The sequence below is a fragment of the Carettochelys insculpta genome, chromosome 10 (genome assembly GCF_033958435.1).
Source record: "Carettochelys insculpta isolate YL-2023 chromosome 10, ASM3395843v1, whole genome shotgun sequence".
NCBI classification, from domain to species: domain Eukaryota; kingdom Metazoa; phylum Chordata; order Testudines; family Carettochelyidae; genus Carettochelys; species Carettochelys insculpta.
The window spans coordinates 47670298-47811171 of record NC_134146.1 but is presented as its reverse complement, the minus strand read 5'-3'; the positions used below and the strand labels follow the sequence as shown (position 1 = coordinate 47811171).

The 140874-nt window shown below is 56.3% G+C and overlaps 2 long non-coding RNA genes across 4 annotated transcripts; both read left to right on the top strand.

The window, feature by feature from the left end:
- Nucleotides 1–48197: 48197 nt before the first annotated feature.
- Nucleotides 48198–52845, top strand: LOC142018500 (uncharacterized). Its single transcript, XR_012646836.1, has 3 exons — nt 48198–48411; nt 48818–49038; nt 49466–52845. It is a non-coding gene; the product is annotated as an uncharacterized LOC142018500 (long non-coding RNA).
- A 6096-nt stretch (nt 52846–58941) lies between these two features.
- LOC142018501 (uncharacterized) lies at nt 58942–119037 on the top strand. 3 transcript variants are annotated; one of them, XR_012646839.1, is made up of 3 exons: nt 58942–61369; nt 61483–61628; nt 118968–119037. It is a non-coding gene; the product is annotated as an uncharacterized LOC142018501 (long non-coding RNA). The 3 variants fall into 3 exon arrangements; XR_012646838.1 differs by lacking the exon at nt 118968–119037 and adding an exon at nt 72922–75730; XR_012646837.1 differs by lacking the exon at nt 118968–119037 and adding an exon at nt 64305–64456.
- The last annotated feature ends 21837 nt before the right edge of the window (nt 119038–140874 follow it).

Below are 140874 nucleotides of genomic sequence, written 5' to 3'. Positions count from 1 at the left end.
ACTAGCACAGCTCCCCCTCTGTTACAGTTGCTTTACGTGTGCGTCACTTTCGTAACAGCAATAAGAAAACAATTACTTAGATGAAAACCAGCAGAATCTGGCAACCCTGCACATGGGTAATGGTAAGCTAAATGTCTCAAGCCACACATAGAACCCCTATGGGCTGCATGTAACCCCCAGGCTGCAGGTTACCCAGCTGGGAGCTCTGCAGGAGCCAGGGAAAGAAGCAGAGAACAGAAACACTGAATTCTCTGGAATCACATTTCACAGCCCCGCACACTGAACGCTACAGCCACTGTGAGCTTCGCAGCAACCTCTGGGGTGAACTGAAACCCCACTCCTGTCAGCTGTTCTAAAGGAGAATCTCCATAAGCAGTATAGGGCCTGTGACACATGGCTGAGCATGAAGAGACGACAGGGAGCCACACTACTGTGGCTGGGATGAATGCAAGGCTGTAGTGAAATCTACACTACAAAATTAAATGAATCAAAATTATGGGACCATACAGCCATCGCAGTGGCTGAACCAATCTTACACATCCACATGGTGGTCCGTGGGAGCCTGCCTTCCTCTGATTACGCCCCCCCACATCTTTTTCAGAATCACTACTTCCCAAGATAGAGTCCCCCGTCCTGTGTGTACAGCCTACATACTTTATCCCTGATGTATCGGCTGACCCTGCTCATATTGAAGTACAGCTTGTTTGTCTGCAACCCGTTTACCAAACAAATTAACTTCTGAATCAGTGAATTGTTTGATCCACTCCTTCTAGATCTGAGTCGTCTGCACGCTGGATCAGTAATTGTTTTGTTTTCTACTAAGTCACTGATAAAAATGTGAACTAGCGTAGAGCCAAGAAATAATCCTCGCAGGTCCTGCTGGACAAGGAGTCCCCTTTACACTTACTTTTGGAGAGCGACCAGTCAGCCAGTTTTCCATTCATTTTGTAGCTGACCTGCTGATTTTTTGCTGTGGGCTAGTTTTTTAAAAATCAAAACGGGGTGGGGGTACCAAATCAAACACCATCCAGCACTTCAAGTATATTATATCAGTGCTGTCACCTTTATCAACCAAATTTATCATCTCATCTAAGACTACATCGCTACATCTTCTCTAACTATTTTCCATAAACCCATATTGACAGTATTAATTTTACTGCCCTCCTTTAATGCTTGATTAATCGAGTTCTGTATCAGCTGCTTCATTATCTTGGCGGAAGGCCAGGATCAATGCCAGGCTGACAGGTGTGTAATTATCCCAGTCATCCTCTTTAGCCTTTGTAAAAATGAGCACAACATCGGCTGGGTTCCAGTCTTTTGCAATTCCCCAGTCCTCCAAGACTTTTGAAAATCAATGTTTACTGTCCCCTGAGTTCCTGAGACAGCCAACTCTTTTAAAAGTCTGGGTTGCAAGCTGTCTGGACCGGCTGATTTAAAAATATCTAACTGTAGTGCAGAAGTGGACAATCATTTCTCAGTGGTGACCAATGTTCCCTCTAATTTTTTCCATCCAGGGTGGAATAAATTTTATGTGCACTGAGGCAAGTGTGGATACGCACCACCATATAGAAACACACACTGACGGCTGTAGAGCACCCCAGACTCTTGCCCACACAGTAACTAGCTAACTGGACAGCTGCTAGTTTCATCATAAACCTTCCTTTGCAACGTTTTTATTAGGTAAGGAGCTTTTGTGGCTAAGACCCACTTCCTCTGCTCTGGTTAGGCTTCAGCTGGAGTATTGTGTCCAGTTCTGGGCACCGCAGTTCAGGAAGGATGTAGAGAAATTGGAGAGGGTCCAGAGGAGAGCAATGAGAATGATCAAAGGTCTAGAGAACATGACCTATGAAGAAAGGCTGAAAGAATTGGGCTTGTTTACTTTGGAAAAGAGAAGATTGAGGGGGGACATGATAGCAGTTTTCAGGTATTTAAAAGGGTGTCATAAGGCAGAGGGAGGGAACTTGTTCTTCCTTGCCTCTGAGGATAGAACAAGAGGCAATGGACTGAAATTGCAGCAGGGGAGGTTCAGGTTGGACATTAGGAAAAAGTTCCTAACTGTCAGGGTGATCAAACACTGGAACGAATTGCCAAGGGAGGTGGTAGAATCTCCATCACTGGAGATAGTTAAGAAGAGGTTAGATAGATGGCTTTCAGGGGTGGTCTAGAAAGTGCTTGGTCCTGCCATTGGGGAAGGGGGGTGGACTCGATGGCCTCTCGAGGTCCCTTCCAGTCCTACTCTTCTATGATTCTATGATTCCTCAGATGTGGAGTAGACAAATAGAGTCCAGAGTTTGGGAAAGGAGAAGGAAGGAGGAAAAAGAGAAACAGAAAAAAAAGGTTGGGGGGTTACCTGTCACTAATAGGACGAGTGAAGAAGCAAATTGGGATGTCTGCCATTCCTGCAAATATCAAAGGTGGGAAAATTGCCCTTGTAACGCATAAGATAATTGAGAATACACAGAGAATTAATACAAGGAGAATAGTGTCACTGCTACAAATGATCTATTGCACCACTTGCAGAAACTGTCTTCCTCCCAGCCTGCTGCGCTCGGAGATGGGAAAGTTACCTGGACAATTCAGGCAGGAAGAGAGTGTGAGCGGAATGGTCAGAGGGCAAACTGTTGCCAGCTCGGTGTCTAACGTGACACGGCTGCCTCAAGCCTGGTCCTAGGAGCTGAGGATGCTGGTTGGAAGCCAGCTCGTGGTACGCTTGCCATGCAGATCTGCACTGGTCAGTCCACTTGCACAAACGTGCCATGCAGACGAGTGCAAAAAGAGGAGAGAACAAATTCTGAATGAATAGTCAGAACTTTCCTGCAGTATCCACCTAGCTCCCGTGATGTGTAGAGCGTTAGGCAAGACTGCCAGCCCGCCGTTCACTCTGCTTATGCATGGATTGACTCACGGGGGGGCGTTCCAGGGACCAGGCACTCCATGCTTCCGCCTCACGAGGCAAGGGGAAAAAGGGTGTTACAAAGAGGAGGGAGGAAAATTGTTCTCCCGGGCCTCAGAGGGTAGGACAAGGAGCAATGGGCTTAAACTGAAGCAAAGGAGGTTTAGGCTGGACATTAGGAAAAGCTTCCTGACTGCCAGGGTGGTTAAACGCCGCAATGAATTGAGTAGAGAGGTTGTGGCATCTTCATCATGGGGATATTTAAGAGTAGGTTAAGTAAATACTTATCAGGGATGATCTAGACGTGCTCAGTCCTGACGTGAGGGCAGGGGGCTGGACTTGAGGTCCTCTAGAGGTCCCTTCCAGTCCTAGGTGTTCTATGATTTTAAGAATGAGGAAGCCAAGGTGGAAACCATGAGCTTCCATCCCTGCTCAGACCAGTTTCTGGCCCTCAGAGCAGCCTGGTCCTTGCATGCTTGAAGAGCAAGGTACAAGAACCCCCTGGGGAAGAACTATGGAATAACCTGCTCTTCTCAAGCCCCGTCAGATACTGGTTGATTGATGCCCCAAACTTGAAGGCTCACGTGCAACAGATATTTTCGTCCTGGTCTATGTGAGTGTTGTTCAGACAAGTCTCTGACCCTAGTTTAAGCTCTGTTAAGTGCTCAGCCTCACGGACATCTTAGAAGTCATAGGAACATGGGCTTGGCAGGGACCTCACAGGATCCTCTAGTCCAGCCCTACACAATGAGGGAAAACCAAATCTCTATACACCATCCCTGAGAAGCATTAGTCCAACCTGTTCTTAAAACCCTCCAGTGACACAGAGTCCACAGCCGCCTTTGGAAGCCTGTTTCAGAGCTTAACTACCCTCATGAGTCCAGCATTTCCCCCAGTATCTAACCTAAAACTCCCCAGCTGCAAACTAAGCGGGTTTCTTCCCATCCTGCCTTCCTGGAGAACAACCGACCGCCCTCCTCTTGGGAGCAACCTTTATACACCTGAAGATTTATCAGGTCCCCCCTCACTCTTCTGCTCTGTCTTCGTAGGTCATTTTCTAAGCCTGTAGCTCTTGTTAGTCCTCTCTAGACCCTCTCCAGTCTGTCCATGTGTTTTTTTTAACAAGTGGGCACCAATGTGCTTCTGTGGAAACTGCCCCAGGGCTGACCAGAGCAAAACGGTGACCTCTCCTGGCTTACAGACCATGCTCCTGCGCAGACCTTCACACTGGTCTTTCACTGAATTTCATCCACATGATTTCAGAGCACCCCTCCAAGGGCCTCCTGAATTCTAAGCCTGGCCTTCTCGGTGCTCCCGGCTTGCAGCAAGGCAATTCCCAGGCTAACAAAGCCTTGCACAAGAGGTATTTCTCATTAGCAGTGAGAAATGGGGTGTGCCTCCGTCTCCCAGAGCAGCACCTCGCTCTTGTATTAGAAGTGGGTAAGTAGGAGCAGGCTGTAGTCCCGCCCTATATCTCTGCCCACCCTTTCCTTTATCCCCTAATTAGCTACAGGCCTAACTCTGCCAGCCTGGAGTTATTCTCACTGCCTGACTCTGGGGTCCCTTTGCTTTTCCACCAAGTCAGGGAAGAGGGGAGGCAGAACTGAACCCATTGGCCTGGTACTGTGAAGCTAGACAGAGTGTGCCTGGTTAAGCTGCTTAACATGAGCTTGAGTTCTTGATTCCAGCTGCCTCCACAGCAGCCGCTTGCTCTGAGCGATTGCCTTTAATCAAGGACTTACACCTGCTCAGGGAGACCAGCTAAAAGCAGCCACCCCAAGCAGCATCTAGCAGGTAGACCCTTCCCCTCTCCAGCAGCCTGTCAGGAGCCCTTCTGATTGCCTCTGGCTCTGCCCAGCTGGGAATCCTCTAGCAGTCCTTGGGGCGATGGCTCAGCTCCAGGAAGGCACTTGCTAACCCTTTTCTTGCCAGCCATGGAACAGGAGCCATTGCTGCCTTGTCAGTGCAGGAGCCATTGTGGAAATCCTGCTGGTGGGGAGGTTCTGGGCGGGCGGGTCCGATGCTGGTGGCATTTATCCAATTATCTCTTGAGTGGTGGCAGATTTCTGCTACTTCCTCCTAGCCGTAGCTGTGCTTTGACTCACTTTATAAGCCAGGGAGAGGGCTGGAATAGGGGGCTAGGAGTGAGTGGCATCCTCAGGGAGGAGCATCCCGGGACTGGAAAAGGATGGGAGAGGGGAGAGTTCAGGTCAGGACTGAGGAACAACCAGAGGTGCTGGGGGGCAGTGGCACGGCAGGGCGGGCAGGGCTGGAACAGGAGGGGGTGCAGTGGGGCATTGGCCAACGGTGGTGGTTCAGGGCTGGTAGTGCAAGGGGGCTATACGGGTGAGGACCAAGAAACCTCTGCAGAGTTTTGTTACCTTGTATGAGTCACCTTGTGCCTCAGTTTCCTTATCTGTAACACAGACGTAATTCCTGCTCACAGCTGCAATATGATGGACGCACCATTCCAGCCCCACCCCACCTTGAGAGACTGCATCTCACCAGAGGCATCACCTCACAGGCCCAGAAAGGTGCCCCGCAGCCCTCACACCTCTCGGGGGGCGGGGAGCAGGGGCGAGGGAAGAATTTTTATAGTCGAGGTGCTGGGAGCCACTGAACCAAACTGTACATCCGGTATATCATGGAAACTGCTTCCAGTCAGGGGATGCCGCAGCACCTTGGCCCCCCGAGTTCCAGCCCTAACGGGCAGGGAGGAAAGGGGCTTCAGTTAATGACCAAGTCTGCCAGAGAACTTGGGGGTAGCAAGGAACCAGCTGCTGCCCACGCTGTGCCTGGCACGCCAGGCCGACCGTCAGCTGGTCCCAGCAGCAAACAGTGCTGGGCCCAATGTATAAATGGGGGGAACATCACAGGTCTCCCCGGCTCATGCCTTTGTGCAGACATAGACTAATAGTCCGACTGAGAACAGCTTCATTAATAAAAAAAGATGCAGAGCTTTACCATTTCAGTCTTTAAATCTTCAGCCAGCCAGGTTTTTTTTTAGATATCTAAAAATGTCCGGGATTTTAATACAGGTTGAACCTCTCTTATCCCAGATTCCCTGATCCAGCAACAGCGGGACGACAGATGTTGCTGAACCAAGGAACCCCAGTCACAGAGATTGCTAGGAGATGGGCAGGCAGCCCCATTCTCTGGAAACAGAGCCGTGGCCGGCCCAGGCTGGGGAGCCCCAGTGGCACAGGCACTTTATTTAACAATGCACATGACCTATCGAGTTTATTAGAGTGGTTCTGTATATTATGCGTATATTATATCTTAATTCATAAGCTGTGATATAAAGAAGAATACTGTGAGAGTTATAAAATACAAATTGGAATTATAAAATGTAATTTGGCCCAGAAATGCAATTAAATATCTATTGTAGTTCTCAGACTATTAAATCTCATGCTAGTAAAACACTCCAAGAATATTCAGCTGAAAATGGCATCGATTTAATTATTTATTGCTCAGTCATAAGTTGCTGGATACTAGGAGGGTTGTTTTTTTCAGAGATCACCAAATGATTTATTATTAGAACCCGCACAAACATGTAGTTTGTATCCATATCCAAGCTGCAAAAACGGTCTGCATATACCTATTCATTATACAAAATAGATAAAACATTGAAGAGCGTAAAATGAAGATGAACGGCGAGGCAGAGAAATATCCAAGTCACTATTAAATAGACAAATAAGATATTGGGTAACTTTTTAAACAAATGCAATATTACATCATCCAAAAATTGCCAGCTAAACGTGGATGACATTGAAAAATGTGAGGCATATTACGTAAGTATCACCAAAGCAGACCAGACCAGCAGTCCTTCAAGTCCTGTACCCTGACTGGCAACGGCCAATAAGAGCAGCCATCAAAGAAATGCGGAAGAAATCCAGCAGCTGACAATTAAAAGGCAACGTGCTCATAGAGGAGTTTTTTCCCTGTCAGTTTTTGGTAGATTTATGCCTAGAAGCAACTACTGAAAGGAATAATGGAGGATCTCATTATCCATGTAAACTCTGAGTCCTATAAGCTTTTTGGCACAATGGCATCTTGTGGCAGTGAGTTCCATAGGTTAATTATCAGTGGTGTAAAAACTATTCCCTTCTATTGGTTTTATTATGAGAAAGGCTAAGCAGGGCCATTTAAAATAGGCTAAACAGGCGAGACAGAGAGCAAAATCACTCACTGCCCACACTTAAGACACACTCCTCTGGAACGTTTCCACTTTGTCCTGTAATGCCTTTAACGCTTCCAAGCTAAACAAGGTTGGGCTGGACCAGAACTTGTATCTGACACAAAGGAAAACCCCAGATCTGCAGGAAGTGATGCAGCTGGTGGCCTTCAGCTGGAGTCAGTGGAGACACCTTTGCCGGGCATGATGTTGGATGTTGCTGCTGTATTTTCTATCCCTTTGGGTTCATCTACATCTGAGCTGGGTGATATGATTAGCTCCTTATGTGGCTATATCCATGTTAGTTCTGCTTCAGCTACTCTGCTAAAAATAGCACCATAATAGGGACCACAAGTGTAGTGACTTGGGCTAGCTGTGCAAATACACAAATTCCTGGATCCTATGGTGATGTACTCCAGTGGCCGGCCCAAGCCACTGCCTATGCTACCTAGAGTATATTGAGGGGGTTTCAGTATGTGAGCTCAAGCTTTAAGCTGTTTCAGATCCAGTCGAATACCCCCAAAGCAGCATCATGCATCTGACACAGCAGGTCTTTGCCCATGAAAGTTTCTGCTCCAAAACATGTTAGTCTATAAGGTGCCACAGGACTTCTTGTTGGTCTGGAAGATACGGACTAACAGAGCTCCCTCTCTGATACTTACCATCTATTTAACAGTTATCGGTCAGACTCCCCATTAAGTTCCTGCCGGAGTCACACACCAGCATTACCCATCCTGCTGAACATCCATCTCTTCTTGGGCAAGTTGAACCTCTCTAATCCGGCACCCTCAGGACCTGACCGGTGCTGTCCGAGAGAATTTGCTGGACTGCGGGAGGCCAATATTGCCTAGCAGTGTTTGCAACACTTCCACTGCTCGCTGGGCTCTTAGAAGATATCGAGGGGTAAATTACAGCTAAATAACAGCTCAGGACACTGGGAGCCCAGCCTGGTGGCTGGAAACAAACTTTATGGGGCCGCAGGAAACTTGGCCACATCCATGAAAAGTGGTCGTCCGGCCAATTAAAATCCTGCGGGATTACGGATGTTGCTGGATAAGAGAGTTCTAGCTAGAGAGGAACAACCTGTAACTGTGATCTGTGCAGCACTCTGAGGAGGCTAGCAGACTCTGGCTCCTAGGGATAAAATGGACAGTCCCAATGGCCTAGGAGTCTAATGAAGAAGGCCCCAAAAGCTACCTCCTCCCTCTCGTTGTATATGTATTTATAATCCTTATCTCACCCCCTCTGCAGCTCATAAATTACATTGGAACTTCAGCTATAATATATTTATGGTCAAGAGCGCCAGGGCACAGAGCCTCTGCCAACCCTGGCCGGGGAGCCGCTATAGGGCGCTGCATGGCGGGAGGAGGGGCGGGGCTGAAGTCCTGCCTACGTGCCAGGGAAAATCGGCTTGCGGGGTTGCTGAACCTGGTCTAACATGATCCAGTGGCTGGCAGCTGAAGCTAGAAAAATTCAGCCTGGAAATAAGGCGTACATGTTTAACAGTGAGGGCAATTAACCAGCGGAAACTCACCAAATGTCAGGGTGGGCTTTTCTAATCCTTAAATCAGGACATTGATTTAAATCAAGACGTGGTTGGTTTTGCTCAAAGCTCTGCCCCTGGCATCATTCTGAGGGCAGGTCTCTGGCCTGCGTCACACAGGAGGTCAGATCTGTTGATCACTGCAGCCTTTTCCGGCCTTGGAATCTGAGAATTGTCACACCAGATGCCGCCTCGCTGAAAAAAGCTGCCCCACAGCTCCCAAAGGCACCGGGGATCCAATCTCTCCAGCCCTGACCTGCACCATTGTAAATGCTGCCCATCTGAAAAGCTCCCACATTTGCAGGGGGGAAACTGAGTCACATAGCAGTCGGGCAACTTGATCCAAAGGACGCACCGTGAGTCAGAGGCTAGAGCTGGGTGCACACACCTGACTCCTGCTGGCCTTCCGGTTGTTAAACACACACAACTCTGCCAGTGCGCCTCAGCCACTCAGCTGTGCAAATACAGCTGCTTCCTTCTGCTCTAGCTACCCTGCCTTGCCCAGAGCTGATGTTTAAGGCCTAAATCAGGGACTTGGGGGAATTAACCTCAAAACCACAGGGGTTATTCTCACCAGAGATCTGCTAAAGGACAAAAGCCCAGCACCCCGCAGACAGGGGATCCAGAACCCTGAGTCACCACCCACACGGGGCAGTTCTGGGCTGTGTGCAGGGAAGGGAGGGTTCCTTGTCCCCAGGGGCCAGAACAGGATAAAGTCTCCACGCCCTGCAGTGGTGCAAAGCCTGGCTTTTTTGCAGGCTAGGCCAGGCAGAGGCAGGCAGCTGTCAGGCGCCCAGTGAGGTGTGAAGTCCAATCTCTGTTGTGCTGGCAGGGAGCAGGTGCCCCTGAGGGAGCCATGCGCTGCCAGTGGTCTGCCCAGGAGCAAATCGGAGCTGCTGCTAGGCCAGGGACATTGGCACAGGGGTAGGAGGTGGCGCTTCAAGCCTATTCCCTGACTCTCTGCCAGCAGCATTGCAGGCAGGAGCTTGGCACAGACAACCCAGGACCCCACCCAGCAGGTTGGTTTGGGCAGTGCTGGTGCTGCCAGCCTGGGAGTGAGCAGGCGCTGGGAGTGTGCCAATGGCCCTCCATTGCAGGCCACAGGCCCCCTGCTACTCCAGTCCTGCACCTAGCCCTGTGATGTTATCCTGTCCTCATCCAGCCCAGGGACCCTGACGCACAGCTCTGCCAGTGCCCCTGGCCCAGCCTGCAGCCTCCCAGCTCTCCCCCACTGCCCTGCCAAGGGCCCTGAATCCTGACAGGCAACAGCACGCCTGAACCCCCATTACTGCAGTCCTAGATCCCCTCTTCAGGTCTGTTAATACCGGGGTGCCTGGAAGCTGAGCACGTGGGCAGCCACCCAGGATTCAGGTGCCACCCAGCTGGTTAACGAAGTGTCTGCAGCCGGCAGTGTGAGTGTCTACTGGTGGTGCACAGCCGCACATGCCTGCGTGCAACAAAATTTATTCCATCCCACGATGGGAAAAAAATTAGAGGGCCCATTGGTTAAAGCCCCTCAATTTCAGCCACGGTGCCTCTTCTACTCTGGCCCAGGGCACCTCGCCTCCCTCCTCGCCGGCTCTGCCAGCGACCTTTCATCTAGACCTGAACCTTCCCTTGTTTTTCTAATCGTCCCCCTCCTCCCATCCACTGCAAATGCCAACGAACCTGTCAGCCTCATGCAGATCCTTGGCAAACCGTCGGCGCAACGCATCCGTGGCTTGATTAATAAAGAATTAAAGGAGAGTTGAATAATTAAATGCCAGTCAGCAGGGGCGTACAGCAAACGAACGCTGCCGGACGAATGCCATCACTGTTTTCCAGGTGCTCACACGCTGGCAAGGGTGCAGATGTGATACATTTCTGCAAATCAGCACGAGAGAATATCAGTGTAATGCAGACGAGATGGATTAAGGAGCTGGCTCGCTGACCGGGCTCGAACGTGTTTGAATGCCAGGACCTGTCGTCGAGCGGGTGCATTTTAACAGGGATCAGCCCCTGGCCCTATACTGGTCAACTCTTTCATCAACGACCTGTCAGAAAATCCTAAAGTCATCCCGGATAAAGTTTGCAGGGGACACAAAGACTGGGGAAGTGTCAGAGAGGTAGCCATCCACGTTAGTCAGAATATCCGTTAGTCTATAAGATGCCACAGGACTTCTTGTTGTTTTTAAAGCCTGGGGAAGTGGTAAATCATGAAGAAGATGCGTCACTGGTTCCAAGCCAGCTGGATCACTTGGAAAATATGTTGTAAATACAGCTACACGGCAATGCATATGGCTTGGGACGATGATTGTAGGCTGGGGCATCCAACCAATTAGGGGCAAAGAGCCACATGTTGTATATTTATTTTTATCGATCCATCAATCAATCGATAGAGAATACATAACTCACTGCCCTCCCCCAGAGCCAGGCACCCTCAGCCCCCGATCAAACTTGATGCCGATGACTCACCGCAACTACCGCTGCCACCACCAGGAGCTTCTCCCACCAAGCGCTGGGGCGCCTGGGCAGAAAGGCAGACAGCACTCCTGGCATGCAGCTATGATGAGGAGCCACATTTAGTGGCTCAAAGAGCCACCTGCAACTCATGAGCCACAGCTTGGCCACCCCTGTTGTAGGCTAAACTTATAGCACAGGGTACTCTGTCCTGGGAAGCAGGGACTCAGCCAGAGATACGAGGGTCATGGTCCCAGTGTGATGCTGTGGCCGACAGGAACTAACGTGATCCTTGGAGGTATAAAGGGAGAAATCTTGAGTCCAAGTAAGGCTGTTGGGTTAGCTCTGTACTTGGTGTGAGCACTCCTGGACTCCTGTATTCAGGTATGGGGTCCACAGTTCAAGTAGGATGCTGGGAAAATCGAGAGAGCTCAGAGCTGGGGGAAGGATTAAAGGAGCAGACAGTCTGCTTTAGCAATAGACTCCAGGAGTGCGACTGGCTTCAGCTTATCAAAGAGAGGGCTCAGGGGAGATCTGATCACTGCGGATCAGCACCTGTGTGGGGACCAGCTATGTGAGAACAACCAGCTCTGCTCTCCAGCGAGCAAAGGGCCAAGGGGGAAGCGAGCACTAGACAAATCCAGGCTGGATATAAAGCACACTATTTTAACAGGGCAGGGAAATCCCCACTGGGGCGAATTCTTGAGGGTTGGTGTAGATTCCCCATCTCCGGCCACGTGAAAATTTCAGGTGGGATGTTTTCCCCCAGGCGGACGGAAAGGAGTTGCCTGTGGCCGATGTTTCCCTTCTGGCCTTGGAATCAATCCATCTGTTCAGCCTGGTGCACAGCTCTGGTGCCATTCTGGGCCTAAGGGCTCCAGCCCTTGTGGCATCAAAGTTGGGGATCTAATGGGAATCCAGGAAACGGCGTGTCCCAGGCAGCCTGTGCAGGGGTGTGCCGCACATCCAGGCAGGGGAGGGCCAGGCGGCTCCCATGCCGGCAGATACGTAATTGCATGCAAAGTTAGGAAATGCTGCAGGTGAAGGTGAATCCTCCCCCACAACTCCATCCCCTCCTGCACGTGCGTTTCTGGGACGCTGGAATTGCCTGACTGCAGGGCCTATCTCACAGCGGCCAACCCCAGATGTGACAGGGACAGGTGCTGGCTGTCCCCTGGTGGACAAATGGGGAACAGCCTGCCCATATCAGAAGGGTTTTCCAACCTCCCTTCCACACTCCAGGCTGGCCAATGCCCTAAAACGAGAGTAACAGAGAGGTGGCCGTGTTAGTCTGTACTCCAACAAACCAAAGCAGCAGAAATGGAGCACTTGAAAGACTAACAAAAATGATTTATTCGGTGACAAGCTTTTGTGGGACTGACCCACTGCTTCAGATCAATCTCATTTCCAATACAGACTGACAGTTAATAAGTACAGAGGACCGAAGAGAAAAAAAAATGCAATAAAAACTGACATATCCAATAGGATAGAAAGAAAGAAGCAGTCCAGTAGCACTTTGAAGACTAACAACATAATTTATTAGGTGATGAGCTTTCGTGGGACAGACCCTCTTCTTCAGACCACAGCCAGACCAGAACAGACTCAATATTTAAGGCCCAGAGAACCAAAAACAGTCATCAAGGGTGGACAAGTGAGAAAAAAATTATCAAGGTGAGCAAATCAGAGAGCAGAGGGGGCAGAAGGCGGGGAGTAAAGTGCGTAACTGAAGAGCAATTTTCACAGCACTCGTGGAAGAGAGGCCGCCAAACTCTCTTTTATATTCAAATGGGACACATTAAAACGTGGTTTGAACCGGGATGGGAATTTTCTGAGTCACTATAGGGGCTTGTTTGCACACTTGGCTTAATCTAATTCTTGACCTCCCCGCACTTGTGCCCCTCTACTCTCTGATTCGCTCACCTTGATCATTTTTTTTCTGATGTGTGTGACACAGCCAGTCGTTGGCAAAGGTGGTGCTGGATTCCAGCTGGCGCCTGTGTCTCAGCCCTGCCGCCCCGAAATTCACTAATGCTGCACAGAGGCAGAGGACTGGCCAGGAGAAAACGGTGAGGTCGCACTGCGGTTGCAAAACTCCACGGCAAAATGTGGGCTCCTGCTGCTTTGAATTAAAAGCTCAATTAGACTGCAGCCTGACGTTCTGATACGGAAGCCCAGCCCCGCTGCTGTGCTGGGCAGGGAGGTAGGAATACAGAGGCAATAGCGGCTAAATCCCATGCAGTTATTCCAATGGGAGCCTTTAGCAGGCAGCAGAGAGGAGCAAGAGGGTTCAAGTGGCCCCTGAAGGAGCTGTGTTTGCAGCCATTTCCAATCACTCCCACCCTGTCTGGGACAGTCTAACAATCAGGCATCAGAGACACATGGCTGAGCCCATCCTTGTCTCGCGTGGGAGCTCAGTGCATTGCTTTCTGCCCAGGCCTAACCAGCCCTGGCCTGCTCCCTAAACACCTTCCCCTTCCTGACTGGCAAGGAATGGCCCCACATTACAGAGCCATGGCTGCCGAACCCCCAACCCCCCCCCACGCAGTTTCTCCAGTAAGAAAAGTTTCCAGAGGGAAACCCCCAACACATCCAGTAGCCCACTGGGTAGGGTCCCTCCAGCAGTGCCATCTCCTAACTTAAATGCTTTGCTCGGCATACTGCATCCAGGCGGTGAGGGGGTAAGCAGGGCAGATTGAAAGCTGGGCCCAGAGAGACAAAGCCCAGCTCCCAGAGGGTAGTGAAGCTCCTGACTTCCTTTGCAATCAGTGGGAGTTAGGAGTCTAAATATCTTGACGGATTTGAACTGCAGTGCCTTGACCAAGGCCTCCGAGAAAATCTGAGGCAGAGCAAGGATTAGAACCCAGGCTTGAAACACAAGCTTCCGCCTTATCCAACTGGCAATCCAACCACTTTTTACTCAGCCTAATGACCCTCCACACCTCCTTTCAGAAAGAGGATGAATTTTGCTTTACAAACTAGCAAGCCGGCCATAGAGAGCTCAAGATGTCATCAAGTCCAACCCCCTGCTAAGAGCAGGAGCAATCCCAACTAAATCATCCTAGCCAGGTGAAGAACTCTTCCACGGTACAGATGGGGAAACTGAGGCACAGAGCCGGGGAGACATGCTTTGCTTGAGATTGCACAGCTGGCTGCATAGCCTAATGGGTAGGGCTGGAGCCCACAGCTACACCTGTTACTGCAGTGACCAGGAGCAAGTTGCTTCCCAGCTGTACTCTACAGTGCTTTGAGAACTGCAGGTGGGAATGAGGAGTGCGCCAGGCGGCCAGTTTCCAAACAGAGTGCCAGATTAGAAAGGGACCCTGCCTGGCCCCACTGACCGGGCCCCACCAGAGCCCTCCCCAGTGCCTAGGAAGGAGCATTGTGGAAAAAGATTTAGGGGTCATAGTGGATCACAAGCTAAATACGAGTCAACAGTGCGATGCTGTTGCAAAAAAAGCAAACACGATTCTGGGATGCATTAAGAGGAGTGTTCAGAGCAAGACAGGAGAAGTCATTCTTCTGCTCTGCTCTGCACTCATTGGGCCTCAGCTGGAGTATTGTGTCCAGTTCTGGGCACCGCATTTCAAGAAAGAGGTGGAGAAATTGGAGAAGGTCCAAAGCAGAGCAACAAGAATGATTAAAGCGCTAGAGAACATGAGCTCTGAGGGAAGACTGAAAGAACTGGGCTTGTTTGGTTTAGAAAAGAGAACACTGAGAGGGGACATGATAGCGGTTTTAAGTACCTCCAAGAGAGTTACAAGGAGGAGGGAGAAAAAATGTTCTCCTGGGCCTCTGATGACAGGACAAGGTGCAATGGGCTTAAACTGCAGCAAGGGAGGTTTAGGTTGGACATTAGGAAAAAGTTCCTGACTGTCAGGGTGGTCAAACAGTGGAATAAGTTGCCAAGGGAGGTTGTGGAATCTCCATCGCTGGAGATATTTAAGAACAGGTTAGACAGACACCTATCGGGAATGGTCTAGATGGTGCTTGATACTGCTGTGGGGGCAGGGGACTGACCTCAATGACCTCTCGAGCTCCCTCCAGTTCCAGTGTTCTGTGATTCTGTACTCCAACCCCTGCCCAGGGAACGAGAGTGACGGCGGTGGGGGTGGAGAAAGCAGGGGCAGGGCCTGAAGGAAGGGTTGGAGGGGTGACGGTCCCCCAGGAAAAGTCAGGGGTGCTTGGTTCTGTGTGCTTAGAAAATGGGCCCCTCTCTAGCTTCCTGCTGCAGGCCCTGACGCGAGCGGAGACGGGATTACTGCTCGCTCCCTTCAACTGGGGCCTGGGAAATGCTCTAGAGAAAAGGGTAAGCAGTGAGGTGGGAAAGTTTGCGGACGATACTAAACAGATCAAAATAGTCAAGACGAAAGCAGACCTTGAAGCACTTCAAAAAGATCTCACCATACTGAGCGACTGGGCAACAAAGTGGCCAATGCAATTTAATGTGGATAAGTGTAAAGTAATGCGCATTGGAAAAAATCACCCCAAGTGCACATTCAGTAGCTAACTGAGCTACAACTAATCAGGAAAGAGATCTTGAGGTTATTGTGGATAGTTCTCTGAAAATGGCCACGCCGTGTGCAGCAGCAGTCAAAAAAGCAAATAGGATGTTAGGAAATAGTAAAAAGAGATAGAAAATAAGACAAAGAATATTTTACTTCCCCTTTGTAAACCTGTGGTAAGCTCACATCTTGAATACGGCTTACAGATGTGGTCTCCTCACCTCAACAAAGATATTTTGGCATTAGAAAAAGTTCAGAAAAAATCAACTAAAATGATGAGGGGTTTGGAACAGGTCCCATATGAGGAGAGGTTAAAGAGACTGAGACTTTTCAGTTTAGAAAAGAGGAGACAGGGTGGGTGGGGACATGATAGAGGGATAGAAAATCATGAGCGGTGTGGAGAGGATGAATAAAGGTTATTTACTTGTTCCCATAATATAAGAACTAGAGGACACCAAATGAAATTAACAAGTAGCAGGTTTAAAACTAATAAAAGAACTTTCTTTTTCACGCAGCGCACAGTCAACCTGCGGAACTCCTCGCCAGAGGAGACTGTGAAGGCCAGGACTAGAACAGAATTTAAGAAAGAGCTAGATACATTCATGGAGGTTAGGTCCATAGAAGGCTGTTAGCCAGGGGGAAGGAATGGTGTCCCTGGCCTCTGTTTGTCCGAGGCTGGAGATGGATGGCAGGAGACAAGTTGATTGATCGTTGTCTTCGGTCCACCCCCTCTGGGGCACCCGGCACTGGCCACTGTTGGCAGATGGGATGCTGGGCTGGATGGACCTTTGGCTGTTACTGGGTCACACCGTTCTTATGAGCTGTGCGCCATTTCCAGCCCCTTCTGCAGCTGAAGAGCATTTCGAGGTGCTCAGCCCCACCTGGGTGCCCTGCTGGCAGGGGCAGGAAGCAGGACAAGCTTCACTAACCGTGATAGGGAGTGACGAGAGAGACACACATAGCAAAGCCCCTGGGCTGAGCTGGCAGCTGGGCTCTCCCAGCCCTGCCTGCAGAAACAAGGGGGCAGGAAGGGTCTGGAGCCTGCAGCCTGGGAAACCCCTGGTGAAAGGAGATTCCTGCCCCCAGTGTGGGACTCAGAACAGCCCCACAGCTGCAGGGCAGGGGCTGTGTCAATGCAGCTAAGTATCAAGGCCACTGGGGTCAAATGTAGTCCCCCGATGGGTTCTTCAGGAGCTTGGTTATCCCTGGCATCCAGGCCCTGCTGCAGCCTGTGCCAGGGGACGAGCCCCTGCAGGGGCAGGGTTAGGGTCTAACCAGTGGTGTCCAAATGAAATTTAGCAACTACAGCAACCCTCCTGCTCCCAAGCCAGGTGCCCCCACCCAGGCCAAGCACCTCCCCTGCCCCAGCCAGGCACCCTACACCCCATGCAAACCGCCAGTAGCTCACCGGAGCCGTGCCAGCCGCCTAAGCCATGTGGCCCTCATCAGCCGTACCACTGGAGAAGCCACCTCCGCTGCTGTCACCACGCCCTTGTCCTGCGTGCACAGAGGGACGGGGGTGTTCCACATGTGCGGCTCTAACGAGCCTCTTCACCACACCGGGCTGCCCAGGTGGCGGGCAGGTGGGTGGGCAGCGTATTGGACACCGCGGGTCTAACGAGTGGGCCAGGCTCCATCCCTGTGACCCAACAGAGCCCTGGCTGTGAGCGCTGCGCTGCAGTTGCCTAGGGCCCAGCCTGCGATCAGCTGCAACCAGATGAGCTGGGATTAAAGCTCTTGATCTGGGAGCCTGGCGCTGATGCCAGGGAATGGGCCGGCGGAGCTGAGCACGTCAGGCAACGAGCGAACCTGCAGCTCCAGCCACGTAATTACCCCTGCCTGGGCCTTGACTCCTGGAGCCTCTCAGCCTGGACCAGGCTGCACTGCAGGGCGTGGGCGAATAAATGAGCTCCCCCAAACAACCACCTGGGCTGCTTGCTAGCACAGCAATGGGCAGATCAGATCCAACCCAACCCCTGCAGTCTGAGCCCCCTTACAACTGCCCTGTCCGGATGGGGCAGACGCCAGCACGGCAGCTTGTGCAGCAAGGTGATCTTGGACAGTGGTTCTCAGACTGTGGGTCAGGACCCCAAAGTGGGTCAGAAACAATGTCCCCTGGAAACTGGGCACTTGGGGCCACCCAGGAGAGATTCAGGTGCTGCCCGGCTGATTAGCCGAGCGCCCCCAGCCACCCCCAAGGGGCAGGAGGTGTGGTGCGCTTCTGCCCATGCACAGAACAAAATTTATTTCACCCCTGCATGGGAAAAGCAGGGGGAATGCTGCTTAGGGGTCCCAAGGAAATCTGCCCCAGTAGCTGGATTTGGGAACCGGCTGGCAGGGCACCTGTGGGGCAGGCACAATGAGGAGTCACCTGACCCTTGCCTCCAGGCCAGCCCAGTTCACAGAGCATCAGGCACTGGTGCTTACACCTCACCTGAGAGGTAGCACCACCCTCCCCCGGCTGCACAGCCCAGCCCAGCCCAGCCCAGCCCAGCATAGCGCCCCCTTGCACACCCACCTGGCTCCCCCCCATTCACAGTATCCCAGGGCCTCCCACCTGCAGACCAAAGGGGGGGGCCAGTGAGTGGGCCAGGTGCTCGCTTGCTCTGCTAGGCCAAGCCCCCGGCATGCGCAAAGCTGATTATTGGCAGCTGGGAGCGAGCCTGGGGCTGAGGGGCTACAGCCAGGAGCCCCTCCGGCATGAGGGAAGAGCCGAGGGGCTGCTCGCGAAGGCTGGGAGCAGACGTCACTCTCCGCTCTCCGTGCCTCTGGGCTACGGGGTGTCTTCTGCTGCTCTGTCCGTGGCCCCCGGCAAGCTGTGTGCCCCACAATGCCTCCATCTCCCCTCTGCCAGGGGCTCAGTGTCCCCCCATGCCAAGAGCTCTGTGTGCACCTCGCTCCTTCTTTCCAGGGTCCCCCATTCTCAATGTGCCCCTGTACCAGAGCCCCCCATATCAGGGCCGTGCCGCCCCTCAGTTCTCCTTCCCTGTCTCTCTCAGAGGCGCCTGGCTCCTAATCTCCATGGGGAAGAAGGGTGACGCTGAGGGAGTGATACACTCAGAGGTGTTGACTGGCTTTTGGGTCACACAGAAGGGTGGGGCTGTGAGACTCCAGGCCTGGCCCAACCCATCATGGCTGGTGCCAGCCAGCTGATCTGTGGCATCCCAGGCAGGGCACGCTGGGTAACCGTGCTGCATAAAGGACCCAAAGCTGTAGCCTGACCTGCCCTATTATGAGGGGACGTGAAACCTGGCCGATGGAGATGGCTCCACTGCAGCCTGAGAAGCTGGGTGCTGCCCTGAAGTTACAGGGCCATAGGTACCTCTCTCCAGGGATGTACAATACCCCCCTCCCCCCCCCCGAGATACATGATTAACCCCACCTGTTTCCTCCCTCTCAGCTGGGACAGTTTACGCCCAAAGCCAACAGGGCTCTGGCCACTGAGGCCCAAGGATGCTCCATGGAAGTTTGCAATAGTCCAGGAACAGATACAACCTCCCCACCTCATTTCTCATGGCCTGACACGTGGGAGCCAAAGGTTTCTGAGCTCAGAGCCCAGCCAGAGCTGCCCACAGACCTACAAGGGATGAGACCAGTGGTTCCGGGAGGCCAGTGCTGCCAGCTGTCACACCCACTGTCATGGGCCTTATGGATTTAACAGCCTGCTAATCGCTCTGCGCCTGCAGCGCATTGTCCTCTGCTCTCGTGTCATTTATCTCCTGATATTTTCTGTATTAACACCGCTGTGTTCTTTCCCTTCCCGGCCAGGGCGCAATCTGCCCCTGGACACTTGCTTTCTTCCCTCTCCGATGTCCAGATCTTTTGTTTTATTTCTCTCCTACGTGGGCGGGAAAAAAAAAACCAAATAAAAATGAGTTTAAAACCCAGCAGAAAATAATAATAATCGTCACCTTTCATTCTGGGTCTTCCTGAGGCTGTTGGTTCCTTGTGGAGAGTTTGATATTAAAAACAAGATGCTGGATTGCTCCGGCAGCCTCGCTGCAGAGCTGTGATCGTTTTTCAGTATTTCTTTTATAGAGGCCCCAGGCGGGACTGGGGAAATGTAGTGGTAGGGCTGGACATGGAGAGATGAAGAGACAGTCCCTGTCCACTGGTGGGGACAACAGAGCCAAAGGGTTTATCTATACTGGGGGCTTTTGTTGTTGTTGCAGAAAAATCCCTTTTTCCGGGGGGTGGGAATACCCTTGTGTCCGCACTGCAAAACTTGTGATTCTGGAATAACCGAGCATTTAACTCGCAACAGTAACTCCACCAAACCGAACGGCTTTCGCCAACCCGCACCCCCTTTCAGTGCTGAAAGGGGCTCTGTGTGCACATGGCAGAGGTAATGATGACTGAATTGGCCTCCAGGGAGGCAGCCCATCCGTGCTCTTCTTTTGAAACCGGTTCTCTCGTGCGAGCGCTCAGTTTGGAAATGCTCGTGCAGGGTGAACGCTTTTTTCAGAAACAACTTCGTTCGCCATTAGAAAGTCGAAGTAAGTTAGCTCTGAAAAAACCCGGCACTGCAGCCATAGCCACAGAAGTATTCATGGCTGGCTCCTGCTGCTGGGCATGTTGCATTAGTGGCCATGAGAGGAGGATGGGGCCCCCAGCTCCTCTGATTCAAGTTGGTATTCAGTTTCAGGCGCACCCCCTTCAGCAGTGAGTCTATGGAACACGCCGAGGATGGGTGTCTTGGGTTCTGCTGACGGACAGCAAAACTGGGGCCTCTGAGATGATGCTGTGCCCCGGGAGGTGTTACTAACCTGCCTGTCCCTAGGGTAGACAATGCTAGGTCGCTGGGAGAATTCTTCCATCCACCAAGCCACCCTCTCTCAGGGAGGTGGATTAACTATTGTACTGTACTGTAGGGAGTTCGGCGTGTCCGACGATGCCGTCTTGAGCTTGCACAGGCTCATCGGTTGCGGACTCGCATGTGGCTGAGGAGTCCAAGCGTTGAACAGCGTGGGCTTGGGTGGCATGGGATTAACTATAGCACCAGGAGACCCCTACCTGGTGCTGCAGGACGCGTCTATGCTGAAACTCTGCAGCCATGTTACGGTAATGTTTTCAGTGTGGCTGTCGCCTTGGGTTATTTGGGTTTCCTGCTTGTTTCCACACCTGTCGTCCCAGGCCCCTCACGCCAGCATGCAAACCTAGGGTTGCTCACCAAGCTGGCTAGGAGCCCCAGCCACTGAGCAGCTATGTCTACACTAGCACACTACGTCGAAGTAGCCTATTTCGAAGTAAGGACGTCGAAATAGGCTACTTCGATGCATATCGTCTACACGTCCTCCGGGGCTGGTGCCGTCGATGTTCAATGTCGAAGTAGCCACGGGGAACATCGAAAGGAGCCGCCCTGGAAGGAAATGCGGAGCGTCCACACACACGAGCGCTCCCCATCGAAATAAGGGGCCAGCAAAGCCCCAAGCCGCTCCCTTAAAGGACACCTCCCAGACACACTTGCCCTGCACAGCACGAGATCCACAGAGCCAACAACCGGTTGCAGACCCTGTGCACACAGCATGGAGCCCCAGCTGCAGCAGCAGCAGCCAGAAGCCCTGAGCTAAGGGCTGCTGCATGTGGTGACCATAGAGCCCCGCAGGGGCTGGACAGAGTGTCTCTCAACCCCTCAGCTGATGGCCACCATGGAGGACCCCGCTATTTTGATCGTCTACACACGCCCTACTTCGACATTGAACGTCGAATCAGGGCGCTATTCCCATCTTCGGATGGGAATAGCAATTTCAACGTCTCACCGCCTAACATCGATTTCAACGTCGAAATAGCACATGGCACGTGCAGATGCTATTTTGACGTTGTGCCAGCTACTTCGAAGTAGCCGGCTAGTGTAGACGCACCCAGCAGGTGTAACCGTCCGCAGGCAGACAGGAACCTGGGCCCTCTGGAGCTTAGTGCAGGAGCTAAGCTAGTACAGCTAAAAGCCAGCTGCCTCTCAGCTAAGGCTGTAGAGCAGACAAGTAATTTCCCTCTGTGTAAGTGGGTTAGGTGTGTGGGTTACGCAGGGAGGCGCCTAGTCAGAGCAGGTGCGGCCCTGCCCTCTTGGAGTTAGCAGCAGCGTTGGGAGCATTTACAGCCCTTGCAGGCCCTCTGCGGACTCAGGTAGGCCTCAGTCACTCCATTTTCAAGCTTTCCTTTGCATCTGCGAGGAATGGAAGCAACAGTGTTATTCAACGAGCGACCGACTTCCTTGCATGTCCCTGGGAGCTGGAGGGACGGAGTTATGTAGCCTGGAGAGAAGGCAAACAATAGACAGATTGGCAAAGGCCCAGGAAAGCAGAGGAGGGTTGATGGGCAGCTTCTGGGAAAACTACATTAATATAATTATTATTATTTACATGGCAGTGCCACCTGGGAGCCTGCGTCCCGGCCCACGATCCTTCTGTGTCAGGAGCTGTATGAGCATTGGGACGAGATTCTCCCTGCCCCACAGCGCTGCCAAAGGGAGCAGAGTAGCGTGGAATGTGGGGTATTTGTAGGTGCAATGGGGCTGTGGACTCATCGCACCATCCCTGCTCATCCTGGCTAGCAGCCATTGAAGGACCTGTCCTCCATGTATGTGCTGCATACTCCCTATGCAGGACCCCTGGGCAAGGCTGGCTACAAAGACCCGGGGCTGGCAGAGGAGCCCTGTGCGGCAGCCAGAGCCCTGGGCACAGGGTCAGCTGCGAAGGCTCGTGCGGCAGCTGGGACCCTGAGCACAGGGCTGACTACAGCTGGAATCCACGTAAAAGGTAGGGGTGCTGCAGCCAGGGGATCATGGACCCCCTTAGCCGGTTCCCATGCCTATGTCTTCTCCCCCGGCTTCAGCCCCCCATCTCGCAGCCCCAAGAGCAGGGCCCACCCCATGGAGGGGCTGCTCCTCCATTTCCCACTCTGCCTCCGCCTAGGGCACCATAAACCACATAGCTGGCTGCATTGTCCCTTGAATGTTCCTCGGTGAGCCCATCAACCTGCTCCCCCTTTCCTAGACCTCCTACCTAGATACCACGGGGGCCTGACTCCCGCCGCCAACGATGGAAATACGGGAGCGCCACTAATGCTCACCACCTCGCCTGCAAAGAAGGCACAGGCATGGGACCGGCACGCTCCTAGCGGGAACCTCGTAGCTTTTCTAACGATACCACGCGGGGCAGCCTTGGGGCAGGATTGGTGATAAACAGAAACCGGGGGTTGCCAATGCTATCTACAGCCGCACCTTTTAACCCGCTACTGTCACAGGCTCAGCAGGAATGGTCGGGAGACGGGGAACGTGCGGGAGGTTTGGCGGGAAGAGCAGCTAGACCGTGCAGTACAAGAAGGCCTGCTCCCTGGCTCGCGTGGGGAGGCAGGAGCTCAGCGAACGTCTCAGAGAGGGCCTGGGCCGGGCAATGGCCATGGAGCGGAGAACAGAAGTGAGTGAGGAGTCGGGGTGAGGAGTCAGACTGTGTTGGGAGCTGGGGGGTCCCAGGAGACAGGCAGACTGCAGCACCCTGACCACTTCACCCTGCATAGGGAGGAAGAGGAAGGATGAAACTCATCCTCATTGGGCAGAGCTAGGTCCCCATGGTAACGTCTCTGAGGAAAAGGGTGTCCCCCTTGCAACCAGGCCAAAGGGCAGTAACAAAGCTCCCATATATCCACAGCCGGGTCTCCAGGGACACCCCCCGCCCCCCGTACAGAGTCCCCCAGGCACGCACACGCTCCAGTTCTGGGTCTTCCATGCACACAATGCCTCCACTCTGCTCACCCCCCAAGCTGGGGTTTTGCATGTGCCATGGGCCCCCCACAGCCCCGGCAGATGTAACCCATATACTGTGCTGCCTTTCAGAACTAGGCAGCGCCCCAGCTGTTCCCAGCAAGCCCTGCACAAGGGGCTGATGCATAAAGTGACCGTCCATCCTGCTTTTGGCGGGACAACCCTGTATCTTGGATACCAAATAAGGTGTCCTGACTTATTTTAACAAAGGGGCTGATTGCCCCGCATTCGCCTCCTGCTGGCTGGAGAGCACGTACTCATGTGCTCGCTGGCCACACCAGAGGGAGCCAGCAGGGGGCCCTACACAGTTTGGGGTACGTTGGGGCACGGGGTGGCTGCCTCCTCCTTCTTGGCTCCCCGAGGCTGGAGAAGCTGGGACCCCACCCCCCAGGTCTGCCACCCAGTTCCTGGCTCCCTGCACCCCAGGAGGAGCACGGTGTGGCTTCTGCCTCCTGCCCAAGGTGTAGGGCAGTCAGGGAGATCCATTGGCAGCCACAGCTGGGCAGCCTTCCCTCCCACATTTCCCTCTCCCGTATTTGGGATAGAGAGAGAGAGTCACCTCTGATGCAGAATAACAGAGGAGTTGGTGCAGGGAAGCAGAACCCTTTGTAGAAAGCCACCATGGGCAGTCCCAGCTGGGCAGTGCTGTGTTGGGCAGCTTTTGGGGGCATATTGGGGTGAGACAGCCACATCCATCCCCAAGGCCAGAGTCTCTCCAGGCAGAGACAGGGACCGGCACTGAGCTGATGCCCAGGGGAAGGAAGGAAGTGACCTGTTAAAAGCAGCCATGGACCAAAGCTAGCAGCTTCCATCCCCGTGGTTCCCCAGCTGCCCATACTGGGACCTGCCTCCCGTGTGGCTGGGGTCTACACCTCCTCCGCTCTCCGGGGCAGGCCGGGTGGTTGCAAGTGACGCCAGGACCTGTTCACGACCCCAGGTTGAGCATCCCGTTAGCCAATCAACGGAGCCCAGCTCCAAACTGCCCCTGATTTGGGTCTGCAAAGCCACCCCTCCAGCCAAGCCCCCCAGCTCCGCTCAGGGCCCAGCCTGCTGTATCTGGGTACGTGGACTCGGCCCCTCTGCCGGAGCCAGAGGCTGTCATGTTGCTGACTCTCAGCTGACAATGGTCAGGGCAAACCCCGGCTCTGCATCACAGAGGGAACGGCCCCTGCCCCGGCTGGCGTTAAGTGACATGCCCCCCAGCATGGCCCGAGAGAAGCACGGTGCCGGAGCAGTCCAGGCCAGCACCCCACCCAGCCATCACCAAGAGGGGTCTGAACCACGCACTAGGGCCCGATCCTCCCCAGTCCAGCAGGGATGTCCCATTCCCCCCCAGCAGGAGCAAGACAGAGCCCATCCCCCACCCCCACCCGCCATGGCCCCAAATCCACCTGCAGCTCAGGGGTCACCCCAGGGCTGCTTGCACCAAGGGCTCGGCTTTGTGAGCCCCCCGCAGCCCCAACCTCGCAGCACTGCGCTGCCAGGGGAGTCACTGCATCCCTTACTGCCCACCTCCATCTCCCCCTGCAGTGCCCACTGGCGGGGAGCATCAGCATGGCGCTTTGGCTCCCTCCAGTGGGGACAGGTAGGAACTGCACTGGCCCAGGGAAACCAGGGGTGTTTGGATGACACCCCCTGTGCAGCTGCCTCTTTGGTTCCCCTTTTGCAGGGGAAAAGAGGAGCGTGATCAGTTCTTCTCCGCGCCCCTAAAGGTGGGAGGAGAACTTAGCAATGTGCTTGAGCTGCAGCATGGGGCGGGGGTTGGGGGGTTGGAACAACTTTCCAAGTTGTTCCAAAGTTCCGAGTTGTTCATTAGGGGAATGAAGCTCGGGAACAGGTTTCCAAGGCAGGAATCCCCCTCCCTGGAGGTTTTTAAGAGCCTGTACCGGTGATTCCCTACCTCAGGTCCACGGATCCCTGGGGGTTCAAGAGGGTATTGCAGGGGGGTCCCTATAAAATAGATAAAAATGATCATAGAAAATAAGTTTTAAATACGTTGGAAAGTTACAATCCATCATTATTGAAAAATTAAATCTCTTCCCCTAATGTTATTAGTTACTGTCCAAAAATCCATGCTGGGGTTTCCTTTTTCATCTAACTAGGTTAGCTAGCGTTGGCTTTGATGGGGATCCGCGAATGGTTTGGAGGGTGATGGGGATCCACACTAGTGAAAAGGATGGGACCCACTGGGTGTAATATTACAGGGGTTTGGGCGCAGCCCAGAGAACCAACCCAGGGAATTTTGCTTAAAACCGGGCCACTTATAGCCCTGGCTGTGATTTCCCTCTCACTCAGGTAAATCAAACCAGCCACAACGGTACCTCTGCCAGCCTCCCTGGCCAGCCAGAAGCCACACGAGCAAACCCACAGATTCTCCAAATGCTCAGGGTCAGCAACCCTTTTACTTAGATGAGAGGTAGTTAAAACCTACTTCACCAAATCCACATAGATTCTTTCAGGCCCCCACGTGTCCAACCGCACTCCCAGGTCAATGTGGGCTTGGATTTTACCAAAACCAGCACGCTGGGCCAATCCGTTAGATTTTAGGTTTATTAAGAAAGAAAGAACAGAGTGAGGGAGGAAAATTGTCAATGTGGTACATTATATACATCACTTACAGCTGTGGATGCCGGCCAGTGGTGTTGTCTGCTGATTTCTTGAAAGTCTCTGAAAACACACCCAGTGTGGGGTGACACCCCAGTCCCCAGAGGCTTAGTTCATGGAGACGGAAGAACTGAAGACCCAAGATGATCACTGCCGGGGCCCTCTTATAGCTTGTCACGTGGAGGGAAAACCATCTTTCTTTTCCCATATGCCCTCGGTCTGCGGCCTGGACTTCAAAGCCAGATGAATTCAAGTCAGAAGTCAGGTGCACACATCTGCCAAAGGAAGGACGCTCAACCGCCTGAAGACCCCGCCAAGGGAAGTGGGACTTTGCCATCTCTTGACATCAGATCCAGACCTTTCTGGAAGTTGTGCGTTAGCCAAATGCAAGTTATTGGGCTCTGCATCCCACATCCTTAACTGGCCACAGTGGTTCCTTCTGGCCTCTAATGCTATAAATCCTCATTATTAGATTAATTCTGTTAAGGCTGGAGAACCCTGAAAAAACAGTATATATAGCAAGGCACCTAGGCCCAGGCCGGGGTCAGCAACCAAAATAGCAAAAGGAGCCTTGTTTACCAGTTCAGGAAAACAATCAATAACGCAAGAGCCGGAGTGCATGTGAATATGAGATGATCCACAATACATCATGTCAAACCATATGTTTTGCAATCCCTCTTTTAAGAACAGCGCGCACACCATGATTTGTAATGCAATACACGTTAACTGCAGGATGTTCAGACATTTTCCATATTCTATTTCCTTGCACTTTACATGTGTGTTTGTACCACTGTCCTCCTGACTTTCGCTCCCGAACCTTCTCTCCTTCTGGAAGATGCTAGCTGGAGCCATCCAACATTTTGCAACCACGTGTCGTTTGCTATTTAGATATGAGTTGTGCATTTTGGGGCTTTTAGATGTTCATCATTTGTTGAAAATAATTAGGAGGCCTTTTTGTGGGTTTTTTTTTTCCTTTGCAATGATAGCATTGGGAGTCACAAAAAAGTCCTTAAAGACCCACATGTGGCTGTGGACCTGCAGGTTGCAGACCTCTGGCCTAGACCCCCTATGGATTGATTTCACTGGGTGTTAGATCCAGATCTACCTGTGTGGATCTGGGCTGTAGTGACAGGAGAAAAGACAAATACCCTTCAACTGCGCTTTCCAAAAGGCTGCTCGGAGATCGGAGGTTAAATAAAACTCCCATGGGAAGGAGGAAAACCAACCCAGAATGCACAGAGCCTGTTACCACTTGCAGGGAAATGTAAGGGCAGTAAAAGCTCAAGGTGAGGCTGCAGGGAATCGTAAGAGCTTCTACCGACCACAGGGGGAAGAAGGCTATTAGTGGAGGACGAGCCAGGCGAAAATAACAATGGTGTCAGCACAGCTGGGACTTTTTAAAGCCTGCCTTTAAGAAGGGAATTGAGGAGCAGAAGCCAGAGCAGTCAGAAAGGAAGGAGGAGCTGGGACAAATAACCATCAACACGCATAGAGAAGAGACTGCTCAGGACACCAGCACCCAAAAGTCAGCCCTCCCAAAGGTTACTTGCAAGCAACTCCCCCTAATACATTCTGATTCTTTGTCTCTTTCTAGTGGCAACCCCACAGCCAGGTCTGTGAATGCTTCTGGCCGTGGTAATAGGGCAGGATTCGTAGCCCAAGCTGCAGAGGGTTTGAGACCCACGTGGGCAAGGTTCAGGCCGGAGGGATGTCACTCAGAGGCATCATTACACACCCCACACCAGAGGATGGAGGCCACCACCTCCGGAAGTCAGAGACAAGAGGTGAACGGCAGCGGAGGGTGACTGACAGCCCACAGGCAGCGGCAGAGAGGTGTGATGCAAGGCCAGTACGGCGACATCGGCACGACAAATGGCCTGCAGGGCAGCTTCGGAGAGCAGCGGGTGGGACTTTCACTCTGGTTTGTTTATGAACCTGTTTGTGGTGTTTTCCCAGATTAATGCCCAGTAGTTACTTCCCTTCTTTTATTAAAAGTTTCTTTCCTATGCTCAGACCCTGTGCTTGCGAGGGGGAAGCACGGCCCCCCCAGAGGTGGTGCGTGAATTTCCCAGCTTAATGGCTGGGGAGCCAACCACTTCTGGGTTGGATGGACGGAGAGCGACTCGAGTACTGAGCCTGGCCCGGGCTGCTGCTGCCCCCTGGCAGGAGGGGTCCATTTGCAAAAGGAGCAGTTCACAGGCAAAGCCGCTGGTTGGGTCCCAGAGAAGCAACTACAATGTAGCTCACACAATTATGCTCCGCGAAAAGCAGCCTGCACGTAACAACAGAAAGCTGCCACCATGGCCCTCGCTCTCCTGTCTCTTCAGCTGCCCTCAGTCATGTTGCTGGCGGGCTGTGCATCGCTCCCGGTGTCAAGTGGAAACGCTTGCCCTCGCCTTCAAAGCAACTGCAGCGCAACCCCTGTCGACATTTCTCTCCTAAGTCCTGCTCCTGTTTTCCTGATCTTCCTGTTCTGCCACTGACATCGGCCTGGATAGTCCAGCCCCTCCTATGCAGCCTCTCCTGGGCTGCCCCCAGCATGGCCCATAGCCACCAGGAGCCCCTGGGCAAGCTGGGAGAGGGGCCCGGTGCCACACTCTAGAAGGGGCGGGGCCAAGGTTGAAAGGGTGGGTGCAAAGGTGGAAGGGCGGGGCTAGTGGTAGAAGGGGCGGGGCCAGGGCCATTCAGCCCTCAGCGCTGCCTGGACCTTGGTGCTGGGACCTCCCCATGCTCTCTCTCAGCCCCATGCAGTGGCACAGTAGCATTGCCATGGTATTTCAAAGGGGTCTGGAGCTCTGGCCACTGCCGCTGCCAAAATAGCAGCAGCAGGGGCTGGAGCTCTGGGCAGACCCTAAGGCAACAGCCCCTTGCTTTCCTCTCGCTGTGCCTGGCTGTCCAATGTGCCTGGCCTCACCTTCCAGACTTGAGTCACCATAGGGCTAGTGATATAGAGGCCTTTCCCCAGTTACTCCACCTCTCATGTTTTTATCCCTGGTCTCTCAATATTTCTTGTTGTACCTAAAAGCTTCAGTGCTGCAATGATTAAGTGAGATGCTCATTTCAAAACAACCAACCCTCCCCACCTGCCCCATTTTCTGCCTTCACAGTTGGGTCCAGATCTATTCAATATCTTCATCAATGATTTAGATAATGGCATCGAAAGGACACTTATAAAGCTGACGGATGATACCAAGCTGGGAGGGTAGGATTATCATTCAAAGGGCTCTGGATGCAATGGTCTGATGTCAGGAGGATGAAATTCAATGAGGACAAATGCAAAGTGCTCCATTAGAAGGAACAATCCGTTGCACACATACTGAATGGGAAGCGACGGCCTAGGAAGGAGCACTGCAGAAATGGGATCTGGCGGGTCAGAGCGGAGCACAAGTTAAAAATGAGCCACCGGTGTAACACTGTTGCAAAAATACATGAATGGAAAAAATTAGAGGGACTCCTGGTTACAAGGAGGAGGGAGAAAAATTATTGTCCTTAACCTTTGATGATAGGACGAGAAGCAACGGGTTTACACTGCAGCAAAAGCAGTTTGGGCTGCACCTTAGGACAAGCTTCCTGACTGCCAGGGCGGTTAAGCACTGGAATGAATTGTCTAGGGCTGTTGTGGAATCTCTGGAGATTTTTAAGAGCAGGTTGGACAAACACCTGTAAGGAGCGATCCAGATCGGAGGTCTACAGCCTGCAGCCCCAGAGCCACGTGCGTCTCTTTAAGGAATTCTTCGCGGCCCCCTACACACGTAAAGAGTGAAGCAATAGGATACGTCAGGCATTTGTGAATGTCCTGCAGTAAATGCACACCGCATGCCAAAGCATGGTGCGTGCACCGCTCTGAAACTAGGCGTGACCAGAAGTGCGGTTTGACGTTATTTAGTGCGGACCATCTCATAGTCACAGGCGTTGCGGCCCTTGAACAATCGAGGTTTTTTTTTACTGAACTGGAAAAAAAGGCTCTTCTTGCTGCTTTGTTTGCCGATCGATGAGCCAGATGGTGCCTGGTGCTGTCGTGAGAGTAGGGGACTGGATTTGATGACCTCTCAAGGTTCCTGCCAGGGATTTGATTCTAGGATAAAAGAATCCTCAGGCTGTAACCCAAGTGGCCCAGAGCCAGAAGGTCCGGTGCCTGGGGAGAGGGAGGTAAGCCCAGTGCTGCTTGTCCTTTCTGCTGGCACTTGGGGGACACTTATTCGGACAAGCCAGGCAGCCACTGGAGTCTGAGCCCTAAGGCAGTTCTGTGGGGCAACTGCCCCATTCGAGCTGTTGCACTGGCCGTCTGCTCAGCCCGCACCCCCTTGGCTGTTCTGTGCCCCTCATGTGCCTTGTCCTGGTCCTAACTGGGAGGCAGCGTGGCTCAGTGGATAATAGGCTTGCCTGGGCCTTGGGAGGCCTTGGGTTTATTACCACCTTTGCCAGCAGCATGCTGGATGACCTTGGCCAAGTCTCGGTGCCTCGGTTTCCCCTCTAGGTCGTGGAGGTGATACTGCTGACTCCATCGGTAAAGCACTTTGGAACTGCTGAGTACAAGCGCAACAGAGGAGCTAGATGGTGTCTTATTATTATTACAGTCAATCTGGGGCAGAGTTGCCTCCATTTTATTCGCATACGTTTGGCCCAGAGCCCTGCCTGGGGCAGATGGGTGCTACCCCCAGTTTATTCCACACAGCACCTCAACCTCAAATCTCATACCAAGCAGGCCTCTTCCCTGCTGCCTTGCGGTACTGCCCCGGCATGAGGGTGCCAGCCTGACCTGGGAGGGAGGCAGCAGCTCGCAAGCACCAGTGTATTGTGGACACTCCCATTCAGGTATCAGGGCAAACAGATGCCAGGGATGGTGCTTGGTTCTGCGAAGAGGGCAGAGGGCTGGACTAGATGACCTCCTGAGGTCCCTTCCAGCACTAGGAGATGTGTATCTCCATAAATAACAGGGGAGGGATGTATCAGAGAGGTAGCCAAGTTAGTCCGTATCTTCGAAAACAACAAGAAGTCCTGTGGCACCTTATAGACTAACAGGTATTTTGGAGCATAAGCTCTCATGGGCAAAGACCTGCTTCGTCAGATGCATGAGTGGGGGAGGGTGTCAGGGGCGGTTTTGAAGAGGGGGTCTCAGTCCAGGGAAGCGCCAGAGCGGACAAAGTCTGCTCAGTCACAGAGGAAGTGGCCCATCATTGGCAGTTAATGTGGAGTTGTGAACATCAAGGCTGTGTGTACATTTTCGAAAAACTTCAAAATGGCCATGCTAATGGCCAAATCAAAGAATACTAATGAGTCACTGAAATGAATATTCAGTGCCTCATTAGCATGCCACCGGCCGCAGCACTTCAGCTGATAGGACTAAGGGGATTTCGATGTTGGTGGGGTCCTTTCGAAAAGGACCCCCGTGTACAAGAGCCGCAGGCGAGCAAAACGCGGCACTTTCGAAGTGCCACAGCCGGCGGCATGCAAATGAGGCGCTGAATATTCATGTCAGCGCCTCATCAGTATTCTTCGATTTGGCCATTAGCATGGCCATTTTGAAGTTTTTTACAAGTGTAGACACAGCCCAAGAGAGGAGAAATGAAGTCAGTTCAGCCAGGGAGGATGTGACCCATTATCAGGAGCTAATGTGGAGGTGTGAACACCAAGAGTGGAGAAACTGTCTTTGTAATGGGCCAACCGCTCCCAGTCTCTGTTCAGTCCTCGGTTGATGGAGTCAAACTTGCAAATGAATTGCAGCTCTGAAATTTCTCTTTGCATTTTATTTTTGAATTGTTTTGGTTGTAGGACGGCTACTTTTAAATCTGTTACTGCGTGTCCAGGGAGACTGACGTGTTCTCCTACAAGTTACTGTTCCTGATGTCTGATTTATGTCCATTTATTCTTTTACGTAAAGGGGAGGGATGGAGCTGTGCGGATTGAAAACACCGGTTAATCCCCAGGAAGGCCACAAGATGGCAGCCCCTGCTCCTTCTTTGCAGGCCTCCGCCTTCAGTAGGTGCCTGGCTCCCATGTGCTGGAGGGTCACCAGATTATCCCAGCTGGCTCTTGAGTCGTCTCCCAGGGATGCACCTGATGTCACCCCCAAATGGGGCCAGGATGCAGCCTCAACCCCCACGCCAGATGCTGTGATTCCAAGAGGAGCTGGACTTCCTCAGCCTCCCCCAGTGAGCAGCTTCCATTCCAACCTGCTGTGACCCGTCTAGTCTTTGTGAGCCTTCCCTCCTGGTGCTGGCTGCTGGCCCACTAGCTGGGTTAGCCACTGGCCGCCAGGCAAAGGCCTGCTAAGTCTCTGCACCGGGCCCTGGGGTCACCGCCACCGGGGCCAGCTCAATTGAGGCAACCCCCAGCACTATGGCCACTTTTCTGCCTGGCAGGCAGAGGCCCAGAGAACTGCTCTCTGTCAGGCACTTTGGGGCAGGGTCCTGTGCCAGGGAGAGGCGTTGGGGGAAGATTCAGGAGTCAGGATCCCAAGGCGTGGGCAGGGCCTCTGGTGTCATCCTCCTCCTTGTGACCCCACAACCCTTGCCGTGGTGATCAATTATGACCCCACAATACACTTTGGAGATACTCAACCCGTCCCCCTGCCTCCACCCACCTCTGTCCAGCGGAGCAGCCTGCTTTGTCACAGGCAGAGCTCCCAGGGCTGGAGGCCGGGGAAGGGCAGCAGGACAGGGGGGCTTCTGCAGAGTTGCGTGCCAGGGCGGGAGGGACGGGACTGCAAAGGCGCAGGCGGGAATGCTGAAGCCCAGAGGCTTTGGCGGAGCTGGGGGCAGGGAGGCTGGCCCAGGCCCCCGAAGAGTCAGGCTTTCAAGGCAGGGGTGGAGGAGGCCCCTGCTGGACTGTAATCCCAGCATGGTGCTGGCACAGCTGCTCCCACCTGGCTGCCCATCCCAGCCACCCTCTGGCCTGCAGAGCCCTGCTCAGTCACGCCTGGAACCCTGCCGGCGCAGGCTGGCCTCACGTGTAACCACACGTGCCCCAGGGTGGAGGGGGGTTTTGGGAGAGCCAGCCGGGGCACCTGTCCTGGGGGCAGGGGGTGTCTCCCCATCAGGAGCTGGAGGGGAAAAGGGCAGATCCTTTCTGCAGCCAAGCTGCGAGGAAAGGCCGTGGTATCAGCACTGCTCAGCTCCACGCAGGCCGGCGGCTGGGCTGCATGTGCCAGGCTGGCCGGGGGACTCTTTCCCTGGGAGTCGGTGCTGACTCACTCCGCTGCTAGCCCACGTCATGGTCTGGGCAATGCCACCCTTTCACTGCAGCCATTCCAGATCCCCTGACGTTCTCTGAGGCAGCAGCCCACGTGTCCCGCCTGAATTCCCCTCAGCGTGTCCATCCTGCAACCCTAAGTGCCCCCGGGGCTGCGTTCGCGTTGCTGTTCCACTTGGCTTCCTGTCCCAGACTCTCTGCAGCGTCGCTGCGTGGGTGCCATTAAACTGGGACATGCTCCTCCCAGGAGCTGGCTGCAGTGCGCTGTGCAGACTGACTCACTCCCCACGGGGAAGGATTGGGGTCGCTGTAGTGAGGCATTCCCCCATTGCCACCCCTCCACCAGCTGTGCCCAACCTGGCAGATTCCCCTGGGTGCAGAGCACCAGGCGAAGACCTTATGGTCTCCCTTGCTAACTACCATGTGCGTCTTGGGCTGCCTGGCTCCTCTGACACAGGAGCAGCAGCACAGCCCCATCTAATCCATTGGATTTTGGATTAATGGGGTCAGCGGCATGGGCACAGCCAGCCCACAGCTCAGTGATGGAGCTAAGCTGGCCCGAGACCCAGCTGTGCAGTTAAACCATGGCCTGAGCACACTGATCTGTAGAGAAGGAAGGAGGGAGCCGAGAGAGATGCAGACGAGGGAGCAGCAGGGGACGGAGAGCTGAGATGTCAAGCTTTATCCCTGAGCAGTGGCCATAACTCAACAGGCTGGCTGGGTCTGCGGGTCAGGAAACCATTGCACTGAGGCTGACGGATGAAAACCAGCTGCAGCAACACCCCTGTCCTTGCACACAGCAGTCAGGCAACTCCCAGGGGTCTGAGGCATTTCACGTTCACTCTTCTCCTCTGCCCTAAGACAAAGGAGGGATTTGTGGTCGACTCCCAGCCCCAGCAAACAGAACTCCTGGGTTCGATCTATTCCCATTGCTTCTTGTGCAGCCATCTCCCCTCATCCTGCACTGACCAATGGTGGGGGCAATGTGTGTAACCCTCAGAATCCTTTGGAACACCAAGGATAGTTGCTGTTGCTATCAACGGGGGCTCTCGGTGCCGGGTATGGTAGGTGATCATAGCAGGAGGGCATGTGCCCACATACGCTTACCCATGGCTAGCCACCTGCGAGGCCGTGCAGCAAATTCTTGTCGTAGGGTTACAAATTACACAGTGTCCAGTGTAAATGGAGCAGAGAACAACCGGTTTTATTTCCCACACTGAAATAACAAGTTGCCCTCTTGATGCCAAAGTCACCGGCGTGGATAAAAGAGGTGAGAAGCACTTAGGTATATGCACACTACACCTCCAGTGCATTCGCGCTTCAGCCTGGCTCTCCAGTTATGGCTTTCCAGCTGACCCCACAGGCTAACACTCAACTTTGTATTACACTCTCAGGCCAGCTCCAAGGAAAAGCCAGGCTGTGGCAGGAGATGTGTGACTCAGTAGGGGGCGCTCTTGTCTCCCACAAGAAACACCCACCTTCCACTAAAATGCAGCCACTTCTGGGGTGAAGTAGGGGCAGGAAGGCTGCAAAGGGTAAAGTTACACAGCACCTAACCCTTTGCCTGCATGTGTTGCTGGAGACAGGCTGTGCTTGGTGTGCACCAGCAGGGGCACGCTCCCCTCAGTGTCCCAGTGCTGCATGGGGGTGGGGGGGTGCTGGGAGCAGCATGCATGGTTCAGTAGGGGGCGCTCTCCCCTCTAGCCATTGACCCCCATTTCCTCTGGGTAGGGTTGAGTATGCTGCCCTGCTGGAATCACTGCCCTCTGGGTAAGATGGAAAGGCCCTGTACATGGTCTGTTTTTTTCAAAAGAGGGACAGAGACATCTCCTAGAATCAGGAGGCCAATGCTCAAACCACTGAGCTTTTGTGCATGGTTTGCTCAGAGGGGGAGCATAATTTCCTGCATCCAGACCAACCACCAGCGCAGGCTGCTGTTCTCCTTCCTAAAGCCACCCTGCACTTTCCACTGGCTACAGGAAACTTCTTCACATCCTTTCTCGCCCTGGTAGGTCACGTAGCTTTACCCTTTGGAGCCTTCCTGCTCCCACTCCACCCCAGAAGCGGCTGGATTTCCATTGAAGGTGGGTGTTTCTGGTCAAACCTTTCCCTATTTCAGGATGGTGAGAGAGGTTTCACTGCCGCGTCTCCACAGCCGGCCTTGGGATCCCAGGACGGAGAGTGCAAAGCATTCCCAAATGCTGCATGTAGCTGCTGTAATGTGAAGCTAGGTGGATGCCCCACTTCATCCGAGGACAGGTCAGAGCCCCAGGTGACTCATGCTGTTAGACAGGTTATATGCAGTTAAGCCGCATGCACTTAGCGGACGGCATTCACCTTTGCTGGGGCTCTCTAGGCTCCCCGGCAGCGTCCCCAGTTCCAGTGCTTCTGCTCCTAGGTGTCAGCCTGAGAGGGCAACGCTTGCCTCTTGATTTACCGTAGCTGGTGTTCTCCTTTAGCACTGCACACGCTGCTTCACAATAAGCTGAATCTAACCCTGGCAGCTGCTGGGAGTTTACACCAAGGCTGAATTGGGGCTACTCAGGACCGCAGGGAGCAGGCAATATATTCAGTCATCACTAAGTATACGGGCCCCCTTCCCCCTCATACGAAGTTTGAGGTCCTGGGCATTGTGGACAGGATCGCTCCAAGCTGTTGACCCCTCTTGCAGGCGCACTGTATTGACAGTCCGTCATTCCTGTCCTTTCCCCTCCCTTTCCCTGTGCCCGCCTCCAAACCGTGGCTCCATCCTGGCCTTGCATCCCCTCCTCCTTCCTCAGCAGCAAGCCTTGCTGCCAAGGGAGCGTGTCCCTGCGCTGATGTTCCCCTGCAGTTCCGTAGCAGGCCGCAGAATAATCCTTGTGACTGCTCAAACCATGCAGCGTTCAGCCTTCGGCACTTGTGGAGAGCCAACCAGACTGGCTTCCCCGGAGCGAGTGCTTTGCATTTCTCTACAGCAACTTCCCAGGAGATATCTGAGGAGCCTGCTGGCAGGCTCTGAAGAGGGCCCAGCACAGATCTCTTTTTTTCCTGTCTGCGGTGAAGGGCATAACACAGAGGACGCAGGGTGCTCTATGCTCAGTAACCCAGCTGGTGTCTTGCTGAGCGTTGCTGGTGCAGATCTCCAGCTGCAGCAGCTCACAGTCGCTCGAGGGAGATTTCCAATTAAGACCCAGCCTGAGGGCCTTTCTCCAAACATGTAAGTTGAATCCGTGAGTCCTCAAAGTGTTTGCTGCCTCCTCATCTGGGCTTGAACATCCACCAGAAAGATTCCTCCCACTGGCTTATCATACGTTAGTCCTGCCAAGCTCCTGGGTCAGCAGGGGAGCTGGTTCTCACTTGTTTAATGGTCCAGTTTCCAAACCAAAGATGTGGGATAAGTAGTTCCACCCTGGCCCTTTTCTCTGAACGGCATCAGATTCACCCCTCGCTAGCTCAGCTAATGCTCTAAGGCTGAACCTTGTCCTCTTTGGGGACGGAGGGCAGAGATCCTCCTAAGAGCTCAGAATAAGATATGGACCCCAGCCACAAAACTCAGCACAGGTCTGGGGGGTGCAGAGACTGGCTCAGGTCCTGTTACTGCTAAGGAAAACCCAACTCCGGAAAGATCTATTGCAATAATGTATTATGGTAACCCAGCCTGAAAATGTAACTGAGACTGCTCACAAGGGAGAGTCACGTCTGCTCTGCAGCCTTAGCTAAGGAGCAGTTGGATTTTGGCTCATGTGGCGCCACATAGCTTTTGCTCCTAAGGGAACAGGTCTAATCCCTCCTACATAACATCTTCTGTCTCAGTGCACTGCCCAGGCACCTGTAAGGACGTGTCTGACGTGCATATACAGTACACCACCGCCTTCTAGTGGAGAGAATCAGAATGACAACTATGTGTCAAAAGCCCCATCCTGCTAACAGCGAATGGAGATTCCCCTTAGATCACTGGCTTTGGGAGCAGATGACCCCGAAGGCTAACCCTGCAGCTGCTATTCTGCTCCCAGTGGAAGAGAAGCTGGGCCACAGCCTTGCAGTAAGTTTGCAAAGAGTGTGCCCCATGCCTGCCTGCAGCCTGCCCAGCACAGAACATTCCTTTCAGCAAAGTCTTTTCCCCCAGTCTCAGAAGCCCAACGTAGAAAAGTGTTTCCTAGATGCCATCTCACCCCGGGGCCTGGATAGGAGAGTTCCCAGTCCCCGGAGAGCTTTAGCCTTTCAGCTAGCTATGCCCAGGCTATTTCATATGAGTACAATGAGTTCCTGCTCACAGGATAGCTACTCCAGTGCCCACCTGACACGTGGCCTCACTCGGTAACCCTGCGCTGCCAGTTTATCTATCTCTGTCCATCTATTTAAGGAACTGACCATCTGCCCTTCCCAGGCAGCTCTTGCTAAATAGCTTTGGCAGAAGCAGCTAATCCCAACATCTGACTGGACTGAGGGATCTCGGGACGTGCTTGGGAGAGTCTGCAGGTTAAACCAGACAGGGAAGGTCAGTACAGAAGGTGAGGGGAAAGTTTCAGGAAGTGATGAGCAACTGGAAACAGGGGATTGGAGAGGTAACTATTCTGCTACCATGGCAAAAAGGGTCAATCCTTCTGCACTTCATCCTCTGGCAACCCCACTGCCTGGCCACATCTCACCCTTTCCATTGCCCATCTGAGATGCCCCCCATCTCCCTCAGCCCCCCCGCCCCCCCCCCCCCCGGCACGTGGACTATCCTCTGTGGCCTGCCTCGGACATTCCAGTTGTCTCACTCAGGGTTCAAGCTGTGCAGAGATACTGTGACCGAACCACGTTCTGTCAGCACACGCAGCTCTATCGACATCCAAACACATCGCCAAATCATGGCCGCTTCGCCAGCCTTTCATTCTAGTGAAAAAACATATTCTCATGACACTGATATATTCAGGTTCCACATTTTCAGACTGAAATGTTTTGATTTCTTTTAAATTACTTAATTTTGAATTGATGCAGTCTGTATTTTAAATATAATATATAATATAATATGAAAATTGATATCATAGTGTTTTGATGAATCCAAAACCATTTTTTTTCTGGAATTGTCCTTTTTAGGCACTTTCATTCAGGTTTCATGCCATTTCTAAATGAAATCAAACTTTGAAATCCCAGAGTCCCTCATATAACAGGGTCCTAACTCTCAGTACTAGCTGGGTTTAACAATTCCCAACGCACATTTTATGCTAATATCCATGATGCAGTCTATATCTAGTGCCCCTCTGATACTCACCTCTTCTAGTACCTCTAGTGCCTATGAGTCTAGTATTTCTATTACCTCGCTCACATTTTAACATCTCTCTTGCCACTTGATACTCTGGTACCAGTACTTCTGTGCTAATACCCCTCTGATAATCTATTACCTGTTATTCCATATCAACTGTTGGAACAAAGTCTGGACACAGTATGGCTACGTCTACACGTGAAGCCAACATCAAAATAGGCTATTTCGATGAATAATGTCTACACGTCCTCCAGGGCTGGCAATGTCGATGTTCAACTTCGACGTTGCGCGGCACCACATCGAAATAGGCGCTGCGAGGGTACGTCTACATGCCAAAGTAGCACACATCGAAATAAGGGTGCCAGGCACAGCTGCAGACAGGGTCACAGGGCGGACTCAACAGCAAGCCGCTCCCTTAAAGGGCCCCTCCCAGACACAGTTGCACTAAACAACACAAGATACACAGAGCCTACAACTGGTTGCAGACCCTGTGCCTGCAGCATGGATCCCCAGCTACCGCAGCAGCAGCCAGAAGCCCTGGGCTAAGGGCTGCTGCCCACGGTGACCATAGAGCCCCGCAGGGGCTGGAGAGAGAGCGTCTCTCAACCCCCCAGCTGATGGCCACCATGGAGGACCCCGCAATTTCGACGTTGCGGGACGCGGATCGTCTACACGGTCCCTACTTCGACGTTGAATGTCGAAGTAGGGCGCTATTCCGATCCCCTCATGAGGTTAGTGACTTCGACGTCTCGCCGCCTAACGTCGAAGTTAACTTCGAAATAGCGCCCGACGCGTGTAGCCGCGACGGGCGCTATTTCGAAGTTAGTGCCGCTACTTCGAAGTAGCGTGCACGTGTAGACACAGCTTATATGAAGCAAGCAGGAGGCTTTATTTCACACAGCTGGTGGGGTGTCACCTCGTGTGTTAGGCTCAGTGATCACCATCAGACAACAGGTATCTATTCCTCTATCCCCTCCACCCCCACGCTGTAGTACCTCCAGGACACCCTGACCCTCTAACACCTTTAGTACACCCCTGATACGAGGAAAGCCAAGTGCTCCTCTTCCATCTCGCTGACCCTCTATCACCCCTCTGAGCTGCTAGGACCTCTAGTAATTCTCCTTTGACACTTTAGCATCTCAGGCACCCCTGGCTCTCTAACACCCACCAGATATCCTCTGTAATGCTCTACCAGCACTCTGACTCTGCCAGGCTAGTACCTACAGCAGTACTTTTGATGCTCTAGCACAGCAGTGTCCAACAGCAATTCTACGATCGCCACACTTGTAGTTGTTGTCTTTCCACATTCGTCACGTTCGCCCTCCCCCTCGCCCAGAGCCAGGCACCCCAGCCCCGGCTCTAACTGAACATCCTCACCCAGAGCCAGGCACCCCAGCCCCGAACCTTGCCCCCATTTTAATTCAATGCCGCCGAGGCTGCTGCTGCCGCCACGCGCTTCTCCCCCCAAGCGGTGGGGCGTGCGCGTGGAACAGGCAGCCGGCACTCCCCACGTGCAGCTGGAGAGCCGCGGGTTGGCCACCCCCGGCTACTGGCCGGAACGCAGCATCCTCTTCGCCACATGTGGCGACTAGCGGACGTATAGGACGCCGCAGCTCTGGTACCCCCCTGCTAGTCCGGTTCTCCAAGTACTGCGCAAAACTCCTCCGATGCGCTAGGAACCCTGAGACACTCTAGTCACCCGTGACGCCCGTCTCTCTGGTACCCTCTAATGCCGCTACGACGCGCCAGACAAGGCAGGACTGCGCTGGTGCTGCGGTGCCCCGGCCCATTCTGCTCTCTCTCTCTGTGCCCCAGCAGCCCCTGGTAGATCCTTCGCACCCTCCGACACGCCTGCGCTTTAACTGCGGCCCCATCTCCCTCCCCGTCCCCTGCTCTCCGACCCCGGGTGCCAAGCAGTCAGCAGCCAGGGCAGCAGAGCCAGGCTTCCTGGCCCCCGTGGGCCTTGTGCAGCCGGGCGGGATATGGCTGCATTTCAGGAGCTGGAGCTGCCAAGGGGCTGGGCCGGCAGCTCCATCTACATCCCTCCCCACACCGCTAGAGCACCAGGGCTCTCGCTCATCCCAGTCTGTCTCCATGGCAATAGTGACCTCACGCAGGGACAGGCAATCTGGGCCCGTCACCGTAGCAACCATCCCAGTGACATCAAAAGCCAGAGCCCCTTGTTCCCAAGGCAACCCACTGGGGCGGGCTGGGCAAACGGAGCTATTTGTGTCCCTGGGATTTGTTGCCAGAGCCACGGTGGGAGGAGGGGGGAGCAAGGCAGGGTGGGGGGGTGGCGCAGAGCGGGGTGCACCCGGCCTTCTCCGCCCAGCTCGGGTGCAGCTGTGTCCACCAAGGATCAGATCCTTGCAGGGCTCAGGCTAATCCCCCACTTCTCCTGCACACTGGGGGCGGGGAGAGGTGCCCCAGCCCTGCCCCGTGGGGTCCTGGGGTGTCATAGGGACTGGCCTATGCCCAGCCTGTAACCAGAACCCCTGGAGTGAGCCCTTTAACAGACTGGACCCCCAGGGCCAAAACAGCTCCACACAGGCAGGCCTGTGGACTCCCTAGCTCTGAGATGGGCTGTTGGCACCAGCCGCCTCCGTCACTCCCTGCGTTCAGACTTGTACCATAGACCCCGGAGGAGCAATGAACCCAGGGAGTTGTCACAGCCATACGGACGGCCTTTTCCAAGCCAGGCCGCTCGGCTGCCATCTCTGCTAGGCCTTAAGTCAGCAAAGCATGGCCAAAGTTAAGCCATGGCCGTCCTGGCCAAGCCAGTGCTGAGACGGGCCAGCCAAGCTACAAGGGCTTCATCCCCTGATGGATGTCTCTGCCTGTTGCCCACCCAGCCTGGTGACGCAGCAGATGCCCTCCAAAGCCAGCCCTTCTCCTGGTCCCCTGCACCCCTTTCTCTGCTCTCCAGCTCAGTTCCAGCATCCCACCACCTGGAGTGTCCTGTTGATTGTTCAGTCCTTGGGAGTTCTTGTCTTGGCTGACTCTCCGCTATTCTGCAGATGGTTTCGGACCCTTTTTGAAGGACTCTATTCACTCTGCTCAGAGCTGGGTGCCTCATCTCCTGTCTCCTGCCCTGTTCCAGGAGCTGTGTTAAGTCTTTTCCACGCACTGGGTAGCAATGCAACAGACATAGGGAAATTGAGGCACACGAAGGCGTCATAAAAATATTACAGCTAATTCCCACTTCATCCTGTAGATTAACTGTACCCCACATATGTACACTTGACCCCCTGGGAGATCTGGATAGTGTGGCCAATACCCCAGCACAGGGTGGCACCATGCCCTACTCTGGTTTCATTCTAGAAGCTGGGGGCTTGACCGTGGAGCGCTCCAATCAGGACAGGAAGAGAAGAAGGATCCTGAAAGGGAGAGGGCAGTGAAGATCTGACTTTATTCTTTGTGCTTCTGCAGAACAAGGCTCAGGAACTGCTTCTCTCCTCTCCCCCCATCTGTCCCGCAGGTCCCCAGGGAGTGCTCAGATAACAGTCATTTCTTTCCTTCCCCTAGGGTCTGCTATCTGAGGAGTCCAGAGGGCTGTTTTCATTCGTGGATTGTCTCACAGCTGCCCTGGGAGGGGAGTGTACATTGATCTCCCCATTGCACAGATGGGGAAACTGAGGGACAGAGCGGGGTGGGTACTTGTCCAGTGAGTTGATGACAGAGCCACGGAAAAAGGCCGGGGGGTCTTGACTCCCAGTGGCTTGATGTAACCATGAGAGCGTACTTCTTCAGGCCTAAGTCAGCCCTTAAAACAGGAAGCTAAAAATATAAATAGCCATGCTATCTACTGCATACAGTCCAGCAGGCACAGACTGCAGCTCAGGGGGAGGGCAAAACCCGTCTACGATAGAACCAGGATGGCAGCCAGCATCTAAAGCCCAGCTTCCCCAAATTTGCCCAAAGAAAGAGCTGTATGAGTGGTCTGCCAGAAGACAGGCAGAGGCACCTCCATTTGTACAAAACAGGACAGGCAGCAGCTGCCCTTAGTACTCTGTACAGGTGTGGTCTGGAGAGACGACAGATTCCTGACACCAAGCTGCATGCAGACGTGCGCCACCAACTGAAATGCAGGTTGCTGGCTGTGGGAGGCTGTGGGTGCTCTGGTAAACAGCTGGGAGGCACCTAGATTTCTGCCGGTGGCCACCCAAGAGCTCAGCATGCAGGGAACAGTGGCCATGACTCTCAGAAAGATGCCAAGTTCTTGGTGATCTACTAGCTGTGTACTACAGGTGGACCCAATTCAATTGAAATCGGGTTTTGGAGGGACAGTCCCTGGCTGGAGGTTGCCTTGGCTCCACTGAACAGGTTCTGGGTTCTGTTTCCCATCAGTAACTGGATCCAGCCTGGCTCTTCTGCAACAGGTTCTGGAAGAACCCTACGGAGCAGACTGCTGACCCAATTCTAGCGGAAGCGTCTGGAGCTGAAGCTGATGCGTTCTGGTGGAACAGCTTGCGCTCTCGCTCCCCTGCTGTCCAGCTGCCAGAAGCTGGCCTCGCAGTGCCAGAACAGACTGCTGGAACCCCTCCTGCCTTTGTTCCCACAATAATAATGCCATCTGCACACACGCAGGGGGGAAGCTCTATGAGGCACTAGGGCTTTGCTCAGCCGCACACGCAGCACGCAGTGAGATGAAATAACAAAGGAGGCCCTGGCGGTCGTGGGAGAGCTCTCTGTCGTGCATGGGTTTGAGGAGATGGGCCAGCAGGCTGTAGCCGAATTTCCACCTATTCCTTCACATCACCTCCCACAGTGCTCCAAGAGCCAGGACAAGGACTGTGTAAACTACAACCGGGGCACCATGGGGAGCTCTCTGCTGCAGGGCTCCCAGGAAAAGGTTAATCCCAAACCATGTCAACATAGTTTAGCAGCTGCTGAGATCAGGGCCCTGCCCTCAGCCTAAGATCAGCCAGTTAGAGTGAGCTGGGATGATGTAATGATTCTAGCTGGCTGTTTCATTGGGTGGGCACAGTGTCACTCAGCATCCTTCTGAAGCCCTTTGGCAAAAGCTCCTCCTCCTCTTTTAACCTTTCAGACATTACTTCAGCCATGGCCTGAGCCACCAGGTGCCCTGTGCCTCACTTCTGGGGAGGGACAGTCATACCTGCCTGTGCTAACAACAGGGGCTGGGCAGATCCCAGGTCCTGCTCTGCAGCTGACCACAGGCCAGCCCCTTCTCGAGGGAGGATATACTAAGGGAGAAGAGCCTTAGGAAATAATAAAGGTGACTCTGTAGAGATTAACCTTTCACTACTGTGGCACCTTAGAGACTTAACCGATTTATTAGAATATAAGCTTTCATGGGCACATTTCCAGGACTCCTGGTTGTCTTTGCAGATAAGGACAACACAGCTACCCCCCTGGGGCCATTCACTACTATTTCCAACTCAGCGAGTCCAGTTCAAGCAAAGGGCTACATATGATTGTGTTACACGCAAAAAAATGACAGTGCAGGGTCAGCCACAGGTGGAATTGAACCTGGGACCCCTGGAATTTACTGCATCAGCCTCTAACAGAGGAGCTAAAAAGCCAACTGTGTAATAATTAAAGGTGTAGAGGAGTCCTATTATGCACTCTGCAAGCAGTCTTGGTACCACTAGATAGGATGCTACAGCCCATCCAGAAGTTTTGTGGGGTCTATATTTCCCCAGTTAAGGAATTGCATTTCAAGCTTCAAAACCTTCCTGATGAAATCCTAGACAAGCACCCACATGAGCTCAAAGCCAGATGGGTAGATGCTAAGGCTGTACAATGGGTTCATTCTCTCAGTAAAAGCAGTCACAGTCCTACTAGCTGGGATGGTACACAGCACCCAGAAGGTTTCTGAGTTACAATTGCTATTCCATCTTGAACAGCCAGGAGAAGATGCACCTAGAACCTCTAGAGCAGCAGGTTTAAATCCTGGCTTAGGACTGAAGAGTATGTATCATGTTGGAAAAAACATGTTAACTAATGTGATGGTCAGCCCTGTGTGTGGAGAAGGACAGTGAAATTCTAATGCATGTTAATTGGATGTGTCAGTGACTTGCTAATGCATTTTTAAGCACAACTGTCTTTGCCCACATGGGTCACATTAACACAAGGAAAAAAATTGTTGTTAACCTATAATTCTAGCATCAGCAAGGCAAGATGTGGTTTTTATATGTGTTAGAGGATTAAAGTAAGCCCCATGCTCCCGCTAGAACTGTTTAATTATCCAAATTGCCCTGTCTACACTAGGAGTTTAATATGTCAGCTAAACAGCACCTTTCTTCCCATTAAAGATGAGTCTATTAAGAGTCATGTTGTATTGAACACCAAGCTAATTTGAATGTTACTTAACCTGTTTTCTACAGGGAGGCCTTTACCTCAGTATAGTCAAGGCCCTAGGTGACAATGAAAAAGTGAGCATTTTGCGTCTCATCCTACTTAGCATAAGTCCTCAGCACAGCGCTGGAAATAAATTCATTTCCTGTGCATCTAGCTGCAAAACCCAGGGTGTCTTTTCCAGTGGTTTGGACTCCCAACATGTTGCTGAATTTCTGCGTAGGGCTCAACGAATGAACACAAGCTCTGACAGCTTGGAGAGCCTGACTTCTTATCCCAACGCTGCCACTGGCTTGCTGTGTGATGTCGGTGTAGCTCACATTTCGCACTGTGTGCCTCAGTTTCCCCTCTTAACAGTGAGGATAATCAGATGCTCTCTCTTCCCAGGCTTAGCTCATTTGTGTTTTCAAAGGGCTTCAAAGAAGTTAAGTGCTACTTGTTAAGTAAAACTAACCACTAGATAGCACTGTTGTTCCACATACGGACCACTGAACAAGCAGGTATTTGGCAACAGAAAGGCTGGATTTTAAAGGCAGCCTGCTCATCTAGCACAGACCACCAAACAAGATGCAATGCCAGATGGAATCCACTGCAGTCGCTGGAGCCCAGCCAGACCTCCAGTGCCCACAGCAAACCAAAAAATAACAATAGCTGACAATCGCATGGTACCGTACAGTGGCAAAAACAATTAATAACGCCATATGTACAGGTGGCACTCCGCCCACAGTTGAAATGCAGCCACCTCTGGGGTAGAACATGGCAGTTGCTTAACAGAAACACAGTAGCTATTTCAAATAGTGAACGAAGACTATATCGAATCAGAACTCTCGAGGGAATTAGGTGAGGCAGGAGGTAATCACAAATTCGAATTTGACCGAGCCAGCAAACATGCCCTGACTGTTTATTATTGGGGTTCCTTTGCGGCCAAAAGTGGCCAGGATCTTAGACCACATCTTGTATGAAATATGGCACATCCCCTATCTCTGAACCCCCAACTGGGGAACGGGGCAGAGGATTGACACGGGCCGTTTCTACACCCACACACAAAATACGCTCTCACGATCTGAAATCGAAAGAATGCAGCTCTTCTTCCAGGAAACCCTCTTCCGCTCCCAGATCTAGAGGGTCTCCTTTCCAAAGCTTCTTTTGAAAAAAAGCTTGTGTAGATGCTCCATGGGCCCATTTGTCAGAGGCTGGAGACGGATGGCAGGAGACAAGTCGCTTGATCACTGTTTTCGGTCCACCCCCTCTGGGGCACTTGCCACTGGCCAGTGTCAGCAGACGGGATGCTGGGCTAGATGGACCTTTGGTCTGTCCCAGTAATGGCCGTTCTTATGTTCTTAGCAGTCCTTGTAGCGCTGGGGTTTTCGATCCCTGGCCTGTTCTTTCAAAAGAGCAGGGGCTGTGTGGAGGCTCTCTATGGAAAAGCGGATTGATCTTCGATCCCCTTTTTTGCGTGTGGACGCGCCTTTTCAAAAGCATCAGAGAGGGAGCAGCGTTAGTCTGTATCTTCAAAAACAACACAAAGTCCTGTGGCACCTTATCGACTCACGCGTCTGACGAAGCGGGTCATTGCCCACGAAAGCTTGTACTCCAAAATATCTGTTAGTCTGCAAGGTGCCACGGGACTTCTTGTTCTTCTTGAAGATACAGACTAACTCGGCTCCCTGTCTGGTACTTATAGACTAACAGATATTTTGGAGCATAAACTTTCGTAGGAAAAGACCCACTTCGTCAGATGCATCTTTGCCCATGAAAGTTTATGCTCCAAAGTATCTGTTAGTCGATAAGGTGCCACAGGACTTCTTGCTGTTTTTGAAGATACAGACGAACACGGCTCCCTCTCTGGTACTTGTCACCATGCAAGGCATTGCATTTAGCTGCTCTTTCAAACGACGATCTTCCGGAAGAGCTTCGTCTTCTGAAAGACCGCCGTAGTGTAGACACGGCCTCAGAGAATAGAGCACCTCTGACTGCGTTATCAGAAGCAGAGCAAGGGGCCCTCCAGGCTTCTGGCACTCTAGAAAACCAAGCGCTGTGTTTGCTGTTAGAAACTCCCAAACAGAGGCTCTCTCTGGTGCTGTGATTCATGGTCTCCAGCAGCATCTGTGCAGAAGGAGCTTTCTGTTTCCCAAGACTCCTTCAGAGACCATGGCCCATTCAGAGGGACTGTGCTGTTTGCCCTGGGTCTCTAGGGACCCCCAGGAGGTCTGAGAAGCAGAAGAGAACATGTGTTGGCTGAGGACCCTTGAACACCCACTGCATATCGGTCCTTTGGTACACTAGAGGCTCACAGAGCCCAAGGCAAGGGTGGGGCTGGCCTGACTATCATTCCTCCTGCTTCAAAGAGCATCTCTCACGTCCCAGAATGCCGCCTCAGCTTCCTCCCCTGCTCCTCTACGCCAGCACCCACTGCCTGCAAACCCCCATATCCACCCCCTCTGGCAAGCTCTGACCTCCTCAGAGAAGGCAGCGCCCACTACCTCATGCAAACCAGCTGGGCAGGGAGGCCCCCCAGGCTGGCAGTGGGCTGCAGGCTTGCAAAGAGAGCAGAGAAAAGGCCAGGGTGAGGACTGCAGGCTGGCACTTGGACCGGGGCCGAGTGGGCAGCTCATGAGAACGGCCCGGGCTCTCTCTGTGTCCCCTACCTCGCTCTCTCCAGAGAAGGCAGGGGCAGGGGGCTGGGCCGCGTGGTTCCTTGGTACAGCTGTGTCCCTTGAATCCCATGGGAATGTGGAGGTGGTAAATTGTCACCCGCCAGGGTGCTCCGAAATGTCTTTGCCCGCTGGAGCAGCTCTTTGGGCCTGGGCAAAGGAATTGCCAGGCAGCAGCCTCGGCAACAGCAGCGAGCCCGTCTGCCCTATGCGCCCCCACCGCAGCCACCCCTGCGCTGCTGGACAGCCCGGAGTGGAGTTCCAGTGCCATTTCCAGCCCCAAGAGGCGGCTGGATGCCGGGGGAAGGCAGTGCAGGCAGCCACTGTATTTAAGGGAGTGCAGTTGTGGGGGAGGGAGTGACACATTTCCTCAGCCATGCCAGCGTCCTTCCCACTTCCCTTTGGCTTTTCCTCTCTTTCTCTGCAAGCGGGAGCAGGAAACCACCTCCGGGGCCCGGGAAGGGCATCAGCCCCGCAGTGAGGCCGGGGAGGGGCGGCGGGGGGACGACAACCCAGCTACCCAACCAGGATGCGGGAAGTGGCAGCTGCAGAGCCGTGTCCCAAGGGGAGCTCTGGGAGCCTCAAGGCCTGGGAGATTTAAAGCCCAGCTAGACAAGGCCATGAAGAAGAGAGCGGAAGGAACAGTCCTGCTCTGGTCCCCAGGAGGGCAGGGCTAGATGGGGCTGGGCAGGGATTTTCCTGCTGTAATGTACATGACTTAACTGCCTGCCTGCCCCACGTGTGCACCCAGGGCAGCTCCCAGTTGTTCCTGGCAGCAGAGGCCTGTCCCTTTAACAGGGCTGGCTGGGAGCAGCCCAGCCGCATCATTCAGGCTCAGCCCCCACCATGAGAGCCTTTTATGGCCATTAGCTCGTGGCAATAAATTATTGGCCCGGACTGCCTGTTTCCCGGCTGTCTGGGGTGTGCCCAGGCCAGGGTCCCAATTGCAAGGAATGGGCAGGGGAGAGCACAGCCAAGCGGACTCTGCAGAGCCGCCAGCCCGGGTGGCACTGAGACAGGCCTGTGCCCCACTGCAGTTCTCTGGGGCTGTGACCATGAACTTGCGAGGCAGAGGGCACCCAGGCAGGACTATCAGCACAGGTGCCATCTTTGCTAATCCCAGGGGGGTGCATTTGGACAGAAGCTCCGCTGGGGGGTTGACAGGAGGCCTGGCTGGCAAGGAGGGGAGAGAGCCCCCTTCTCCAACGACGCACCCCACAGCACGGCAGGTGCTCCCCCAGAAGAGGGACCGCAGTGCTAGCTAGGGCAGTGAGTCCCACGAGTGGGCAGGCACTGGGCATCGGCCAAGCCCATTCCTGCACTGCACTCGAAATGGGTCTTCTCGCCCGCTCCCCAGCACGGCTGTCCCCAGCCTTCGTGTGCCACCTGTGCCTGCCCAGGCGGGGGTCTGCCCAAGGAGGCAGTGCACCTCCCTGCCCTTGCAGCTGAGGAGCTCAGTACACTTCACACGCCCCAAACCATTTGCATCCCTCTGCCCATTTTACAGACAAGAAAACTGAGGCACTGAGCCAGCAACTGGCTTCCCAGAGGCCACCAAGAACAGGCCCCAGTTCTCCGGACTCCCACACTGTGTTGGACCACTAGACGGGGGTTCGCAACCTCTTTCGTTCGGAGTCGCCCTCCTCCGCCATGCCACAAAAACTCCAGGACCCACCTGTGCACCGAGGACTGGTTTTCTGCACATCAGTGCCAGGCCAGCATTAGCAGGTAACAAGCAGGGCAGCTGCCGGGGGCCCCACAAAGCTACCCTGCTCAGGCTTTGGATGCAGCTCCAGGGGTTCCACACCTGCGTAGTGGGGTTTTGGTTTTCTGCTGGCCCCCATAAAACCTGCCTGAAGCCCTGCAGTGGGCCACAGGCCCCTGGTTGAGAGCAGCTGCACTAGATTACCCAGGGGCCACCTCTGCTCCCACCTCTCTGAGTCCTTCTCCTCTGATCCACGGCAGAAGGGCAGTTCAGTGTGGTGCCTGCATGCGGCTCCCAGCTGTGCCAGCTCACGGAGCCAGCAAACGGTGCTGGGGAAACGCACGACCCAGCCTCCTCTGTAACGGTCAGTGCTGCCAGCATCTGCGGCCCGCACTGTGGGGGGAAGTCCTGTGCTTGGCCACCTCCACATCAGCGGCCTCTCTGCCAAAGGTCACCAGCTGCCTGTGCTCCGGTGAACCCGTCCTCCAGCTTGCAAAGGACACACTGCGACACTTCCCCCAAGAGCCGCTATCAGAGGTGTAACCCCAGCAGCACCGAGCCCAGGGACAAAGGAGGGTGAAGTCTCTGCTCTACAGCCTGATGTGAGAGCCAGCTGACTTTGCTTCTGTGGCATGGCACGTGGCTTTAGCCCCTAAGGTGACAGGCTCAATCCCTCCTGTGGACTGTCTCAGTCCATTGCCCTTGCACAGGGTTCCTAAATAATTCGTGGTTGAGCAAAGGCTGGGGAGCATATTATGAGGAGCGTCAGCACCTCCTGGTATGCTCCATCGTCTGACCTCCCCAGGTGATCCACAGCCACTTGCTTTCCAGTTCTTCCCCATCACCACCCCATGGCCTTAATGTTCATTATCTAAAAGGGTAACAGAGAGGGGGCCGTGTTAGCCTGCGCACTAACAAAACAAACCAGCAGAAATGGAGCACTTCAAAGACTAGCACAATGATTTATTTGGTGATGATCTGGATCTGGAGAAGTGGGTCTGTCGCATGAAAGCTCGTCACCGAATAAATCATTGTGTTAGTCTTAAAGTGCTCCATTTCTGCTGGTTTATTGTCTTAAAGGGTTAAGCAGCTAATGGATCCTTCCCGTCAGGGTCTGCCTTATTTCTTGCTCTTGGCTGGCACTTCCATGGGCCCATTAGAAGCAGCCACTGGACCTCCCAGGCAAGAAGGTCATGCTCAGAACTTGCCCTGCACTTCCAAACACATATGCAGACGCTGCCTCAAGCCTCTCTTCTTCCCAAGGGGCAATAACACTGGTGCCTCACGTACTCCCCATGCAGACTGCACCCGGAGCAGGATTTGTGGCAATTTCCTGTTCTGCTAAGCACTGCTGGGCTCCACCCCAGAGGAGGCTGCATGTCAGAGAGGGGTTGAGTGACCCGTGTGTACATGGATTGTGCTTGTGTTCTTGGAATGAAAAGTGATATGGTAAACATCAGTAATTATTCCTCCAGCTCAACAGCGTGATCTCAGGCTGCCAAAGCAACGGAACAGGTTCTGCAGCAATGCCTGGGATGGGGGGAGGCCAGCACAGAAGAGGCTTGGCAAGCTCCACCTTAGCCAGCCAGCCTGCCGCAGCGCACAGACCAAAGCACTGAGCGCGATCTGTAGCTGGGGCACACACCAGTTCCTCTCCAGTGGCACCCGCCACCCCCTCAGTAACTCCAGGGGGACTGGGCGGCCCAGGACAGTGGGACAGGAGAGTCCTGCTCCAAGCCACTGGGTGCCCCCCTTGGCATGCATTGGCTTCCTTGCCAGCGGTTGGAGCTCCTTCTCCCCTTGGAAAGGGGCCCCTCCCAGACCTTGCCCCAGCAGTAGCTCCACACCCTCCCTGGAAGGAGCTGAGAAGGGCTGCCCAGGAGCCAAGCACCTACATCCAGGAGGGCATTTGCCAGCAGCCTGAACCACTGGATAGGGCCTCAGGCACAGAGCAGGCATCCCACTTCGTACCCCGCAGGGCAGGGCACCTGCTGGGGCAGCAGGGGTGAGGCCTGCGGCAGGACATGGAGTCAAGACGGTGCAGGGTTTTGATGCAGACAACACATGAGGGAAGCGGCACAGAGCTCTTGGCAGGGGCCGATAGCACCAGGGCTCTTGAGCAGATTAAGGATTTCAAAGCACTGGTAATTGCTTTGCCGTATAAAAATAGGCCCTTCTTTATCCCTTGCCCTGACCTCGCAGCCTCTTCTGGCCCAGCTCCTTGCCCCCACCGGCTGACAGATGCCACTCGGCCTGCCCCTTCCGCCAGGAGGGGGAGGTTGGAAGCAGCTGCCAGGATTGAAGTGAATGGGTCAGTCTCGGTGATCTGGGGGGTGGGAGGAAGGGCTCCTCCAGCACAGCAATGACCTCGGGTTTTCGCAGACATGCATGCAAATGGTGCAATTCAGGTGAGCGGTGATGCTGATGGGGTGCTCAGCCTGGTCCCAGCGGATGGTGGCTGTTCTTGCAAGAACCCCAGAGCTGTGCTCGGGAGAGCCCTGGGACTGCACCAGGTACCGTGAGTGGGCAGTGAGGGGGACACGGCCAGAGCTGTGTGCAGAGGGAGCCCATGGCTGGCAGGTACCTTGCAGGGATGCACCCGGGACTGAAAGAGCAGAGGAACAAAGATGTCACATTTCACCACTGCAGTCCCTTAGCCCAGCAGAACCCAGGACACGTGAGGCTTTTTTAGACCAAGGGCACAAATGAAAGACGTTGCAAACTCGACCCCAGCGGCTGGTTCTGCCTGTTCTCACTCTGCCCCAGGCAAGCTCCAAATGCCCAGCCAATCTATGCTCCACAGCAGGGCCAAAGACACCTAAGCAAGAATCCCACTGTCACAGGACTGGCCCTAGTATGCCTGGGAAGGAGCCGGTCTGCAGCTCTCACCTCCCCTACAGAAGCAGAGAACTGTTCCAGGGCTCCCTGTAAGCTGAGTGCTTGAGATTCAAATGCTGCCCAGCTGACTACCAGAGCACCCAGAGTTGCCAACCGCCGGCGGCATGGGTTTCTATTGGCGGTGCGCAGCTGCACATGCCTTGGTGCACAGGAAAAAAAATTATTCTGCCCATGGACGGAAAAATAATAGAAGGAACCCAGAACAGCGCCCGGCACGAAAATCGAAAGGGAGCAGTTTGGGCTGAGGCCCCCAGTCTGGCTTTGGGCCACAGCTAAAGTGGGCTCTTGTGGCTCACATTTCACACCGTAGACAGCAGGCTGCCCGCCCTGCTCCACCATAAACAACCCATCTGTCTGCCAGGACAGAGCTGCAGCTGGTAGAACCAAGAGCTGCCAACCCAGTTCTATTTACAGAGGGATAGCTACAAAAATAAACAGAATATCGGCTTCCCACATGCTGCAAATGCCTTGGGTCACTGTGTACCGTCTGTGCTCTCCGCATGCGGGGCTCTGCTATCTTTGGTCTCTCTGCGCACGGTTCACGAGGAGTTCACCGGGGTTGCCGACCACCCGGTATTGTCGCAAGCTTTTGCCCTGCAGGTTGCCTTTCATGGCGGTACCTCCAGATGCACTATACTGGAGGGGAGCTAAGTGCCCATTGAGCACGGGTGACCTGCTTCTCCACTGACAGTGGGGCTTGGGGGTGAAAAAGAGGTTCTCCCGCTGCGTCCTAGCTTCACGTTTGCTGGGAGGGACAAGTCACTGTCCAGTCTCGCTCTCCGGACCCTGCGTTATGCTCCTGTCCGCCAAGGTCACCAGCACCCCTGCAAATTGACTGGAGCCGAGCTAGAACTGAGGTTACAAGAAGAGCACGCGGCCCTTGTACTTTTCCCATGCCTTGGAGCCTTGCTGACAACGAAAGCATGCTGCCCTCTGAACCCACCAGGCCTCCGTCAATTCCCCCCACCTGCCCCTTCCGCCTAAGCCCCAGCCTCAGCACTGCCCCCCTATATACAACCCCACACCCCACTGGTCCTCCCCCCTATGCCCCATCTTCTCCATCACCATCCACCCCCCGCCCCCGGGCCCTCAACGTCTGCCCTCCACACACCTGTCCTTCCCTAAGCATCCCGCCTCCCCAGCCACCCATGCTCCTCTGGACCCCTTCTCCCCCATGGCTGCCCCCCAGCACTGCATGCTCTGGCTGCAGTCTCCCCTCCCCGCCCAGCCACAGCCTGACCACCTCCCCCCACCACCCAGCCGGTCACAATCCCACCCACTCAGATTTGGAGAGGGAGTAAAGGGGGTCGCAGTGGGACTCCTGGGGGGGTGGAGTGGAGGGTGGGGGGAATCTAAGCACCCCGCCCTTTAAAGGGTGCCGGGGGGGGCACATTCCTGCTGCATCAGCCGCTGGGCAGCTTTGTTTGCCCCGCTGCCCTGCGGGGGCAGGGGAATCTCCTCCCTGCCCCCGCGGGGGAGGCAGCGCCCACCCCAGGGCCCCGCCCGCTCCCCCGACCCCAGCCGCGCTGGGGGGGAGGAGCATGTCCCTCCCCGTGGGCGGAGCCACTGCAGTCCCCGCCCCCGCCCCGGGCACGTGCCCTCCCTCTCCCCCACCCTGGCTCCTTTGTTTCGCAGCCGGGCGCTGGCTGGGCGCCTCCGCACACCCCGAGCCCCCCCCCCCCCCCGCTCTGCCGCGGGGGGCTCCGCCCTTTCTCCAACACCCCCCCCCATCGCCGCCTGTGCCCGGCTCCCGAGCGCAGAGATGGGGTCCCGGCTCCGGCGGATCCGCGCCGGCCCGGGGCGCTGCAGCCGCAGCCTGGCGCGGGGGAATACCCGGTGGATCGGGGGCTACAGGAGAGCAGCGGGCTCCCCTCCCCCGCCCCCTGCAGAGCTCCGGCCCCGCCGCCAGGCCTGGCTCACAGCGGCCGCGTGGGGAGGGACCCCCGGGCTGCCCAGGGGACGGGCGGCGGCGGCTGCTGCTGGGAGCCGCCGCGCTTCGCTCCCAGGCGGGGCAGCTCTGCAGCCTCCTGCCTCCGGGGCTCCGCTTGCCTGGGTGCCGCTCGCCCTGCCCCGGCGGGCCTCCGCCTCCCGGCTCTCTGCTCCCCTGGCTGGTGCGGGGTCTCTGTCCCCGGCGTCCTGTTCCCACCGCTCGGGGTCGCCGAGCGAGCGCTCCCCGGCTCGGCTCCGCGCCCCTCAGCGTTGCTGGCTCCCAGGGCGGGCTCAGCTCTCACCCCCTCGCTGTCTCCTCTTTCTCCCTCTCCCGTTTTATCTGGGATTTCTACCGCAGCCCAAGCCACCCAGACGTCTGCACCCTTGGGTGCTGCCCGCTGACCCCACCCAGACGTCTGCACCCTTGGGTGCTGCCTGTTGGCCCCACTTCCAGATCTGAGTGCTGGTGGCTCTTGGGTGGAGCCACTCTCCCGCCCACTATCTTTGCTCCCTCCCCCCGGCACTAGTGCAGTGTTTGCATAGCAGCGTGCATGCACGAAGCTTAAGAACATAAGAACATAAGAACATAAGAATGGCCATACTGGGTCAGACCAAAGGTCCATCAAGCCCAGCATCCCATCTGCCGACGGTGGCCAATGCCAGGCGCCCCAGAGAAGGAGAACAGAAGACAAGTGATTTATCTCCTGCCATCCATCTCCTGCCCTTGTTATGAAGGCTAGGGCACCATACTTTATCCCTGGCTAATAGCCATTTATGGACCTGACCTGCAAAAATTTATCAAGCTCTTTTTTAAACCCTAATAGAGTCCTGGCCTTCACAGCCGCCTCGGGCAAGGAGTTCCACAGGTTGACTGTGCGCTGTGTGAAGAAAAATTTCCTTTTATTAGTTTTGAACCCACTACCCATCAATTTCATTTGGTGTCCCCTAGTTCTTGTATTATGGGAAAAGGTAAATAATTTTTCTATATTCACTTTCTCCACACCATTCATGATTTTATATACCTCTATCATATCGCCCCTCAATCGCCTCTTTTCCAAACTGAAAAGTCCCAGTCTCTCTAGCCTCTCCCCATATGGGACCCTTTCCAAGCCCCTAATCATCTTAGTCGCCCTTTTCTGAACCTTTTCTAATGCCAATATATCTTTTTTGAGGTGAGGAGACCACATCTGCACGCAGTACTCGAGATGTGGGCGTACCATAGTTTTATATAGGGGAAGTATGATATCTTTTGTCTTATTATCGATCCCTTTTTTAATAATTCCTAACATCCTATTTGCCTTACTAACTGCCGCTGCACACTGCGTGGATGTCTTCAGAGAACTATCCACTATAACTCCAAGATCCCTTTCCTGATCTGTCGTAGCTAAATTTGACCCCATCATGTAGTACGTGTAATTTGGGTTATTTTTTCCAACATGCATTACCTTACACTTACCCACATTAAATTTCATTTGCCATTTTGCTGCCCAATCACTCAGTTTGCTGAGATCTTTTTGTAGTTCTTCACAATCCCTTTTGGTTTTGACTGTCCTGAACAACTTGGTGTCATCTGCAAACTTTGCCACCTCACTGCTTACCTCATTTTCCAGATCATTGATGAACAAGTTGAACAGGATCGGTCCCAGGACTGAGCCCTGGGGAACACCACTAGTTACCCCCCTCCATTGTGAAAATTTACCATTTATTCCCACCCTTTGTTTTCTGTCTTTTAACCAGTTCCCGATCCATGAAAGGACCTTTCCTCCTATCCCATGACCACCTAATTTACATAAAAGCCTTTGGTGTGGGACCGTGTCAAAGGCTTTCTGGAAATCTAGGTATATTATGTCCACTGGGTGCCCCTTGTCCGCATGTTTATTAACCCCTTCAAAGAATTCTAATAGATTAGACAGACACGACTTCCCTCTGCAGAAACCATGCTGACTTTTGCCCAACAATTCGTGCTCTTCTATGTGCCTTGCAATTTTACTCTTTACTAGTGTTTCTACTAATTTGCCTGGTACTGATGTTAAACTTATCGGTCTATAATTGCCAGGATCTCCTCTAGAGCCTTTTTTAAATATTGGTGTTATATTGGCCGTCTTCCAGTCATTTGGTACCAAAGTGGATTTAAAGGATAGGTTACAAACCACTGTTAATAACTCCGCAATTTCACATTTGAGTTCTTTCAGAACCCTTGGGTGAATGCCATCTGGTCCTGGGGACTTGTTACTATTCAGCTTATCAATTAATTCCAAAACCTCCTCTAATGTCACTTCAATCTGAGTGAGTTCCTCAGATTTGTCGCCTAAAAAGGCTGGCTCAGATTTAGGAACCTCTGTAACATCTTCAGCCGTGAAGACTGAAGCAAAGAAATCATTTAATCGCTCCGCAATGGCACTGTCTTCCTTGATCGCTCCTTTTATATCTTTATCATCCAAGGGCCCCACTGCTTTTTTAGCAGGCTTCCTGCTTCTAATGTATTTAAAAAACATTTTACTATTGTTTTTTGAATTTTTGGCTAGCTGTTCCTCAAACTCTTTTTTGGCTTTTCTTACTACATTATGACAGTTAATTTGGGAGTGTTTATGTTCCTTTCTATTTTCCTCACTAGGATTTGACTTCCACTTTTTAAAAGCTGCCCTTTTCTCTCTCACTGCCTTTTTAACATGGCTGTTTAGCCATGGTGGTTCTTTGTTAGGTCTCTTACTGTGTTTTTTTATTTGGGGTATACATTTAAGTTGGGCCTCTAGTATGGTGTCTTTAAACAGTTTCCATGCAGCTTCCAGGGATTTTAGTTTAATTACTCTACCTTTTAGTTTCTGTTTAACTAGCTTCCTCATTTTAGTGTAATTCCCCTTTTTGAAATTAAATGCCAGAGTGTTTGACCGCTGCGGTGTTCTTCCCAACACAGGAATATTAAAAGTTATTATATTGTGGTCACTATTTCCAAGCGGTCCAGTAACAGTTACCTCTTGGACCAGATCCTGCGTTCCAGTCAAGACTAGATCGAGAATCGACTCTCCCCTTGTGGGTTCCTGTACTAGCTGCTCCAAGAAGCAGTCATTTAAGGCATCAAGAAATTTAATCTCTGAATCCCGTCCTGAGGTGACATGCACCCAATCAATATGGGGATAATTGAAATCTCCTATTATTACTGTGTTTTTTATTTTGATAGCCTCTCTAATCTCCCTCATCATTTCAGCATCACTATCACTGTCCTGGTTAGGTGGTCGGTAATATATTCCTAATGCCATATTCATATTAGAGGAATGAATTGTTATCCATAATGATTCTATGGAACATTTTGATTCCTTTAGGATTTTTACTTCATTTGATTCTATATTATCCTTCACATATAGTACCACTCCGCCACCCGCACGACCTGTTCTGTCTTTCCGATATAATTTATATCCCGGTATGATAGTGTCCCACTGATTGTCCTCATTCCACCATGTTTCTGAGATGCCTATTATGTCAACTTCCTCCTTTGATATGAGGTACTCCAGTTCACCCATCTTATTAGACAGACTCCTAGCATTAGTGTAAAAGCATGTTAGAAAGCTACCACTATTTATATGTCCGCCTTTCACAGGAAGCTTGCACCAGAAGAGCGCCCCTTGCAGTGGCTGTCTTGAGACTCCCATCCAGTGAGAGATTAGCAGGGCTCCAGCCCTTGGAGGAAGAGTGTTGTGGCTGCATTACTCTCCTCTCAGCCTGGGGGGCCACCAGTGCAGCCAAACGGCCAAGAGATCCCGTTCTCCTGGGCGTGGGAGAAGGAGGTGCGTGAGCCACCCAAAAGCCCAAGGTGAGCTCTCCAGACCCTGCCCAGCTCAGCTGCGTCTCCCTCAAAGCCAGTGGCCCCCTCTCGCCCCAGCCCACACATGCTTGTCCCCCTCCGGGATGGGAGGCAGGCATTGCTTTGCCCCAGGGATGACCTGTTCCCTGCCATGCCCTTTAACACAGCCCACCACAACTATGTGCACGTACTGCATACCCATCATCCTTCCCCAGGGCTAAATTGAGCAGGCAACAGGCTACCCCAGCCACGGCCTGTTCAGCTGGCCCCGGACTCTGACACACTCTGTTCTGTGCACCACGTCGTACAAAGCCAAAGCCAAAGCCGCGACAGCTCTCGCCGCACCGCGCTGGCCATTGGGAGTGTGGCAGAGATGGCTGGACCCAGCAGGAGCCTGAGGCCAAATCTACACCTCAAGACGGAGTGGGCAGAATAGAGGGTTGGGGGGGTGGAGCTGTGTGAACCAAAAAGCTTCGCATCCTAGCTGGGATGAGAGGCAGAGCAGCCCTGGGGTGAGGTGCACAGGCTGAAACATGTCCATGCCGTTGGCTATGGAAGGAGAGCTCAGAGGACAAGGCACCAGCGTGGCATTGCGCATTTATCCTCTGCGTTCCAGGGTGTGGCGACGCAGCAAAGTTATTTCAGAATAACGGCCGCTCTCATGAAGGAACTTTGCGAGGGTCTACACAACGCAACTGCTATTATGAAATAATTTCAAAATGGCAGACAACTTATTTCGAAATTGGTGAACCTCATTCCAAAAGGAATAGCGCCTATTGGGCTATAGACATTTCGGAACAGGGGCAGTGAAGACTGGGAATGGGCTATTTCGAAATCAGCTCCTCCAAAATAGTTTATTTGGAAACAAAACTGCTGTGTAGACATAGTATTTTGGATAAGAGCCTCTGAAAATGCTACTTCCACGGGCTCTAATCCGAAATAGGCTCTGTTGCGTGTGGACACGCTGTTTTGGAGTAACTTTTGCTTGTGTGGGGGCTTGCCTGTAGTGTGGATGCCTTATTGTGGAATAATTTATTCTGGAATAATAATGCCAGAATAAACTATTCCAGAATAACTCTGTAACGGAGACATGCCCCCTAGAAACCTGCTGGGTGACCTTAAAGGGGACAAGTGCCCTGACTGACCTCCCCTGGTGCTGTGAGACTTAAAAACATGCTTTCTTTGGGGCATGTTTTGATCCAGGTGCTGACCCACTGATGAGCACAGCTGGCAGCATGTGTTTCTGTTGGTGGTGCACATTCACACAAGCATAGGTGCATATAACAAAATTTATTCCAACCCATGAATGGAAAAAAATTAGAGGGCCCACTAGTGAGCAACACAGACAAGTACCTGGGCACCTTAAGAAATAAGTCACTAAAGAAGCCAACAGCCTCCAGCACTCATTGAGGTATTCAGCCGTGGAAGCTGCTGATTAGCACAGCACCTACGGCTGCCCACAGCCAGCAGCATGTTTGCCTGGGTGGTGCACATCTGTACATGCTTTGGTGCACCGAACAAAATTTATGCTGCACATGGATGAAAAAAATTAGCCGTTAGAGCAGTTGTGACAATGACCCTGTGGGTTTCACTCCAGCCAACAGCACCGGCTGGGTCTGCTGCATGGCAGTTCGTAAGACCATGGTGCAAGCCAGAGCCAGAACCGCTATCTGGATCCCTGGGCCTGGGAGTCCCACATGCAATTCCCTGTCCCACAGCTTCTTGGAAGGTGGGGTGGGGAGGGTTGAAAACAGTCTTTGAGACACCCTCTCCAAGCCAAGCTGAGTCAGGCTTTCCTGGATATGAATAAACAGTGTGCCCTTGTAGCCAAGACGGCCAATAGCATATTAGGGCGCATCAGGAGGAGAGTTTCGAGCAGATCGAGAAAGGTTGCTGTTCCCCTCTGTTCAGCACTGGTGAGGCCACATCTGGAGTATTGCATCCAGTTTTGGGACCCCCAGCATAGAAAGGATGTGGATGTGCTGGAGCAGGTTCAGCAGAGGGCAACAAAAATGGTTAAGGGGCTGGAGCACATGCCCTATGAAGAGCGGCTGAGGGATTTGGGTTTATTTAGTTTGCAGAAGAGAAGACTGAGGGGTGATTTAATAGCAGCCTTCAGCTTCCTGAAGGGAGGCTCTAAAAGGGATGGAGAGAAACTGTTCTCAGTGGTGTCAGATGGCAGAACAAGGAGCAATGGTCTGAAGTTACAGAGGGAGAGGTGTAGGTTGAATATTAGGTAAAACTATTTCCCCAAGCGGTTGGTGAGGCACTGGAATGCGTTGCCTAGAGAGGTGGTGAACTCTCCATCGCTGGAGGTTTTTAAGTCCCAGCTTGACAAGGTCCTGGCTGGGATAACTTAGTTGGGGTTGATCCTGCTTGAAGCAGGGGGCTGGACTCGATGACCTCCTGAGGTCCCTTAAAGCCCTCGGATTCTGTGAATCCTTTGGAAAACCATCACGTAGGAGCGATCAGTTTCAGCCCTTCCTTCCTACACCCAGCGGGGAAAAAGCTAGTACCAGCCCATGCACTTGGGAACAGTGGCTGGCCATGGTATTCCCTTCTGTGTGTCCCATGGTGGCACGATCAAAGCCTCATTGGCCCTTGTGGCCAGGTGAGTTAGAGGCCTCCCATTAGCTGCGCTCGCCATTCCCGGATTTCATTCAAACACTGATGGCCTTGACATTCCTCCCCGGATGACTCATTGACAGGAGGCCGGGTGAATGACACCTGCACACATCATCTGCCCTGCAAGCCTTTCAAAAGTGCCTGGGGTCCAACAGCCAGGCCTGTGCTGGGGCCCTCAGCTCACTCTCAGGCCTGGAACAAAGCAGATGTCAAACCTGTCTGACTTCATCAATCGAACTGGCCAGAGAAGCAGCTCTTGGCTCCGCTCAGGGGGGATTTGGGTTGGGCCAGGGAATTTCCCAGCGTCTTGCTTGGGGTGACTCAAGCCATCTCTCGATAAACTAGTAGTAGGCATCCTTCAGTCTGCATAGACTATGGATCGCGCCCTTTATAGTTTCAATTGAGGTCTTCATTTACAGCGTCTACTGTGACTATGAAGACCCACACGAGAGTGACAGTCCTTGCTGCATCTCTTGCAGATGTGGTGGGTGTCTGGCAAGTCCTTATTGTGCTTTCTGTGTGCTCGCTTCTCCTCTGCTAGCTGTCTGATCCTCATCTCGCCCTTCTGAAGGCCCTTGTGTAACCCCTGCCTCCATCTGCTGCGGTTGTCTGCTAGTTCTTCCCAGTTGTCCAGCTCGATGTCTACCTCTCTGAGGTCTCTCTTGCAGACATCTTTGTAGCGCAGCTGGGGGCGTCCGGGAGGTCTTTTGCCAGAGGCTAGCTCACCACACAGGATGTCTTTTGGAATTCTTCCATCATTCATCCTGTGGACGTGGCCAAGCCAGCGGAGCCAACGCTGCCTGAGGAGGGTGTGCATGGTTGGGATTCCAGCTTGCTCGAGGACGGCGGTGTTGGTCACTGCCTTGCAAATCTTCCCATTCCGCCGCAGCTCATCAGCTCTCCCGGCTGGCTGGTGCCAGGCAGCTCCTAGCCATGCGGGCAGGGCTGGCAGAAGGGCCTGGATTTGGGGGCATCCAAATGTCCTCAAGTCAATATTATCCTGAGCAGCCCACAGAGAACTCCCAAGATGACCTCATTCCTGCCTCAAGTCTGGCGTGTATGGTTCCTCCAGCTGCCTCTGGACCACTGGCTTGAACCAGAAGGTGCCCCATGTCAAAGGGTCAAACCAGCATGGGGGGGAAGAGGGGAGGCCAGAGAAAATCCCCTTTCCCTTTCTCCCCACCCACAAAATCCTCCTCTTCCATTTTTGGCCCAGGTCAGGTGACGTGCCGACAACTTTGGAGCCTGAGAACGGGAGCAGAGGGGACCATCAGCCGGAAGGTCTGTCTACCGCCTCGCTGCTGTGGTGGATACCTGGCCACTGGCTGCACTGAACCTTATCCAGACCTTCTCCAGTGCAGGGTGAGCAATGGCTGCTCTTTGCTGGCCGGGGCTGGATGCAAACCAGAGAGCTAGGGTGAGCAGCTCCAAATCCCGTTCCCCACTGAGAGCTCTAGGTGCCCCACTCTTGAGTCCCCTGGCCCTCCCACAGCCGGAATTGGCCGAGAGGCCTTGTGCTCTGCAGGTCCCCAGAGAGCTGCCCTGACAATCCTAGAATGGCCTGTGGCTGGGGCTGCTCAGGCAGCATCTTGCCTTGTCCTAGCAGCCGATGCGTCAGCTCTGCCCATGAAGCTCCAACAGAGGCCAAAGGTATCACCAAGTCAGTACTTCTCCCCGTCTGTCTGCGCTGGCCTCCACCCTTGCGTTTGGGAGTTCTCTGCTGGTCACAGGAGTAGGCCATAGGATGAGAGAGGCCTCTGGAGGCAGTAGAAGGAGGAAGCGAGAGCAGGAGGAGGGCCCAGGCTGTGGGGTGAGCTTCAAAAGCCTCCCCCAATCTCTTTGCGGGCGGCTGCATTTCCAGGGTGGGGCACCAGGGGAGAGGGCAGCCAGAAGGAACAGAACCAGGCAGCGAATGCAGGGCAGTTTGGAAACGCGCCCTCTCCATCCTCCAGAGCCTGGTCCAGGGAGCAGCTGCAGCCAGCGCAGGCCATGCCCTGGGGAGGTCACTCTGCTGCAGCTGCTCCTTGGGCGTCACAGTCAGGGGACCACCTCCCTGTTGGGGCTGGACTGAGCCTCTGCTGATTTGGCTGCACCGTTCTGCAATGATACCACCTTACAGTCCCCCAGCAGGATCTGACCTGTCGCAGGCGCTGGCGTCAGGCCCTGTGCAGACCTCCTGGGCCCCGCCACTGGCACATGCCAAGTTCTCTCCTTAATCTGCTTTTAAAGCTGCAGCGGGAGGTCTCCCGTCCTGTGACTTTGCTGGCACGTGGGGGCTGTCAGAAAGCCATGTGGCCTCAGTAATGTGCAGCCTAAGGGGCTCTGTTCCCCCACCTGGCAATGCACAGCCACATGGTGGTCCCATACATCTCCCCCAGCCCCCCGGAAAGCTACAGCCTCACAGGAACCCAACAACGGGGGACTCACAGAACTGCCTTAGAGACACGAGTGGCTCTTGGCACATTCCCTTTGCTGGGTAATAATAACTCCTTCCCCCCAGCGATTCCAAAGCCTTTTAGTTGAATTTATTTTTCACAACCACCCCAGGAAGTGCGTGAGGTAACTTTGTCCTGACATAATAGATGGGGAAACTGAGGCACAGAGTGGCGCTGGGGCTTGCCCAGAGTCACACAGTGAGTCAGGGAACAGCAGGCAACAGACCCCAGGAGTCCTGGTTCCCAGGCCCTTGTTCAAATCACACACGGAGAGCCTGAGCCCAGGCAGCCTTTGCTAAACCATGAGTCAGAGTCAGATTTCCACCCTGCTCAAGCCTTTCCCCCGGGCCAAGCTTGAGAAAGAGCCGTCCCCGATGCGCCGAGGGGTCCACAGAATTGTGAGTCACTTCAAATCCCAGCAGCAAGACAGGCAACTGGCCCTGGAGGGGGGCTCCTACCAAGTCCCTGCCTGCAGAGCTGCTTTGCGGAGGGCAGAAGGCAGGTGGGGAAGAAAGGATTTCCCCAGGGGGCAGTGTGGCAGATCTCAGATGAGATCACACTAAAAATAAGCCAGCGTGAGCTCAGTGGCTTTGTTACCCACGACAATGGCCAGGTTTATTTTTAGCTGTTGTGAACTTAGCTGCAGGGCTGTTTGGGATCCCCCAGGGACACCCATGGTCCCAGGGGCTGCAGGGCGGTTCCAAGGGTGCTGTGGTAACCGTAACTTTAGAAACTAAACACGAATTACTCACCTTTCCTCTGGGGCTGACTCACTCCAGGTCCCTGTGTTCCTCCTTCCCGCCTCCTCCCACTGTATGGCTAAAGAGCTCAGGAACCTGGAGCCAGGCCCCTAGGCGTCAGGCTTTCAAGTCTATTCAGCCCTGGTTTCTGTTTATTTGTCTCCTGCTGCTTGGGAATTTCTGGGTCACTTTTTCCAGCTTGTCGCCTGCGAGGGCTAGAGACATAAATGAATGCTGAGTTTCTCTTCAGATCACAGGACTCCAGGATCTGAGGCCTGAATGATACCCCCAGTCAGTGTTCCCTGTGAGCTGACTACTTGGGCGGCCACCCAGGAGAGATTCAGGTGTGGCCCAGCTGACTGGCAGAGCGCCCGCAGCCAGGAGCGTCTGTTTCTGTGGGTGGTGTGCATCTGCACAGGCCTTGGTGCACAGAACAAAATTTATTCTGTGCATGGATGGAAAAAAATTAGAGAGAACACTGCCCCCAGTGCCACAGCAAGGTGCCCACCTGCATCTGTCATAGCTCTGTGGCTGGGGCAGCTCCTCAGGGGAAACATTCCCCCCCCCCCATCCTTTTGGGACTCAGCGTCCCAGCTGCTGTTGCACCCCTTCCCCTGGGCCACCAGCATTTCAGCTCAGCAGGCTCCGCTCCCACCTGAACCAGAGGGTGAACTGCACCTGCCGAGAGCTGGAGTTGGCTGTTGTCCTCCAGCGAGGCGGAAGACTATGCCCGGGGCTGGTGTAGGTGATGCGGCCAGGGACTTACGGGGCTGTTTGGTGATCTCCCCTGCCTCAGTCCATCTCGCTCCGCTTTGCTCAGTGTCTCTCCTTCTACCCCTCTTCCCCACCACCCCCTGCTGCAGGTCTCCCTGCAACCTGCGCCCTCAGCTGGGTGTGAGCCCACTGCAGCCTGGCAAAGACAGGGCAGCGCAGCTCCCAGCTTCCTCGGCTTGTGAAAGGTCCCCACCTTCACCTCGTCTGGCTTGAAAGCGACGCTGGCCCAGCCCCACGGAGAGAGCCTGCTCTCCGTCTGGCTGAGCTGCGTGGCTCTGTTCCCAGCACCACGGCCATCTGCAGAGGGAAAGGCCAAGAACATTCAGGATAAAAATACCTCTTCTGGAGCAGGAGCTGGGAGCAGGGCTCTTCATCACAAGGGTGTGTCCCTCTTAAAGGCATAGCACACAGGCGAAGCACGCATGCCTGGCCAGACCCAGTCCTGACTGGCTCCAAATGCCTGCATCCGACATAGGCAGCAAAGGCTGGAGAGAACCTACCAGGTCCTCTCGTCTGTCCTGCTGTGCTCTCTGTAAGTCTGGGGGCTCAGGTGGAGTACAGATGTGTTAGTGCTTCCGTTCTCAGCTGTCTTTGCCCACCCTCCTTTGGTGGCCTTGGGCAAGTGCATGAGGCTCCTTATGCCTCAGTTTCCCTATCTGTAAAATGGGGGCACTGAGCACAGCCCTCCCTTGTGACGTGCACTGAGAGCCTCTGAGGGGAAGCAGCAGAACAACACATCATGTATTGTTGTGGGGCGAGGGGGAGATTTCAATGTCACTGTACCCAACACCAGTGTTCCCTGTAAGCAGCTGCCACCCAGGAGAGATATGGGGGCCACCCTGCTGGTTAGCAGAGCGTCCACAGCCAGCAGCATGTGTTCTGTGGGTGGTGCACATCAACACACTCCTTGGTGCACAGACCAAAATTTATTCCTCCTATGGCTTGGAAAAAAAATGAGCAGGAACCCTGGTAAAGACGCGTGTTCATATAGTCACTCTGCAGCTAGCGTCCACACGCATGACTCCCCCCCCCCAACCAGTGAAATGGTTTGGCCAAGGCAAAGCAAGTAGGAGGGCAGCGTAGGAAACCGGCCAAACCATCAGCACTAAGGGGGGGAGATTTCTTCCTTCCCCGTTGAGCGCTGTGAGGGATGGTGAAGGAGAGAAGTGGTCTCCCTGGGAGATGGAATTTGTCCAGGGGGCTGTGAGCCTTCAGCTGGCAGCTGCTGGGATTGAACTGGAGCATGCGGCATATTGGGCCTCGTCTTCCCACCCCGCTTCTCCCGCTCTCCCTGGGAGCTGCTGGGGAGGAAGGAGGGCGCTGGGAAAATCCAGCTGCCATCCAGCCTGGTTAAAGGGCAAGGAAAAACCCATGCAGCCGCCGCTACTCCCTAAAATAAGGTAATTGCAAACGTCCCCTCTGGGGGTGGGCAAGCCAGGCCTCTCGCATTTGACTATGTTAGGATGTGCTCTGTCTGAGGGCAGATGACGCCGGGGTCAAGAATTAAGGCACGCCAGTCATTTGGCACAGCTCCCAGGCAATTCTGGCAGTTGCAAGGCACTTCAGTGTATACTGACCCTTGTTCTCCAGGTAGTGGGAATGTCAGACACTAACCGGACTCAGCGCCCTCGAGCCCAGAGACGTCACCCCCCCAGCCCCCTCCCCCTCACCAGCCCAGACCCGCTCTTCCGCTTGCTGGTCCCTCTGGGATTTCTCTGGGTGGTGCGCCAAGTCTGGATTGCAGCGGCTGGGCTGCTGGCAGGACACCCTTTGCGGTGCTTTCAGGTGATATCATCGTCTCAGCACCTGAGCTGAAGGGCAGCCAAATGATTAGAGCGGGTGCTGGGTCCAGTTCCCTGGCTCTGCTACTGACTCCCCACAGGCCATGGGTCAGTCACCTAGCCTCTCTCTGCCACAGTTCCCAGCCGTCAAGTGTGGGTAATATTTCGTTTGCCCTGTAAGCTTGTCTGCATTCTGGGAGGGCCCTGGTCTGAGCCGGGACCTTGAGCCCTGATTCTGTTAAGATTTGAAACTGGCTTTTCATTGCTGTCTTTGTTTGTGCTCTAGCCAAATGGCAGAGAGGTGGGGGAGAATGCGGGTAAGTGTGTCAGTGTGTTGGGGAGTGGTTATCTGTGTGTGAGTGTATTGAGGGAGAGGTTGTCTGTGTGTGTGTTGCGGGGGTGGCTGTGTGTGAGTGTGTTGAGGGTGTGGTTACCTTGTATGTGTGTGTGGTGAGGGGTGGCTGTGTGGTGTGTGTGTGTGTGTGTGTGTGGAGGAGTGGCTGTGTGGTGTGTGTGTGGAGGGGTGGCGGTGTGTGTGGTGACAGGGCATGGCTGTCTGTGTGGTGACGGGGCGGCTGTGTGTGTGTGTGTGTGTGTGTTGAGGAGTGGCTGTGTGGTGTGTGTGTGAGGAGGGGGTGGCTGTGTGTGTGTGTAGAGGGGTGGCTGTGTATGTGGTGAGGGGTGGCTGTGTAGTGTGTATGTGTGGAGGGGGTGGTTGTGTGTGTGGTGAGGGGTGGCTGTGTGGTGTGTGGAGGGGCGGCAGTGTGTGTGGTGACGGGGCGTGGCTGTCTGTGAGTGTGTTGACAGGGTGTCTGTGTGTGTGTGTGTGTGTGTGTGTGTGGTGAGGGGTGTTTGTGTGTGTGGTGAGGGGTGGCTGTGTGGTGTGTGTGTGGAGAGGGTGGCCGTGTGTGTGTTTAGAGGGGTGGCTGTGTGTGTGTGTGATGAGGTGTGGCTGTGTGGTGTGTGTGTGAGGAGGGGCGGTTGTGTGTGGTGACGGGACGTGGCTGTCTGGGAGTGTGTTGACAGGGCAGCTCTGTGTGTGTGTGTGGTGATGGGGCGTGGCTGTCTGGGAGTGTGTTGACAGGGCAGCTCTGTGTGTGTGTGTGTGTGTGTGTGTGTGTGTGGTGAGGGGTGGCTGTGTGTGTGTGGTGAGGGGCGGCTGTGTGTGTGTGTGTGTGTGTGTGTGTGTGTGGTGACAGGGCGTGGCTGTCTGGGAGTGTGTTGATAGGGCGGCTGTGTGTGTGTGTGTGTGGTGAGGGGCGGCTCTGTGTGTGTGTGGGGGGGGGGTGACAGGGCATGGCTGTCTGGGAGTGTTTTGACAGGGCAGCTGCGTGTGTGTGTGTGTGTGTGTGTGGTGACAGGGCGTGGCTGTCTGGGAGTGTTGACAGGGTGGCTGTGTGTGTGTGTGTGGTGAAGGGCAGCTCTGTGTGTGTGTGTGGTGACAGGGCGTGGCTGTCTGGGAGTGTGTTGACAGGGCAGCTGTGTGTGTGTGGTGAGGGGCGGCTGTGTGTGTGTGTGTGTGGTGACGGGGCGTGGCTGTCTGGGAGTGTGTTGACAGGGCGGCTCTGTGTGTGTGTGTGTGTGTGTATGTGGTGATGGGGCGTGGCTGTCTGGGAGTGTGTTGACAGGGCGGCTCTGTGTGTGTGTGTGTGTGTGTGTGTGTGTGTGTGGTGAGGGGTGGCTGTGTGTGTGTGGTGGGGGCGGCTGTCTGTGTGTGTGTGTGTGTGGTGAGGGGCGGCTCTGTGTGTGTGTGTGTGTATGTGTGTGGTGACAGGGCGTGGCTGTCTGGGAGTGTGTTGACAGGGCAGCTGCGTGTGTGTGTGTGTGTGTGTGTGTGTGTTTGTGTGTGGTGACAGGGCGTGGCTGTCTGGGAGTGTTGACAGGGTGGCTGTGTGTGTGTGTGTGGTGAGGGGCAGCTGTGTGTGTGTGTGTGTGTGTGTGTGGTGACAGGGCGTGGCTGTCTGGGAGTGTGTTGACAGGGCAGCTGTGTGTGTGTGTGTGTGGTGACGGGGCGTGGCTGTCTGGGAGTGTGTTGACAGGGCGGCTGTGTGTGTGTGTGGTGAGGGGCGGCTGTCTCTGTTTGTGTGTGTGTGTGTGTGGTGACAGGGCATGGCTGTCTGGGAGTGTGTTGACAGGGCAGCTGCGTGCGTGTGTGTGTGTGTGGTGACAGGGCGTGGCTGTCTGGGAGTGTGTTGACAGGGTGGCTCTGTGTGTGTGTGTGGTGAGGGGCGGCTCTGTGTGTGTGTGTGTGTGTGTGTGTGTGGTGACAGGGCGTGGCTGTCTGGGAGTGTGTTGACAGGGCAGCTGCATGTGTGTGTGTGTGGTGACAGGGCATAGCTGTCTGGGAGTGTGTTGACAGGGCGGCTGTGTGTGTGTGTGGTGAGGGGCGGCTGTCTCTCTGTGTGTGTGCGTGTGTGTGTGTGGTGACAGGGCGTGGCTGTCTGGGAGTGTGTTGACAGGGCAGCTGCGTGTGTGTGTGTGTGTGGTGACAGGGCGTGGCTGTCTGGGAGTGTGTTGACAGGGCAGCTCTGTGTGTGTGTGTGTGTGTGTGTGGTGACGGGGCGTGGCTGTTTGGGAGTGTGTTGACAGGGCAGCTGTGTGTGTGTGTGTGTGTGGTGAGGGGTGGCTCTGTGTGTGTGTGTGTGGTGATGGGGCATGGCTGTCTGGGAGTGTGTTGACAGGGCGGATGTGTGTGTGTGTGGTGATGGGGTGTGGCTGTCTGGGAGTGTGTTGACAGGGCGGCTGTGTGTGTGTGTGTGTGGTGAGAGGTGGCTCTGTGTGTGTGGGGGGGGTGACAGGGCGTGGCTGTCTGGGAGTGTGTTGACAGGGCGGCTGTGTGTGTGTGTGTGTGTGTGTGTGTGTGTGGTGAGGGGCGGCTCTGTGTGTGTGTGGGGGGTGATGGGGCATGGCTGGGAGTGTGTTGACAGGGCGGCTGTGTGTGTGTGTGTGTGTGAGTGTGTGTGTGTGTGTGTGGTGACAGGGCGTGGCTGTCTGGGAGTGTGTTGACAGGGCGGCTCTGTGTGTGTGTGTGGGGTGAGGGGTGGCTCTGTGTGTGTGTGTGTGTGTGTGTGTGGTGATGGGGCGTGGCTGTCTGGGAGTGTGTTGACAGGGCAGCTCTCTGTGTGTGTGTGTGTGTGTGTGTGTGTGTGTGGTGACGGGGGCGTGGCTGTTTGGGAGTGTGTTGACAGGGCGGCTGTGTGTGTGTGTGTGTGTGGTGAGGAGTGGCTCTGTGTGTGTGTGTGTGGTGATGGGGCATGGCTGTCTGGGAGTGTGTTGACAGGGTGGATGTGTGTGTGTGTGGTGATGGGGTGTGGCTGTCTGGGAGTGTGTTGACAGGGCGGCTGTGTGTGTGTGTGTGTGTGGTGAGGGGTGGCTCTGTGTGTGTGGGGGGGTGACAGGGCGTGGCTGTCTGGGAGTGTGTTGACAGGGCGGCTGTGTGTGTGTGTGTGTGTGTGTGTGTGTGTGGTGAGGGGCGGCTCTGTGTGTGTGGGGGGGGTGATGGGGCATGGCTGGGAGTGTGTTGACAGGGCGGCTGTGTGTGTGTGTGTGTGTGAGAGTGTGTGTGTGTGTGTGTGGTGACAGGGCGTGGCTGTCTGGGAGTGTGTTGACAGGGCGGCTCTGTGTGTGTGTGTGGGGTGAGGGGTGGCTGTGTGTGTGTGTGTGTGTGTGTGTGGTGACGGGGCGTGGCTGTCTGGGAGTGTGTTGACAGGGCAGCTGTGTGTGTGTGTGTGTGTGTGGTGACGGGGCGTGGCTGTCTGGGAGTGTGTTGACAGGGCGGCTCTGTGTGTGTGTGTGTGTGTGTGTGTGTGTGTGGGTGGGTGGGTGGTGACGGGGCGTGGCTGTCTGGGAGTGTGTTGACAGGGCAGCTGTGTGTGTGTGTGTGTGTGTGTGTGTGTGTGGTGACGGGGCGTGGCTGTCTGGGAGTGTGTTGACAGGGCGGCTGTGTGTGTGTGTGTGTGTGTGTGTGTGTGGTGACGGGGCATGGCTGTCTGGGAGTGTGTTGACAGGGCAGCTCTCTGTGTGTGTGTGTGTGTGTGTGTGTGTGGTGACGGGGCGTGGCTGTCTGGGAGTGTGTTGACAGGGCAGCTGTGTGTGTGTGTGTGTGTGTGTGTGTGGTGACGGGGCGTGGCTGTCTGGGAGTGTGTTGACAGGGCGGCTCTGTGTGTGTGTGTGTGTGTGTGTGTGTGTGTGTGTGTGTGTGGTGACGGGGCGTGGCTGTCTGGGAGTGTGTTGACAGGGCAGCTGTGTGTGTGTGTGTGTGTGTGTGTGTGTGTGTGGTGACGGGGCGTGGCTGTCTGGGAGTGTGTTGACAGGGCGGCTCTGTGTGTGTGTGTGTGTGTGTGTGTGTGTGTGGTGACGGGGCGTGGCTGTCTGGGAGTGTGTTGACAGGGCGGCTCTGTGTGTGTGTGTGTGTGTGTGTGTGTGTGTGTTGACGGGGCTTGGCTGTCTGGGAGTGTGTTGACAGGGCAGCTGTGTGTGTGTGTGTGTGTGTGTGTGTGTGTGTGTGGTGACGGGGCGTGGCTGTCTGGGAGTGTGTTGACAGGGCGGCTCTGTGTGTGTGTGTGGGGTGAGGGGTGGCTGTGTGTGTGTGTGTGTGTGTGTGTTTGTGTGTGGTGACGGGGCGTGGCTGTCTGGGAGTGTGTTGACAGGGCGGCTGTGTGTGTGTGTGTGTGTGTGTGTGTGTGTGTGTGTGTGGTGACGGGGCGTGGCTGTCTGGGAGTGTGTTGACAGGGCGGCTCTGTGTGTGTGTGTGTGTGTGTGTGTGTGGTGACGGGGCGTGGCTGTCTGGGAGTGTGTTGACAGGGCAGCTGTGTGTGTGTGTGTGTGTGTGTGTGTGGTGACGGGGCGTGGCTGTCTGGGAGTGTGTTGACAGGGCGGCTCTGTGTGTGTGTGTGGGGTGAGGGGTGGCTGTGTGTGTGTGTGTGTGTGTGTGTGTGTGGTGATGGGGCGTGGCTGTCTGGGAGTGTGTTGACAGGGCGGCTGTGTGTGTGTGTGTGTGTGTGTGTGTGTGTGGTGACGGGGCGTGGCTGTCTGGGAGTGTGTTGACAGGGCGGCTGTGTGTGTGTGTGTGTGTGTGTGTGTGTGTGGTGACGGGGCGTGGCTGTCTGGGAGTGTGTTGACAGGGCGGCTGTGTGTGAGTGTGTGTGTGTGTGTGTGTGTGTGGTGATGGGGCGTGGCTGTCTGGGAGTGTGTTGACAGGGCGGCTCTGTGTGTGTGTGTGTGTGTGTGTGGTGACGGGGCGTGGCTGTCTGGGAGTGTGTTGACAGGGCGGCTGTGTGTGAGTGTGTGTGTGTGTGTGTGTGTGTGTGGTGATGGGGCGTGGCTGTCTGGGAGTGTGTTGACAGGGCGGCTCTGTGTGTGTGTGTGTGTGTGTGTGGTGACGGGGCGTGGCTGTCTGGGAGTGTGTTGACAGGGCGGCTGTGTGTGAGTATGCAGAGCAGTTGGAGAAGCCGGTGCGCCGAGTCTGGACGTGCCTTTTGGTCTGTGGCCAGGGGCACGTCTTCGGCTGGATGGAAGTGGCGGGTGGCGGGGTGCACAGCTGGCTGACTTTGGGGAGGAGGCTGGCCCGTGCAGGGGTGTTGGGGTGCAGGCAGCTGGGTGTGCCGCGCTGCGCTGGTGCCCGCGTTGCAGTGGGGCGCTCACACGGGATGGGCCTGTCTGGGAGCCCAGATGCAGCCTGCCCCGCGGCGTTATTTCCTGCTGATGAAACAGACGCTTCATCGGCCAGGGCTGTAACTGTGTCAAGCTGGGCTGAGGGTGTGTCTGGCACCACTGAAGCTAGGCCACTCCCAGCCCTCAAACGCCTGGGCACAGACGGGTTTAAATTTAGAACGCCGGTCAGCAGCGAGAGGCGTTATCCTTCCCCAGCCCTCCCCCAGCTGTCAGCCATCCCCCCCAGGCACGCTGTACAGACACAGGGCTTGTGCCCATGCAGGGAAAGACCCACGCCCCTCCGTTCTCTTGCCAAGCTCCTGCTTCTGCTCAGGGGTCTGCCAGCATCCCAGGAGGCCCTCCCATGTACTAAGGACCTCCAAGGCACACTCATCTCTTGCACTTAGGGATGGAATCCATACACAGGCACCCCCGGCCTGGGCCCTGATTCTGTGGCCCATGCAACCCTGGCCTCTCTTCTGAGCCCACAAAAGAGAGACAAGTTGTCCCAGCTGTGAGGTGGCACTTGGAAACAGCCACTGGACTATCTACCTTGTGGAGGCAGCTGTCCCCCAGTCCTTAACTACCTGAGCATCTCCCAGCTGACTTAGTTACCCTCCCTGTGAGGTAGACTGGTGCTGTTATGCCTATATCGTAGATGGGGAAACTGAGGCACCAAGTGAACAAGTGGTGTGCCCAAGGACCTACAGGATGTCTGTGACACAGAAGCAAACTGAACTAAACCAGAGGTCCTCAGTTGCAGAGTGTTGCCCTAAGCACTGGGCCATCCAGCCTCTCCATTACTGCACATAAGCCACTGAATGACCAGTAGATTTTAACTACTTTTGGCTACCACTGCACCAAGCCGAGCGCACTGAACGTTACCTGTCCCATAGCCTGTGTTGCCCCACTCTGGCACACCCGCACAACCCCCATTAGAAAAGCTAAAGGTACAAATGCTACATAAACCAAAGGGTGACACTCCCATGTCTCACACCAAGCACCACAGTTTGGTCCCTTTGCTCTGTCTGGTGCCCTGACCCGCTACCCTTTGTCTGCACACAGTCTGGTTTGGAAGCTGATCCGCAAGCAGGTCCCAGGGTTCACAAGCAATGATGCTGCAGGGCCGTGCAAGGCCGGAGACTTAACATTAATAAAAGGAAACAATGTGTCCCTGTTAGCTATTCTCAGGATGGGACCCCTCTGGCTCATTCATCAGAAGATCTCAGCGCACTTTATGAAGGAGGCCAGTATCATTACCCTCTTTTTACAGATACGGAAACTGAGACACGATGGCTTGCTCAAGGTTAACCAGAAAACCAGCAGCAGAGCTGACACCTGAACCCAGCACTCACCTATGTCCCAGCATGCTAGTCACTAGATTACCCAGCCTCGTAGAACTCTTTGCCACAAGATGTCGTTGAGACCAAGAGCTTAACAAGGTTCCAGAAGTGAACTGTAAACAGAACAAGAACATCTGTAATTACATTAGGTGGGATACAAACCCTCATGCTTCAGGGCATTTGCCAGCACTAACCATCAGGAAGAAACTTCCCCCACCAGCAGTTTATTCCACACTTATCCACTAGGGGGCTTCCACACCAAGCCATAGCAGCTGGTGGTTCTTCACAGCTTTGTTCCATGATGTGATGGATTAAACTAGCCTTACAGTGAGATCTCTGTAAGATCTGTTGGCACCCGGAAGAGGGGGGGTGCCAACAGATTAGCCTGGATAACAGGACTCTTTTGGAAACGAGCAGATGGCCACAGAGTCTGCATCAGGGAGCGGAACGGGTGTCCGTTGCACAAGCCTGATGTCCATTGTGCAGGACAGCACCAATGCTGGGCATATGGATGATTTGTGCTAATTTACTGAAGGGCAGTACTCAATCAATATGTCCGAAAACCCGGCCTCCAAAAGCTTGGCTGATCCTTCAGCCCTTGCAGCTGAGTCGATTTTACTGACTGCTCACTGCTGTTGAAGTTACTGGGACCACTCATCTAAATTAGGGTCCCAAGATTGGGCCCTGTCTGAGCACCAGACAACGTAGGTCACCAGCCAGCTGATGGGTGAGATTCAAGAGAAAGATCTCAAATATTGTCTCTGGAGGGAGACAAGGCTCACAACCTTCCCCCGGTTGTGACCCCACGCCCAAGAAAATGGCATGCACGTTAGCTTTCGGCAACAGGGTCTTCCCTTTCCTTTCTTGGCAGCTTTGCTCAGCTATGAAAAATTCACCATACTGAAATCTAATTGCTCATCAGTAGGATCCGGAGTTAACACAACAAACCCCTCTCAGCAGCTCTGTCAAGCTGCCTGCAGACTCAAGCGGAGAGCCTGGCACTGAGTGACCCTGTGAAGGTTTCTTGGTTACTATAAAGACTATAAACTCTTCTTTTAAATGGACTCTGCGATTCAGAGCAGAAGATAGAGAACAGGTTCTCTGAGCAACAAACCTTCCCCACAGATCACTAATAGGCCACCCATAGGCCCGGTAATCATAGCAACAATTTTCCCTTCTACTGCTCCCTCCTTCCCAAGACCTCAGAGCACTTTGCCACCAACAGTGCAGCCTAGCGAGACCTGTCATGCAGACAGTGAGCTCTCATGGGCCTGCAGCCCAGCAGGCTGAGAGCTGTGGTTTCTGCAGGTGGCATGCCCTTCCCTTCTCCATGCAGCCGGAGTCCGACGCCCCAGTTGCTTGGCAAACAGCGGCCCTTGTTCCCCAGGTGGCGCAGTCTGGACCCCCGTTGCAGGTCCCCGGCCAGCTCCCACAGCGCTGCACACTGCTCCTGTTGCTCTAGGCAGCTTCCCAGCAGCAAGCCTCCTGCGTGGTCTCTCTTGTCCAATAGTTGAGCGTATCTTTGCCACCACCATGGTACTCCCCCTCATGTCCCACACCAAGGTGTGTGGTGCCTTGCAGCTGCACCAGGGAGGCAGGAAGTCAAATGGCCCTGAGGCGGGGGCTCTGGGTAATTCCTTTGCCTGTGGCACCAGGTGGTAGGGCAAGGAGATCACACGCCTTTCTAGCTGAAAAATGGGTATAATACACAAGGCTGGCTTTGGGGATAATAGAGCCCTAAGCTCAGCCCTATGCAGCCTCTTGCTTCATTGAACTGCTCCGCAGACACCAGCCTCACCTTGCAAGGCCAGTCGTGTGTTTATCCCTATTCTGCAGATGGGGAAACTGAGGTGCAAAGGGATTTGCTTAGGGTCACACAGCCAATCAGTGGTAGAGCCGACTTGGGAGTCTCCTGGGCTGACCGCATTCCCTTTGTCGTTGGGGGTTATTCCAGTCGAAATAGTCGCAGGGCTTCCCAAGCCACCCTTCCCTTCTTCCCCCACCACGAGTTTGCGTGTGGGCTCGGCAGTCCCCACAGCCAGGCTGGCAGGGAGTGAGCAAGGGGATCTCAAAAGCGCCTTGTTCAGGACTGAGTGCCAGCTGAGGAACTGGCCCCTGGGCTCCCCTTCTGCACCAGGCGATCCGCAGACACGGGTCTGTGATGCAAAACAATCCCCCAACCCCAACCGACTCGGCCTGCTGCCCTGGGGACTTTGCTCAGCTCAGGCTGAGGCCAAACTGACCCGTCGCTTGTGCCCTGCTCGTGTGCTGAAGGCTCTGAACAAAGTCCGGTCTCTCCCCGGCACCCAGCAGGAAATAAATGGAACCAATGCAGAGCTGCAGCATTCCCAGGGTCACTTTCCTCGCTCCAGGCCCAGCGCCTGGAGTCACAGGGGTACCAAAAGCACCTGCTGGGGTAGCAGAGAGCTGGCAAACACGGCCCCTGGCCAGCTCCAGGGCATGGGGCCAGCCGGCAAAGCAAAAGAACCAACCAGCAGTCGTTTTCACGAACTCTCATGAGTGCCAGTGCAGACTGATGCTTTAGAGCCCTCCGTCCTGGTCGGCGCGCTGGTGCATTGCCTAGCGCTTATGAGGCGCCAGGGCAGCTGCTCAATTAACATGAGGCCCAGAGTCCTCCTTCCTCTGAGCCACCGGTTGTAATAACAAAGAATCAAGTGTTCTCTGGAGAGCCTGCGCTTCCCTGTCTCCTACGACAGCCCGGGAGACGCAGAATTAAGAGGCGAGAGGCAGGATCAGGGAAGGTTAGAGCAGCGGTAAGCAGCAATGGCTGGAGGGACATGCAGCGAGCAGTCCCTCCAGCTGATCTACGCTGGCAAACGATTTCAGATTGAGGTGGGGCATGACCAGCTCCATAGGGGAACAAGTGCGTTGATGCAGACACAGGTCACCCACATCTCTCCTGCGCTGTCTCTAACCCTCCTCCTGAGATCCCATGACGTATGCAACCATTGGCCCGGCTGTGCGTTCAGACACCCCCACGTCCCCCTTCGCACGTAGGCAGTCGCTTGCGTTCCTGTCTGTGCACGGGCTAGCCCAGAAAGGGCAATGTAGGCATGGGCAAAGCAAGGAGTAAGTGTGCCAGGGCACAGCTGTGCCCAAAGGAACATGTGCCACACAATGGTGGTGTGGAAGCGTGGGCAGGATGCGTGGCAGCGGGGAATTTATTTGCACAAGTAAATGAGTGCACGTGTGATTGTGCGCAAGGGGCAGTGTTGCAACGTTAGCCCTGACCCCAGCTGTGCAAACAGGGCTGGGGGGCTTTGAAAACACCCCCCAGTTCTGAGGGAAGCCCCACCAGCCTTTCTCTCCTCCTCCGTAAGCACAGCCAGACCATACCCAGCAGTCAGCCAGCTAATGCACCCAGCCTGCCTTAGCCAGCTCGCTAGCCCAGGGCTGACTTCCAGGGAATAAACCATACCACAGCCAAAGACAGGAGCCAGGCCCTGTGTCCTTCCCCGGGTTCGTCCCTGTTGTATGCCCACATGCTCACTGTGAGGGCCGAGGCATGCTGGGATACCCCAGGGGAGCTGCCCAGGCGCCAGCCCATCGTGGCGGGGGAACATCCAGCAAAGACCAAGAACAGCCAGTCGTGACAGGCACTGCGGCTGCCTCCCCAGGGGAATGCTGCCTACCCACTTCCCAGGGGGCTGAACTTGGCCTGGGTTCAAGAGGACAAAGATCTGCCAAGCTCTTTTCCTGCCTCCAACCTCCAGCTACCAGGGAAGGTGATGAAAAGGACTGCAGTCTGCAGCATCTGCCTACAGCCAGCATCCTGCAGCATGTCCCAGTTGCATCCAACCCAGCAGGGGCTGAGAGACCTCCTCATGGCGAAGAGCAGAGATCCACTCTCTGTGCTCAGCCCAGGGAAAGCAGTATTAAATGGCCCTGACCCCATGGCTGCAAAGCCAGGGGAGGTAACCCCTTAACAAGGGACGGGTCCTGCCTGGGGAAACACAATGATAGTGAAAACAAGAGCTTTGAATAGCATCTTTCATGCTCCGGGATTCCAAGGCACTTTACTAAGCAGACAGAGGCAGCGCCTCTGGAATGCGGCTACGTCTGGGGAGGAATGCAGCAGCCTAGCACGGATGCACTAGAGCAGGAGTCATACAGTACCCAGCAGGAACTGTAGGAGGTAGGGGGGCTAGATAGAGGAGGGCAGAACGTAGAGACCAGGATTTCGTATGTGGGGGCCACAGGGACTCTGCACCTCTTGTCCAAGAGGACAGTTACCCCTGTTCTTCTCACCCAGGCTGCCGTCTAGTTACGCTGTAGGCTCTTGGCTGCAGGGACTACCCCTTATCGACCTCCACACAGCGTGTAGCGTACTGCCGCCCTGCTCTGGGGCTGGGGTCTCTCTGTAACACAACCACGTGCGTGGGCTCTTTAATTAGATCGGCAGCTCTGGGTTACGGCTCACCTGACATGCGCATCTGGAGGCAAGCGGGGGAGGCCTGTCAAAGGGTTTTGGGGCATGCGGGTCACCTGAGTTTCCCTCTTGTCCCTGCCCTGGTAGTGCTGCCTAATGGCTGGGAGAATGACAGCTGGCAAACTGAACTGGGTGCGGGAGGAGAGAGACAGCCGGGACCCTGCTGGGCCAGTATCCACACCTCTCTTCTGCAGAGGGGGCTGAAGGAGCCCTGGCCAGGCCTAAGCTAAAAGGCTACATGACCCCACAGCAGGGGAGTCCCTGACTGATGCAAGCTGTTCTAATCCTCCGTGCAGCCGGTGCTTGGAGGAACTCTCCTGCCTCTCAGGCGGGCAGATGGATTGGTGCTGGTAGAACCTCTCCTGCCCACATTGGCACAGGACACCTACAGTCCAGCAGCCGTGCCTGCCGCAGCCTAGACGCTGCTACAAACGGGAACAAACTCCAGTGTCATCCGTCCCGCTGGCAGGAGTCACACCTCCGGGGAAAGCCCCTCCCGGCCAGCCTCCCCCAGGCTTTCAAGGACACCCGGGGGCCCGGGCAGCCTGACTGCACCCCACTGGGCAGGCAGCTTCCCAGGGGACACGAGCTGGGACGTGCATGTGCCATGCAGCACCGAGACCAGAGAGAAGCTAGCCCCAGGCTGCAGGGACTCACGGGGGGCCTGGCAGCTGATGCAGAGTCCTTGCACAGCTGGGGCGGCAGAGCCAGGCCCCAGGCAGATGCTATCCCAGCAGCTCGGTGCCAGCTGGGGGCTGTTTGCTGGGTGTGCAGGGAGGCAGCGCGGGGGCCGTGACATGAGGAGACGTCGCACCAGTGCAGGCCTTGCCAGGGCTGGGAGCAGGCAGCCAGCAGGGCTGAGGCTATGGGGTGGGGGGAGCCGGGGCGTGTCTCCGGGGACAAGCTTGGCTCTGTAGCAGCTGTGCAGATGGCCTGGAGGGAGCTGGCAGGCTGCGGCCACTGAATGAGGGCTAAAGCCCGGCCCTACTCAGGCCCCTGGCCCGGCAGGGGTGCAGACCCCAAACCCCTCCCCAGGCTCTGAGGCCAGGCCTGGCCCTAGCCCAGCTGGGTGTCTCTTGGAGCTGTGCACTGGGTGGGTCAGGGGTTTGGTTGGATGCCCTGTGGCCCCGCCCCCGCCCCACACTAGCGCCCATCAGGATCAGCATGGGATGAAGAAACGTCCCTTTTGTGCCTCAGAGGCAGGCCTGGCCCAGCCTGGCCCAGCACGGAGCCAGTGCGGGGGCAGCTGGGGGCCCGGGTGGAGGGAGATGGGCAGAGAGGGAAGGAGACATGTAGCAGGGGTGGGGAAGAGGCTGAAGCTCTGGTTGTAGGAGTTTGGGCCCCGCTAATCCCTGGCACGGAGGCAGCCTTTAACCAGGGCTGCCAGACGAAATGCACCACCACGGCCAGGCGCCCCTGCCTAGTGAAGGAACCAGCTGTGGCCAGGGGCCAGCTTTGCAAGCCCAAGGGAACATGCCAGCCCGGCACTGCCCCAGGCAGCCTCCCCACCCCGGCATGGGCCACTCAGTGGCTGGGGCACAGGGAGCAGGGTTCAGCCCAGAGCTGGGGAATCGGCCCTGCCAGCGCCAGACAAACACCCTTATCAGCCTTCTGCAAAGACAGCTGCAGCTCCCGCCTGCCCCTCGCAGGCCCCTGGCCACAGGCTCCCAGCTGCCCTGAGAACACAGCCCGGCTAGTCAATCATTGACGCAACCAGCCCAGCGGCTCTTATCAGCTCCAGCTAGCAAACAGGCAGGGCTCAGCCAGGGGTACCTTCAGGGGCGTCCATGCCCCACATCCCTCCAGCCCCTGGCCTCTCCTTAGCGAAGGTGCCAGTCGGGGCCCCCAGCACCCCAACGTCTGCACACCTCACTGGGTTTATCCTCGCGCACACCCTCCCCTTCAACGGCTTTGGCTCTAACCACTGGGCCACGTGACCGCTCCACGAAGTGCGACTGCAGGGCAGGCTTTGGGGAGCTGGATTCTACCCCTCGGGAGCGGGCCTGTGACCCCACAGCACTCGTGTCACAGCAGCAACCAGTTTTGGTCACGGCTCACGCTGGGCTGGAGCTGAAGCGAGGCCAAGCCACACCGTGCCCCCTCCCGCCGCTTGGGTCCCACTGTTGCTTTTCTTACCAGCTGACATGAGTTTGTTCAGGCCTCAGCCTCATCAAGTAGCTCCCCCAAGAGCGGCAGCCGTGTGGGACCCTGGGGTGGGGAGCTGCAATTCTCACTGCCCCGCAGCTGTAGGGGCAGGGGCCACATGCTGACCACCTGGAGGAGGGGGTTCCTGGCCCTGCAGTGCCCCCTTCTGGCTGAGCTAAGCTGAGCCTCACCCAGCAGCCCCAAACCTGGGGGCAGTGGGGAAACTGAGTCCGATGGGCTGGGCGGAACACGGAAGCCCCCTTCTCCCCATGCAACACCCCCTTGGGCCTAGGCTGCTTTGCACAGAGGAACATTTTGGCCTAGGGACAGGCCTGGACCGAACACCGCTCCCGCCTGGGGGAGGATTTTGGTCCACGCACTACAGCTCAGGGTGGAAGTTAGTCCCAAACCCCCCAGCAACCCCCCAGCTTCCCCCTGCAACCAGCCGGAGCCTGGAGGCTACAGGTTTTAGCCAAACAACCCCCCCACCACCACCTTCTCCTCTCACTGTAACTGGTAACAGAGGTCATGGATACAACCCAGCTGGGTGCCCCAAGCGGTTTGGACACACATACGCCCCTTAGCTCCCACGCAGCCACTGGTTCTCCTGCCTCCGCCCCTCTCCCCGAAAGCTCAGCGCCCTGGTCACTACGACGGATCCAGAGAGCCCCTGAGCCTTTGGCAAACAGCAGCTCCCCTATGTCCAGCTGCAGCATCCATCCGCCTGTCGGTAACGTCACAGCCGCCAGGTCTGGCTGCACGTGGCGGGGTCTGGCAGCCTCTTCAGCAGGACTGATCGCGGCTGTTCTGCAACTCACCGTGGAGCACTTGGGGACCTTTTTGTTGCAAGCACGCGGGGGACTCTCCATCAGCTGCGGTAGTGCTCGGCCTGTTAGGCACCCTGTGCTGCGGCCACAAGAGGGCGAGGGGATGCTGATGGAGGTGGGACAGGTTGCAGCCAGCAGGAGGCAATGCTGGGACAGACACGCTAGTCACTCGACCAATTTCCCCACGAGGAGTTGGTTTGTTTGCAGCGCGTCAGCTCTTACTAAGCAAACGATTTCCTTGCTCCTCTGTGGCCTTCTAGGAAGTAACAGCCAGTTCCCTAGCCGGAGGGTGACCCACCAAGCACGGCCCATGTCCAAGGCCCCAGCTTGCATGTGAGCAGCCAGAGTCAGAGAAGGGGATGTTTCCCCAGGACTCTGAGCCCAGGGCCCAGTGTGTGAAGGGCAGAGCAGCGTTTTCCGCTCTGAAGGCCCCATCTGAAGCCAGGGAAGGAAATGGGCCAGACAAACGTCCACACTGCGGCCAAGGAGAGGGGGGAACTTGTCGGACATTCTGCCCATGGGCTGCAACCCCACCCTGGGGGAGCCCCACTGAGGCCCGTCGGCAGGAGAGGCTGCCCAGATGTCCCTCCTCGGGTGTTCTGCAAGGCCTCCAAGCTGGGCCCCGTCCCCGTCAGCATGTGGCAAGGCCGGCGTTCCTCCCAGCCAGCCGCCAAACACAAGGACGATGCTGCTGCTGCGTGTTGCTTTCTCCTGGGATGGACGATCGGGATCTGCTGGAGGAAGGAGCTCAGGATCTGGACCCCAGCACAGAATCCACCCAGACCTGGAACATTGCAGCCTCCTCTGTCACCCACAGATCAGGTTGGGGCAGCTGAATGTTCCCGGGGGTGGTGGGGTAACGTGGGTTATCCAGTCAGCCTGTTCCCTCCCATTACCGTGTGCTTGGCCCCGCACCCATCCATGTGTCCCCCCACCATAATAAAAGACCCCCTTCCAAAGCAACACAGAGCAACAGCAATCAGTGGGTTCCCTTTGCCCACACGGAGCCTTGGAAGGACTGTGGAGTAGGCCGGTGCAGAGCAGGGTGCTGCCCTGGGCTCTGCCCAGGCAGATTAGCCTGCAGCAGAGGGCCACCCTGGTTGGGAGCCGGTGCGCTGGGAAAGGGCCCCGCCACTCGGCCAGCCACACCAGAAAGGAGCATTGTGCCTTTAAGACAAAGAGCTCGGCACAATAGGTGCTTTGTGTGGGTCTTGCAGAGTTTCGCCCTGCCAGGGGCCTGGACGTGTATGGGCTTGAGCAAGCCCCAGCTTCAAGGACTCCTGGGGCTCCCACTCCTTCCGGCACACTGGGGAGGAATGAGCCAGTGCAGGGTCACGAGAGCTGCCGCCGGGCCAGTCGGTACCTGTGGGGGCAGGAGCTGCCACAGAAGCAGTCAGGGACTCTCTTCTCCCCCTTTTCCCCCAGAACCGGGGGCAGCCGGGGCGCAGCGAGCTCAGCCAAAGCCCAAGCGCGGCTCAGCCGGACGATTGAGCCGCAGTGGGGCGCGGGCACCGCAGGCAGCCAGGGAGAGGGTCCCCCAAAGGACCTGGCACCTAGAGAGGGTGGAACCCTCCATGCTTCAGTCTAGCTGGGGCGGGAAGGTGCTCAGGGCAGAACAGCAGTAGCAGGGGGCTGGTCGGGATTAAGTGGCGTGGGGCAGAGCTGGGGGTGAGGAGCCCGGGGCTGGATTTGCAGTGAGCTGCATGGTGGGAGTCGTGGTGTGTTCAAAACAGCACAGTTCTCCAGCATAGCACGGAGAGGAGGAGGGGCTCAGCCTTTGGCACCTAAAGGGAAACAAGTTAAGCCCCTCTGGCTGCATGGGCCTGGAAGGGGCCTGAGAGGGAAGTGCTGATTTCCGCCTGGGAGGTGTGTCCTTCTAGCCCTGGGGGCAGCTGCCCTGCTGAGCCCTGCAGGGCGTTTATCCTGCCAGGGCTCTGCCATGCAGCAGCCCAGAGCTGGCCAAAGAGGACAGAGATTTGCAGGTGTCCTCGGTGCGCTCTGGCCTGGGCGGTGGCTGGAGGAGCGAAGCCCCGACTGTCATGCAGATGGTGTGGAGAAGAGCAGGAAAGACCCACCCCTGGCAGTGCCCTTTTGCTGGGCGGCAGGTGCAAGACTGCAGACTTGCAGGGCAGCTGGATGCAGCGTTTGAGTGACAGGGATGTCCAGGCAGCAGCCACCCCCTCCCTCTGGGATCCCCAGAGCTGGTGGGGCAAAGTGCTTGTATCCCAGCCAGGCACAAAGGCTCTGTGAGCTGCAGCCGCTGCAGACCTCGCCCAGTGGGAAGCATTCAGGGGAGTTAGCTGCTTGTGGGGGTGGCTGGAAGGTTTTGAGACTGTGGTCCAAGGGAGAGCGGACCCTGCACAGAGGCAGCAAGCCTTCGGAAATAGAGTTGTGTCCCTGGGAGCTGGGCTGGTGCAGGATCTCAGGATGCCATTTGAGTGGGGCCAGCTTAGCTGTACAGCAGGCGTGCGCCCACTGCTTCCCTCCTTGCTAGAGCAGCCTGGTGGAACCCGCCTTTGCTAACATCACCCCACCAACACCCAGGGGCGCCTTCCGTGTGCCAGAAGCTCCTGGCAGGGCTAAAAGCTGCCTGGGTTTTTCATGCCAGGCCCCAGACCTGCTGGCAAGGGGCTCAGCTATGGAAGAGGCCAAGACGGTGACTCCTCCAGCAGGATTCAAACCCAGGACTGCAGAACACCCTTCCGGCTGGGGCAAAAGGACACCCCCTCCCTGCTAGTGGCAGTCACAGGCTAGCACCCTCTGTGAGCCAGCCGCAAGCCAGGGACATGAGAAACACTTGAGATGAGTGTTACACACCCCCTTTCCCCCAACTGTGTTTCACACCCCCACAGGGCACCAGGGTGTGCCAGGAGCTGGGCTTTGTGGGTGAAACCAGCTGCTGGGAAGCCCGGTGAGTCATGCCTGTGCAGCGGTTGCAGTCTCAGGGCAGGTCGGTGAGATCTCTTGGCTCATTTGTTCATTTCCGCATGTACCTGAGGACTGACCATAGTCCCTGGCACTTTCCATCTGCGGCTGGAATAAATTTTGTTATGCACTCCAAGGCCTGCAGCGATGTGCACCACCCACAGAAACACATGCTGCCAGCTGCAGGCACTCTGCTCATCAGCTGGTCACCAGAATCTTTCCTGGGCAGCTGCCCAAGCACTCAGCTCACAGGAGACACTGATCCCCAGGGGTAGCTGGGCACTGGCGCACCAGCAGCGGCAATTCCAGGGTCAGCAAGGTCTCCTTTAGCCTTGGCACGCTGAAGGAGCCATGGCCACTCCCTGCACTCATTACACCATCGTCGATGCTGGCGGGTGCTCTCAAGGCCTGAAGGGCAGCTTTGGGGTCCCCACTTCCCACTGAGATCAGGCATCCCCAAAGTTTCTACCTGGCCACGTCCTGGCCGCTCACTTCAGCTGCCCGATGGAGTGAGCACATTGTCACCCTCCTAGCTTTGGGGGGTGGGGACTGCACATGCTCATGTGTAGTTGTGTACACGTCTGCCAGAGAGAATCAGAATCGCTTGCCTGTGTGTCAGAGACCCTATACTGTTAACAGTGAATGGCGATCCTCCATTAGGTGAAATGGTGGTGCCTGTTCCTTTATTCTTCCGCTCTACTCTGCGCTGGTTAGGCCTCAGCTGGAGTATTGTGTCCAGGTCTGGGCACCGCAGTTCAAAAAAGATGTGGAGAAACTAGAGAGGGTCCAGAAAAGAGCGACAAGAATGATTAAAGGTCCAGAGAATGTGATCTATGAAAAAAGGTTGAAAGAATTGGGCTTGTTTAGTTTGGAAAAGAGAAGAGTGAGGGGAGACATGATAGCGGTTTTCAGGTATCTAAAAGGGAGTCATAAGGAGGAAGGAGAAAGCTTGTTCTTCTTGGCCTCTGAGGATAGAAGAGGCAACAGGCTCAAACTGCAGCAAGGGAGGTTTAGGTTGGACATTAGGAAAAAGTTGCTAACTGTCAGGGCGGTCAGACAGTGGAATAAATTGCCAAGGGAGGTTGTGGAATCTCCATCGCTGGAGATATTTAAGAACAGGTTAGATAAATGTCTATCAGGGATGGTTTAGACAGAACTTGGTCCTGCCATTGGGGCAGGGGGCTGGACTCAATGGCCTCTCGAGGCCCCTTCCAGTCCTAGTGTTCTATGATTCTATGACACGGGAGTCTAAGTTCCAACCACACCACGAAGCCCTTGTGATTGTGCAAGCCATGTGTCCCAGGCAGCCAGAAACGTTTCCACATGAGACCCCAGTGTGGCCAGACGCTCCTTCTGACCATGTTCCCTGGAAGCTGAGCACATGGGCGGCCACCCATGAGAGATTCAGGTGCCGCCCAGCTGATTAGCAGAGCACCCACGGCGGGCAGCCTGTGTTTCTATAGCTGGTGCACATCCACACATGCCTTGGTGCACACAACAAAATTATTCCATGTATGACAGAAAAATTAGTGGGAACCCTGCTCCTGGCAGTCGGCAGCCTCTCGTCGTTAGGTGGGGGCAGCCCTGCATCACAGGTGTTATCCAGCAGTGATACCAGCTGCATCTGCCATTGAGGATTGGGAGGGGTAAGGGACCCTGGTAGAGCTGGGGAGAAGCTCGTGCTGTGTCTTACCTCCCCTTCCCCACTGCTCTGCTGCTCACTGCCTGAGCCATCTAATTCAGCCCAGGCCTTTGGAAAGAGACCCCCAAAACGCAGGCAGGGGCGGGGCACTGGTGACATCTTCCACTGCAGGTTCACTGCTCTGCCCCAAGCGCCAGCCACTTCCCGAGGTGCCGCTCGGAAAAGGATTAGAGGGCAGCCCCAGGGGGCCCAGATCTCTTTCAGGCCTGGAAGCCGTCTGCTGCCAAGAGCTCCCTGGGGCCTGAGCGTCTCGTTCCCTGCACTGTGTAATCCGGCCCAGCGCACATCAGACTGCACGTTGGACCCAGTTCTGCTCCCCGAACTCCCTGGAGCAGAACACTGGACTCACGACGGACCAGAGGCTGATTTGTACCCGTCGGGGCTGTCACCCCCAGCTCCCCGCCCTGCGCTGTGTACCATGCACTGCACCCATTCCGATCACTGCTCACTGCACTATGCTCTGGATACACTGCACCTGTGTGCCAATGCCCTGGGCATCTCTGGGGCGCAAAGCGAGAGCAGTGCCCGTAGGCTCATCCTTGGAGGGGAAATCTGGCAGTACCATGCCGCCTCCATTTCAAACCCTGGAGAGGGCATCCCATGCCTACGCTGTCCACCCGGCTGCCAGAACAGCCCCTCAGGGCAGCTGCAGCCATCCTGTGCCAGCACAAGGCCAGTGCTCGCTGGCCCCAGGCTTGGTGGGCTGCTGCAGTGGTGCTTTAAAGCCACCGTTGGCACGTAGCCGTGTGCCAACAGCAGCAGAACATGGGCAGAGATCCCGGTAGGGCACGACACACCAGAACGCCCATCACAGCCCCGTGGCACGCATAGTCTGTGCCCTGCATGCGGCCAGGAGCCCCCGGTCCCGCCTGCTACCTGCCAAATTAACGGCAACCCCCAGCAAAACCGTGCCCTGCGTGCCTAGTTAAACGCAGGGCCCCTTCGCTGGGCCCAGGAGGGCAAGGCCACTTGGTTTACTACTGCGATAGCCGCACCGCGCCTCATGGCACCAGCGTTCTGCGGCTCAGCAGCCTGGATTTTCACGGGGGGGTTACTGGCCGGGGCTGGTTCATTCACACGGGCTGGCAAAGCTTTGAGAAATGGCGAAGACGAAAATAGCCAGGCTCGGAGTCAGGACGCCTGGGCTCCATCCTCTGCTCTGGGGCCAGAGGGGGTCAGGACGCCTGGGCTCCCCCTTCAGCTCCGGGGCCAGAGGGGGTCAGGACGCCTGGGCTCCCCCTTCAGCTCCGGGGCCAGAAGGGGTCAGGACGCCTGGGCTCCCCCCTCAGCTCCGGGGCCAGAGGGGGTCAGGACGCCTGGGCTCCCCCTTCAGCTCCGGGGCCAGAGGGGATCAGGACGCCTGGGCTCCCCCTTCAGCTCCGGGGCCAGAGGGGGTCAGGACGCCCGGGCTCCCCCCCAGCTCCGGGGCTAGAGGGGGTCAGGACGCCCGGGCTCCCCCCTCAGCTCCGGGGCGAGAGGGGGTCAGGACGCCCGGGCTCCCCCCCCCCAGCTCTGGGGCCAGAAGGGGTCAGGACGCCTGGGCTCCCCCTTCAGCTCCGGGGCCAGAGGGGGTCAGGACGCCCGGGCTCCCCCCCAGCTCCGGGGCTAGAGGGGGTCAGGACGCTCGGGCTCCCCCCCCCCAGCTCTGGGGCGAGAGGGGGTCAGGACGCCCGGGCTCCCCCCCCCCAGCTCTGGGGCCAGAAGGGGTTCTCTCCCCGGCAGCGCCCCTGCTTTGCTGTGCGACCTTCAGCAAGCCACGTCCCTGCTCCGGGACTCCCTGTCCCCGCGGGTACGAAGGGACTAATGCTCCGCGGTGCAGCGAGGGCCGGTGCACGGCGCAGCACGCACAATGCACTCGAGACGGGCCGCCGGACGAACGCCGCTTCCCTCCCTCGCCCTGCGCCCCGGGTGCTGGGGGTCTGAGCTGGGGCGCTGGGCCCGGCGCCGGGCTCGGAACTCGTTTCCCGGGGGCGGGGGCCGGCCCCGTTTTCCCGCTCCCGCCGCCCGGGGAGGAGGCCCCGCTCCGTGCAGATCTCCCGCCGGCCTCCGCGTTTTCTCTCCAGCCCTTTGTGTGCGGGGCTCGGCGCGAGCTCAGCCCTGGATCAAGTGGCTTCCTCCCGCCCCTGCTCCCGCCTCCCCTCCTCTCCCCGCCTCCCCAGCCGCCATTTCGCGGCGCCTGCCGCTCCCGCTCAGGCTGCACATCATGGACGCCCGGCGCCGGGCGCAACACGCAGCGGGGCCTGCGCAGGAGCCGGCCCAGGGCCTCCCACGCCACCTGGGCAGCGGCTCTGAGTCGCCCTCTGGGCTCCGGCTGGGGCGGGGCCTCGCTCACCCCCCCCGCCCCCCCCGGGAGGTGCAAGCGTGTGGGGGTGCAAACGGGCACGCCCCCGCCCACACTCGTGCCCCCGCTTCCTTCGCCCGCCCCTCGCTGCCCGCCCACACCGCGTCACACCCGCGGCCCCTGCAGGCGGCATCCCCGGCGCTCGCACCCAGCACGCGCTGCCCCGCGTGGGGGGGGGGGTGTGTGCTGCTCACACGTGTTCACCAGCGCGTGACACACGCCTGCAGGGGCACGCGGCACACGCGCACGACGTTTCCCCCGGGAGAGGCCGGGCCAGAGCCTTGGGACGAGTCAGGCCCACGCTCTCCCTCGGACATGCTACGCACATACGTGCTAGGCAGCCTTGCACACGCATGTGCTGCACACCCCACCCTCCCTCTGCAAGCTCACAAATCCAGCAGGACTGGTTAGTCAGCTGGTTTCCCTTGCAAGCTGCAGGGACGGGCAGCGAGCCAGCACGGGGTAGGGCTCAGCAGGGGCGCACCAGAAAGGAAACGTTCAGGCTCTGTGTTTTAATATGAAAGCACGGAGGGGAGGGAGAAGGAGGAAACAGAGGCCTTCCAGCAAACCAAGGGCTTTGCTTATGCACTTGAAGATGGCAACAGTGGCTAGCGCTGCAGGGGCCCACGTGCTCTGTACACCTAGCCATGCCAGCTCTTGCAGCATGAGGTGGGGGTTTTTTTCACTAAATCCCCAGCTCCTGGAGTCCTGGGATTGTGACAGAACCATGGTTTTGTGTTTAAAAATCATGCCTGCAGAGAAAAGCTCCAAAATGTGGCCCCAAAACAGCCAGCTACAGAGGTGTTGCCAGAGCGTTAAAAAGAGAGCGACAGGGACACATCCTAGAGGCCCTGGGGTTCCCCGGAAGAGGACATCAGACCCTGGCCCTGGGTCCATTTATCACTGGTAGATCAGCACAGCGACACAAGACATGCAGCGGTAGCACGCTGCCTACGCAGTCCCAGCTTTCAGCAAGCTGGATTCAGTTCCCCTTTTGCCAGGAGTCGGCGTTCCCAAATCCTTGGTCTTTCACGGGGCAGCAGGGCTGCAGCTGGGGCACATGTTACCCAGCATGCACCCTGGGGAGACGGTCTACAACCGCAGGGACACCGGGGCAAGCGTTGGGGGTCGTTAAAAACACAAAGTGAAGGGTCAGTCCAAATATAATGCTTCCACCGAGGTGGGCCACCAAGAACTGGAGTAACTCTGCAGGCCAGGAGTTGGGTTTGGAGGTGTGCTTTGAAAGGTGGCACCCCTAGCAGCACAGCACCCCCTGCCGCCACGCTCGGGCATTGGCCTCAACAAAGGGGAGAGTCAAAAAGTCAAACTACACAGTCACCCACTCCACTGCCTGTAGTACAGCACCTCCTAGCACTGCATGGGCACCCAGAGGGGAGAGCGCCCCCTGTGGAGTCCCCTGTGTTGCTCCCTGCAGCACAGCTCCCTATAGCACTGCACTGGATTCAGCAGTGACCCAGAGGGGAGAGCGCCCCCTACTGAGTCACCCTGCTTCCTGCAGCACAGCTCCCTATAGCACTGCACTGGATTCAGCAGTGACCCAGAGGGGAGAGCGCCCCCTACTGAGTCACCCTGCTTCCTGCAGCACAGCTCCCTATAGCACCGCACTGGATTCAGCAGTGACCCAGAGGGGAGAGCGCCCCCTACTGAGTCACCCCGCTTCCTGCAGCACAGCACCCCCTAATGCCATGCTCCTTTTCTCCAGCCCCTGGCGACCATTAGGAGGAACTCGCTCCCCCTTTTCCTCCTCATGGCTTCCTCTGCAGGGGCGGCATCTCCGAAGCCCCTTGGCCACAGCTGCTGGTAGCACGAAGGCGGGGGAGTCGGCCCCATAGTCCCGTCCTTCAGCCACAGCGCCGGGTCTGCCTAACAGTGCCCCCTCCTGCACCATGGCACAGCATGGCTCCCTCCTCTCCAGCCCCAGTCTCCCAAATCTCACCCCGTTGCCTGCCCTGCAGCTATGACAACGTGCAGTGGCAGAGCTCTGGCGGGAGAGAAGGGCCAGGAGCATGGAAGGCCCAGCAGGCGAGTAGCTGGGGCGGGGTGGGTGGAAAGCTATTCGCTACGAGCCGCTCCCCTTCCAGGTGCTGCTCCGTATGCAAAGGAGCAAACGTGCTTTCAGGCAGAGGAGGCCGCAGTCTCATGTGGGAAGGACAAAAGGCAAGCGTCCCTGTGAGAGAGAGCGCGGCGGGTGTCTTCTGTGAGGAGCCGTGCACAAAATGGCTGCCCTCGCAGAGAGATTTACTGGTGCGGCCAGAAAACAAACCCTGCGGTGCCCCCGAGGCCCCCATGGGCAGCACTGTCTCCTGAAATCCGGTCGAACCTACCGCTCCAGCCAGGCGAGCGGGACAGGCCCTCTCCTGTGGGAAGGTCACACTTGTAGCTTCCACCGCACGTTCTAATTCATTCCTCTCCTTGCAGCAGTGCTAGGGTGACACGTACCCCTGGCCGCATGGGGGTCGGGGAGGTGGGCTGCCATTTGCCCTTCTCGAGTTCCCACTCGCCCCGTGGCCGGCGCTGGATCTGAGTGAAGCAGGGAGAGTAACGCATCGAGGGGCAGGAGGAGCCAGCGGGGTCGGGCATCTCCTGAGGCCACACGCTGCCATGACTCCATTTCCTCTCGCTCTAGGGCCGCTGCCCCAGCCAGACAAATCAGGAGCCCTCCTTTGTGCTTGTGGGGTAGCCCCCAGGGAGGCCTAGAAGGTCGACTGTCAGATCTTCTCCCGCCAGCGCAGCTGTCTGCACCGCTCACCTGCACACCCCTCCAAGAGGCGCAACAGCACACGGGCTTCTCTCTGCCCCAGCTCCCATCCGCAAGGCCCTACCCAATGAAGCAGCCGCTCCAGCCAGCCTCACACACCCACATTGCCCAGGGCTAACTCCAGCCCTGGCTTGTCCACCCCTTAAACCCCTCTGGTCCCTCCATAGATGCCCTCAGCTTCTCCCAGGAGCTGGAGGTTCCGCAGCGTTGTCCGTCCAGGTGGCTCCCCAGTGGCCCTATCCAGAGGCAGCCACCACACCCAGCCCAGCCACAGCCTGCCACCTTCCCCAGCCCTCCCTAGGATTCAGGCCCCACAGGCCTTTCCTCTCACCCCTTGGGCAGGCGCAGACTGCAGCTGAAGAGGTGCTGCATCAGCCTCCCACTCCTAGCAGAGGGGCTGACCTGGTTGGTCTGTCCTCCCCAGCACAGCGCCAGCTCTGTGTTGCATTCCTCTGGTCCCTCCCCATCTGCAACATTCATGGCAATGGCTCCTGAATGAGGCTTAGACCGCAATGCCCCTGCAAGGCAGGCTGGCAGGATACTTGTTTTACAAGTGGGGAAACTGAGGCACAAAAGGTGGCTCTCTTGAGCTCATGCAGCAAGCAGGTGGCAGAGAGAGGAACTGACCCCAGACTGTGGCCCCCATGCTGTGCCATGCCCGCCCACCCATCTTCCCCCATGAGCAACTGGCCCACCCTGTAGGCACAGAGGTTGGCTTGCAGACCCCCTGTGAGCCTCACCCCTTTCAAACATCTAACCCGTCGGTACAGGGGCACCTGACTGCATGGGCCAGGGTTTGTTACAGTCTGCATAGAATCATAGAGCACTACAACTGCAAGGGACCTCGAGAAGTCATCAAGGCCAGGCCCCTGCCCTCACGTCAGGGCCAACCACCAGCTAGATCATCCCTGTTAGATGTTTATCCCACCTGCTCTTAAATATCTCCCGTGGCTGCAAATCTGAGGAAGTGGGTGTTACCCATGGAAGCCCTTTACCTAATAAACAAATGTGTTGGTCTTTAAGGTGCTACAGGGCTGCTTGTTTCCGATGAAGGCGATTCCACAACCACCCCAGGGACTTTGGTCCAGTCCTTAACCACCCTGATGGGACATTTTTCCCAATGTCCAACCTAAACCTCCCTTGCGGCAATTTCAGCCCATTGCTTCTTGTCCTGGCAGAGACTCAGGAAAGTAATTTTCCTCCCTCCTCCTTGTAACGCCCTTTTAGGTACTTGAAAACTGCTGTCCTGCCCCCTCTCAGCCTTCTCCTGGGTTCTGGTCCCAGCTCTGCCACAGACTGTCTGGGTGACCTTGGGTGGGGTTACAGCCTTGCTTTATGCCTCAGTTTCCCCGGTAACACCAAGGTACCACACAAGGAGAGGTTTAATTCACTGACCCTTGTAAAGTTCTTGGGCCTTTCCGAGGACAGGGCCTCTCTGCTGTGGCTCTCAGACTGTCCCCAGCCCACAGAGCAGGCTGGGAGGGAGGCAGTTGGCCAGCTGTCTACGGGAGGCGAGGGGGAGGAAAGAAAAAGAGGTGGACAAGCAGGAGCAGCCACAGACTCAGCAAGGAGGAGCTGCTCTCAGCCTGTTGGTGTGCTGCCATGCCTTGCCCAGCTAAACACTGTGGCCATTCCAAATCTCAACAGCAGCAACTGAGCAACTCTCCTGTTTCAGAAAATCAGGCCCCTGCCAGCTGAGCTAAAGGCAACCAGGGCTCTATAGGGCATATGACACACATGTGGCCTATAGAGGGCCTATGGCACACAGCTGAGCTGGTGTGAGTCCAGCCAGCAGAGGGCAGTGGCACTCACACACTGAGCCAGCACCTGGCACATGGTGGCCATAGCTGCGATAGCTGGGGAAGGCGGCTTTGGCCATTTGTAAGCGTGGAATTCCACCGGTGGCCCGTGACTCCCCAGGGCCATGTGAACAGAAGCTGCAGCCGTGCTCTCCGCATGGGCAGCGGAGGGTGCTGCTGGCGAGCCTGCCCTGCTCGTGAGCTCTGTGTATTTCTGTGGGGCTGGGAGCCAGCCCAGGAAGTGGGGAATGATCGTGCACATGTAGGGGGGCCCGGTCTGCAAAGGGCATTAGGGCAGTACCCAGGATCACCTGCAGCACCTGAGAGCCCCAACTGACCCCCTCATTGCTCCTCCCGGGCCCTGACACCCCCCCCCCACCCTTCTCCTCCCAGGGACCTCTCTGCTCTCACCCAAGTCCCTCACTTGCCGGCTCCCATCCGGTGCATCTCCCCTTTGGGTCTGCCATCCCATCCCTGCAGCCCTTGGCTTCCTGACAGCCCACATAGTCCTATCCCACGCACCCCCAGTGGGCACCAGGACCGAGTCCTACATCTCAGCGACCGGGGGTCAGGCCTTCTCCGCATGCGGCTCTCTAGTCATTTGTCCAAAGACACGGAACAGAGCAAGAGCCCTTGGCTTTAGCGGTGGGTGCAGGGCACAGGGTATCCTGACCCCCCACCCCCACCCCTGGATTCTCTGACCCCAGTCCCTGATCTCCTAGTTCTCATCCAGGAGTCTTCAGGAATTAAAACCAGTCTTCGGTTGCAGGTTATGTCACGTAAGGCCCCTCCCAGAACAGGGCCATGCAAATCTGGCGCCGCCGGTCCCCGCCCAGCCGGCTGAGTTCTGCACTCTGCAGGACAGATTTGTCACTGCCCAGGGCGGGCAGCGCCCCTGTGTCTGTCTTCTCTGGCCTCCTGCAGCACACGGGCCAAAGAACGGCCGCCAAACAATTCTTCGAGTTGTGAAGACGTTCCCCCTCCTCCTCTTGGCCAGGCTCTCTGGCCGGTTCTCTCTTGCTGCTTCCAAGCAGGGAAAGCCCCTGGGGTTGCCTGGGTTCACCCAGGGCAGGATTTAACCCTTTGGTGGCAAATGGTGCCTGCCTCGGCTGTTGGTACTGACAGGCTCAGCGGGCCTCGTGCTGTCTCAGGACCCAGGCCTTCTCTCCTGTGCGTCTGATGCTGGGGATGGGTTCTCGGAAGGAATCTGAAAACCAGGGAGCCTGCTGCTCACCCTGCCGCACTCAGCAGTTTTCCCAGGCGTTCTTGGAGTTGGCACTCATTAGCCCCAGCAGTTAATGACTCGTGTGTGGCTGCCTGTGCGCCAGCGTGCAGTGGAAACGTGCACGCCCTACCCTCCATGTGGGTGCCTAGGGGAAGGGGCTGGAGCAGCTGCCGTAGGAGTGTGTGTGTGTTTGATTTGGTAAGAATTCGCAGTTTATTAGCAAGGCGCACGACTGCTCCTGACTCATAAACAAGCCCATTGCTTTCACTTGACAGTTCAGCCACCAAAGGCTTATTTTGAGCTCGAACGTCTACACCGGCCTCCCTGCCGTTGCCAGTTCCCAAGGTGGCTGGCGCAGCTCTTCTGGGGACAACCACAGTGCAGTGCCGGTGTGGACAGGGTGTCGGGCACCTCCCAACGCTGTAACCGCGGTGTTGCCTTGCCCGGCTCAGAGCAGGCGTAGACGGCACAGTGGGGCAAACCCCTCAGGAGAGCTGAACGGATGGGAGCAGCAGCCCTGGTGCTGAAAGGCCGCAGAGAGTCCCAGGGCGGCGGGGGATAACGTCAGTGGGGACACTGTGGAGGGCAGACGGACGCCCGTGGGAGGCGGCTGACGGAAGGGTGTATCTTGGGGTGGGGAGATTGTCAGTGAAGGTGTGTGGTTCTCTGTGGGGCAGGGAGGGACAGTGGGGGGGGAGTGTGAGTTGCACACCCCCCCTTGGTGGTGGCACTCACTCCCACACACACGTACACTCTGCGCTGGGCCTGCTCTTGCTGCCTCCCTCTGCCCTTTGGTCCGGCTGGGCTGCGGCTGGGCCTCCCAGGGCCCAGCTGCCATTCTCAGGCCCTGTCGCAACAAGGCACTCGCGGCAGGCTGCGGACAGGCTCTGTCTCCCTCCCCCGTCCCCCATCGCCTCCCCGCAAGGCCCCGGCATAGCAGCCGGCCTGCCTTAGCAACACTCCTTTGTAGGCCGCTCCCTGATGCAGCCCTAGGGGCCTTGCCTGCTCTGATTCCAGCCCCATGGGGCTGAGCAGGGGTGAGCCAGGGAACCACCCTCCCCCACAGGCCCCAGCCTTCCCCGTGCACCCCGGTCTCCCACAGAGGGCCCTCCAGGCAAGGCAGCCCCCCCAGAAGCAGAGGGCAGCTGGTGCAGCTCAAGGCTTGCCCATGCCCCGGGGATCGCACGCTAGCTGCCTGGCTCTCAGCGCGGGGCGAGGCCATCAAAGCCAAGGGGGGACCCCTCCCGGCTCCTGCCCCCCATCCGGATGGCCCCTGATTGGCCTGGGGAGAGCTCCTTCCCCCCCCCCCCCCGCCAGCCCCAAACGGGAACAGAAACTTCCGGGGGTTGAGACGTTTTTCCGACACTTCCCCAAATGACAAACGGCCCTGGCAACATCTCCTTATCTGGAGCCCGCGCGGGGTTCCTGTCGCAAGGCTGACATGCGCCAGCTGCCAGCTGAGAGGCGAGCGCTGGGCCCCCGGGGACGCCGGGCCGAGGGAGGGGGCGGGGGGGGCTGGCTTTTCATAGGACGTTATGAACGCTTCAAAGGACGCCCGTTCCCTTTGAGTCGCTTCTTTATTTATTTCCAGGCGCCTTTGTTCGCCTCCGCCGTGCAAGGCCCCACTCTGCGCGCCGACCCCCCCCCCCCACGCACAGCACAGGCAGGCGCACCGGGGGCCAGGTCCCCGCACGTGGGGGGGCTGCGACTCTTGCCCCACAAAACGCTTGTTATTTTCGGGTGCAGGTGCAGGAAATTTTCAGGCCTGCTGGGGGGACTCTCTGGGGAAACCGGGGAGCAGGAGGAAGCAGCAGATCAGCACAGGGGCTGCTCCCTACTTTGCGTGCGCTTAACCAAGCTCTCACACCCCCAGCCCAGGTGCCAGGGGGCGCGGAGCTGAAGCGAGAAGTGAACTGGGTCAGCAGGGGGCGCTGCTGCAGGGAGCTGTGGAGTCAGCAGGGGGCGCTGTGCTGCAGGGGGCGGGTTGGCTCAGCAGGGGGCTCTGTGCTGCAGGGGGCTGGGGGGTCAGCAGGGGGCACTGTGCTGCAGGGACCTGGGGGATCAGCAGGGGGCGCTGTGCTGCAGGGAGCTGGAGCATCAGCAGGGGGAGCTGTGCTGCAAGGGGTGGGTTGGCTCAGCAGGAGGCGCTGCACTGCAGGGTGTGGGTGGTTCAGCAGGGGGCGCTGCACTGCAAGGGACGGGTTGGCTCAGCAGGGAGCACTGTGCTGCAGGGAGTGGGTGGTTCAGCAGGGGGCACTGTGCTGCAGGGGGCGGGTTGGCTCAGCAGGCGGCGCTGTGCTGCAGGGAGTGGGTGGTTCAGCAGGGGGCACTGTGCTGCAGGGAGTGGGTGGCTCAGCAGGGGGCGCTGCGCTGCAAGGGATGGGTTGGCTCAGCAGGGGGTGCTGCGCTGCAGGGAGTGGGTGGTTCAGCAGGGGGCGCTGCGCTGCAAGGAGTGGGTGGTTCAGCAGGGGGCTGCAAGGGATGGGTTGGCTCAGCAGAGGGCGCTGTGCTGCAGGGGGCGGGTTGGCTCAGCAGGGGGCGCTGCACTGCAAGGGACGGGTTGGCTCAGCAGGGAGCACTGTGCTGCAGGGAGTGGGTGGTTCAGCAGGGGGCACTGTGCTGCAGGGGGCGGGTTGGCTCAGCAGGCGGCGCTGTGCTGCAGGGAGTGGGTGGTTCAGCAGGGGGCACTGTGCTGCAGGGAGTGGGTGGCTCAGCAGGGGGCGCTACGCTGCAAGGGATGGGTTGGCTCAGCAGGGGGCACTGTGCTGCAGGGAGTGGGTGGTTCAGCAGGGGGCGCTGTGCTGCAGGGAGTGGGTGGCTCAGCAGGGGGCGCTACGCTGCAAGGGATGGGTTGGCTCAGCAGGGGGTGCTGTGCTGCAGGGAGTGGGTGGTTCAGCAGGGGGCGCTGCGCTGCAAGGAGTGGGTGGTTCAGCAGGGGGCTGCAAGGGACGGGTTGGCTCAGCAGAGGGCGCTGTGCTGCAGGGAGTGGGTTGGCTCAGCAGGGAGCGCTGTGCTGCAGGGAGTGGGTTGGCTCAGCAGGGAGCGCTGTGCTGCAGGGAGCTGGAGGGTCAGCAGGGGGCACTGTGCTGCAGAGTGGGTGGTTCAGCAGGGTGCTGCAAGGGACGGGTTGGCTCAGCAGGGGGCGCTGTGCTGCAGGGAGCTGGGGGTTCAGCTGGGGGCACTGTGTTGCTGCCAATGGCAGGGGAGGTTTAACAGGGGATGTTGTGCTGCAGGGAGCTGTGGGGCTGTCACAGCAGGGGCTTGGCCCCACTCCGGCCCCACTGAGCTCTCTCTGGCCTGCTAGCAGGGACGTCTGTCAGAGCTGCACCCACTTGTCATTCAAGACCCCTGCGGCCTTTGTCAGAGAAGCCCAACTCTCCCAGCCGGGGGCCAGCTGAGGGACCTGCTTTGGGCATTTCACTTGGATGCAATGTGCTTCCTCACTCTCTCTCTCCCAAGCCTCGTATGCAGCTGTTAACCAGCTGCTGTGCTCCACCCCAGCAGTGGCTGCCTTTTAGCAGCAGGAGGAGGTTTTCCCCGCTGTAGCACAGGTGGCATTTCCTTGGCACTGTGTAGCAAAAAGAGATTTATACACCTCAGCCACCCAGGCCCTGACCTCTTGGCTGGTCTGTGCAGTGCAGGAGCTGTTGGGGAGGGTCGTTGTACCAGGTTAGTGGGCTGAGTTGTCGTCCCTAAGGCACCTCAGAGCCCACAGCCCTGCGCTGTTTCCCTCCGTGTGCTGCTACAGCTGCGGGTTGGGCTGTGTTGGAGATGCCTCCACCCAGCAGGGAGATTGGACTGAATGCCAGGCAGCTGTGGCTCTGCATTACCAGGGGGCATCCTTAAAGGAGGGAGCTGGTTTGTCATGACACAGCTGCAGCCCCCTGAGAACACAGCTGGCTGGGGGAGGCTTCTCTCCAGCCCTCCCGCCCCCAGCACCCCCCAGCGGAGCGTGGCACTCTGAGGGTGTGGCTAGATGCCAGACGCGGTGGTTAGTCTCTGCTTCCTGAGGCTAGTAGGAGGCATTCAGAAGCCAGGAGGACACAGAACAGAGTGCACAAGGCTTCCTCTCATTAACCTTTCCCCCATCCTCAATCAGAGCAAACAGGGCTCAGGCCCTCAGTCCAGCTAAGGGGGCAGGTTGGCTGGTGGGTCACGGGGATATGCCTTTGTGATGGGCTGCAAATGCCCTGGTGTGAGACCCCTGGGAGCTGCACACACTACCTAGCTGGGTCTGCCCCCTCTATTATCCCCAGCTGTTCCAGCTGGCCACTGATGCTTCTTCGCACGGTTTCACTCCCCCAGGCCCTCCATCCCCAGCCGTGCCGGCTGCTCTGCCCCTTGTGTGGCCACGATCCTTTTAAAAACCCGGCCCCATGCCAAGCAGAAGCAGTGTTCCCAGGGGCCACCCACCTCCCGGCGGGCTGGCCTGCAACTTTGGGCTGCGAGTGGAGCTTGATAGACCATCTTTCTGTCTGCCACGCCCCCACCTCGCCCTGCATCTGCCCTGGCTGCCATGGGACTTGTGATGATCCCTGCCCAGGAATGAGGTTCCCATGCTCTGACCCCCATCTCACAACCCCTTTGCAGCCGAGGCTATCGGGGGAGCCAGGCCTCAGAGATGGGGGCTCCTGTAGCTGTCAGCCAGGGGACAGAAAGGCAGGAGCAAGGGGTGGGGCTTTGCAAGTCAGGGGAGGGCCCCACTCCCACAGAGAAGGAGTTAAGGAGACCACAGTCCCCAGTGACATCATCTGGCACCTGGGAGTCAATCTGGGCAGGGTCTGGCTACCAATCTAGGCTCTGATCCCTCCCCAGCACTGCACTGTGTGAGCCGCTAGCTGGTAGCATCAGGGAAGTGGACTCACGACTGCAGAGCCAACCCCATTTCGCTAAGGGGACTCCTGAGCGCAGCCTGGCTCACCGGCTGCCTGATGCACTGGATAAATCCAGGTAACGGGTATGGTCACCGGCCAGGCTGCTGAGTCGTAGCTCTCAGAGCACAGAGGTAAACTCTGGGAGGTGCACCAACAGGAGCATGTGTTCCAGCAAGGACTGTACCAGGGAAATCCAGGCAGCACGTATCTGCCATGTCACCATGTGTCACCGCTGTGCCGGCCGAGTGCAATGCTACCGTGTGTGCCATGTCTGTGCCAGCCGAGTGCACTGCTACTGTGTGTGCCGTGTCTGTGCCGGCCGAGTGCACTGCTACCGCGTGTGCCATGTCTGTGCCGGCCGAGTGCACTGCTGCCGTGTGTGCCATGTCTGTGCCGGCCGAGTGCACTACTGCCATGTGTGCCATGTCTGTGCCGGCCGAGTGCAATGCTGCCGTGTGTGCCATGTCTGTGCCGGCCGAGTGCAATGCTACTGTGTGTGCCGTGTCTGTGCCGGCCGAGTGCAATGCTGCCGTGTGTGCCGTGTCTGTGCCGGCCGAGTGCAATGCTACCATGTGTGCCATGTCTGTGCCAGCCGAGTGCACTACTGCCACGTGTACCGTGTCTGTGCCGGCCGAGTGCAATGCTGCCGCGTGTGCCGTGTCTGTGCCGGCCGAGTGCACTACTGCCATGTGTGCCGTGTCTGTGCCGGCCGAGTGCAATGCTGTCGTGTGTGCCATGTCTGTGCCGGCCGAGTGCAATGCTACCACATGTGCCATGTCTGTGCCGGCCGAGTGCAATGCTGCCGTGTGTGCCGTGTCTGTGCCGGCCGAGTGCACTGCTGCCGTGTGTGCCGTGTCTGTGCCGGCCGAGTGCAATGCTGCCGTGTGTGCCGTGTCTGTGCCGGCCGAGTGCAATGCTGCCACGTGTGCCGTGTCTGTGCTGGCCGAGTTCACTGCTACTGTGTGTGCCGTGTCTGTGCCGGCCGAGTGTACTGCTGCTGTGTGTGCCATGTCTGTGCCGGCCGAGTGCACTACTGCCATGTGTGCCGTGTCTGTGCCGGCCGAGTGCAATGCTGTCGTGTGTGCCATGTCTGTGCCGGCCGAGTGCAATGCTACCACATGTGCCATGTCTGTGCCGGCCGAGTGCAATGCTGCCGTGTGTGCCGTGTCTGTGCCGGCCGAGTGCACTGCTGCCGTGTGTGCCATGTCTGTGCCGGCCGAGTGCAATGCTGCCGCGTGTGCCGTGTCTGTGCCGGCCGAGTGCAATGCTGCCGTGTGTGCCGTGTCTGTGCCGGCCGAGTGCACTGCTGCTGTGTGTGCCGTGTCTGTGCCGGCCGAGTGCACTGCTGCTGTGTGTGCCATGTCTGTGCCGGCCGAGTGCACTACTGCCATGTGTGCCGTGTCTGTGCCGGCCGAGTGCAATGCTGTCGTGTGTGCCATGTCTGTGACGGCCGAGTGCAATGCTACCACATGTGCCGTCTGTGCCGGCCGAGTGCAATGCTGCCGTGTGTGCCGTGTCTGTGCCGGCCGAGTGCAATGCTGCCACGTGTGCCGTGTCTGTGCTGGCCGAGTTCACTGCTACTGTGTGTGCCGTGTCTGTGCCGGCCGAGTGCAATGCTGCCGCGTGTGCCGTGTCTGTGCCGGCCGAGTGCAATGCTGCCGCGTGTGCCGTGTCTGTGCCGGCCGAGTGCACGGCCGTATTACCATGTGTGCTGTATCCGTGCAGGCCAAGCACACCTGGTCCATTATTCAAGGTCCTAGTTAAACGCAGGAGAAGACCCCTGCTCCGCCGCAGGGTGTGCCTGGCTCATCACGGTGCTTGAGACCGGGGATCACTGTACTTGTTTGGGGCAGCAGCCCCCACCTTCCCAGCTGGCTGTTTCCCTGTCCCGGCACTGGTGTGGGCTTCTGCGGGTGGTGGCGGTGGCGGGGGGAAGGTGTTGGCTGTACTGCCCCTGTAGAAATAGTCTCAGCCCCCAGCAGACTCTAAGGCGTGCACGCGGCGGGATTCGCTCGGGCTGGGCTCAGCCCTGAGCGTGGGTCGCACAGTATCAGCACAGTGCCATGCAAGCAAGGGGCGCATGCCCGGCCGCCCTCGCCAGTGATTGTCAGGGGTGGCCCAGTAGGAGATGCTGCCATCACCCCAGGCAGGTCCCCGGAGGGCTCTCAAAGAGACAGGACGGTGCGCTAGCCCTCTGCTCACATGGGACACCCCACAACAGAGACACTGCAAGTTTTAATCGGAGGCAGTTAACCTGATGGGGGGGATTGTTGGCTCTTGCAAGCAACGATTGGGATAATCAGACAATTAGCTAAATAAGGGAAGCCGAGCTACTCAGCAGGGGCAGGAACGGGAAGGAGTCCGGGGGAGGTGTGCGAGTGAGCTAGCTGGATGGGGTAGAAACACTTTTTTCCTGACACTTGCCTGGGCTCCGGGCCGCAGTGCTGGGAAGCTGGAGCTCAGTTACGCAGGGGGAAAGAAAAGGGCCGTGAGTGTTTCCTGAGACCCCCCTATAGCCCTGGTGCAAGGAGCAGCCTAGAGATGGGGTTCAGGTTCCTTCTGGCTGGGGCTCAGGCTGGGTGTGGAAGTGGTTATGGATCTGCCCCTCTCTTGCAGTCACCCAGGGCAGGGTTGGATGGGGACGGGCACTGCCAGCTCTTGGCGCACTCACAGGTGCCGTTCTATCAGCTGCCAGCTTTCCTCCCCCGGAGAAGCTCACCTGGGCTTTACTAGACCTCCAGGGAGCTCCCGCCCACCTGCCATGGCCCCAACCCTCCCAGGAGCATCCCCCTGCCACCTCCCTTACCCAGACCCCACTGCCGGCTCCTTCCACTCCGGCCCACGGCTCTGCGCACCCAGGGCCCAGCCTCGGGGGGAGGTAAACAGCCTTGGCCCTATGGGTGGCGAGAGAACGGGGTCACAGGTGTGGCAGAGGCTGGGGCTGCGGCACACCTAATCCCGTCCCTGCAGCATGCCTGCGGCCGATGCCAGGGGAGGGGTTTGTTCACCACAATAGGAACCTGAGCACCTGCCTTCCTCCAGAGGCCTGGCTGTGCTGCTCCACGGCCGGCCCCCGCCTGAGTGCTGTAGCTACCTCAGCCTCCAGGCCGAGAGCTGGTCTGGCCGTGTTCTCCCTCTGCTCCCCCCGGCCGGCGCTCTGCCTGCTGTACCCCCAAAGCGTCACAGGAGGGCAGCCTTCCCTAGCCTTCCAGCCGCTCCAGTCAGCCTTACGCAGCTCCTCCGGGGGGGGACCCGACCTGACCAGACCTAATCCCCCATGTCACCCGCCACACAGCAGGCTGCAGCCCGATGTGGTGACCATGTCTTTGGGCAAGCCAGGGCCAGCCCAACCCCCTTCCCTACAGCTGGTGTCATCCTGGGGAGGGGCAAAGCTCCGGATCAGAAGTGTCAGGTTTGCACGGTGCAGCTAGGGGCTTCATCCAGAGGCTGCCGATGTTCAGGACTGGCTGGCGGAGCCCCTTCTCTGGGTGCAGCTGTGCCAACTCAGTCGTGTGGGGAAGGAGGACGTACCCCCCATCCCAGAGCGCTGGTTTTGAAACGCTGCCGTGGCCGTGGTTCTGAGCAGTGCAGCCTGGAGTCAGGGGAGAGGCCCTGCAGCCACCTTTGTGTCCTCCCCTTCATGCCTGCTGCTGCCTGTGTAACTGCCCACAGGGGGATTCAAACCTGAGACCTCTGGAGTTTGGTGCAGGAGCCTCTACAGTTGCTGCTAAAAGGCAGCTCCTGCTGAGCTAAGGCAGTGGCAGAGGCTTGGCCTTTCTCTTTGTCAGTGGTCTGGGCAGCACTCCATGGGCCAATGACCCACACCCAGCAGGTGAGAGGGTTACACCTGCTCCCCAGGGCGTGCAGCTTCCTACAGCTGTTCCGCTGGCCTGCAGCAGCTGATGCAGGGAGCACGCAGGCCAGGCCCCTGTGTGAGTCCCCGAGGCCTCTGCTGCGCTGCCGGGAGGATTTATGGCTGTGGGGCCGGAGCTGACCCGGGGAGGGGACCCTGGCACATGGCAGCCTGCCTGGGCTGGGTCCATTAGAAAGGCCTCTAATGCACACTTGCTTTCAGCCTGGGCTGCCCCACGCTGGAAGCTGAGCCAAAGGGTTGGCGGCAGGAGGCAGTGGGACGCTGGGTCCAAGACGAGGGGATCGTCACCAAGCTCTGGGGCTGCCCTCTTGCAGCCAGCAGGAAGGACCTCTGAAGAGGGTGGTGACTGGGGCCTGTAGGACTGAGCAAGGGGCTGGGCCCCAGGATCTCCTCAGAGCTAAGCCCAGCTCTGCGCGTCCCTGAGCATCCGCCTCCCTACCGGTACCATGGGGATTCTGGGGCTGACCCGCCACACGGGGGGCTTTGGAAACCCCTGCTGTAGGGGGAGGGGAATCCCAGGCTCTCTGCAGGACCCAGGCCTCCAGTGCAGCCAGGCCCCCCAGGACAGGATCCCTGCACACATAGGCTCCTCTGGCCTGTGCTTTCCAAGCCGTGGAGATCATTTGGCCTGGAGAGAAGCCAGCTGCCTGTGCCCAGCCCCTAGCCAGGGGCTCCGACCAGGCTCTGGAAAGCAGCTGGCTGTGCAGCAGAAGGATCCCATCCGTGGGCACTGGAGGGCGTCAGAGGGCCAGGAATGAGGATGAGCACAGCAGACGCAGGTGCCAAGGCCATGAGGTCTCCTGAGGCCTTGTAGGACTGTAGGCCCATGAGCTCACAGGGCTTCGCTTGGGAAGGACCCGCAGGGTCTGCAGCCTGCCGGGGCTGCTGCCACGACCCAGGTCCCAGACCCACACAGCCCCGCTCCTGGGCATCACAGAATCACAGGGCTGGAAAGGACCTCAGGAGGTCATCTAGTCCAGCCCCCTGCTTCAGGCAGGATCAACCCCCACTAAGTCATCCCAGCCAGGACCTTGTCCAGCCGGGACTTAAAAACCTCAAGGGATGGAGAATCCACCACCTTTCTTTTGTTGAGAACGCAGCTAGTACGGCAGTGGGCCAGCACCGCCGCACCAGAGGAAGGTGCAAGAGCTCAGGGAAGTAAGATGAGGGCCTGAACCATCAGCCACCCACCCAGCGTAAGGCCCAAGGCCCAGCCGGCCATGGTCAAGCCAAGGGAAGCAGTGAGCAAGAGGCAGAGTGGGCAGGAACATGCCTGACCGTCCTGGAGCACCTTAAAGACTAGCACTTTCGGTAATTAGGTAATGAGCTTTTGAAGCTAATTAATAAATGGGCTAGTCATCAAGGAGCTCCAGGACTGCTTGGTTTTGTGATGCTACAGACTAAGACAGCTGCTCCTCCAGGGCGGAGAGTGGAACACGTTAATTGGCACTGGGCCCAGGTGTAAAACGCTAATTGGCCCGAGGCACGGGCTGGATGCGCGTTCCGGAGGGATGGTAAGAACGGCTCGTTAAGAGGCACCTTGGTACCCGCTCGCCGCCACCCCATAATGGGGACACTGTGAACGATGGAGAGGCTTTGCTCAAACCACCAGGTGCCAGGCGGGGGGTGGTAGCTAGGTAACGTCAGCGCGTGGCACCCTGGTACGTCAGGCGTGAGGTGTAACTTGTCTGTATCTGTCTGCAGAGCTGTGTCTTGGAGGGTCCAGCCAAGGGGGCAGTGCCCCATGTTACTGACTGAGCCACGACCATCGTCGGAAGGTGCATGTAGTGGCTCAGTAGCATCTGCTGACAACTCTGACTGTGTTTCATTTGACAATAAACCGGGCCTGGTGCCTTCAACCCTTGTCTGAGCTGGTGGTTTCTGGGGGCTCTCTCAGGGTCTGCTGGGCTGGTTACCTGAGCACAGCCAGTGCAGCACATGGGGGCAGGACTGCGGGCAGGCACCCAAGCGGTTATCATTGAACGGAGCAGCGTATTTGACAGGACACGACCCATGCCCAGCAGCGGCAGATGTGGGAGAAACAGCCCCCTCCATGCAGATCATCCATCTCTAGCAGAGTCTGGCTGCCACTCTGATGCACAAGGGCCGCCTAGTATGTCAGGTCTTTTGCCAGAACGCCCATCTAGGGTCTGAGGGGTGGCCTATCCTGTTCTGAATCTTTGTTTTGACTTTTTGGCCTCAGCGCCTTCCTGAGGCAGGGAGTTCCACAGGTGACTCACACGGAAATGCTACACCTGATTGGATTTGAATTCCCTCCAGACATCCCCTTGTCCTTGTGTTAAGACAGGGAGAACAGACACACCCCATCTTCCTGCTCTATCCCACTCATTAGCTTACACCCATCTAGCGTGGCAGCTATTTTTTTCCACCCATGTGTGGAATAAATTTTGTGATGTGCACCCAGGCACAGGCCGATGTGCACCACCAGTAGAAACCCATGCTGGCTGCTGCACAGCCAATCAGCTGGATGGCACCTGGAGCTCTCCTGGCCGGCTGCCCAAGCACCCAGGGGACCAGACCCAACTCTGGGGTATTAGCTTATACCCAGGTCACAACCCTTGTCGTTTCAATCTCCCTTCCAGGGATGTTTTCCCAGGGCTGTGGTCACTGTCTCTGCTCCCTTCTTGCTCTGCAATCCCTGGGGGAAGAGGGGGTACCAAGTGGCGACCGTGGTCTCCAGCAAAGCCTGCCCCATTCATTTCTATGGATGCATCCGTTATTCTTGGCAGTTGTTATTCATTGCCCCAGGCCCCAAACCTCCTGTTTATTGCATGTTGGCTGTGCTGCTGATCCAATGCACCCAGCACCAGCCACAGACATCCAGTCCCTCTGTCACTGGTGCTCAATGCCTCAAAATTGGAACTGAGCTCGGTAAATGCAGCAGCCCTGAGTCTGAGGCGCACAGGCGGCAAAGCCAGGGCTGGCCGTGGGAAGGCAGGCCTGAGCCTTCCCTTTGGGGTTGAAATGGGGAGCCCCATGCTTAAGGGCCCGCACAGATCATCAGTCCAGCCCGGAAGGGGATGTGGCTGCCACCTGGAGGGGTGGGGCAGGGCTGGGCTGCTCCACTTAGGACGGAGGGGAGAACGGCCTCTTGAGATTGGGGTGCGAGTCCTGCAGTAGGGAGATGGCTCTGCTAGGGGTTCTATGGACAGAGGGCATCCTCTGCTGCCCCCCCACACCCCACCCCACTTCCCTGTCACACCCTCCGCTCCTGCACCCAGGAGGGGCCTCTGTGTATTAAAGTCAGACTCTGCATCTGAAGCTAAAGTCCCAGCGGTTGCACCTGCCTCTGCAGCCAGTGGCATCAGCAGAGCCCTTGGGGGGCTGGGCGGGGCATGAGCGAGGGGGATAAATCAGAGAGAAGGGAGCCCAGAGTCTTCGACTGCAAAGGGCATTTCCATCCCACCGCTCCAGCCACCATGCTCAGGATGACACCTGCTTTTCACACATGTGTGCATGTCCTTGTGCATTGGCACAGGTGGGTGTGTGCTTGTCCTAAGAGAGAGGTGTGCACTGTGTCTGGGAGGGAAGGGGTATAGGCATGCAGGAGCTCCTTAGCAGGTTTAAGTGAGAGGGCCTTAAAACCATCCAAAGGCACCAGAGTCTTGTCTACACTAGGGCTCCCATCAGCACCCATTGAAAATTTCCCCTTATCTCTTCCTAGTACAGGCACGGCCCCAGTTTCCTCCCTTGGGATAGCCCTTGAGCCTGCCCCTCTGCTCTCTGTAAGCAGCTCCTCCTCCCCACCCAGAGGCAGCCTGCTTTGCACCAGGCCAGCTCCAGCTGTTGCCAGCCAGGACTTGTTCTGCACTTTAACCTCGGCCTCTCTGAACAGAGGGAGCCCTGCAGGCGTCAGGCAGGGGACTGGGTCGGATTGGGAGGGCGGGGATCCTGTGGGGGAAGACAGGACCAGTGGGCAGGATAATTCGTGGTGAGCCCTCTGCCGGAGATGGGATGCTGAGCTGTTCTGCTGCATTTCAGCCCCCATTTGTCTCCATCCCCAGGGGACTGGACCAACTCCGGGAGCCATCTCCCCTGGGCCGAGCGATTCTCGCTGCCTCTTGTGGGAGAATATCTGTATGGGATGTTAGCACCTGGTTCCTGGGACAGCAGGTGAGTTGAAACTGACCCCTAGCAGAGGGACCGCCCCTGTTAACTCCTGACTTCTCCCTAAGCCCTGGGGGATTCACGGCTGCCCAGGGGAAGGAGGCTTCGGTCCAGGGAGCTCGGCAGCATGGGTAGGCTCAGACGGCAGATGGGGCGGGTGGAGGCTGACGGCTGGCTCCCTGAGACACTTCATAGATGCTCCAGGAGAGTGACTGAGGGCTGGATGGGCCGGCGTGCCTGAGGTCCCCTCTGCCCTGAGAGGGATGGGCCTGAGGAAGGGCTGGAGGGAGCTCTGCCTGTCTCGCCCATCTCCCCCTCGCAGCAGCAGTAAGTTTCCCCATAGGAAGACAAAAATCTTCCCGTCACCTGGGCTAGCCAAGCTGTGCCAGGACAAGCGTTAGACTTTCCAAGGAGCGGGAAGCGGTCTGTCACGCCACTGCATGCAGCAGGCGGCTGCTGGCCCCTGGGGAGAAACGGGGCTAGAACAAAGCTAACGCATTGGAGCAGCATTAGGATGCTGCCTGCCTCGCTGCCGCGGCTGGGCAGCTTATACTGAACGTGTTCGGCCCAGCCCAGGGAAACCAGCCTGGGATCGGCGAAAGGTCTTCCAGCTGGCTTGTTCTAAGCCCCTCTTGGCCTGCTGGGGCCACAGCACCTCTGTCCTCCTCTGTAATCCAGGGAGCGCGGAAGATGCAGATTGCAAACTCAAGGGCTACGCAGAGGGTCCTTGGTGTAGTGGGGGAGGTGGGCAAGGTTCCCACTATTTTTTCCACCCGGGGTGGAATAAATTTTATGACATGCACCAAGGGATGGGCAGATGTGCACCATCAGTACAAACCCATGCTGGCGGCTGCACTGCCAATCAGCTGGACAGCACCTGGATCTGTCCTGGGTGGCCGCCCAAGCACTGAGCCTGCAGGGAACACTGGCAGTGGATTATCTTTGACTGATCTGTCCTGTGTAAATAGCTTAAGCGAAACAACAATCCTCACACCAGCGACATTACCCAAGCCTGCAGTCAGGGGAACTCTCCGCTTAAGGGAGTGCTGTCTGCATTCAGATCAAGCGTCATCGCAACACTTCTGCCACGCCGCTCCCTGTGATCTCATTGAGTGAAGGCGCTGATCACACATATTTAACAGACCGGGCACGTCTAGCCAATGGCAACAGTCCAAACACTTGGCCGGGTCTGCTGGGGGCCTTTCGGCAGGTAAATGTGCTTTGTCTGAATACTGGGTCAAAGGCAACCGGGAGCAAAATGTCTCTTTGGCTGGGCACGTAACGGACGGGTTTGTTTTTGTGTAACAACCATCTCCCCTGATTTTTGAACCATTCCTCTACAGCTGGACTCGATTCCTTTCTCCAGATGCAAACTAGCTCTTCCTGTGCATCCATTTCCCCTAGGAAACCTCCAGGGGGTGATCAAAGGCTATTTTTAACACACACACACACACACACACACACACGGAACCGCACACCTGCTGCCAAGTGGGGCTGTCCACCAGCCCCCAGCAGTTTCATTTCTGGGGGCGGGGGGTGGGGGCACAGGGCCAGAATGAAGGGGCAGAGCAAAAGAACGAAATTAATTTTGCCCAGAGCAGCAGAATTTGCCCAGGGTGGCCAGAAAATACAGCATCAGGTCGGTGTGTTCTTCATATTGGCTGCTTGGTCTCATCCAGAGGCGTACCCCTGGCAAACACTGCTAGGAACAATCCTGTGCTCTTCTGCATTCTAGCCAGGTCCCCACAGCAGCTATCAGATCACCTGCCAGCAATGCATTCAGTGACATGACCAGCATCTGTTGCACGCGGTTCCATCTCTCTTCCCAGGTGCTTCCTGGCCAAGGACGTTAAGGCACTTTACAGGCATCAAATAATCACCCGCCTTCCCCGTAAGCACCCTGTGAAGTGGATCAGCATTGCAATGAGTGAGCCTGTCTGTGTACGTCTCTGTTGGAGAGAATCGTTGTGTCCCCTGCATACATCTGTGCTGACTTGGGAGAGATTCTCCTTGAGCGGAGAATCTTGCACCAGGGCTTCCACCAGCAGTACAGGGACAGCCCAGGAGTCCTTTATGGCTGCTAATTTGGGACACTGTCATTCTCCCCATTTTAGAGATAGAGAAACTGAGGCAAAGAGCAGCGACTTCCCCAAGGTCAGAGGCATGAGTGGGAACAGAACCAGTGTTCCCTGTAAGCTGAGGGCTTGGGTGGCCACCCAGGAGGGATTCAGGTGCCGCCCAGCAGATTAGCAGAACACCCACAGCCTTTATTGGTGGTGCACATGCCTCAGTAGAGATAAAATTTATTCTGCATGGGGATGGAAAAAATTAGAGGGAATCCTGACCAGAACCCAGACATCCTGGTTCCTGCAAACTCTCCCTGCTGGGCCGGTATCCTCTTCCCACCAGGATTACCACACTTGTGTTCTCTCCCCTCCGACATCCCTGCTCTGCTCTGTACAAACCAGTGCTGCTGGGCTCACTTCCCTGCCCTTGTCCTCCACTCCACAGCCTCACTGACTCCTCCTGCCTTGCTGGCTTGTCTCCGGTCACATCCCCATGCCCTGCACAAGGACCACCCTCCCAGAGCTTCTCTGCAAGCCTGCTCCCCCTCGCCACAGTCAGATCCCTCTGCTGTCTGTCCTTCTTTCTGAAACTGGCTGATTCCATCAAGCGCTTACCCACTTTAGCTCCTGCTCTGGGCCATGGCCTGTCCCATGGTGAGGAGCAGGTTGAATTCCGAGAGTCGTACGGATGCTGGGGCCTTAATTAATACGGCTGCAAGATGGTCGTCAAATGCATACGATGTCTTGCGTCTCAGCTTGTTCTTCACAGAGGATGACAGCTTACTACTGCTGCTCGCTAGCAAAGCTGCACCTTTAGGAAGGCTCTGATGGGCTTTCCCTGCTGTGGTAGAGGTCCTTACGATTTCAAGCCTTACTGGCTTTCAGCCGTCGCTGGACTCCCCTTCTTTTCATTCGGTTAATACAGGCATCTGGCAGCACAGGCTCCTGCTCTGTAACTATAGCTCCTGTGTGCTCCAGGAGCAAGATTTTGCAGCCTGGCATTGAATATTTACTCATGGAACTTAAACAAGGAAAACTACAGAATCGCAGAACTGGAAGGGACCTCGAGAGCTCCTTTTGTCCAGCCCCTGCCCTGAGGCAGGATTAAGGATTATTAGATCCACAGTTTCCCATATACTTTCCACGAGCCACACGCTCACACCGTAGTCCCAGCCACAAAGTAGTGGCGGCCCCACCCGCAGACCGGCTCGCGTGGTGGCGGCGGCTCCAGTCACGGGCCAGCTTGCGTGGCTGCTGCTCCGGCGAGTCACCAGCAGTTTACACCGGTGTGGGGCCAGGCCGGCTCAGGCTGAGGGAGAGAATCTGTGGCAAGCGTTAAATTCGTACTGGGCACCAGCAAGCTAGACCGTCTCTGGCAAGTGTTTTCTAGTCTGTTCTTAAAAATCTCCAAGGCCGGAGATTCCACAAGTTCTCTAGGCAATTTGTTCCAGTGCTTCCCCACCCTGACAGTTAGGAAGTTTTTCCTAATGTCTCACCTAAATTTCCCTTGCTGCCATTCAAGCCCCTTGCTTCTTTCACTGGCCTTTGTGGTTAAGGAGAACAATTGATCACCCCTCTCTTTAGAGCAACTTTTTCCATACTCGCCATCATGTCCCCCCTTCTTCTCCAGACCCACATTTCTGAGAACATTAATCGTTCACCTGGCTCGCCTCTGGACTGCCTCCTATTTGCAGGTATCAGCAAGGTAGCCAAGTTAGTCTGTATCTTTGAGAACAATATAACACTGGCAGACCCAGGTTGCCAGCCCCAGAGACAGAACCTGCAAACAGTGGGTCTAAAGCCCTGCACTCTACCACATGAGCTAAATGCCACCTGGCTCTTAGCTGAGGCTGTAGAGCAGAGACTTCACTGACCCCAGATGAGGTCAGTGCCTCTGGGTAGCACAACAACAAGAAGTCCTGTGTGTGGCAGGGTGGGACCAGGAGAAGAGAAGCAGGAATAAAAACAGAGCAGAGAGGGAGCTGACAATCAAAGTAGGAACAGCTGAGGAGTGGGCTGCCCTAAATCAGTTAGGGCCAGCTGACCCCACTCAGGGCTCCCTTTGTAAGCCCTTCTCCCGGCAGGGCAAGGGGAGGGTGGTTAAGGAGAGTTTGGGGGTGGGGTGACTTAGAAGAACACCAGAGCCTACAAAAGAGGAGAGGACCCTCAGCAACCCAGGGGGTTGGACTGCCCTAGACCAGGGGGGCCTGAAGCTCCACCAAAGACTTTGAGGAACTGGTCAGCCAGAGACAGCAAACAAAGGAGGGGCCTTGCTGCTGTGGCTCCTGCTAGCAGAAGGAGGTACTGGGGGAAGTGGCCCAGGGAGAGGAGCTGCAGGGGCCAGGGTGAAGGGAGTCAGCCCTCCCTTCCATCCAGGGTCCCTGGGCTGGAACCTGGAATGAGTGGGTGTGGGCTGGGTCCCCCCCCAGACTGCCCCAGCAAGGGGAACAGGGTTCATATGGTGGGGCCAGTAGGCTAAACAGAAGACCTGGGGCCTGGGAATGAGACTGACCCTGCTGCAGGGCTGCTTCTCCTATTTGCAGGAGGACTCTGTCTTGTTTGTCCCAGGATGGTCCCTTACTGAGACTGTCTCATGGGTGTCTGACTCTTTCAAGAAAATGAGCAAATTGTGCTGGATCTTGCAGGGCTCCTGGTCCTTGATGACTTGGTGTCCCAGGGCTGCAGCCTCCACTACCAAGGAGCTCTTCTATAGGGCAGCTGCTCTGTTCCCTGGTGCCCTGCGCCTTGGGGCAGTAGCTCCTGCTGCAGGGGAGCATCTCCGTGGGCCAGCTGCCCCACCACCCAGAGTGGTGACCTCCACCGAGGGGCGGCTGCCTCATTCCCTGGTGTCCCAGACCTAGGGAAGGCAGCTTCTGCTGCCAGAGATCCCCCTCCATGAGACAAATGCCTCATTCCCCAGCATCCCTGCCTTGGGGAGGCAGCTGCTGTTACGTGGCGGCTCCTCCGATGGGGCGGCTCTGTCCCTGCTGCTGGGAGGCAGCAATGCCCCTATTCTTGGCACCCCCATGCCAGAAGGTTGTGGAGCCCCCATCCTCCACTCCCCCCACATCCCTAGTGCCTCACCAAGAGCCAGCAGCCCCCATCAGTGGGAAGCTCAGAGACAGGACAACAACCCCCCACCCCAGGAGGCTGGTATCCCTGTTTGCCAGAGGGCCATGTGGTCACCTCTTTGGCCACATCTCTCCCAACGCCTGGTGCCCCGAACTTGAAACCCAAGTGCCCGCGCAAAGCGGATGTGCCCGAGGCTGCCCTTCTTGCTGCCACTAGAATTTAGCAGCTTGGCAGCTCGCGTGGCGGGAATCATCCTAGCGAGATGCAGCACTTCATTGCTGTTCCCTGCTCGGGCTCATTCACATGCCCCCTTTGGAGGAGACTGGGGTAGACCAGCCCTCAGAGTCAAGAGATTTGGGATCGTGGGGAATGGGTGAAGGCCCAGTGGTGGAAGGCAGATCTCAGCCCCACCCCTTTTTCCCCAGGCCATGCCCCTTCTGCTACAGGCCCTGCCCCTTCCACACAAGGCCACGCCCAGCCTCTATCGTCCTTTTCCCCAGGCTGGATGGTGCTCATGGCCTTTGCTTTCTGGGCTCACAAGTCTGTTCTAGGCTCTGTCATCGTTGCTGGATAAACCTCATGTTCCCCCTGCTGAACAAGAGTTGCATCTGTCTGGGGTGCAGCTCCTGGTGACCCCCACACTCCATGACACAGGACTAGGCATCCAGGCCCTGGGAATGGCTGTGTACCTTTCGACACAGCAGTCCACGTGACTTCCCTGTGTCTCTCGGTCCCCGCCTTGCAGGTGGGGCTGACAGCGTGCCCCCCGGGGCTGCCAGGTCTCATGATCTGGTCACGTGCCTTGCGGCGATTGTTTTCCTCAAGCCCCCACTGCTGGAGTCCTGTAACTGCGGAGCGTCTCCGCCCTTGTGAAAGAGCAAGTCAGTCCCTGGCCTTCGCTGCTGCAGAGCAAAGCTTGAAACCATGTCCCCTAAAGGCGCCAAAGGGGAAAGTCCAATGTGTATTATCAGCAAAGATCTCTCGATTATCAAGCTGAGCTTATGGTGGGGTATTGGTTACACATGCTGTAACAGCAGCCACTTGGCACATCAGGGTCCTAGCAAGAGTAGGACTCAGGCACACCACCCCAGCCCCAATGCATAGGTCATGCCACTTGAACTAGAGAGAACCTGCAGACAGCACTATGGAGTCTGACACACAGTTGCGATGTTCTGATTTCACCCAGCAGGGGGCAGTGGTGACACCCACCTGCTCGATACCGTATTCTTGCTAATTCACCCCTAACATCTTCCCTCTATGAAGGAAGAGAACCAAGGGTGGCAGATACTTTCTGCTTCTCTTTTATTGAAGACACCACCACTTGAGAATGGGGAACTGGTAGCCCTTGACCTCTGCCTCCTGCATGGTGGGCAGGGTCTGTGGGCTGCCGGCAATACCAAGGGGACCATAGTGAGCAGCAGTATTCTTGCTGGTGCATAAAGGAAGTGAGAATCCCACAATGCACAGGGCTGCTCCTAAGGCCAGAGCGCTCTGGTTATGTCTGAGCTTGTCCTGCAGTCACTCTGCCCTACAGCTAAGCCAGCAGCCCTACTGAATGCAATGGCCTGTGTTCATCTGACCTCAAAGCCATCACTGTGCTCCTGCAACGTGTCTTCTCATGGGTGAGATTAGCCAGCCAGCCCCCAGCTTCATCAGGTGGCTGCTGGTATGGCTATGTTAGCAGGTCCCAACCAGGGGGTGGGAAGAAGGGGACATACAGGGTGTGTGTGTTTGCAAAGCAGGCACTAGTGAGGAGGTACAGCTAGAAATGTCTGCGTGTAAGATACAGGGGCCCCCTGAGGATTTTTTTCAAAGCCTCCTGGAATCCCAAGCCATAAATAAATCATGACTTGGGGAGGGGGAGCCCCTGGCAGAGGAGAAAGCCAGAACAAGGCAGGAATTGCATTTCCCTTTGTACTAGGCACCAGCCTGCTCTCCGAGCTCAGCTGCCGTGCGAAGGCCATTTCAGGGGTTTCTCCTCTCTGCTCACAGGTGGTGGCTACGTGGAGTACGCTTGTTTGCGGATGCAATTGACTCGCCCCAGGTGTTGCTCTTCAAAGTGAATTTGTGCTATGTTGCTTCATTGTGATTGGCCCTGTAAGATGCATGACGTTGTCTCCGTGCCCTGATTGGTCAACCATCACTTTTGCCAGGAGCGTCTGAGCTCAGAATGCTCAGAGGGGCTGCGCTCCCATAACCATTTCTCCTAGCAAAGAGCTGCGGGGCTTCCTCGGAGGCAGGCCATGGTTAGAACATAAGAACATAGCAATGGCCCCACTGGGTCAGACCAAAGATCCATCTACCCCAGCGTCCTGCCTTCTGGCAGTGGCCAATGCCAGGTGCCCCAGAGGGAACAAATGGAACAAGCAATCAAGTGATCCATCCCGTCACCCCTTCCTACCTGCTGACAGAGGTCGGGGACCATCCCTGCCCATCCTGGCTCATAGCCAATGATGGACCTGTCCTCCCTGAATTTCTCTCCTTTCTTTCAGAACCCTGTTATAGTCTGGGATTTCCCAGCATCCCCCGGCAAGGAGTTCCACAGGTTAACTGTGCGCTGTGTGAAGTAGCCCTTCCTTTTGTTTGTTTTAAACCTGCTGCCTGTTAATTTCATTCTGTGACCCCCTACGTCTTGTGTTATCCAAAGGAGTGGACAGTTCTGTATCAAAGAGAGAGCCAAGTTAGTCTGTGTCTTCGGGAACAACAAGAAGTCCTGTGGCACCTTATAGACTAATATTTTGGAGCAGAAGCTTTCGTGGGCAAAGACTCGCTTTGTCAGTTACACGGAGTGGTGGGAAGGGTTCACTTTTTCCACACCAGTCTGGATTTTATAGACCTCAATCATAACCCCACTCCTCCCACTTAGCTGTGTCTTTTCCCAGCTGAAAAGTACTGGTTTTGTTAATCTCCCTTCGCATGGCAGCCGTTCCTCTTTTCTGAACTTTTTCCAAGGCCAAGATATCCTTTCAGAGAGGAGGCAACCACATCTGCTTGCAATGTTCAAGATATGGGAGTATCATGGATTTACGTAAAGGCAGTAAAATATTCCCTGTCTTAGTCTCTTTCCTTCTCTAATTATTTCCTAATTTTTGGTTTGACTTTTTTTTTTTTTTGGCTGCCACTGCACATCAAGTGGATGTGCTCAGAGAACGATCCATAATGACTCCAAGATCTCACTCTCTTGAGTGGTAACAGCTATTTTACATTGCTTTACATTTATCAACGTTAAAATTCATCTGCCATTTTGTTGCCCACTCACCCAGTTTTCTGAGATCCTTTTGAAGTTCTTCACAGTCCGCTTTGGACTTAACTAGTGGGAGCAGTTTTGTATCATTGGCAAATGTTGTCACCTCCCTGCTTACCCCTTTCTCTGGATCATTTATGAAGATGTTGAATAGGGTTGGTCCCAGTACAGACCCTTGTGGGACACCACTGGTTACCTCTCTCCCTTCTGAGAGCTGATCATTTACCCCTACCTTTTGCTTCCTATCTTTTAGCCACTTACCAATCCATGAGAGGACCTTCTCTCTTATCCCATTACATCTTATTTTGTTTAAGAGCCTTTGGTGAGAGACCATCTCAAAGGCTTTCTTGAAATCTCAGTCCACCATACCCATAGGATCCCCCTTGTGCACATGCTTGTTGACCACCTCAAAGAATTCTAGTAGATTAGCAATGTATGATTTCCCTTTACAAAAATCATGTTGACTTTCATCCAGGTATCTGATGTTCCTGTTCTTTGTAGTAGTTTCAACTAATTTGTCCAGTACTGTAGTTAAACTTAGCAGCTTGTAATTGCCAGGATCGCCTCTACAGACCTTATTAAATATTGGTGCCACATTAGCTATTCTCCAGTCATTTGGTACAGAAGATGATTCAAATTATAGCTTACAAACCAGTTAGTAGTTCTGCAATTTCACATTTGAGTTCTTCCAGAACTCTTGGGTGAATGCCATCTAGTCCTGGTGACTTGATACTGTTTAGTTTATCAATTTGTTCCAAAGCTTTCTCTAACACCACCTCAGTCAGAGACAGGTCCTCAGATTTATCTCACCGTTTCTTTTATTTGGTTATTAAGCCATAATGGCCCTTTTTTGGTTCTTTTACTATCGTGTTGTTGGGTTTTTGTGTGTGTTTTAATTTGGGGTATTCATTTAGTTGAGCCTCTATTATGGTGTCTGAAAAGTTTCTGTGCAGTTTGCAGGGGTTTCACTTGAGCCTTTTAATTTCTGTTTCACTAACCTTCTCATTTTTGTGTAGTACATCTTTCTGAAAATATCCATAGAACAGTTTGGCTCGTTTAATATTTTTACTTTCTTTGATTCTATACTTCCTTTCACCTCTAATGCCACTGCCCCTCCAGTACCATTGCTCTGTCCTTCAGATATATTTTGTACCCTGGTATGACTGTCCCGTTGATTAACCTCATTCTGCCAAGTTGCTGTGATGCCTATTACATCAATATCTTCATTCAATACCAGGCACTCTAGTTCACCCATCTTATTATTTAGACCTCTGGCTCTTTTACATAAGCACTTTAAAAATCTGTTACTATTTATCTGCCTCCCGTTACATATTGATGGCAGTTTAGGGGCACTCGCTGTAGCTAGGGCACAATCCTGAGAACCACCCCTGGAGTTAATGAGAGTTGCAAGTGCTCAGCACCTTTCAGGATCGGGCCCAAGGAGCTCGGTTCCCATAAAAGTCAATGGCAGTTTTGTCATTGATTTCACCGGGTACGAGATCAGGCCTTTAATTCATAAAAAGGCTCTGGGTGGGAAGATGAGTGTGAATCACCAGTGCTTACTTATCAATCCTCCTCCAACAGGAGGTGAGACTGTGGACCCATCCCCACTTCCGAATGTCCATGGGGCCTGCTGCCAAGGCAGAGCAGAGAAACACCTGCAAACCCCCAAGAGACGGCAGCACGGGAGGGCTAGCCAGTCCCAGCAGGACCAGTCTTCGTTTTCAGTTGACTGTCACGTATAGTACCAGAGACTCCAGCCATGCACAGGCACTCCTGGGTCCTAACGGTCCATCCGTGGCCGTTAGCCGGGGAGGGCAGGGATGCTGACCCGGTCAGGCCCAGACCATGAGGTTTTGCTTGTCTCTTGTAATGCTTTCTGGGTGAGTGGGGAAAGAGGGGGGCAGCTCCATGGCCAACCAGATAACGTGGAAAGAACATCTCAGACCCATATCCCTGGCTCGTTAAGTTCCTCCGTGCTTTGCCTGCTGGCTCAGTGTCCCGGACACCCAGATGTCACTCGTGAGCTCCTTGACCTCTATGGCTCTAAGACTCTTCCCAGCATTAAGTGGGTTCATGTGCCTCTCCCCCAGCAGGAAAGCCTCAGGCTGCCGGGAGGAGCTGGGGCTGTGCATTCACGGGTGCAGTGAGCAGATCTGGAGGGGGCTGGCTTCTGGGCTAGAGATGAGGGCCGAGATTTGGTCACAGCTTCCAGGACCTGGCAGATCCCTGGCCTGGCTCAAGGAGAACTCTTGGAATCATTGTTGATAGTTCTCTGACAACATCCACCCAACATGCAACAGCAGTAGAGTACTGGCTGTAGAGAAATCCAGGGCACACCTACATCTGGAATACCCCATGCTGATGGAGTCGCCCTGTCTCAAAAGCACATATTTGCAACACCAACAGACCCAGGCTGCCAGTACCAGAGATTGAACCTGTAGTCATAGGAGCTAAAGCCCTGGGCTCCACCACATGAGCTAAAGGCCAGCTGGCTCTCAGCCAAGGCTGTAGAGCAGAGACTTCACTCACCCTAGTAGGAGTTCCTCTGGGTGCTACATATTGGAATAGGAAAAAGTTCAGAAAAGGGCCACCCCAATGAGTCGGGGTAGGGAACGGTTGCCATAGCAGGAGAGCTTAATAAGACAGGGACTTTTCAGCTTGGAAAAGAGGCGACAAAGGGGGAATATGGTGGAGATCTATAAAATCATGACTGGTGCAGAGCAGGAAAATAAGGGAACAAATATCAGAGGGGTCGCCGTGTTAGTCTGGATCTGCAAAAGCAACGAGGGGTCCTGTGGCACCTTATAGACTAATGGAAGTGTATGAGCATAAGCTTTCATGGGCAGAGACCCGCTTCGTCAGATGCAGGTAGTGGAAATTTGCAGAGGCAAATAAGGGGAGTTATTTACTCCCTTTCGTAACCCATGAGCTGGGTTCGTCAAGTGAAAGCAATAGGCGGCAGGTTAAAGACAAACAAAGGGAAGTATTTTTTCACCCAATACGCAATCAACGTGTGGAACTGCTCGCCAGAAGATGGGGGTGACGCCAAGAATGTAACAGGGTTTAAAATAGAGTTAGATAAATTCCTGGAGGATTGGCCCATCAACAGCTGTTAGCCAGGGATGCAGGGATGGTGGCCCAGCCTCTGTTTGTCAGGGCTGGGACAGGGGATGGATCACTGGACAATTCCCTGTTCTGTTCATTGCCTCTGGGGCCCTTGGAATTAGCCACTATGCAAAGACAGGGCACTGGGCCAGCTGGTCCTTTGATCTCACCCGCAATGACTGTTCCTTGGTCCTGCCATTGGGGCAGGGGGCTGGACGCGATGGCCTCTTGAGGTCCTTTCCACTCCTAGTGTTCGAGCTGAAGAGTCATGGCCCAGTAGCTGGGGCTGTAACAGACACCTGCACTCTGCAGCGCCCTGGCTCCTGCCAGTCCCTGATGCAGGGTTTAGAAGAGATGGGGCCACCGCCAAGGCAGGCCCTCAGCCTGGAGGCCGCTGTCTGAGAGCTGCAAACAGCAGCATCCCTCATCTCTCTGCCCGGCCTGCAGCTCCCCCGTGGCTTGGGACGGAGCCAGCTCTTCCCCAGTGCATTTCCCTCTGCACAGCCTGGCCCGCCTCTGGGCTCACTCGGCAGCAGCTCAGCGAGAAGGTTATCAGCCCCGGAGCAAGGGGCGGAGGTGGGACAATCTCCCACTGCTCTCCATGGTCAGGCCCTGGCAAGCTTGGAGCCATGATGCCTGCGTGCCTACTGGTGATCAGCCATCCTCCTGCCAGCTGCCGTCTCTGTCACACACACACACGTGCTGACCTGCCCAGCTTGGCAGCCAGGAGTAGTCAGGGAAGAGAGAGGCACCAGGCAGGCTGCATCCTCCAGGCAGAGCTTATGGAGCCTGGTGCCCCAGACCAGAAAGTGCTGGTCGGGTAGGAGCTGCTGCACATCAGTGGGAGACTGAAAGCAGGGGGTGGGCTGAGGGGAGCATCTGCCAGGGCATAGGGCCCATCACATCCAGGGGGCAATTGCCCATTGGCTCTCTGAAGAGCAGATGGCAGCCTGGGGTCCCGTCAGGCCGAGGCTCCAGGGACTGATCTCCCACACAGCCATATCAAGCTGAGCATGTCCCGGCAGGGCCAGGGCACTGGAGTTCTGAACGTCCAGGATCTCCTTAGGAGCTGCTGGCTAAAGGGGCCCTCGGAGATGGGAAAAGGGGCCCTGACATGCGCCCGTCTCTGGGCTGGGAGTGCAGACAGGTGCATGCCCTCTCTCCCCCACCCAGCCTGCTGCCAGTTGGGCAGACCAGCTACTGACTCATCTGAGTCCAGTGCTCCCACCTCAGGGGGAGAGAGGGCAGTGAGGGGTCCCTTCTTCTCCAGCCCCGGGAGGTGAAGTTCCCTGAGGGACCCATGGGTGGTGGATCTTGGCGGTGTTCCCCAAAGGCAAGTACCCTTCCAGCTACTGCGGGCGAGTCCTGCTTGCCTCACCCCAGATACAGGCTCTGACCCTTCCCTCTGATCCGGCAGCCAGGTGTTCTCGTCAGGCGCAGACGGGCTCATCTTACACCGAACTTGATCCCCTTTCGTGGGATCAAAGGGACAAAAGTGCTGGGACACGCGACCTGGAACCGGAGCCTGGCTTTCATCGGTCGATTTCTCCTGGCCTGGGACCTTCGCTGGCTTCTATTGCATCATCACCAGAGAGTACAGCTGGCAGCCACTGGCTCCCAGGGGACCTGATTAGCAGGTGCTGGGATCAGTCACTGGCACAAGGAAATGCTATCATGGCAACAGGCTGCAGCAAAGCCTTGGCCGTGAGGAAGCTGGCCCCCGGGTTTAACCCTCTAAGCACTGGTGCACCAAGCAGCCAGGGAACTGGCGGTCTCCTACCCGGGTGCTGGAGGTGAGCATGGGGGACTCGCTTGGGCAGGCTGAGAGCAGCTTCAAGGACTGCCCACTGTGTATCGGTGGCTGGAATAGTGCTGGAAAATTGCACCTGTGGCACATGGAAGGGATATTTTCCCTGGGCGGTGGCAGGGCGGACAGTAGGACCAGGGTGGGGAAAGAGGCGCTGAGCCATCCTTGGCTGAAGAATTTATGCTGAGGGGAAATCCACACAGGACCGTCTGCCTGAGTCTGCAGGCAAAGAGGTGCTGTGACTTTGTTGCTGCTCAGGGCTTTGCCAAACAGCAGCAAGGGTGGGGCCTGCCGAGGTTCCCACCCCACACACCTCTGCCATTCAGGACCTCTGGGGAGCGGGGACCTCCAGGTCCCAATCCCTGGACTCAGCTGCAGACAGTACAGTTCTGTGATAGATCACCCTGGCGGTTAGGACGGCAGCATGGAAATATTGCAGCAGCTTGGAGTCCGTTCCACTGTGGAGGGTTTTGTTGAATTGAATATGCGAATAAATAATTCAGCCCAGCGTCCCCTGCGGTGTCCGTTTTCCTAGTGACATGTTCAAATAGCCACACTGCTGCAGTTTGTCATTGGGCAAGCAGGAGGTTTTGGCAGCGGGAGCTTTGGGGGAGGTGTGGAACGCAGCTTGGGACTAGGGGTAAATGCATTGGCTGGTATTTCCACAGCACTTGGGGCGGTCGTTGTTAGGTTTCAGAGTCAACGCCCTTGAGAGCGATCAGGGCCAGTCACCCCGGGATGTATTGTTCCCATTTGCTGGCTAGCTCAGGAGCACGGAGCTGCAGCACACACCGACCGGTCATGCTTCTGAGATGCTATGCAGGGCGGTGAGATGCAGCAGCGTGTCACTGGGTGAGCCGGCCCTCAAAAGTGGTTAGGGCTCAGCTGAACCTGAGATGGGCCTGCCCTGCCTCCCCGGGTGGAGGAGAGGCCCACTGAAGTCATGTGACCAAGGACATGTGATTAAACTAGCCGTGGGAGGTAAGCACAGGAGGCTAACAAGCTGTGAACTCCCTGGGCAGCCAAAGGAAGAGGGGCAGCAGGCTTGCAAGGCAGCACTTTCTCAAAGAGCTGGATTGTGGGTCCTGGGAAGGAGAGACGGGCAGGGAGGTGATGGGGAAGCAGCAAGTCACAACAGAAGACAGCTGCGAAATGCACTCATCTCATTCGCTGGTGGGATGCTGGGAAGTGGGCGGGCCCAGGTTGGACCACTGCTAAAGCCCCTCCCCCCAGCCTAGTGGGCGGAGCCACTGGCCTTGTGACCCAAGCGACTCTCTGGTGTAGTAACGGGGAGCGTTTGTGTGTAGCACGTGGGGAATGTGTGTGCAGCATCCATCCCATTCGGGATGCTGCAAGCTGGCCCACCAACACGGGGAGGGAAGGGGGACAACGGCCCAGGGCTCCAGGTAGTGGTAAGAGCTGACTGCCCTCAGCCCCACCCCTTCCGCTAGAGGCTCCGCCCCTTAGAATCATAGAACACTAGAACTGGAAGGGACCTCACGAGGTCATTGGGACCAGTCCCCTGCCCTCATGGCAGGACCAAGCATCATCTAGACCATCCCTGGTAGGTGTCTATCTAACCTGCTCTTAAGTATCTCCAGTGATGGAGGCCCATTTGGGGACATGGAGCGAGAAGCCCCCAAATCTTGCCCCTGGGCCTTTGGTGCCTGTTAGGAAAGAGATGAACAAACTGGTGAGAGGTCCGATGACAGTGACAAAAACGATCATCTGGTTTTCTAAGCCACTGAGCAGGAAAGGTTGAGAAACCTGGGTGTGTTGAGGCCTGAGAAGAGCAGGCGGAGAAGGGCTGGTATAAAGAGGCCTCACTCATTCTCCAGGTCTGCTGAAGGTACAACAAGAACCTGCAACAAGGGGGTGCATGTTAGGTAGTGGGCGCAGCTGTCTGAGGCTCCGGGCAGTGAAACACTGGAACGGGTCACCAGGAGAGGTTGTGGAATCCCCCTCATGGGAGGTTTTTAAGGCCTGTTTGGTCAAACCCCAGGTTTATTTCAGACCTCCTGGGTGCGTGTGAGTAGTGCAGAGAGCCAATGGGGCAGTGAGCGGTGTTTCCTGTAAGCTAAACACATGGGTGCCCCCCCGGGTGAGATTCAGGTGCTGTCCAGCACACAGCCAGCAGCACGCATTTCTATTGGTGGTGCACATCTGGGAACGCCTCAGCGCAGAGAAGAAAATTTATTCCGCACAGGGATGGAAGCAATTAGCGGGAATCCTGGCAGAGGGGCAGCAATGCAGTGCAAGGGGGGTGTACCCCAGCACTGTCGCCTGCATCTCCCCCGACCCACATGTTTGGCTTATTCTGAGCAGGCCTACCGTGCCAACCCATACGGCATGGCAGGGGCGGGCAGGCTGGCTGAGCTCCTGTTGCTGCGAGAGAGCCAGCAGAGGCTTGCGACAATGGCGCGGCCTCTGCCTGCATGCGATCAGGAAAGCTCTCGGTGCAGAGCTGTGCCGAGGGAGTCTCGAACAGAGACGTCCCCGTCCACCAGAGCTTCTCAATTACATCAGCCAGACCACAGGCTAAGGGCGCCCTGCAGAGCTGATGCCACGGCCCAGGCTACGCCCTTGGCTAGAAGTCCCCCGAATGGCTCACGATGAAGCACGGCCCAGTATGCCTGCAGGAGGGATCCTGCCAGACTCGGCGCATAGGGGAGCACGTTGGAGACAGCCTGTGCCTCCGAATGCAACAGAAACGCCTGCCTGCTGGGCCTCCTCTCTAGGGACTTGCCTGTAGCAGACCAGGGCCGTGGGGTCACCAGGAGACAGAACCAAGCCCAGAAGTTCCCATCTGCCTTTGAACTTCCAGCCCACCTGGACGTGCATCGGCTGCTTTGGGCACGTGGGGTTTTATTTTTAAACACCTCGGAAAGATAAACATTTTGTCGTTCAGGTGCCAGTGTAGACAGAGTCCAGCACCCCCACAATGACAACAGGGGAGGTCTACAGGACCTTAGTTTAAAACTTGCTTTGCAATATTCGTGTGTTGCCGAGCATTATAAAATCCTGTCTTTAACAATTGTCCCTCCCTGCCACTAAGGCGCTGCACTGGCCCCCACTGACCCCAAGGACAGCCCTGCGCCTCGTTAAAGCTGTGTCGGGCAGACAAAGCCATGTGCAGAACAGTGTCGGCCGAGGCTGGGAGCCATCCTGCCCCACACGCCTCCCCTCTGCTGCTTGTGGAGGGAGGCGCTGCAAACCCCAGCTGTTCTGCAGTGAAGAGGAGGCCTTGGCATAATTGCTAGGTCGGGTTGCCTGTGCTCTGCCAGCTGCAATCTCAGCTGGCTAGGGGTGGGAGATGGGAGATGGGCAGGCAGACACAGATGTCCAAGGGGCCCCTTCTGTCCTGATCTGTGCAGGGGGGAGCCCCCAATCTCCACTGCCTCCTGACACCACCTTGTATATCTGCAATAGGGGGCAGAGCTGTCGTGTGTGTTTGTGTGCTGTTGTGTGTGTGTGTGTGGGTCTACAATAGGGCAGAGCTGTCGTGTGTGGGGGTGTGTTTGTGTGCTGTGGTGTGTGTGTGTGTCTATACTGGGGGCGGAGCTGTCGTGTGTGGGTGTTTGTGTGCTGTTGTGTGTGTGTGTGTGTCTACAATAGGGCCGGAGCTGTCGTGTGTGGGTGTGTGTCTACAATGGGGGCGACGCTGTTGTATGTGTGTGTGTTTGTGTACTGTCATGTGTGTGTCTACAATGGGGCAGAGCTGTCGTGTGTGTGTGTTTGTGAGCTGTTGTGTGTGTGTGTGTGTGTCTACCATGGGGCGGAGCTGTCGTGTGTGTGTGCTGTCGTATGTGTGTCAACAATGGGGACGGAGCTGTTGTGTGTGTGTGTCTACAATAGGGGCGGAGCTGTCGTGTGTGTGCTGTCGTGTGTGTGTCTACAATATGGGGTGGAGCTGTCGTGTTTGTGTTTGTGTGTGTGTGCTATCGTGTGTGTGTGCACTGTTGTGTGTGTGTCTACAGTGGGGGCGGCGCTGTCATGTGTGTGTGTCTACAATAGGGGGAGGAGCTGTTGTGTGTGTGTGTGTTTGTGTGCTGTTGTGTGTGTGTGTCTGCAATGGGGCAGAGCTGTTGTGTGTGTGTGTGTGTTTGTGTGCTGTCGTGTGTGTGTGTCTGCAATGGGGCAGAGCTGTCGTGTGTGTGTGAGAGAGACAGAGAGAGAGTTAGGACACCCATCTAGAGGCTGCCAGAGCTTGTGGGGAGGAGGTGGCAAACACCAGTGGCCACATGGCCTCCGCACTCCTAGCCGGGCTGCAACCTTCTGGGTCATGTCTCCAGGGTGCACCCCTCCTTCCTCGCCTGGGCCAGGAGCCTGGGCCAGCTTCGGCGCTCACACATCAAGCAGCCGCCCCTTCTGCCATCTCTGCCAAAGGGGCATGGGCCGGACTCCCTGCCCAGCTCACCCCTGCAACAGAGACGGGGGTGTCCCTATTCCACCTGGCTCCCCCTGCCCAGGGCTGGGCTCCGGCTTCCCGCTCCTGTGCCCTGCTGGGCAGGGGGGCTTTTAATGCATCTGCAAGGCCAGCTGAGGAGCGGCTGCGGCCGAGGCCAGAGGCTGACGGGCTCAGAGCAGCTCATCCCTTTGCAACAGGGCTTTCCCGGGCCAACCTCTGAAAGCAGCGTGCAGACCCAGCAGCCCAAAGCATTTCCCGCCTTCCTCTGCCTGCTGCGTGTCCCAGCCAGGCATTTGGGGCGCCCCCCGGTGGACAACACCTCCCTCGCTCGCTGCCTCTCAGCAGGGCCCAGAGGGGTGGCTGCAGTTTCTCTCCAGCTGCTGCACAGGAGGCGAGCACAGACCGCAGGGGGAACAGAGGTGATTTCATTGCAGTCTTGGGCAAGGGGCTTCAGCCCTGCCCCAGCCTGTGGCAGGGCCAGTGAGAGAGCCCAGGGGTGTTTCCTTGCCAAGGGAGCTCACTCACCTCTGGAGCTGCCATGCAGGTGAAATACAGCCCCCATGAGCTCCACCGGCCCAGGGCAAAGTGGCCACAGAAAGGCCGCAAGGCCCCTGTAGCTACCCACCTTCCCAGCAGAAAATCAGGCAAGAAAACAAGGCAAGGGCTTGAGAATGGAGCATGGGGGGATCCCACATCCCTCGCTCTGCCCGCCCTCCTGCACAGGTAACAAGCACAAGTCCCCCGCGACAGCTGGAGTCCCAGCTGCCTCTGACCTCGGTCCCAGCTCAGCCGATTCTCCCACTGGAGCAGGGCCGGCGGCGTACGAGTCGGAATGGAGCCCGGCTGGCTCTTCCAGCGCTGTGTAGTGCTACGACTGTCAACTCTTTGGGCTAGGGACTGTCTGCGGTCTGGGTCTGTGCAGCCCCCAATACAATAGGGTCCCCCACTCCAGGAGGGGAGCCCGTAAGCTTTAGGCTCCCACCAATCACAATGAATGGGTGTGGTGTGACCGCACCAAGATCGACCACCTCCTCCTCTCTGGGGAGGAAGAATTCGTAACCCCCCAGGTCTTTGTATCCCCTAAAATGGAACACAAGTCAGGAACGCCACTTGGGACTTTGCTAGGGCCGGTATCGTATATGGACCGGTCCGAAAAAAACCCAGAATGATGCTGGCTAAGGGAGCGCTGAGCACCGCTCAGACCCACTCAGTACGGCTGCGCTAGCTTCCCAGCTCGGGCCGCTGGAGACCGGCTCGTCTGGATTGGTGAAGGGCAGCCAGAGGGTGTGCAGCCAGCCAGCCCACCCTGTGAAAACAGCACCTTGGCCAGAAGTGCTCACAGCCGAAATCGAGCGGGCCGGAGGAAAGGCAGGTCTGGCTGAGTTCTAGGCCCTGTGTGAGTGCAGTACCCAGAGGCACTGAGACCTGGTACTAGGGTGAGTGAAGCCTCTGCACTACAGGCACAGCTGAGAGCCAGCTGGCCTTTAGGTCATGTGGTAGAGCACAGGGTTTTAGTCCCTAGGATTGCAGGTTCAATCCTTGGTGCTGGCAACCCCAGTCTGTTGGCATTACATGAGTGTAACCCCACAGGTGCTGAGACCACACACTAAGTAGAGCAAAGTCTCTGCTCTACAGCCTTGGCCAAGAGCCTGCAGGCCTTTAGCTTGTGTGGCTAGAGCATGCGGCCTTAACCCCTAAGGTTGCAGGTTCAATTCCTTCTGCTCATGGCCTGGGTCTGTAGGTGTTGTACAGTACTGTACTGTACTTCTCTGGGCCAGGAACCTCAGCTGCTATGACTCAGAGAAACCAGAGGAATGGGGGCGGGGGGGCACTGACTGGAGAGAAGGGAAATGTGGAGTCACTTCCCTGCACTGAAGGGCCCTTTGCCTGGTTTCCTGGCTTTGGTAGATGTTTCTTCCCCTGACAGAGGCTCTGGGAGCTGGCTACTGGAGGATACAGACCCCTGGAGGGGTGGGGCCACAAATCTGACCCCATCAGGCAAGTCCTGTGTTCCCAAGTGATGGGAGGAGCTCACCCCTTTTGGGCAAGAGACCAGAGCTGGGCCAGGCAGCCAGTGGTGCATTAACTCTTAGAAACGCTGGTCACTGATGCCTGCTAAATGCCTGGACTAAGCCAGACAAACAGATCGCTACTGGGGCCCTGGGCTAGAACAGCTGCAGCAGCTCAGGAGCGCGTGGCCTGGGCTTTGTGCTCCAGACTAGCTGTGGGGCAGGACAGAGGTGCAGCAAGCTGGGGTGAGGGGGGCCGGTAGCCCTGTCCCCCCTGGCTTTAGCCTGCACTGCCAGTCTCTTGTGGGGGTGTCTACACTTTGGCCGGAGGCGAGTCATCCAGTCCAGGTAGAGAGCTCTGTACTGACCAATGTTCCCTCTCCTCTTTCCCAGCCACGTGCGAGTGTTTCCCATCAATGTGCAGAATAAATTTTATGTGCACCGAAGTACGTGCAAATGCGTACCACCAGGCAATACAACAAACCTAGCAGGAGGAGCACTGGAATCTTTCCTCATTGGCTCCACGTGCACTCAGCGTACAAGGCCCTGACCCAGCTCGCACAAGCGTGCTAAAACTAGCCAGCTGGTTTTCAGTCCTGGCAGAGCAGAGGGCTGGCCCCCGAGCCCAGGCGGGGAGCAGGGTGGAAAGTGCTGCTGGGTTTAGCACGTGACTCCTGTGCAGACATCCCTGGGGATAGAGGCGGCTCATTCACAGCACAACGCAGAGGCCTGGGTGAACCAGTCACAGCCAGGGGTTAGCACAGCCCTTGCTTTCGGAACGTGCCTGCAGTCACGCTGGCTGTCAGGGCAAAATTGCTCTTCAGCCGGTGGTAAGGGTGCGAGGTTCCCCTAGGCTTGGCGGGGAGAGGGGTGTGATGCTGTGCCTCAGTTTCCCCCCAGGATCCTGTGTCTGAGGGGCTAGTGGCCCAATATAACAAGCCGGGTATGCTGAGCCTGGAGCGTAAATCAGCTGGCTTCAATGCCAACTTGGGCATCTCAGTTTAGCCCCGCCCCCCCATCTGTCTCCCCCTCCTCCCTGCCTTGCATCCCTACGGGCCCGGATGGCTAGGGGAGACAGCAAAGTCACTTTCTAGTTACACTGAGGTTCCAGGGACAGCCAAAGCGTTACAGGGCCGGGTGCTGTCCCCAGGTGTAACTCACGAGTCAGGCCATTGACTTCAGAGGAGCGACACTGGACTTACACCGCTGGAAGTGGGTGCAGAATCTGGCCTGACAGCCCTGTGACGGCTTGGTCACAGGGCAGGCCCAGCTCCTAGCTAGCAGCTGGCAAACCAACCGTGTTCCCCGACGTCTTCTTGCTCTGAAAACCCCTCGACTCCCCGCCAGACCTTGGCCAGCCAAAGAGAAGGGTGCGCTGTGACTCCTCTGCTGTGCACCAGGCTTGGGGTGTTCCATTAACCAGCCTTCACACGCACCTTGGAAAGCAGGTAGGTCGGGGGGAAACTGAGGCACGGAGCAGTGACCTAACTTGTCCCAAGCCCCCAAGGCAGAGCTGGGATTGGCACCCAGGTGTTACTGGGCCCCAGCCCTGTGTCAGGCCACTGCTTTCTCCTGACCCTCCTAACACTACCCAGCCCTCTGCCTCTTGCCCCTTTACACCCACTCATTGTGCCCAGCCGCCCCTCAGCTCAGTGGCAGCACAGGCTGGCGCAGTAGGGAGGCAGGGAGTTCGGTCCACATGTGCTAATGACTGAGCGGGGTCTGTATTCGAGCCAGCCCCTCAGCTGCAGCACACGCCTGGGCCTCCCCTCTGGGGATGGAGCCTATCCCTCCGAGGGGCTTCAGAGGGCGGTGCTCTGCTTGGAGTGGGTTCAAAGCCAGCCCTCGCAGAAGGAGCTGGATGGGAGCGGTGCAGCTGGTTCAGCCACCGCCTCTCTCCTGAGGCTGCCACAAGGGGCTCAATCAGCCCCTGTTGGGAGGAGGTCACCGTTCCCCTGACCTAGGCTGAGCCCCCCCACAACTCAGTTCACGCAGGCCACCTCCTGCAAAGGCCAGCAAGCACTTCTCCTCACTGCCAACCTGGGCTGAGCAAGAAGGGGCCGTCCAGCCCCTCTGGAGCTCCAGGCTAGCTGCCTGGCCCCTCTGACCCATCCCTAGCCCTGGCAGGCACCGGGGGGACACAGCAGAGCCAGGGAGGACATGTGTGGCTGGGGGAGGGGTACCACAGGGCTCAGCAGATCTGCCTCTAACAAAACAAGCTGTGGGGTCCCAAAGGCCCTGCAAGCAGAGGCTGGATAGTCAGCGTCCTCCCCACACAAAACCACAGCAGCAGGTGTCACATCCCGGCCTGCAGCTGGGCCAGCTCCTTTGCTCCATCCCGAGAAGAGGCCGTGGGGGTGGCTGGAGGAGGATGGGGGGAGATGGTTCTCTAGGGAGACCCGAGGGGCAGCCAAGCTCAGCTTAGAAGAAAGCCTGAGCCCTGGGAAAGCTCACGTCTGGGGCAGGGGGCGTTTGGGGCGAGCTCAGGATCTGTCTGCTCCGCAGAGGGCAGGGACCGGACTCGGGCCTCTTCTCTGCTGTGGTTCCGGGGCCCCTGCTGACTCTGACTTCTACTGCCGGGCTACTACCCGCCGGCTTCTGTGGGTGCGTTGCAGGCTGGGACAGCCAGAGCCACAGCCATGCCGGAGAGGCAGGAGGTGAGTCTGTAGCCTGCAGCCGGTAGTGTATTAGGCACGGCGCTTTGTGCTGGCAGGCAGCATTACGGGCCCTGGCCGCATGAACAGGCCAGTTGGCTGTTTTCCTTAGGTCGGCTGGAGTGGGGGGTGGCGAAGGAGCTGCTGTCTGCCTGGCGGCTTGGCCAGGCCATTGCAAGCCAGTGGCTGATGGCAGAGTCGGCTCCCCTCTCCCCATGTCCAACAGCCGTGGCACTGCAAAGTGGTGGAGCAGCTTCGTTAGGGTGCTGAGAGCTCAGCAGAGTTAATACAAAACAAGGAGCCAAAACCAGGGATGCGGCACCAACCCCAGCGCGCTGGCAGAGAGGATGCAACAGAGAAGGCTGACCCAGTAATATGCAGAAAGTCAGCGTCAGCAGCCCCCAAGCCTTGCGGTGTGCAGTTCCGGGGTGCATTCCTCCCCCCACCCTGGGCAGAGTGACCCTACAATAACATCTGTGCCGTCAGCTGCCAGCACTCCTGAAGTGACCCACCTATCTCCAGCCTCCTGCCCCACCCTGTCCCCATGTGCCAATATTCACAATATAAATGGTCTTTCACAATATATATTGTCATGATATTGTCCCAAGATATATTGTCACTGCGGCATTGTCACAACAGATTGTCATATAGTCGCAATAGAAATTGCCATTTACAAAATTATGCTGGCTGTGGGCAGGGTCTTGTCATTTGCTGGCTGCCTCCAAAGGGCCCGGCAGCGCGACAGATGCATACATAACAGTACAGGGCTCAGTCCAATCCAAGCGGGGCTGAGCAACTCTACAAGAACAAGCCAGCTCTCACAAAAGTCCTTGCAACAGCCCCGCCACTGGCCGGCCAGCCCTTATCAGCAAGCATAGAGCAATGAAAGGATGGTCCCAGCCCTCCAGAAAAGAAGACCCTACCAAAACAAGCCTCTGCCTGGCGAAAGGATGAAAAAACGAGCCAGCTAGCCCCTAGGGAGAGAGAGTGGGGAGCCAACCATCCTGCTGTTTACTGGGGGGAGTCTGAGAAATACCTGCAGAGAGCCTAGTGTCCTTTGGAAAGCCACCAGAGATGTCTGTCCTTAGAGCGCTTTGCAATCGCTTTCATTCCCAGGCAGCATCCCAGCAGCCCCGCTTTGGGCATGTCCTGCCCGCTGGTGCATGCTCCTCACCCGTGAGCTATGTAGCTAGACCTAGCCCATGCTCCAGGCAGAGGCAGCTCCCAGGGTCTGCACAAGCCCAGGTTCCTTACCCGGCAGGGCTTTGCCAGACAAAAGGCTCTGGTTTTAAAGGCACATGGCCCGCCACCCCCTCAGCCCCCACTGCACACTGATTGGCTGCGCCAAGGCAGGGCTGATCCTTCTCACTAGCTCTGTGGAGCAGCTTAGGTTGGGGAAAGGGAAAGGCAGAAAAAGGGGTGTGTGAAAAGACATGATGCACACGCACACACACACACACACACAGAGGCACGTGTGTGCACGGAGCCCCCCACCCAACACACACGCGTGCCCCCAGGCACCTGCATAGAGAAACACCCATGCACAAAGGCACACACCCACCCAGCCATGCAACCACACGGGACCAGACAGGAAAGGCCTCTCTCGCTGGGAAACCACAAACCTCCTGTGGAAAAAGCCAGCTAACGCCAGACCCTGACATGAGGAGAACAAACACGTCTGTGCCGGCACGGGGCGAGAGAGAGACATTCAGACCATCAGCCAGCTGCTCCCTTGTTCTGCCCTGGGCCATCCTGCCCCCCTGCTTCTGTCCCCGTCCTCCCCCGTGGCCACCTCTTTTCACATGGCGGGGGTAGGGAAAGGCGGCTGCCATCTTCCAGCTGGCCAGCAGGGGGTGCTTTTGTACTGATTAATCCATCCCTTTGGGCTGAGGCTGCTGGACTCCCCCCACCCCACCCTGTCTCTGCCCTTTCCTTATCTGGGATCCTGGCTGAGCCAGGTAGGCCTGGCGCTCCCAGGCCAGTGGCTGAGAACCAGAGGGGGGAAAAGTATCCCAAGCGTAACTTGAGTAAAAGTGCAGCTGCTTTCACAACTGGGTACTTGAGTACAATCAAGACGTGGGTGTGCGCTTTTACTTGAGTAGTTTTCCAGAGGGGCACCGCTGATGTGTACTTAAGTACATTCCGCGCCCGCCCTGCCCAGCCGCTATACTTTTACTCGAGTAACTGTTCGGGTACTTTGTCCACCTCTGCTGAGATCTTGCCACCCATCTTAACCTGGGCTTTAAAAACCCACCTGAGCAGGCAATAACAGGCCCAGCAGCCTGGCCCAGGGAGCACGCTAGCAATGCAGATGACAGGCTGATGACGGAAGATCTGGGCATCCTCCAGGCATTGGTTTGTCGTGTCTGGCCCTGATCCCCCAGACCCTGGGCCTCAGCTAAGCCCTTTGGGCTGCTGCGGATGAACATCTGGCTGGGGAAGGCAAGCTCCAGGCCGGCTCCTTCCACACACGGCCCTGCCCCTTCTGCCACCTCCCCTCTACGGAGTCAGGCCCAGCCCCCACCCCAGGTTGTTGCCCCAACCCTTAATCTCGCCCACCCCTGTGCGTGGCGCAGCCCCACACTGCCTGGCAGGCCGGAACATCCAGTCGTCCCCATCAGCTGGAGCATGGGGAGCTCTGAGGAAAGCTGTGAGCCCAGCGGTACACAGCACCTAGGGGCAATGGTGATGGGCGCTGCCTGGCGACTGAGCAGACTGAGCCATTGGCAGGGACCTGGCTTGACTTTCCCACAACTCAGCAAACGTCCCTGTGCTCTACCTGCGGACAAATGAAAGGTACACTCAGCCCAAAGGGGCTGCCTGGAGCGCCACTCTGCCGAGCCCTTCCCATGCTTGGCGGTTGTTATTTAGACCCATTTTACAGATCGGGAAACTGAGGCCTGTGGCAGGCAAGCAGCCTTAAGAAAGGCACGCAGAATCCCTGGCAGGATCAGAACCCCAAGCCTTTTTGCCCCGACCACTGAGCCACCCTCCCTCGAAGGTGTGAGAGGAAGGCTGTGAGAGCTGTGATTTTGGTTCCAGCACACACGCTCCCCTGGTCTATGCACCAGACTTTGTTTCCTGTCTGCCTTTAGAGGGTGCTCTTTCCATAACAGGGGCTGTGCTCGTAGAGCCCACACGCGTACTGGTGTGGGTCACAGGCCTAGGTAGTGGTGCCACTTGCACAGAGAAATTACAAGTCTCCTCTGCAGCCTTAGCTGAGCAGCAACTGGCCTTTTGGCTCAAGCCAGAGAAGCGCCTGCTCCACGCTCGAGGTCCCAGGTTCGAGGCTGCCCATCAGCAGTTACACTAGAGAAGAGTAGAGTGCCCCACGGATAGCAGGGCCACGGGGGAGGCTTGTTTAGCCCAGCAGTAAGTATGGGTACTCTGGCTGCCACTTGCTAGGACAGCAGGGCCTGCAAAGCCAGTTCTCCTGGGGAAATCAAGAGAATCAAACCTTGAAAATAAGCAAAGAAGTGCTGACGTTCAGGGGAGGGAATGGCAGAGAAAATCTCCCCTGTGTGCTCTGCCCGAGTCCCTCGCCATGTTCCTTTACCAGTGTTCCTGGCTGGTCTTAAACTCAGAGCCCTTCATGGGGCTGGTCTCTGTGAGCCGGGGGTGTGTTTGCCTGCCTGGGGCTATGGGCCGCCTGCCTCCGGTACTGCCTCCCGCAGGACAGGGCACAACAGCAGGCTCCAGGTCGCTGGGGCAGTGAGTCTGTCTGAACAGGAACTAGCTAACAGTATCCGTGCGTCTGCTTGCACGTGGATGGTGCGAATGGGTGTTTGTGCAGTTGGAGGGGGGGCTTTAGGAGTGTGTAGGTGGACCGGGGAGGGAGCGTTTGGGATTCCCTGTGTGCGTTCGTCAGTCAAGTGCTTGTGTGCGTGAGCATTTCTGGCCATCGCTGGGGGGGTGCGTGCGTGGGTTGTTGTGTAGTTGTGAGTCAGTGCACATGTGTCTGTGTAGGGCGAGGAAAACCCGCCCAGAGCCCCCTCATCTGTCGCATGAAGGAAGCAAGGCCTCCCTCCCCCCCTCCAGGCACCGCTGCCCTGCCGCTGGCAGGAAGGGGAGGGCTCGGAGGCAGCGTGAGGGGTCTCTGCTGCTGGCCGGCGGGTGGAGACAGGCCGGATGCTGGCAGGCGAGCGGGCTCCTGCCTCCCAGCCAATGGGCGACATCTGTTCCCCTTTGAATTTCCGAAAAGGCTGCGGCTGGTCAGGTCCCCTCCCCTTCACGCAGGGCGAGGGCCGAATGCCTGAGCAAAGGCTGCTCTGTCTCCCTCCCTCCCTTCCTCCTGCCGGTGGGTCTTGGCCTCGCTTTGTCCAGCTCCCCAGGGCTCTGGCCAAGCTGCGTAGTTATCATCAGGGCCCTGCATGGACTCACGCCCTCGTAGGGGTGTTGCCCGGCGATGTTATTGGCCCGTTTGGCCGCTGACTCGCGCACAGGGCTGTGCATTCCACCCAGCTCGGCCACTGGCTTCTCTCCGCCTTGCGTCCTCCAGGCGTACAGAGCGTAACCTCACCCTCTCGTGATCAGCTCCCCCAGCTCGTGCGGGCAGCACAGAGGCACCGTGCCCCGTGTTGGATGGAGCCGGTGCTCGACGCTAACACCCGCTGACGTCAAGGGGAGTTAAGGCCCCAAAGACCTGTTAGGATCTCAGCCAAAGAATTGCAGTGGCAGCTAATTCTGGATGTCCCTAGCTACGCTCACCCTTCGCATGCCTAACATCCCTCCAGCCTCTGGCAGTGCCAGCTTTCAGGGTGCCTCGCAAGCCCCGTGGTAACAGGTTGGGCGGTTGCTATCATCCCGCTTTCACGGATGGGGAAACTGAGGCACGGCCAAGTTAAAGGGCCGGGGCTGCTCTGCGGCCCGCTGGCTTTGTGGCCTCTCTGGGTCAATCTCTCAGCAAGCCGCTGCCATGTTTGCTCAGCTGACCCCTGAAAAAGGCATCTTTGCTTCCGAGTGTCAGCCGGGCAACTCCTTCTCCGCTCTGGGCTCTCTCCAGCCTGGGCGTCGCCTCCCACGACGAGGCTTCCGCCCTCCCCTAGGACGAGTCCGTGAGCAAATGAGCCCAGCTTTCCCTCCTGGGTGCTGTACCTGGTCCCGAGTCCTCTCTGGAGCTCTGCCAAGGGCCCAGCCCCTCCCCGCTTTGGGGTTCCTTAGGGAGGCTTGACCCTGTCGGTGGAGTATCCTGCTCCCCTGGACCTGTGTCGCCTCTTTGGATGGGCCTGGGACTGGCCACACCTCCCGCCCTAGCATCCCCCATGAGCTGCTGAGCGATCTGTGCCCCACGGGAGTCAGGGCGTTCAACAACATCCAGGATGAGTCTCCCACCCCCTCCAGTCCACTGGGAGCCAGTCCCCGGCTGGCTTAGCGCTGAGAGCCCTGTGAGCTCCAAAGCTCCGCCACAGCCGGAAGGCCGACAAGGCAGATGTGAATGGCAGGAACAAGGAAGGAAGGAGGCCGGCTGACCACAGGCTCAAGCAGGCGTCCTTTGTCCACACCAGGGGGGAGGGCAGGCAGGGCATGGTGATTACAGCCTTGGCAGCAGGCTGCAGCCTTCGCAGGGGGTCTCTGCCCCAAGGGAGGGCAGGGCTGCGTGCTGGCAAGCAGAGAGGGACGGGAGCGTGTCACCGAACGACGTTTGGGTTTTGTTTCGCTGGGCGGGGGCAGGATTGCGGAAGTGCAACCATTGCCACTTTGGTTGCAGCTGGGGATTGGATGGAAGCCCGGCTGAGCTGTGAGCATGAACGCTACATCTGAGCTACCCAGCAGAGCTTTTATTCAGATGCATGTGCACTGACACCTGGCTGTGGGATTTCCTGACTCGTGTTAGGAGCAGTGTTCCCTCTACCCTGAGCACTCAGGAGAGATTTGGGTGCCGCCCAGCTGATTAGCAGAGCACCCACAGCTGGCAGCGTGTGTGTCTATGGGTGGTGCACATTGACACTGGCCTCGGTGCACATAACAAAATTTGTTCTGCCCTTGATGGAAAAAATTAGAGGGAACCCTGGGGAGGAACACAGAAAAGTAGCTGGACACCTAAAGGCATGATCCATTATCTAACGAAGTCAGCTTGGCACAAAGCATTGTGCAGGTGCGGCATGCCTAGTCTTGCTGTGGCTGTTGCTTGGTGTGCAGGCTAATGCTCAGTCTTGGGAAGAAATGCTGTGGGTTGATGGGCGAGTGTTAGTTTTCCAAGGTTCTGTGTAAAGCGAGCTAGGGGAGCAGCGGGAGAATTTGCTCTCTGTCTTGATGTCTGACTGGAGTCAGCTCTGAGGCAGAGCAGCTGTCTGGGAAGCGAGCGTTGGCACTGAGCTGAGAGGCCTGAGATACAGACTGTTGGGCATGCTGTTTGACCACCTCTGTTCCAGGCCCGGAGTACATATAGCAAATAAAGACCAAGTCACACTTAGACCCACCCCCCGCAGGTCATTGATTTCTCCTCTGCTGGGAAGCCAGTCTGCTCCTCAGCCTCCTTTATGCAGGGAGGCAGAGGGAAGCTCTTGGGAGTTTCTGGGTAGAAGAAAATTGAAGGTGGAGAAGACCTGTTAGCAGATCACTGAGTCAGGGTAGAATTGTTCCCTCCATTACATTTGCATGTATCTTGTCCGGTTTTCAGTAATGCAAGCAGCGAGGTTGCCAAACCACCCCACCCCTCAGAGACTCCCCTAACTGCTGAGACAAGTCACAGCTCCTCGTCACAGCCAGCTTATATTTTCCAATTCTCATCTGCTCCGCTTTATTCCTAGTTGCTCCCTAGTGGTCTTCTCTAAATAACTGTTCTCTGCCCTGACGGTTGAAATAAACTAACTTGTCTGTGCTCCACTGTCCCCTGGTGGAGGAAATCAGAACTGCCAGGTTGTGTGTCATAGGCCCGGTACCCACTGAGTGACTCTCTTTTACTTCAAGGGTCAGAACCTGAGCTTTTGGTGCAAGGAGACTCAAAGTCCTGAATGGCCACGGCAAACAGCAAAGTGGCAGCCCCGCTGACCTTGGCTTGATGACAGTACTGTATGTATGTCTGCCCAGTGCTCGTGGAAAGTCATCATATCTCCCTTAGTCATCACTCAGCCAGGCTGCACAGACTGTGTGCGCTTCATCCCGCCGCGTGGTACAGCCAGAGGCACTGACAGGAAGACTGGTGAAACCAGACACCCTGCCCTTCACTGTAGTAGCTCTGCTGCAGTTCCCAGTGCAGCGCGGCGGAAAGGGGCAGAAAAACGGAGCTGCTCTGGCTTTGCAAAGCAGGGCTCGGAGCTTTCCCTTGGGTTTGGATTGGGCTTCCCCACACTGAGCCGTGTGCTCGCTCCCGGAGGCCACGGTGGCTGGTCATTTGGCACAGGACCGGCCTGGCCTTCCTGGGGCGGGAATTTGGCGTGCCAAGCACAGCCCCTGCCTGTCTGGAGCAGGGTTGACTCAGCTGAGACAGGGAAGTGAGCAGGCCTGGTGAGTTCATCTTGTTCCACCAGGGGGCGGTGCAGCTCACAGGCACAAGCCAGAGCTGGGTCAGCGCAGCCCTGTTTGGGGAACTCTGCCAGCCAGGGACCTGCCCCAAAGCCCACGGAAATCAGAGGGAGTTTGTCCGCTGACTTCACCGGGAGCTGGATCAAGGCCCAGCACCAAAGCAGCTCCACCGGTGACAGCAATGGCAGGAGCACTGGTGTAGACTGGGCATGGGCGTTTAAATCCTGCTCAGAGAAGGTCGAGATGGAACAGGCTAAAGCCTTCTGAGCTCTGTCTACATCAGGCACCCGCTGCTGGTACTGTCCACTGCATCAGGGCTAGTGCAGTGATGGGAGATTTCAGAGAAGGCTACACACACACACACACACACTTTCATATGTGCACTCACGCCCGTGCACACTCACATACTTGTGCATACACACTCACATTCACTCACTTTCACATACACTATTTCACATGCATGCTCGCACACTGGTGTGTGTACTCAAATTCTCTTTCACACACACACACACTTTCATACTAAATAGTAACAGAGAGGAAGCCGTGCTAGTCTATACACTGTCAAAACAAAAGGCCGTCAAGTAGCACTTTAAAGACTAGCGAAAGAGTTTATTAGGTGAGCGTTCGTGGGACAGACCCACTTCTTCAGAGTCCGTTCTGGTCTGGCTATGGTCTGACGAAGTGGGTCTGTCCCACGAAAGCTCATCACCTAATAAACTATTTCGCTAGTCTTTAACGTGCTACTTGACGGCCTTTTGTTTTGACACTTTCATATGTGCACTCATGCTTGTCCATGCACACACACTTGTGCATACACACATCCACATACACTATTTCAGATGCATGCTTGCACACTGGCATGTGCTCACACATTCTTTCACACACACACACACTATTTCATGTACTCTTGTGCACACTCATTCATACTCACTCACACACACACTATTTCATATGCACACTCCCACACTCTTTCATGTGTGCACTCACACACATTCTCTTTCACACCCTTGTGCACACTCACATTCTTTCATACACACATACACACGTGCACTTACACACTCTCTTTCACATGCACATATGTGCTATCTGGTGCAAAATAACCTGGAGAATCTAGCAGACTGGTTTCCTGTCCTGAGCTAGCCAGGGAGAACAGGAACTCAGTTGGAGCCGTCTTTGCTATGGGGCTTAGCTGTGAATGGGTTCTTAGCAGCTAATAAAAACCACGCTTGGCTCATCTGCCGCACCCTTTGCCCCAGGACCCCACGCTGCTCCATACAGATGGCCCAGCTCTTGCAACGTACACAATCACACACGACTCTCAGGCCAGGACATGGGACAGCTTCCTTATTTCAGGACCAAACACTGCACTGGAAGGTTTCCTCTTACAGTGCCCCACCCCCGAGGACTGGAGATAGTAGATCTTGGAAGGACTGAGGGCCCAGCCCAAGAGATGAGATGCTCTTTCTACTATCCTGCTGGGGGGGATCCTATTCCAGCTCGATTGGTGTGCACAGCTGGGGTGTTCGTCTGCAGGCCTGGAGCTGTGTAATGGTTGCTCTAATAGGTCATAATTCTCCCCTCCAGAGCACTGCAGCCAAGTCACATGGGTGAAATGCGTGGGCCTGGCTTTGTCCTACCAGCAGCGTTTGCCTAAGCTGTTAAAAATCAGCCCTTTGGAATGCTCCCAAAGCAGCTGGGCCAGACAGGACGGCTGAGTGGCCATGGCCGGGACTTCTTCTTGCTGGAGTTTACTGGGATTCAGGCTCCAGCAGGCAGTAAGGCTTGGAGCAAACAAAGCAACTCCTGGGGCAGCCAATCTGTAAAGTGGGTCTCTCTCTCGGGATGGACTCACTCAACACAGCCCAGCCGGACCACTGGCTTCTCTAGTAAGAAATAACCCAGGGCAGGCCCACACTGGATACCAGGGGCCTTCTGTTGTCAGTCCCAGGCCTTGGCCCATTTTTCCAATGGCCTCAGGAGGAACCAGAGACATCGGCCAGGCATGTACTCCCCAGACTGCTGCAGGAGAGCAGTGTTCCATGTACTCAGGAGCAATTCCAATGCCGCCCCGCTGATTAGCAGAGGGCTCTTCGCTAGGTTCGTGTTTCTCCTGGTGGTGCACATCTGTGCAAAAATAACAAAAGTTATTCCACACACATGGCTGGAACTAAGCGACAGACCACGTTTCACACCCCAGCGTCGTTTCCGAGCTTGATGTAAACCAGTTCGGCTCCACCCCAGCCCAGCGTGAGACTTCAGCAAACCTGGCTGCTTTGATGCTCGATGTCCTTGCACGCTGGATGCTGGGGATGGACGGAGAACCGGGGCATCCACCCCTGCACACATACCTTCTCCTTTCCCCATCGGTGCTTCGCACCAGGCTACAATCCACTCCCACAGGAGCTGCTGCAAGTCCGGGGCCCCTAAGAGCACCTGCAGTGTGTGTCTGTTTGTGCAACGTGTGTGTGTGTGTGTGTGTGTGTGTGTGCACGTGCGTGCATTCGCGGAGGTGTGAACATGCCCAGGCCTATGGGTGTGAGCATGGCAGGGTATCTGAATATTCACGTGCAAGCACAGGGTCCACTCTCTTCTCTTGCTGGTTGCTCATCTGGCTTGTCTTTGTCTGGCACGATTTGACCACCGGTGTCCTTGCCGCAGCCTGGCCCGTGCCAGGTGTGCCTCGGAGGGTGTGCCCATGCAGGCGTTTGCTTGTTACCCTGGCAACAGCTTCTCCTGGGCCTTCCTCCTGCCCTGATTAATTAGGCCCTGGGAACAGGGACAATAAGCAGCAATTAGGCGAGCTGGAGAAATGCCCTGGTTTCGCAGCCTCCCCTTAGAAAGCCCTTTCCACTGAGGAAGGAGAGGGAATGGGAGGGGTGAGACCAGAGATAATGGGAAGAGATGGACAGAAGCTGTTTCCAGCTGGGAGAAGCCGGACATGGGCCATGCAGTGGGTTAAATTGTGCTCCTAGGCAGCGAGGCCTATGGGTGTGGAATGCCCGGGCCTGGGTCTCTCCACCTGCCACCCTACCTGCTGGCCATGGGGGATTTAGAATGGCCTAGGGTCCCAGGCCATGGCCCCCAGCAATGCAGCAGGGCTGGAGCGGCTCCTGTCCCTGCAAAACCTGGGGGGAGGGTGTCTCCATCCTTTGCCCCTGCCCTGCAGCCAGTGGGAAGCTGGCGGGTGGGGCCTGCAGGTAGCAGTCTGCAGAGACCTGCTGAGCTAGGAGCTGTTGCTGAAGGCGGAAGGTAAGTTCTGCACCCCACAACCCTTCCCTGCTCCTTGGCCCCTCCCATAAGCCGCTCCCTCTTCCCCTACCCCAAACCCCCACCTGTGCCCCTCGTCCCCTCCTGCACCTCCAGGACAGAGCCTACACCCACATTTCTCCCACACCCACATTTCCCATGGAACTCACCCCCTCCTGCACCCAGACTCCCACCCAGAGCCTGCACCCAGCACCCAAACCCCCTCCCAGAGCCTTAGGCAGGTAGGGGAGAGGGAACGGGGAAGGCTCTGGACATTCTGGGCACCACTAACATTTCTGCAGGTCTGCTGCTCCCGGCCAGGGTCACAATCCAGAGCATCTCGTTTATTCTAGATTCACCCCCATGGAGCAGCCAGCAGGGTGCGGCTCAGTTGGTATAACAGGCAGATGGTTCCCACCACTGCCCAAAGGGGAAGGAAAACCCCAATGCCATCGTCCAGGGTGCCAGTCCCAGGCAATCACATTCCTGCCCCAGGGCTCCTCGACGTGGTGAAGGAGGGCGCACAGGGGCGTTTGTGGGAGAAGACAGTCAAAACTGTGGAAATCCCGGTGCGTTTTGCCGATAAATAGGAGCGTTTCTCCCAAGACGGCTGCACGAGGAGGGGATTAAAGCCCAGCTGGAGACCGAATGGCACTAGCACTAAAGTCAGTGTCACTCCCCACTTCTCACCCCTCCCATAGCCATGAGCTGTTCCTTCCTTGTCCTGAATGGGGAGGGCAGAAAAGCCAGCAGGGCTGAATTCAAGGGTCAGATAAGGCCATGTGCTGTTTTCACTGGAAACGAGGCACTCCTGTACTGTCTAAGCTAAAAGGCAGATTCTGCCCCTGTTCTGTACAGCTTCACGGGGACCAGCGAGGTCGGAGGGGATGACATTCAGCCCCAGGGGATCTCCTAGCGTAACTCAAAGATCCAGGTTCAAATCCCAACTGACCTGTGCATTGGGTGCTGGGCAATCTCCTGGGGCAGCCAATCTGTAAAGAGGGTCTCTCTGTGGGGGTGGACTCACTCGCCACAGCCCATCTGGACCACTGGCTCCTCTAGTAGGAAATAGCCCAGGGACAGGCCTCCACTGGATACCAGGGGCCTTCTGTTGTCAGTCCCAAGCTTTGGCTCAGCTCTCCAATGGCCTCAGGCAGAGCCACAGGCATCAGCCAAGCCAGGCATGTACTCCCCAGACTGCTGCAGAACAGCAGTGTTCCCTGTACTCAGGAGCAATTCCAGTGAGTCCCTGCTGATTAGCAGAAGGTTCGTGTTTCTCCTGGTGGCACACAGCTGCACATGCCTCAGTGCAGATAACAAAAATTATTCCACACGCAAGGACGGAAAAGATTAAAGGAAACATTGCACGAGAGCCTGATACAGAGCCCCCCAGGGTCTCGGACCCTCAGCTCTGGGATCAGCTTGCAGAGGAGATGGCAATGAGCCAGCACACACAGGATCTGACCTCTTCGAGGATGCACGGCAATATTATGGGGCTGGGAGGTCGTATGAGAACCTGGATACATGACGCACAGAGGACCTCATGATACGCTATTGCATGGGCCCAGTTGTCCTGGTTACATTGGCGTAACTCCAGTGGAGTCAACTCTGCTGTAACTAAGAGGGTAACACTGCTTCAGAGAACCCAGTTACACAAGAGGTCCGACCTGCAGCACTTGGAATATCAGCAAATGATCAGCATCCTATCAGCGCGATCCTTCAGTCTGGACCAAAGA